The sequence below is a fragment of the Molossus molossus genome, unplaced genomic scaffold (genome assembly GCF_014108415.1).
Source record: "Molossus molossus isolate mMolMol1 unplaced genomic scaffold, mMolMol1.p scaffold_m16_p_24, whole genome shotgun sequence".
Classification (NCBI taxonomy): Eukaryota; Metazoa; Chordata; class Mammalia; order Chiroptera; family Molossidae; genus Molossus; species Molossus molossus.
The window spans coordinates 3526064-3643840 of record NW_023425360.1 but is presented as its reverse complement, the minus strand read 5'-3'; the positions used below and the strand labels follow the sequence as shown (position 1 = coordinate 3643840).

Here is a 117777-nt window from a genome sequence, read left to right as displayed (position 1 = left end):
AAATTTCTACTAAAATTTTTTGGTTGCCCTCGTGTTTTGGGCACATTGCTGTCATTTTAGCTTAGTGCCTCTTTCTGCAACCCTCTGCATATACAAGCTCTACTTTGTTTTGCTTGTTCACTCTCTGAAGGGTGTGCAGGTGACCATTTTAGCAAAGTGGATTTTGTGTCCAAGGTTTTGGGCCCAAATAGCAGGATGTTCCCACTTACTCCCTAGGACTGATGTTTAGAGAAAAGCCTTCTCTGGCCCAAATAAGTTTTTCCATAAAAAAGGGGTGGGAGGAGCCCTGGCCAGTTTGGCTCAGCGGTAGAGCTTCAGCCTGAGGATCAATGAGTTGCGGGTTTGATTCTGGCCAAGGGCATGTACCTCGGTTGCAGTTGGTTGCAGTTCGTCCCTGGCCCTGGTCGAGGTCGTGTGGGAGGCAACCAGTCAATGTGTCCCTCTCACGTAGATGTTTCTCTCTCTCTTCCTTTCTCTCCCTCTCAGTCTATCTGAAGATAAGTAGAAAAATATCCTTGGGTCAAGATTTAAAAAAGGGGGGGCGGTCAGTAGGTTTTCTTTTTGGTGGTACTTCTCAACCATTTATATACTTTTTGAGTTCTCAAGAAAGGGATTTAGGCGGAAAATCTTTTCTAATCTTGAGGATGGATTGCTTAGGGGACCCTTTGTTCTCAGGGCCTTGGTGGTTGGAAGGGGCTCATCCAGTGGGTGCTTCTCCATCTCTTTGCTTGCTTTTTGATGAAGGGCCTCATGCACTAAGAGGTTTTGAATTTGATCTAATGGGAAACCCTGAAGAGTTTTCAGTGAGGGGAATGACGTCAGCATTTTAGGAAGAATATTTTAGCTGTATTGGAGGGATGGATGAATAGAATCAGAGAGTCCGATTAAGAGGTTGGTGAGCACTGGCCATTGTGGGTCAGTGGTCAGTGTCGGCCCTCACACTGAAGGGTCACAGGTTTGATGCCTGGTCAGAAGCATGTACCTGGGTTACAGCTGATCCCCAGCCCTGGTCAGGGCACGTGTGGGAGGCAACCAACCCGTGTGTCTTTCTCTCTCCACACCCCTCCCCCCATCCCTTCCACACTCTAAAAACTCAGTGGAAAAAATATCCTCAGTGAGGATTAACCAAAAAAAGGTTGCTGAATGGTGGCAATCAGGGCAAGAAATGATGATGGTTCGGGCCCTAGAACAGTACCTGGAACACTAAATATTTGTCAAAAGAAAAAAAAAAGAGTGTCCTGGAAGGCAAAGGACCCCAAAGCATTTCAAGGAGGGGCTGATTAAGAGTAGCTTATGATGAAGAAAGATCTAGAAGTCTATGAATCAGAAAATGCCCATGTCTTTTTAATGGAAGGAAATTTAAGTTTTTAAAAATATGTTGACTTTGGAGAGAGGGAGGGAGGGAGAAACATTGCCTTGTTCTACTTAATTATGCATTCATTGGTTGAGTTCTGTATGTGCACTGACCCAGGATGGAAACCTTGGTGTATTAGGAGGACACTGTAACCAACGGAGCCACCGGGCCAGGGCTAGAGGAGGGAAATTATAAGACTCCTCTAGATTAAGGCACATAGGATAATCTTAGGGTGACAAGATGAGTTGAGTTTGGTGGAAGTGGCCATTAGAAGTCAGGAAGACCACGAAGGATCAGTCTGATAAGGTTGTTACTCCTTAGTGGAGCTGAGCGCCTGGGGACACGTGTGCTGGCTGTCTCTCCCTGTTGCAGAGACTGCTCAGGCATGGTTATTTTTAAAAGTTTAACAAAGGCAAGCGGATGTGTCTACCGAACAGAGTTGGCCAAATTTCACGCTTTGCCCGCTGGTTCAAGAAAGGGTGAGAGTGGGGTCGACCAAAGTGGCGTTGAAATGGAAGGACTACAAGTCCCATGATGCACCCTGTCAGCTGCCACAGGAAAAGGGCTGCGAGTGGCCCTTTCATTGCCAGCCCCGCTCTCTCCCCGTCCCTCCCCCCCAAGATGGCCTCGGAATGCGATTGACTGGGTGTGGTTCCCTCGAAGCCCCGCCCCCAGAACGCTACTCCAATGGGGGTCACTCTAGTGGCCTTGGCGACAATGGGCGGTGGCAGTCGCTTGCAGAAGGAGCCACCACCTGGTCTCCGCCCGGGTTTCGCAGCTAAGAGCGAACCCCGTGGGGAGCGGGCTCCCCCTCGTGATCAACGGGGACAGCAAGTCCTGTGGAAAGAACGAGGAGGCAGTCCCGGAGGCCCAGCAACGCCGGGGAAGAAATGAGCGACCAGCTGAGCCCAGTCCCAGGCCACTAGGAGGGGACCCATCAGTCCTGTCTGCTCTCCTCGGGCGGAAACCTCGGTGGGCAGAGTCTGGGCCTTAACTGGCGGGGGCCTGGCTGCAGTGTGTACACATGGAGAAACTGAGTCATGGGATGGTAAAGGGCTGGCCTAGGGGACCTTTGATCTTATGCTCTATTTACAAAGCGAAGCTCCCCCCCTTCCCAGGCCAGCCCTCTTCTCCAGCCATCCCCCTTCCCATTAAAAAAAACCAAAACGACAGGGCCTTGCCAGCCCCGTTCAGCTCCTGCTGCACCCCAGTATGTTGTGTGGAGTGATCTTTGATGACTGGGACTTGTCAGCAAATCTAGCATATCATGGGTATCCCATGGCCCCCACTACCTATGTGGAAACAGCCCGTTTTGCAGTGTGATTGTTCTGGTCTGGAGGAGCAGCAACATTCCATTATAACACCAGGAAGGTACTAATCCTGCAGGCCTTCCCAGGCTTGGAGGGAAGTCTGAGTATATTTCACTCCCACCCCTGTTCCCCCAGAATCGACAGGATGGAGCCAAATACCTCTAAGACCAGTGAATCAGAGGAAGATTATGTTGAAGAGGAATCTGAGGAGGAGTGTGATAAGGGGGAAGTTATCATCTTTCCTAACCCTTCTCAGCAGACCCTCTCAAAGGCTGACCAGACAATTGGGAATGGAGTTGCGTTATCCATTGTTGCCACGAAAATTCCGAAAAAAGTCTTAGCCCCAGCTGATTCAGAGGACTTAGAGGTTGGGAGAAGAAAGAGAAGGCGGAAATGCAGGTAACTGTTCCCTGCACCCCCTCACCTGCCTGTCTCCAGACTCACCCCCTAGCCTCCCTGTGCAGTTGGGCTGGGATCCAGGGAATTCCCTTCAGCCTGGGAAGGATGAAGGAATACTGAAGCATCGTGGACCTTTTGATACAACAAAAACAAAATTCAGAACCATTTGGGCTGGCTTAGTGTAGAATTTCAGCACGTTTATGTCCTGGTTCTCAGGTAGCTTCTGGAAAAAAATGAATTGCGTTGTGAATTTGTTGGGTGTTTCTTCATCTGGGTGCCTGGCAGCCCAGGATCTGCCCTTCTCTGCCATCGTGCTTGATTTCCGCTCTTCCTCCATTCTAGAGCCCTGGCCATCAACCTGACCAACTGCAGATATGAGAGTGGTAAGCACCTGGCTCATCACTCACACCACTGTGAATAAGAAGGCACCTTCTGCTGTCACGTTCACTTTGGGGATGGTCCCCCAATCAAGCTCCCAGCCTGTGGATTGCTTAGGCCACCTGCAGACTGTACTGAGCCCCCTGGCTCACGCACTGGTAGCTGAAACATCACTGTTCAGTTCGTCTTGGTGGTAGGGTGGGAATCTCCTCAGTTAACTAACAAGAAAAAAAATGATTGAAAGTCACCATTGTCCCACCCTCATCAGTTTTTATCAGAAATGAGACAAGACCAGGTTAAAACCGTTTTTTTTTTTTTTTAAGGTAGCTGGAGGTAGCTACAGCAATTTTTGAGACAATAGGTGATTGTCAGCCATTCCTCCTCTCTTACCCCACTATCACCTGTGCAAGGGGCCATTTAGAGTGGGAGGTGCCAGTGTGACCCCTGCCAAGGGTCAGCTCTGCAGGCCAGAAACGGTATTAATTGTGAGAGGAAGTGACGGGAGTAGAGAGCCGGGCTCTAGTTCTCTGTCACAGATTGTAGAAGGGCCTGACAGCTTCGTGAACTTGGAGTTGTCGCATGGCAACTAAAGTGCAGCGCTGAGGTAAGAACGACCTCCCTCTTCAACCCGCTGTCCCGTCAGAGCTGTTCCTTACCCAACCCAGATTCAGTCCCAGGGCTCGTTGCCCGTGCCCAGGCTGGCACCACCGCCCTCCCTCTCTCCACAGTGCGTCGGGCAGCCGAATTATGTGGCCTGAAGGAGGTGGGGGAAGACGAAGAGTGGAATGTGTACTGGACAGACTGCTCTGTCTCACTGGAACGAGTCATGGACATGAAGAGGTTTCAGGTACGACCTCCTGACTCAAGATCCTGAAGGGGCTGTGGCCTCAGAATGACTGTTCCCACCCTTCTGCCCAGGCACCTGGGGCTGTCACTCGGTGGCTATACCCCTGTGCAGAGCAGGAAAGGCCATGGCCGGGGGCTTCTACTCCAGTGGAAATACTCTCCTCTTGAGTCTCTGGAACTTCTATTATCTGAAAAAGTGTCTGCTGGGCACATCCTATCTCAGTATCTGCTGTTTGCCTGGAGGCATGTGTGCCCAGCTGGCCCGCTCCAGGGCAGGTGAGCCCATCATAGCCAGCTGAGTGGTCCAGCCTTCCGAGCAGCTTAGCCTAGCATCCCACCGCCACTAAGAGGCCGTGTGGGGCCCTTCATGACTGCAAGGAAGTCACGAATGTCGGACCAAGGCTCTCGAGAAGAATATAACTTCTTCATGGTATTTTTCTGATCCTCTAATTGGGTTTTTGTGGTGGTTAGCAAGAAAATAATGTAAAAGGGTCTCAAAATAAGCCTCCTCGCTAGGGACACTGTAACCTGTCTCACAGCGAGAAGAGCCAGAGTCAGACACTGCCTTTATAGTTTTACCTCATTAAATCCTCAAAATCAACCCTGAGCGGCAGATCCCTTCTGTTAAGAAGAGGACGCCGAGCATCGGAGGTTCACGCAGCTGGCGAGTGGGAAAGCCAGGGAGAGAGCTGTGCCGGGGTGAGATGCTGCCTCCCACACTGCGGCACCGAGTAGCAGGGGTTCCAGCAGGCTGCCAGGCAGTGCCATGCCCTCTGGGGTGCCATAACAGTGCATTCCGTGGGCTGGTTCCTAGTTTCCTTTTCTCTCTGGGGAACTGTTTTCTCATGTGCTTTGTGCTGTCACCAATTTTTCTTACAGGACTAGTCCCTGGTGGTCCGAAGGACATCATAAGGTGGCCACAGGGCCTAATGTCTTGTCTAGCCCTTCTCACTACCCCTCATTTCCTAACCTCAGTGATATGTGTGTTTCGGGAGAGGCCGAGGAGGGGTTTCTCATCTGCCTTATGAAACCTTCCTGTTTTCTCCTTGGGGTACTAGGTAGTGTTTACCTCCACTGACTTCTACTTTGACTTTCCCAGTCCTCCACTACTTTCTGGGATACTCAGGCCCCAGGAACAGCTGCTTACTCGGGGGAGGGGGGGTAGTATAACCAACTGGCTCCATTTCAGAAAATCAACCACTTCCCTGGCATGACAGAAATCTGCCGCAAAGACCTGCTGGCTCGGAACCTGAAGCGCATGCAGAAACTCTATCCCCGGGAGTACAACATCTTCCCACGCACCTGGTGCCTGCCCTCCGAGTGAGTGAGACACTGGGGAGGAGAGGCTTTGCCATCTCGGTTCCCTCCAGACGCTGGCCTGTGACCTTGAATGTCTCAAAGGATACAAGTGAAGTGGTCTAGACGGAGGGCTCCAGGAAGAGCATGGAACTAGGGGGCAGGAGGGACTCCATGGGACCCTGGGACAGCCACGTTGCAGAGGAACCTTCTGACCAGCCCTGTCTGCATATAGCTATGGGGACTTCCAGGCCTGTGGTCGTCAGCGGAAAACCCGGACATTTATCTGCAAGCCAGACAGTGGCTGTCAGGGCCGTGGCATCTTCATCACCCGAAATATCCGTGAGATCAAGCCGGGAGAGCATATGATCTGCCAGCAGTACATCTCCAAGGTGAAGGGCACCTCAGAACTACGAGGTCCTGCCCTGGCTGTGGTTGGAGCGACGGCCCGCGGACCCGAGAGTCCCGGGTTCGGTGCTAGGGGCAGATGCCTTGGTTGCCGTCCCCGGCCCTGGTTGGGTTGTACGGGTGGCAACCAGTCAACGTGTGTCTCTCACATCAATGTTTCTCTCTCTCTCTTGTCCCCCTCTCCCTCCTGCTCTGTCTGAAGCTAAATGCAAAAATATCCTTGGGTGAGGATTAAAAAAAAAGAACTACCAGGTCCCTCCGCCAGCACTGGGGTGCACTGTCTCTCCTGAAGCCAGGGAGGAAGCCAGTTTCAGGCTCCTACCCTCTGCCATCCCCCCTTATCGTGGTGGCTGTATGGAGTCTGGGTTCAAAGCTAGCCTGCCCAGGTTTGAATCTGAGTTCTTCCACTTCTTAGATACACGGGCTTGGGCAACTGTCTTACCCTTTCTGTGCCTCAGTTTCCTCATTTGTTAATGGGAATAAGAACAGTAACTATGTTATATGGTTATTGTGAAAATAAAACGAGTTGTTATATATTTGAAGCACGTACGACCATGTGTGATACAGAGTAAGGACTTCAAGGCATTATTATTTCTCCCTGGTGATTCTGCACTCAGCCCTTCCTCATTGATGGCTTCAAGTTTGACATGCGAATCTATGTCCTGCTTACATCCTGTGACCCCCTTCGAATCTTCATGTATGAGGAGGGCCTGGCCCGCTTTGCCACCATGCCCTATGTGGAGCCCAACCATAGCAACCTGGTAAGAGGCTGGTGGCAACACTGGGGGCAGGGTGGCACCCTTCCTCTTCCTAAGTGCTGAGGTGTTTTTGGAGACACCAGGTAGAGAGGCTTGTCATGCAGCTAGCTCCTCGTCCATAACAAGCCAGCGAGTGCCTCAGCCCCTGGCTGGGAGGGGAGGAACAGCACACCTTCCTCCCCAGGAGCTGCCAGGACAGTCCTCCGGCGAAGAGGGACAGGAGATGAGCAGTCCTGGGGAGGAGTGGGTACTCAAAAGGCAATGAAAGGCTGGTGAGGAGAGCTGCATGCCCTGAGACCACAAGCTGCTCTCTCCCCAGGATGATGTCTGCATGCACCTGACCAACTACGCCATCAATAAACACAGTGAGAATTTTGTCCGGGATGATGATGCTGTGGGCAGTAAGAGGTACTCCCTACTCTGCTTTCTTCCTCTGCCCTTTACCCTAGTCTCAGCAGCCCATGAAAGAAACAGACTGGCTCTTGGGAGGCCGACTGCTCAGAAAAACTCAATCTTTACAGACACTTGTCCTGTGCCTGACCACCAAGTACAGCCCCAACCCCCACCCTGATAACAAACCCTGCTCCAACTTGGTAGCAGCCCTTTAAATTACAAGGGACCTAGGCACAGAATTAGGTTAGTGTTAGGGAGCCAACTGCCTGCAGCCCAGCCCCACTGCCAGATAAACGGTCTTCCTCTGAGCACTGGGCCTCACAGGAAGCTGTCGACGCTCAATGCCTGGCTGCGAGAACACAGCTATGACCCCCGAGCGATGTGGGGGGACATCGAGGACATCATCATCAAAACCATCATCTCGGCCCATTCTGTTCTTCGTCACAACTACCGAACCTGTTTTCCCCAACATCTCAGTGGAGGTACTTGTGCCTGTTTTGAGATCCTTGGTTTTGACATCTTGCTGGACCACAAGCTGAAGCCCTGGCTGCTGGAGGTGAGGATTATCTCCTAGGCTTTGCAAAACCAAGGTCCAAAGGTTTCCTTGAACAGGACACCTGGGACTGGAGTACACTCAGGTGGTGGAACAGAGAATGGGGGACGCGGTGGCACTGGGGTGGGTAGGAACTGCAGAAGGCATAAGATCTCTATACTTTGGATTTGCTGAGTCAAATCTTTCTGGTCTCTGGCCTACACCATAGGAGTCCAGATGTTTAATTCCAAGTGTTCCTCATGTAAACCTTGCCTTTAAGGACATTCTATCTATACAGGCAGGCTCTCTGATTGGCTCTCACCAGCCTGTGTACTAAAGGGATCTCTGGCGGAGTCCTGTGGCCTTGAAGGTCCAAACATCCAGCCTCCTTGGCTGAGGCTACTGGAGGGAGATGTCTCTCCTATACCCTCCAGTTGGGTTTGCAAGAGAACACCACAGGCGTTCTAGAGTACAAAAGTGGTCTATGAAGGGGCTGGATAATGACTCCTCCTGGCAGGTAAACCACTCTCCAAGCTTCACCACTGACTCACGCCTGGATCGAGAAGTGAAGGATGCACTCCTCTGTGATGCCATGATCCTTGTCAACCTCCGCGGCTGTGACAAAAAGAAGGTGATGGAGGAAGAGAAGCGGCGAATCAAAGAGCGGCTTTCCCAGTGCCAACAAGAGGTGCGAGAAGCCAGGTACTCCAGGCACACGACATGTTTAACTGTGCAACTTGTCTCCTTCGTTATCACTTTCCTGAGACTAAAAGTCCTTCTCTAGATGGAGAAGGCAGCCTGGGGCTGATTAAGTTATTGCAAACAATTTTTTTGCATAGATTAGCACATCACATATCATAGGTAATTATGTTCAATGTGCAAAAAATACTGTGACTAGTCTGTTTCCTATCCTTCTCCTCCAGCTACTGAGTCAGCCCCTTCCTCCCCTGCCCCAGCGCCAATCAGTGTTCCTTGGGTCACGTGTATATTTTTACACACACACACACCCACCCACCCACCAATTGTTTTACTCCCTTTACTGCCCAGACAGTAGCATAACTTTCCCACTCTCTGTACCCAGCTTAGCAATGTATTTTAGAGCTATTTTGTATTAGAACATGAGTTTTATGTGGTTTTATTAGCTGTTCATGTGTGTGTGTGTGTGTGTGTGTGTATTTAACAAAGATCCTCTGGAAACCATTTCCTGAGAAAGTTTATAATAATGAAACACAAAACAGTTTTAGTCATTCAATATTAGGGGACAGTTTATTTATTTATTTATTTACTTACTTTTGTTTTTAGGGGACAGTTTAAGTCAGTATTGTTCACCCACTATTGTTTTAATTGTAAACACATGGGAATTTGTTGCCGATACTAAATTATAGTTCGTTAATGACACATAAAAATTAATTGGCCCTAGCTGGATAGCTCTTTTGGTTAGAGCTTCGTCCCAATACCCCAAGGTTGCGGGTTTGATCCCGGTCAGGGCACATACAAGAATCAACCAATGAATGCATAAATAGGTGGAAGAACAACAAATTGATGTTTCTTTTTTTCTCTCCGCTCTTCTTTTCTCTTGCCCCCTCTCTCCCCCCCAAAAAAATAATTTAAAAAATTAATTGGAGTAGATTTAGGATTACTCTTGTAATAATAATATCACTCTTCCCCACTTGCATTGCAAGATGCAGGGCCAGTGGGTATTTGATTTGCCATGATACTTTGAGGGCCTGGTACACAGTAGGTGTTCAAGGGTGTGCGAGTGGAGGTGAAGTGTAACTGTATATGCCCTGGACGTTTAAGTGAGATAGGACTGTGCACATGACTTTATGAATCATGTTTTGCAATGAGGATAACAGGTTAGAAACTAGTGGACTTAATAAACAAAAGTACAATTATGCACTAGAATACTAGGCATTCATTTAAAAATGTTGTATGATCCCAATGTCATCTAAAACAAGAAAGGAAGGAATAAATGAAGAACTTGGTGAGTTGGCAAAGCCAGGATTCAAACTCAGAAGGTCCTGCCTCAGACTCTATGCTCATAATCAATATGCTAACTGTACTGTAAGACTATGGGTGGTTTTCATTTTCTTTTTGCTCTTCTAGAATGTCTGTAATTAGAAACCCAATTTCCTATAATCAGAAACCTATAAGACTGTGATAACTTGGAGTACTATCTTATGAGTGGATCCTGTTGTACTTAAGATGAAAACCAGTCTGGCTGGTGTGGCTCAGTGGATTGAGCATCATCCCATGGACTGAGAGGTCCTTGTTTAATTCCCAGTCAGGGCACATGCCTGGGTTGGGGGCCTGATCCCCAGTAGGGAGCATGCAGGAAGGAGCCAATCAATGTTTCTCTCTCACACTAATGTTTCTCTCTCTCTCTCTCCCCCCCCTTCCCCTCTCTAAAAAATCAATAAAAACATATTTTAAAAAATGAAAATCAGATTTCTGGAAGTCAAGCCTGCTTTCATTACTACACACAGGTGGGCTTGGCAGCTTTCACCACATAAGCAGGCGCCCGAAAGGCCATGAAGCTAGCAGCAGGTTCTCAGAGCCTCAGCCTGCCTTCCTTTCCCGACCCAGCATTCTCACAGACCTCCCGACTCACCGAGAGCTTGGTTTTCACAGGCGAGAACAAACTGAACTGTCCCAAGCAGCACTGCTGAACCAGGAATGCTATGAAGATTCCCACCTTGGAGGGTACCGGAGGATCTACCCTGGGCCGGACACACAGAAGTATGCACCCTTCTTCAAGCACAGTGGCTCCCTCTTCCAGGAGACTGCGGCTTCCAAGGCCAGAGAGGAGTGCACCAGGTACTTTGCCCTGCTTGCTCCTCTTTCCACGCGGGTGGGGTAAAATCCTGAAGCTGAATTGCTCCCCAGCAGGGTGGAGAGGATGCTAGACACTTGAGGAAAGAGGGACAGAGTTATAAATTCTATCGTTCTTAATAACTCAATTTAGTAGGTTTCCCATCTTCCCCCACATTCCTCTCCCATCAGCCCTAGAACAGATTATTTTCTCCTCTTTTCCCATCTCCTCCCCCACCTCTTCCCAACACAGTGTCTAAAGCTGCTGTATTTTGTCAGGCAGCAACGGGAAGAGATCCGCCTGAAGCAGGAGCATCGGGAGATCTTAGCCGCTAGGAGGCGAAAGGAAAACAAGGAGCAGAGCCAGGGGGAATCGGCAGGAGAGAAGATCCAATCCAGGGCCAGGCTCCAACGCCTTTCCACCCACTTGGCTTACAGGAACCGGAAACGGGAGAAAGAGGTGTCAGGGGCTTTGTGGCTCTTGCCTTTCTGCAGGAAAATGGGTTGGAACTATTAGAGAAGGGAATCTCTGCTGTCCTCTCTTCCTTGTTTGAGAGAGATGAGTTCCTAATGAGTACACTGAATATGACCTTTTGGAACAGGATGTGAGAGAATGGATAGCAAAGGGAACCTAGCACTAGCATCAGGGAAGGGATGGTGGTTGAGTGGGCAGAATCCTGCAGTTGTCCTGTTGATGGTTTGGGACTCATCATTGGATATCCTGTATGCATCTCTCATGTACCCTGTAGCTGCCACCAGGATACCTGGACACCATGCAGCCCCAAGAAATTGTGGAAGAGGAGGAGCTGGAGCGGTTGAAGGCCCTGCTACGAAGGGAGAATCTCATCCGAAGCCTGGGTATTGTAGAGCAGATCACCAGCATGGTGCAACCCAGCCCCCAGAGCCAGAAAACACTTCATGAGACTCGGGTGAGGGTCCCTACGCAGCATCTCACAGAACAGGGAACAAGGGCTGCTGCCGGCACGTGGTGGTGCCTACGGCCCAGGAGGCTAATGTGATGGTATCTGGCAGTGGAGCGTGAGAAAGCAGTGTATGCTGGGCCTTAGGAAAGGGTCTGCTGGTTCCTCTTATGTCTGTTCCCAAGCTCCCTTGTTTTTAGTAATGATATCCAGCGAAGTACAGTTCCCAACCTTCTCACAAGAGACCTGTTCTCTATATTTCTGTCTGGCAATAACCCCAAACCCATGACTGACCCACTACCCCCAGTGGTTTCTGTGTAATCTCTCCCTAACACTGCCAGTTCCGTGGCTCTATCAGGAGATAAGTAAAGTCTTGGGCCAACAAAACAGCTGCCGCATTCACTATTCCCTGGGCTAGTAGCAAACCTGTTGAGTCCTGTTTTTGTTGAGTCCCAAAGGAGTAACTTGGTTAAGTAGTGGCTACGGCCTAGAAGAGATTTTTCAGTTATCTATTTCTTCCACTCCGTCAGCCTCACAAGAAATGTGGTGTAAGAGGCTGCTTTTCTCCTCTAGCCTAGATCTCACCAGGACGGGCTGAGCAGTCAAGAACTGCCATCTATGAATGTGTTCCCACTGGTCCTCCTGAGAAGAGCCACCAAAGAGCAGGGCCCTTCTCATTTCCTGCATCCAGTTCTATCCCAGGAGTTGATCCCCAGGATCTTAGGGCCACTGGCAAGCATGAATCCTGCACTTCTGCAACATTCCCGGTGCTACCTACAACCCAGGAACTTCAACTGGCTAAGAGATCCAGTCGCCTTTGGTTCCTGTTCATTGTCAGTGAAGAAATCCGCAAGGCGCTGTTTCCCCCTTCCCAGAGTCAGGCCCAGTAGCCGTAAGTATGCAAAACTAGCTTTCGTCACTCTCATGTGTGTAAATTCCCACTAGCAAATATCACAGCTGGGATGCTCCCAAAATATACTATGGCACTTCCTGTAGCGTGGGAATGGGAGGCAGGGGACCCATCTATCTACCTCCTCCTATGTACTACAGCCTGGTCATAGAATTGGCAGAAATCCAATCCTAGCACTCAACAAAGGTAACAGGGACGTGGACAAGTAAACACACCAGTTACAGCCCAGTGTGGTAAAGATGCTGGAGGGAAGCATAGGATGTCGTGCCTCTGTGTGGGTCATCGGGCAACAGTTGGGAAAGAGTTGTGAGTAGCAACTCAAGGGGATCCATGTTTCCACTGCAGAAGGCCAAGCCAGCAGAAGGCTAGAAGCCATAAACAGAGCCATGGCAGGTTCAGTGCCATCCTCTTTAACCCCAAAGCAGGGCTATTTTCTGCAATGGGAAAGAGTGGTAAGTAGCCCATGGGCTGAATGCACCTTGCCCTCCATGGTAAACTCTGAACACAGAGCAGCCAAGGCCCAGGACCTTCCCCTCTGCCCTGCCTCTGCACCCATGATGCAGAGTACCACCGCACTCCTGGACATCGGCCACCAGAGCTCAACCTCTGCTGGAAGACGCCCTCAGGTTTCCTAAGGGGCAAAGGGCCTTCCAGTGAAAGACTGCCACCAAGCTTGAGTTTGAAAAGCCTTGGCCAGGAACCCTATTTGCATAAGGCACACACATAAAGACACCAGGAATTCCTCAACACCCCAAGAGTATTTTCGGATCAGAAAAAGACTAAAAAATGAAGAGAAGCCAGGGCCGGCCATGCACTCATCTCCGCCCTTCAAACCTGAGCCTGGATTTATCGCTAGATGATGGGTCTGAACCCTGGGTGTGGCCCGGGGCTGGAGCTCATCCCGGCGACGAGGAGTCCACTGCCCAAGGCACAGGGCTGTCGCGGCAGAGGACCGCCCAGGCGACGTCCTTCCCCCAGCTGTGCGGGCAACGGGCCGGCCTGAGCTGCCGCTGGGGCGAAAGACTGGCTCTTGGCACTTGAACCCGTCTTCTTATTAAAGTTTATGCGGTTTTGCAGGAGCGTCCTTCACCTCATTCGGACTATCGCGTTTCTGGGGAGCCCTCCCCATAGTTAGAGAGAGAAGGGTGGGCGGCGGAGCTCTCCAAGCGCAGATAACCAGCCCTCCGCCGGAAGCGGGGGGAGGACGAGGGACCCACAGCCTCCCTGCCCTTCCACTTCCGGCTCCGCCCCTCGGCTTCCGGTGTTGCGGTGTGTAGGACGGTAGTTCTGTCAACATGGCGGGTACTCTGAGCCTCTTGCTCGGCGCGCGCGTCTTTGCTGTCGTCGCTCGCTGCGGGTTCGCGACCCGCGGGGTGGCAGGCCCCGGACCCACCGGCCGCGAGCCGGACCCTGACTCCGACTGGGAACCGGAGGAGCGGGAGCTGCAGGAGGTGGAGAGGTACCGGCTCCTTCCCGGGCCCTCAGCCTGAAGCAGGGCCTCGCCCCGGCGCTCCAGGCCGCGCCCCCTCGGCGCCGGGCGTCCCGCCGCCGCGTTCGCAGCGGCCCTCGTTACCCTTTTCAGAGGCGCAGGGGCAGGCGTTCAGCTCCTTTGGGACCACGGTCCCTCCGTCGGTGACGTGTTTCATCACCCGTTTAGAGAGCGGCGTGCTGAGGGGCTGCTGTTCTGGGGTTAGGTGCCAGGGGCGGTGCACAGCGGGCTGGGCGCTCCATGCTTTAGCCCCAGACTTCACCGCCCATCTTGCTTCCACGCTCGGCTTCTGCCATTGGGTTCTCTCCCCCAGCGCCCTGAAACGACAGAAAAAAGCTATTCGGTTCCAGAAAATTCGGAGGCAGATGGAGCCGCCAGGTGCCCCGCCCAGGACTCTGACTTGGGAAGCCATGGAGCAGATCCGGTAAGGCTCCCGGCGTTTGGATCCGCTGCGATGCGGAGCGACGGGTCCTGGGGCTTACGATACGGTGTTTACGTTTACTTGCACCTTTTCTTATCCTTGAAGGTTTCTTAAAGACGCGTAAAGAACTCCCGTAAGCCTGTCATCGCGATAGAATAGTTTTCCACGTTGTGACACAACTGGTTCATTTTGCTGAAACTTAAAAATAGGCCGTTGTAGACATCACAACATTTAAACCCTAAACAGTAACCCAGGGAGTTCTTAACCTAAGATCCAGGGATGGGACCTGCCATGGTTGTGCACAGTTTTCTGAGGAGTGAATCCATATCTTAGAAAATCTTTATTTATTTGTTTTTAATCTTGCAGAGATCCTTAAATGTTATGGTTTTTGTTGTTATTTTAGGTAGATTACATTATGTATGGTTCGAAATTAGAACAGAATAGTGTGGAATGCAGATTGAGACGTATTAATCCCAGACTGTCTCCTATGGGTGCTATGCCCCCCCCCCTTTATTTTCAGATTGAGAGAGAGAGAAACATCGATGTGAGAGAGACATATGGACTGGTTGCCTCCTGCACAACCCCAGCCAGGGACCAAACCTCAACTGAGGTAGGTCCCCTTGACCAGAATTGGACCCAAGACTCTCTGGTCCAGGGAACCAATGCTCTAACCTCAGAGCCAAACCAGCCAGGGCTGGGTACTATTTTTAATGGTTTTTTTAGGGCCTTTTTGGGGGTTTCTTTGTGCAGATACAACGATTATTAATATAGATTTTTATTTTCACCTTAATCACAAAGAGAACAAGACTATAAATACATAATGGCTATACTTTTTTCACTTAGTATCTTTCACTTCAGAAGAGTACATTTTTAAAATTCTTTTGTATAGAAATCATAGTCAGTCGTAGTTTAGTTAAGCAGTCTTTTATGATGGCTGCTTGGATTGTTTCCACTCACTTGCTATTGAAAACAGTGCTCTAGCCCTGGCCGGTGTGGTTCAGTGGTTAGAGTGTTGGCTGAAGGATTGTAGGTTTGATTACCAGTCAAGGACAAATGCCTAGGTTGCAGGTTTGATCGCTGGCCCTGTGGGGATACATGCAGGAGGCAACCAATTGATGTGTGTCTCTCATGTTGATGGTTCTCCCTTTCTCCCTTTCTTCTGTTATCTCTTAAAAAAAAAAATAGTGGTCTAGTGAATAAACTGTACACATATCATATCTGCCAGAGTACAGTTGCTGGGTCCAAGGGCAAATGGATTTTCTTTTTTTTTTTATCCTCACCGAGGACATTTTTCCATTTTTTGTTCAGATAGTGTGGGAGGAAGAGAGAGATAGAGAAGAGAGAGAGAGAGAAACAAACATCGACGTTAAAGGGACACATCGAGTGGCTGCCACGCGCACAACCTAACCAGGGCCGGGGACAAACCGCATCCGAGGTACGCGCCCTTAGCTGGAACCGAACCCGGGTCTCTCTGGACCGCAGGCCAACACTCTAACCGCTGAGCCAAACAGGCCAGGGCTGGATTTTCATTTTGATAAATATTGCTAAATAGTCTTCTGTGGGTTGTGTGCCATTTCCTTTTTCATCAGAATGACTCGAATTGAGACTTAGAATAAAGATTCTGTAGAGCTGACCAAGAAGACCTTGTGAGCCTATTGCGCCTCTCTTGTTGGCTTCCTCTCCTGTCTTGAACAACAGCTTTTTCAAACCTTTCTACCTGAAAGATCCTTTTTGGTGGTCTATAAATATTTTTTACTTCAAAGAGAAAACAGGCCATTCGGTAGGAATCCTTTAAAGCTTCTTAGTCTTCTGTCTTGTTTTCCATCTCAGAGGAAACAGTGTCCTTTCACTTGTCTAGGTGCTCTAGGCCGTATCCCTACCTAACTCCTCAGGGACCTACATCTGTCAACTTGAGTTTTTCCTTCATTTTGTCCCCAGCGGGCTGCCTATGTGTTGTTGTTTGTTGTTGTTCTGTCTGTGAAACTGTTCTCCACAAATCTATCAGTGACTTCCTCATAACTGACACTCTAGTCTTTAGCCTCCCTGACATTTCTGCAGCATTTGACCTTGTAGTCTGCTTTCATGAAAGTCTCTTTTCCCTTGACCCAAGTACCACTCACTTCTATTTCTGCTTTTTTGTTTCCTTCCTGAATACCCCTTCTTTATCCTGCATCTTAAATATTGCTTTTTTTTCAGTCAGTTGTGTTCTCAGTCTCTTTATCTCACTCAGCATATTTCCCTGCCTAGTGGCAGCCACATGGCTTCAGCAACCTTTGCTGTTGGCTTATGACTTCCAAAGCCATCATCATCAGTCCATGTGCTTCTTCTGAACTCTGTATATTCAGCTGTGCACTAGATATCTCTGTTTGGATGTCACACAGGTTCCTCAAACTCAACATGTACAAAATAGAATTTATCATTGTTTCCTGACAATTTAATTATCCTATTTCTGCTATAAACCTGAATAATTCCAACAGTCCCCCAAGCTAAAATCCTGAATCTCAGCCTGCTTCCTCCCCCAATATTTAGTCTCTTACCAAGTTCTACCACTTGGCCTTCCTAAACTGTCAAGGCTCTTCCCTCCTCTGCTCTCATTGCTACCACCTCAGTTCATATTACCTGGATTATTCTGATAGGCTCTTGCACGATCTTTCCACCTCTAGTCTTGCCACTGGAAAACTACTACTGGATTGAGCTTTAAAATAAAAGTTTGCTCATGGCATTCCACTGCTTAAAAGCTTCCCTTGGTTTGCTGTTGCTTTGGGATAAACTCCAGACTCCTAAGCATGGCATGATCTTGTTCCTGCCCTTGCTGTCAGACAAGGTGAGGTATTCCCCACGAAGGTGATGTTCTTTGCATTTCACATGCTCACTCTACCGTCAGTACTTTTGGTCTCTTCTTCCTCTCCTCCCCTCTGCCATGCCAGCTTATTACTCCTCTTCATCCTTTCATACCAGCTCTATTGTGGAATTCCTGAGGCAATTCCTGGGCCATGCTGCAAGCGTTGTGTTGTGACAGCCTGTCCCTGGGTCTCCCTTGTGAGTGCTTTCACAGCATCCTCTGCTATGACACTCATTACACTCATGGTATATTCATGCATCTTTCTCTGCCACCATATTGTATATTATTTAAAGGGAAGGACAGTCTTCATGCATTCCTCGGGATCTAACTGGGGCTGGTGTTCAGTGGGAGGAGGTCAGTTGATGTGAAATAAAGTGATCTAAGAGTGGTTGGGTATTGCTGTTGGCACACAGGAATAGAACACGGCCTATGTTTGTACCTCCTCATGCATTTATCATTAATATTAGTTATTCTGATAGGAGACTTTGTGACAACTTGAAAAACTGCTTTGTTTCCTTACAGGTATTTACATAAAGAATTTTCAGAGTCCTGGTCAGTTCCCAGATTGGCTGAAGGCTTTGATGTTAGCACTGATGTGATCAGAAGGGTTTTAAAAAGCAAGTTTGTACCCACACTGGAGCAGAGACTGAAGCAGGATCAAAAAGTCCTTAAGAAAGCTGGGCTTGCCCACTCGCTCCGCCAGCTTCCAGGCTCTGGGGATACCTGGAAGCTGCTTTCTGCAGGCCACTCTGTGTCAGGAGGTGAAGCCTCATCCCAAGGCCAGGGTCACAGCACAGCTTTGAAAGTGATTGAACCGAATACTCACAGTACATACACACTGGGGAGACAGAAAGGAAGGAATAAAGGAATCCAGAGCCTGGAGAAGGAGAGCTTTGGGCCTGTCGCTGTAGCTGGAAGTCATCAGAGAGAGCTGCAGAAGTACTCCACCAGTGAGGGCACCAGAGGAACTAACAGTGAAGGACTGCCAAGTGCAAAGAAGCTGGAAGAGAAAGCAGAATTGGATGACCAGAACTTCAGCAGCAAAGTAGTGCAGAGGGGGCGTGAGTTCTTTGATGACAATGGGAACTTCCTGTACAGAATTTGAACTGGAACCTGGCTTGTGGAGATGCCACATGAAACACCTGGGCAAGTCAAGTGGATTTGAGTTGCCTGGATTTCTGTGTATGGATTATCCACCTTGGAATAAGAGGAAGTGATGAGCCTGGAAATGGAGGAAAGAGCTGCTTGGATTTCAGTCGGACAAGAGACAGTGAACTTCACAGGGCGGATGTATATGGGGGCAGCATGAATGACTGACTAGGTATAGTCTGGTTTCCTGGAGCATGGCTCCTGGTCTAACCCATGTGGATATTCAGTACTCACCCTTCTTGCTTAGGCCAGTGTCACATGTGTTAGGAGTTTCTGTTGTACTTGCAATATGTGTTTGGGAGAAATTGAAAAGTTTGCCTTCTGACTTCATTTATTTCTTGATTAATGAACACTAACAGTTCTGGAACTGCTTAGTCAATTGGTTGTTTTCATTATGTGCAAAATAAAGTAAAATGCAGCAGTCCGTTGATGCTCTGTGGGGTGGGAAGGGTTACCTGTGAACTTGGAGAGTGAGGGAAGGGAAGAAGCAATGGGTCCACTGTTATTAAACACTGAGAGGGAGATGGGGCCAGAGGAATCCCCAGCAGAGAGCTCTGCAGGTCACCCAGCTCAGTGTTGGACTTTGACAGGTAAAAACATATTTCTTTTAGTTGCTAGAGTTCTGAAAGAGATTTGTGTGTGGGGTTTGATTTTTTTGTTTAATGCAAAGTAAGCAAAGGCCCCCAACATAATCTCCAGCCCCTTTCAAAAGCTTAGTGTCTTTTCAGCTTTCACCAGGTCTTTGCAAGGGTCTTATGATGTAGGCAAGAACAGATAATAGGACGCTTTTACAAATGGGACTGTCTCAAGGGATTTTGGATATGCCCAAGGCCACATAACTGCTAGGAAGTGGCAACACGAGCATTTGAATCCAGGTCTAACCCTTAATTCAAAGCTGCTAAAATTATAGATACTTTATTATAAAAAGAAAGTGATTGTCAGTAGAGAGAGAATGAAACATGCAAGCAGGAGTCTGAAGGCAGTTTTCAACCATGTCTCATTTTAACAATTTACCTGCAAAATTGGATATTCAGAATTTAAATATATGCAGGATATTTAATGAAAACATTCTAAATCTGTCATTGATGGTCTGCTTGTGAAATCTTGCTATTTCAAATGTCATTAACAGCAATTACAATATCGTTGGTTACTGTTAACTTGAGCATATATGTTCAGTGTACATGCTAAAGGCCCTATCACACGCCAGTCAGAGGAAATCCAGATGCTGGTAGTGCATTGTTGGGCAGATAAGACCCTTGAAGAATATAGTCATTTGCCATTAGAACCTTTTAGTCCTTTAAGAGGTGCAAGGTGCTTTTTGACCATTTAAATTTGCATTTCTAATTCCTGCAAATTGTTTGACCATGGTCTTTCACCAGTGGGCTATGGAAAATTAGAAGCTATTGTTGGAAACTTGGATAGGTATTCCACTGACCTCATCCTCTATTGTTCACTACACTTAAATCTTTCCATTCTTGCAAATGGCAATCTAAGGTCTTAGATCAAGTGTTATTTCTTAGGCTTTCCCTAATCACCAGATCTAAAGCAGCTCCCTTCATGTTCTCATCGTCACCACGCCCTGTTTAATTTGCCTCAATATTTGAAATGTATTACCACTGTATTTGTCATTACTTACCTTGCCCACGTTAGAATATAGACCCCATGAGGTCAGGAGACATGTCTTTGTTGCTGCAGTTCCAGCTTTCAACATAGACTTTAATATGAGTGAGTGAAGAAATGGTTGGAGAACCTTATACCAAACAGCCAGTCCACAATAGCAGAAGTCCCTGCCTTTTACCCTTGCCAGACTAACCATCCAGACCTCAGTCAACAGGGCTTAAACTTCCTGCAGGTTGACTTGTTTCTCCTCCATCCTGTCAATGTGCCTCCAATCCTAACCCACAGGGGCAAAGATGCGGTGTCTGATGAAGAGAGCAACAGAAGACAAGGATCTCCAACTGGAGAAAAAATGACTGTGAAAGGAGAAACATCTGTAACAAAAATAAATTAATAAAAATTGAAAAAAGTAAGTGACTGTGAGTGGAATGGACACCTTGGAGTAACCTTGGGGCCAAGCTCAAGGGGCTGGCAAATTGGACAACAGAAGGGACTTGGAACTTCAAAGTCCCTGTGCTCTGGAGGGCATATATATCATCTTCAGGGCAGCCTCCACCTCTGCAGCTGAGAGTCCATCTAAGGGGGAGGTATGTGTGGGGAGGGCGGTGGGGCTCAATATAAAATTCTAGATGAGCCCAGTGTGAGCACAAAAGTTGTGTGTGTTTTGTTTTTTGCTTAATGTTAAATAATGTTTTAAACATGTGAAAGGAGAATATTGTAATGCAATGAACTGTGCACCCACCATGCAGCATTAACATTTTAACAAATGGCCAGTTTTTCATTATTCCATACTTGCTCCACATTTCCCCCAGCTTCAAGTAAATTCCAGACATATTTCATCTATAAGTACTTCAATATATATCTCAAAGACATAAGGACTCCTTTTTAACATTGATATATAAGCCATTAATATAGCTTAAGTTTTAGTAATGCCTTAATTTCACCTAATATCCTTGATAGCATTTTCTGGTTGTTTTATAAATGGCTGTTATGGTTTCTTTGAATTAGGATCCAAACAAGGTCCACACTGCAACACTGCATTGTGTTGATTATGTTCCAGAAGTCTCTTGTTTTAAAGTGGTTTCCCCTTCTTTATTCCCCTCACCATTTGACAGGTTATCCCATAAAATTTCCTGCATTTTTATTTCATCTTCTATTTCCTATCAACTGGTAGCTTGTCTTGAGGCTTGATCAAGTCATATTTTTGGTAATGGACGATGCTCTGTACTTTCCATGCATCTCATCAAGAGATGAGGATGTGATGTTATGATTGATTAGTGTGAGTTCAGGTTACTGTCAGCGGATCTGTCTTTTATGACTCTCAAGCATTTTTTTCCTAAACAGGTAGATACAATTTCCATCACCCCTGAAAATGCCCTAATTTCTCTTTCTAGTCAATTATAACCCCAAAGTCACTTTTGAATATTTTTCAACATAGATTAGTTTGTCTTGTTCTATAAACTATGCAAATGGCATCATACTGATGCCACTCGTTCTGGCTTCTTTCGTGTCTTCATTTATTTTTATGAATGTGTCCGTTTATTTATCCACTTTCCTACGAAGGGCATTAATGAGTCAAAACTCCGGTATCCAAATGCCACGGCAGGCGGTAGTGAACGTTCTTCTCCCCCCATCTCTCCGCGTATCTCCTGCAGCTCCGAAGCCAGAGGGGTGCTAGCTTAGCACGCCGCTGAAGAGGAGTCGGTTTGATTGACAGTCCAGATCCCCAATGACCAGCGTCCTTCAGACTTAGGTTCACCCATGGTACGAAGTTGTGAAAATCGAACAAGAGCGCAGCCTTCGCTTAAGCGAGCTAAGAGAAGTGAGTGCGCCCTTAGACATGAGTTTTATCACAGGAACCCTCCCCTCGGGTCAGAAACAGACCGGAACGTTCAAGCGTTGACTTCCGTTTGAAATGTCCCTTCCAAGTCGCCGTCCACTTCCCGATACGCTAAGCGCCGATCAAGCGAATGGGACTTCCGGAAAGCCCAGGAAGTCGCTTCTGCCGGTCAGGAGGCGGGGTTCTCCGTGCAGCAGTGCCGAGCAGACTCCCGCTGACCCGCGGAGTGGAGCTGGGCGGGCCGGGTCGGTACACGGTGGCTGCAGACCTGAGAAGAGCGTATCCCGAGGCTGCCGCTCTCCGGCCGGGAGCTGGCCATTCATTTCTCGCGCGCAGTTGAAGAGCGAGAAACCCTTCGGGGCTTCATTCCAAGTCCGTGCCCAGGCCTGCAGGAGAGCCACCCTGCGCTTACCCTGGGCTGCTGCCGGTCTTCTGAGAGCGGAGGGCTACCCTCTCGTTACACCCCGCTCGGGTGACCGCGGCCATGGCTTTCCCCAATCGGCCGGACGCCCCAGAGCTGCCTGACTTCTCCATGCTCAAGAGGCTGGCTCGAGACCAGCTCATCTATCTGCTGGAGCAGGTCAGTGCCCGCCACGCCGGGGGCCTTTACTGCACCCACCGGGCGCATGGTTCGTCCTTGCTGAGTCCCCTTGACTTTATCCTTGGCCTTTGGTATCGTCCGTCCTGGGAGCTCCTGTGGCAGATCCAAGATGAAGCACCCGGGGAGGAAAACATGAGGGCAGTAATAGCTGTCTGGGACCTGGCCAGAGAGTTCATGGACATCACTTTTTCTCCTACGGGCAAGGGAGACGCCACTAGTGCCAGGCATCACTGGGCCTGAAGGTGGTTAAGACGTCTTTGTTATTAGGGAGCTCACGCTCCAGTAGGAGCCGTATGGAACACAAATCACCCCTCACAGAGTATTGTGGTGGATGAGTGAGAGCTAGCGTGCCTGAAGCGTTCAGAATAAGCCATCATTTCTAGCTGGAGTGATCTAGGAGTTTCAAGGAGCTTGAATGTGAAGAATAAGCATGTTTCTCTTGGAGGTGGGAGACCATGTTCCCGGCAGATGGACTGGTAGGAGCCAAGTTGAGGAATCAGGGAAAGAGGAGTCATGTATAAGGAAGAGAGTGATCAGAAGTTACACAATAGGCAGCCACTGAAGAATTTTTCCCCATCTGTGGGATGAAGCAATACTTGAAGATGATTCTAATAGCCATATGGGTGTGGAGGCGGGTAAATGGGCAACCAAGCCAATGTGAAGCTCATAGATTAGACCGAGATAACAAAGGCCCATACAAAATTAGTGACACTAGCTCAGCTGGTGTGGCTCAGTGGTTGAGCGTCAACCCATGCACCAGGAGGTCACCAGTTCGATTCCCAGTCAGAGCACATGACCAAGTTGCTAGCTGATCCAGTAGGGAGCGTGCAGGAGGTGGCCAATTGATGTTCTCTCTCATTGATGTTTCTCTCTCCCCCTCTCCCACTCTCTAAAATCAATAAAGAAAAAACATTTTTTTAAGAAAAAAATTATATATGTTTTTTAAAAGATTCAAAATTAGTGACACTGGGAATGGAAGGAAATGATGGCATTTTAAGTCCTGGTGAAAGAAGATTCAAAGACGTATTGACTGATTGTAAAGATTGAGAGAGAAGCAAAACTGAGTTTGAGATTTTCAACTTGGGTTAATAGGAAGTAATGCTGCTACTGTAATTGTAAAAATAATTGTCACATACATAGTTATTTGTTTAATACCCACTTTCCCCAGTAGATTGGAGGGTCCTCAAGGACAGGGAACGTGTCTGTTTTGTTTAACACTGTATACTCCGTGAGTACCTAGGTTAGAGTCAGGCACATGGAATGTGGTTAATCAGTGTTTGTTGCATGAACATCAAATGGAAATGAAAAAACAAATTAGAAAGAGGAACAGGTTTGGTGGGGAATGTTAATTAGTTTGGGTTTGGATAGGGTGAAGTTAAATTGCCGCTAGGAAATACTGCTTCCAGCAGATAGAAATGTAGAGCTGCAGCCAGGATGAAGATGGGGACTTGGGAGAAACTCAGGACATCTGGGACTATATTTTATATGCCCTGATTTGCACATAAAGGATACTCAACAAATGTTAGAAATTAAAGAGATGCTAGTTAAAGCCACTAGCTCAGGTGAGAGCCACATGAGAAAGAGTAAATGAGACCAAGGAGAGAAACTTGTAAATGCAGGGTAGGTGGGGACCAGTGGCCACATGGGTGACTCAACATGAGTGGATTTCAATACAATATCCTCTTCAAACTAACTTCTTGTGTTGTAATTCTCATTAATGGGCATTGATATTCATGGATGAAACCTCAGAATCATCTTTGAACCTCCTTCCCCCCTCCTACTTAACTGAACCAGTTACTGAATCCTATGGATATTTCCTTCCAGCTGATTAAAAAATGGTGATTATAAAATAATACTTACAGTTCAGCCAGTGTGTCTCAGTGGTTGAGCATGGACCCATGCACCAAGAGGTCGCCGGTTTAACTCCTAGTCAGGGCACATGCCCAGGTTGTGGGCCCGATCCCCCAGTGGGGGCATGCAGGAAGCAGCCAATCGATGTTCTCTCTCATCGATGTTTTTATCTCTCTCTCTTCCTTCTCTCTCTGAAATCAATAAAGAAAAAATTTAAAAATAAATAGATAAAATAAAATAATACTTACACATTATTAAAAATGTATAAGATTATGGAGAGTATAAAGAAAAAAATCACTTATAATATTACCATCAGATATAAGCACCGAGCACTGTTTATTTTTTTTCAAGTATTAAAAAAAATACTATTACACATTCCATGTGTCTCTTAAATAACGTATTTTGTTCACACCACCAACCAGCCAGAATCACATCCTCCCTCACTGCCACATGCTTCAGCTGCTTGGACTGTTGCATTAACCCCGTAAGTGGACTCCTTGCCTGCACTTTCTCCTGTCTCCAATCCATTTTACCTACAGTTTCCACATTCATCTAACTGAAATCCCCAGCTGACAGGATGCTTCAGTGCACAAAAGCTCCCTGTTTTTCCCTGTTCAATAGAGGGTCAATTCCAAACCCTCTGACCTGGCATTTGCGGCTGGCCCTTCGTGCTTCAATTCTATTCAGCTGTTTCAGTCTTACTTTCCATCATTCCCTTGCAACAGGATTGAGAACCACTGCCCTACATGTGCATCCAAACTAAATTGCTTGTTTTGCTCCTACTGTTCAGCCTGTTCTCTTTCCCTGGCCTTTGCTGGATGGAACCTATTACTGTATCACTGTCAACACCCCCCACTCCCCCTACACACACTTGTCAAGGCCCAGTTAAGAGGAAACTTGCAATGACTTCCTCCCCCTGCCACTCAGTGTGACCTCCCCTTCCCCTGGCCAGGCGAGAGCATTGTTAGGAGTCATGATGCCGGAATCAATGACAAGGATCTGGGGTGTGTGAGTGGGTAGGGGGAAAACTGTCCTGGGCTAACTTTTCTGTGTTGAATATAGGCTGTTTTTGTAATTAGAAGAAAAATGGTACTTAAAAAGAGATTTGGCAATTCAAGGGCTTGCAGGATGCAAGTGGCATCTCGTTTTGTTTGGCTTCGTCCAACAGGAGACCGGGGTTATTGGGAGGCAGAGTGGAGGAGGCGGTGGGGAAGGGGGGCAGTGATGCAGGGCTAGGTCACAGGCTAGCAGGAGGGCTGGGTGGCAAGGAGTTAACCTTAGAAAGAAGGTAAAATATTTTTCTGCTGGTACAGAAAATGAGAAGACAAAATAGGTGAGTTGACATAGAAAAATGTCAACTGTTTCAGGGGTGAGGAACCTTTTTTCTGCCCAGGGTCATTTGGATATTTATAACATCATTCATGGGCCATACAAAATAATCAACTTAAAAATTGGCCTTCTATATTTGGTCAGACTAATTTGGTGAGGTGTGTGATGTTAGCTGGTATTGATTTCTTATATAGCCTGTGGGCCGGACGTCCCCCACCCCTGGGATGATATCAATAACAAGTAAGGTGCTGGGGTAACTGATGTCTAATGCCCTTCCAGCTCAGAGACTCTACTTCTTTTAGAGGTATGGCTGCATGAGCTCTCAGCCAAGGGAGCTTGAGTGACCTATGAGTGACCCAGGATACTGTGTTTCTTCAGCTTCCAGGAAAAAAGGACTTGTTCATTGAGGCAGATCTCATGAGCCCTTTGGATCGAATTGCCAGTGTCTCCATCCTAAAGGTACCTGCCCTTTCTTCATCAGAGCACTCTTTCCTTGTTAAGCAGCTTTTCTTTTGATGAACAGTATAAATTACTAAGGAGTGACTACCCTTATAGGATAAATAGAGAGTGGCTGCACGTGTGCACAAAGGGTGACCAGTGCTGTTGTCTGTATTGTTTTTGTATTGTTTTATTTTTTGTTTTTCTGGTGACAGTTTGAGGAAGGTTCAGTGAATGGTGGTCAGGGAGGCAATTTAAGTCCCAGAATTAGCATAAATAGGAGCCCAAGTCCCCAGATTTTGCATCATGCTTTGGGTTTCCAAGCGCTGTGTGTCACTTGTCTTGTTGGATTCTCTCGGCAGCAACACGAAGTAGACAAGCTGTACAAGGTGGAGAACAAGCCAGCTGTGAGCTCCAGTGAACAGTGAGTGTCTGGGGGAGTCCGGTTCGGCTCCAAACGTCCCTGCACATTTGCCCTTGATGTGCCTGTGGCTGAGATCGGCACCATGATATTTGAGATACGTTCCCCTCCCTGCATTTTGGCAATTTCATACTAGCTTATGCTTTAGCCCCTTAATCGGTCTCCCTTTCTACAGTTTCTCCCTCCTTAGTCCTCTTCTCTCTCTAACCAGACTGATGAAGCTTTCAAAAATATTTTCACTGTGCTCTTCTCAAGAACCATCAAGTCTTCCCTTACTTACTGAGTAAAGTGCAAGTTGCTCATCATAGAAGCCAAGGGTGTCTCCACTTGGGCCTCACACTGCCTTTCCAGCCAGGTCTTTCACGGGTCCCCTCTGCTTGCCGCACCCTTCCATGTGCTTCCCAGCTGCACGCATGTGCCTTCACCCTTCAGACCACACCATTCACTCTGCCTTGCACTTTCCTCCTGCCCTCACTGCTCCTGTACAAAACACCCAGCCTTCAGAGCCCAGCCCTACCCCTCCACGAAATCCGCTGCATTTCCAAGTGTTTAGTATTTATCACACACTGCCTGTTGTCTGGTTTTTGTTTTTCTTTTTTAATCCTCACCCGAGGATATTTTTCCATTGGTTTTCAGCTAGAGTGGGAGGGAGGGAGAGAGAAACATTGATGTGAGAGAGACACATCAATTGGTTGCCTCCCGCACAACCCCAACCAGGGCTGGGGATCAAACCGCAACCACGGTACATGCCCCTGACCGGAATCAAACCCACAACTTTTTGGTCCACAGGCCGACGCTCTAACCACTGAGCAAGACTGGCCAGGGCTATTTTTCTTTTTAAGATTTCTCAATCTTGAGTAATGTACATCCTCCTTTAGAGAAAAAATTATCCTGGGTACATGGAGAATACATCCATGAACCCCAGTTCAGCAAATATTGTTTTATATACCTTCTTGTATATATTTTTTAACACTTGCTTGATACTTTATACATGTGTGCATCTTATTTTGCCTGATAGATCATGAATTATTTGAGAACAGGAACTCCTGGGTCCACCTCAGGACCCGTCAGTGCTCCCAGCTGAGCACAGCATCCTTGCTGTAGGGAGGGGAGTCTTCTGTGGTCTAGAGCTGGCCCAGCTGTGGTGAGGCTGGGAACTAGAGGCTTGTCAAGAGGAGCAAACGGTGAAAGAGTTGGCATTGTTTCAGTTTCTTCCTTTGGTGCTGTCACCAACCTCATGATTTTTCTTCACTGAGTTTTTTCTCCCTTCTCTCCCATAGATTGTGTTTCTTGGTCAGACCCCGCATCAAGAACATGCGATACATTGCCAGTGAGTATGCCATGGTGCATCGTGTCACTAAGACCTGGGAAGGGGTGGGCGAGATCGGCCACAAGGGCCCTTTCATAAGAAAATAAACGTTGGATTTGGCCACACTGTGGGTCGAGGATAACTGCTTCCTGGCTTCTCGTCTGGCACATGGCCCACGGTTTTCTGGGTTGCATTTCTTCTGTCCGTAGATCTTGTCAATGCTGACAAATTGGCCGGGCGAACTCGAAAATACAAAGTGATTTTCAGCCCTCAGAAGGTGAGTTTGGATCCTGGTGGGAGAGGGATAAGGTAGGATAGGATTCAGAACTGGGAAGCGGCAAGGGGCCACCAGCTCCATCTCCCTCCAAGCAAATGTGTGTGGCAATAAATACCTATCACTGTCTCGTTAATGTGGACCTGACTATTGAGCAGAGGGTCTGTCATCAAACTGCTCCAAATATAAATTGTGGGATGGTGAGAGGGGGCCTCAACATAGATTTTTTTTTAATGAAAAGGCTGACACTTGAAATGGAACCTGCTGTGTATTCCTCCTAACTCAAAGACTCCTGCATGGTAATGGTGCGTGATGTTAGGGCTTTTCAGCGACTTTCTCCCTGTAGCCCTTTGACAATAAATATAACAAGTCATCGCTCCCCATGCTCAGCCTTCTTACACAGGAAAGGAACCTCGGAGACCATTTTACTCCATTCAAGCTTGAGCAGCTGAGGGGATAGAAGCCCATGGTCACACAGTGAGCTAGAGGAGCCAGGCTAGGTCCCTTCCATCCTCACCTGCACAGTGGCAGTGTGTGGTGCTCTGTTTCTTTTCCTTTTTTTTTTTATCCTCACCCGAGGACATTTTTCCATTTTTTGTACAGATAGAGTGTGAGGGAAAGAGAGGAAGAGAGAGAGAGAGAGAAACATCGACGCGAAAGGGACACATCGAGTGGCTGCCACCCGCACAACCAACCAGGGTCGGGGACAAACTGCAACCGAGGCACATGCCCTTAGCGGGAACCGAACCCGGGTCTCTCCAGACCACAGGCCAACGCTCTAACCGCCGAGCCAAACTGGCCAGGGCGGTGCTCTGTTTCTTGATTCCTCTGACCCCACATCAGCGAGATGCATCGAAGGGCATCCTCAGCCTCACTGATTGAAGGAAACGATGTACCAGATTTTCACACGGCCTGTGGCAGGCCCGGGAAGCTGTACCAAATAGTGTGTGCCACACACAGAGCGGGCAGAAATTAAAGTGGAAAGGACAGGGATTTATTCCTTTTCAATTTTTCCAAAAATATTCTAGAGACAGCAGAAGCCTAAAGATGCTGAAGCTGAAGTGTGAATCCTTGTGTTAGCACCTATTACGTGTGTGGTCTTGGATAAGTTCCTTAACTGCTCTGTCTCAGTTTTCTTTTCTATAAAATGGAGTTGATAAGGGTAGTTACCTCTTTTAATTTAAATGTGATGACTTTCACCTGGCCGATATGGCTCAGTAGTTGAGTGTCGACCCATGCACCAAGAGGTCACCAGTTCGATTCCCAGTCAGGGCACATGCCAAGGTTGTGGGCCTGATCCCCAGTGGGGGGCATGCAGGAGGCGGCCAGTCGATGCTCTCTCTCATCAATGTTTCTATGTCTCTCTCCCTCTCCCTTCCTCTCTCTAAAATCAACAAAGAAAAAATATTTTAAAAATAATAATTAAATAAATAAATGTGATGACTTTCAGTTTCTGTTAAGAAATCGAGTGGAATCATAGACTTATGTTGTTTTTTCATCATGTAAAAGGAATAAGGGGAAAGAGCCAATGACACTCCGTTGAAGATTAATAGCACAATCTTACAGCTGTTTAAGCAGTTTAGGATACAGATATATCAAGTGTACGTTATTACCAAGGCAAGACATTACCGAGTAAGATAACCAGTCAGAATTACAGGTTACTTATTATTATTATTATTTTTAATTGTTATTGTTGGATGTAAAATGTATTACAGATGTTTCACATTTTTCCCCCATTGACCCCCTCCTCCCCACTCCCGCCCCCCTTCCGCCTTTTCCCACACTATTGTCTGTGTCCATTGGTTAAGCATATAAGTTCTTTGGTTTATTTCTTCCCACCCCCTCAACCCCTTTCCCTTTGAGGTTTGTCAGTCTAGCAATGATTTTGTACTTCTTAATCTCTTCACCTTTTTCACCCATTCCCCCAACCCCCCTCCCAACTGGCAACCAACAAAATGTTCTCTGTATCTATGAGAATGTTTCTGTTCTACCTGTTCATTTTGTTTGTAGATTCCATTGTCGATAGATATGTATTCATTGCCATTTTGTTTGTTCATATATTTTATCTTTTTCTTCAAAAAGACCCTTCATCATTTCATATAATAATGGTTTGGTGGTAGTGAACTCTTTTAACTTTTTCTTGTCTGGGAAAGTTTTTGTATGTCCATCGATTCTAAATGACAGCTTTGCAGGATAGAGTAATCTTGGTTGTAGGTTCTTGCTTTTCATCACTCTGAATATTTCTTGCCACTCCCTTCTGGCCTGCAAAGTTTCTTTTGAGAAATCAGTTGACAGCCTAATGGGAACTCCCTTGTAGGTAACTATCTGCCTTTCTCTTGCTGCTTTTAAGATTCTCTCTTTGTCTTGAACCTTTTGCATTTTGATGATGATGTGTCTTGGTGTGGGCTTCTTGGGGTTCATCTTGTTTGGGACTCTCTGTGCTTCCTGGACTTGTATGTCTGTTTCCTTCACCAAGTTAGAAAAGTTTTCTGCCATTATTGTTTCAAACAGGTTTTCAATTTCTTGTTCTCACTCTTCTCCTTCCGGCACCCCCAAGATACGAATGTTGGCACGCTTGAAGTTGTCCCAGAGGCTCCTTACACTATCCTCATTCTTTTGGATTCTTTTTTCTTTTTGCTGTTCTGATTGGGCATTTTTTGCTTCCTTATATTCCAAATCGATGATTTGCTCCTTGGATTTACGTACTCTATTATTGAAGCTGTGTAAATTATTCTTTATTTCAGTTAATGCCTCTTTCAATTCTAACTGTGCATCCATGATTTCTGACTGGTCCTTTTGTATGCTCTTGAGGACTTCCCTAAGTTCACTGAGGTTCTCACTAAGTTCATTGAGCATCCTTATAAGCAGTATTTTGAACTCAGCATCTGTTAGGTTGCTTATCTCCATTTCGCTTAGTTCTTTTCTTGGGGTTTTGTTCTGTTCTTTCATTTGGGACCTGTTTCTTTGTCTCATTTTGGCTGCCTCCCTGTGTTTGTTTCAGTGTATTACTTAACGAGAGGTATGGGGCTAGCTGAGACCAGATGCTGCTCGTTTGAAAGAATTTAGGAAAACCTGAAGCAGGATCCAGGACAGGCCAATTCTATGGTTAAGCAAGTGGCAACAGCTTGGGTGGGCCTGAAAGTTGGGTGGGGTGGGGTGGGGCGGGGCCTCAGGGAGTCACCAGGGCGGGGCTACCAGTGTGAGCCAGGTTGCTGGAGTCCCAGATATGGCTTTTGTCTGCCGCCCCAGGGAAGGGCTCACCAAAGGAACAAAGGCCTCTGACAGCACGTTCGCCTGGAGAAAGCCCCCCTCTCCAGCCCTCACTCCAGTGCCAAACAGCTCAGTTCTGCCCCTCGAGCTGCCTCCCCTCCCAGCTTAGAGGGAGAGAGTCCGATAAGTTTGCACGTGGGCCCTTTAAGGAGCTGCCTGGGGCTCCAGCCGCTTCAGCTTCCCTGAGCCTCAGTTCCCGCTGGTTTTTCCAGCCAGAAGTTATGGGGATTCTCTTCCTGGCACTGGAACCCTAAGCGGGGCACCTGGTGTGGGACGGGGACCCCTCAGTCCTCAGGAAGGACCTTCCTAGCTGAGGTATCCTCCTGATTTTTATCCGCCACACATGGGCGTGGGACCAGCCTCCGCCCCTCACCCCTCGTGCCTTCGTCCCTCCTCCAGTCTGGATGTGGCTGCTGCTTTAATTCCGTAGTTGTAGGACTTCCATTCAGCTTGATTTCAGGCGGTTTTGAATGATGGTTGTTCTGTAGTTTAGTTGTAATTTTGATGTGGTTGTGGGAGGACGCGATGCCGCCATCTTGACCGGAAGTCTATCTACAGGTCACTTTTGAATGTCATTAAAGAGCTATGACATACATAATTTCTAGTTTTTGGAGTCTTACAAAACCATTTTTCCCCCAATTATACTGCCAAGGACAGATTTGTTTAAACAATTATTAAAACAAGGTGGTAACAGTTTCAAATCAAACCTCCGTATTACACAGAAAAACAAAATTGACATTATTATGAATGTTTCCCATCTAACACCCTATTGAATCATATTTCTTGACCTAATTTTATATCCCAGGAAGAGTTCTCCCTCAGTAGCTGTAGGAAGAGGAAGTTTCTAGCTCTTCTTGAGACGCCCTTTTTTAATTATAAAGATTGGCAGGTTTCAAACTGGGCTCTGGAATTCCATTAGTTAGCATTAAAAGCAGGCTTATGGATTCCAGTTCTACTGACCAAAAATGAGTGAGGGGTGAAGACTCTTCTCTGTGACAGCAAAGTAAGGAGCACACAGCATTCATCTTCCATACCGCAGAGCTATTGAGGGGGTTATGGGAGGTGATAACAGTACACGTAAAACATCCACTGTTGCTGTCGTCATCATTCTCGAATGGAGTGCCCTCACCTTTCTTCCTCTTTACCTCCAGACATCTCCTCCTTTCCCATTTGTCTCACAGGAGGAGGAGACGGGCCTTTTCCTGTCTAAGCGCAGTGGGTTCTTCGTGGCTCAGCCCTGCACTCCTTCTCCACTCTTGCTTCATCAGGCAGATCCTTTCTCTTCTGTCTGCACCATGATGTCCCTTTGTCTCCTCTCCCTATCAGGGGCTCTCCCTTCTTCTGTCTCTGCTGCTGTCACTTCTGTTCCTTTGCCTCCACCTCCACCTCCATCCTAACACCTAGTCCACTAAGATTCTTTTCTCAAATCCCACGATGTCTGGTTCATGCTCATCCTGCTTAACAGCTTTGGCATTTGACACTGCTGCCAGTTCTTGAAACTCTGACATTCCCTGCGTTCAAAGGTGTCCCATACTCCTGTTCCCACCTCTGTGTGCTTTCTCGGTGTCCCCTGCCAGGTCTCACACTGAGCCCTCCATGTTGGTGTACCCTAGAGTCCTGTCCTAAGCTCTCCCTCTGTGTTCTTTCCTCTTGGACAGACTGCCCACTTTAAATGCAACATTTGTGCTATTGACCTCCCAAGGCTGTATCTCCAGATCCCTCAGTGTCTCCAGGGGTCCCACGGACATGTCCCAACCAGAATGCCTCCTCTCCGCACCACTGCTTTTGCCCCCACCTTCTATGGCTGTCAGGCCTTCCCCCATCTGCCCAAGGACTCACCCTTCCATGACAGCGGAGGTGCCTTCTCCTTTGTAAAGCTCATCCAGTCTCTCGGGGAGAGAAAAGCAACGGACTTAATTTATAAATGAAATGGATACAGGGAAACAAGGTGTTAGGCTTCGTGATTCCAGAGCCCTTTGTAGATCCAAGCGTCCGAGTTCGGTATTGTCCTCGTGGGAACCAAGGATGGACAGAACAGAGGAGCTGTGTTTACTAATCAGCTTCCTTTTCTCTTGCAGTTTTATGCCTGTGAGATGGTGCTTGAGGAAGAGGGGATCTATGGAGGTGAGAGGAGATGCGTGAGCGGAAAGGGGACAGCGTATACAGAAGGAACAAGCTTCATTCCCCACCCGCCCCTTCCTGTCTCATTGCTGTCGGCCCAGTGGGAGGAGAGGTGCCTGAGAATAGGGGGATAGTGGGTGAGGATGCAAGGGCTTACTGGAAATCACCAACGGCTCTTGAAGTTCCGAGGCTCCCACAGAGAAAAATTGTGCCTTCCTCCCCTGCGTACTCCTCACTCCTCTCCACGCAGCACCGGCCTGATCTCGACACTCCCTGCAGGACAGCCTGCTGTGGCTCAGGAGAAAGCCCCCAGTCCTCACCATGGCCTCCCACACCTTGTGCCATCTGGCCCCTTCCTGTCCCCTTTGCTGCACCACGTGCCCCTCCTTTCTTCTGACTCATGCCCTCCAGCCGTGGGGACTTTGCCGAGAGTATTCCCACCCTACACTTTCACCCACCCCATCTTCCTTCGAATCCAAGCCTAAATGTCACTTCTTTAGGATGTCGCTTCTTCTGTTCCTTGTTCATCTTCACCCAGGGATATTTTTTTCTATTGATGTTTAGAGTAAAAGGCGGGCCTGGGGGGACATCAATGTGAGAGAGACACGTCGACTGGCTGCCTCCCGAACGTGCCCAGCCGGGGCTGGGAGTCAAACCTGACACCCTTTGGTGCGAGGGCTGACACTGACCACTGAACCACACGGGCAGGGCTAGGATGTCACTTCTTCAGGGTGCACCCCTGTTTGAGGTCAGACCCTGAAATATTAGTGCTTGTGGATTGCTTATTTTTTATCCTCACCTGAGGACATTTTTCCATTTTTTGTTCAGATAGAGTGGGAGGGAGAGAGAGAGAGAGAAACATCGACGTGAAAGGGACACATCGAGTGGTTGTCACCCGCACGACCAAACCAGGGCCGGGGACAAACTGCAACCGAGGTACATGCCCTTAGCGGGAACCAAACCTGGGTCTCTCTGGACCACAGGCTGACGCTCTAACCGCTGAGCCAAACCGGCCAGGACGTGGATTGCTTTTCAGTTCTTTGGGGCACAACTGTAATTAAATCTGTCTGGTACGTGTCTCTCCCACTAGACTGTAAGAATCTCCCCAGGAGACTGGGCACATTCATGTCCCCAGTGCTTAGCCCAGTGCCTGCACGTGTGCGCCTTTCAGTCAGTATTTGTCGAATCATGAAAGTTTCCTCAGGACTCACGAAAACACACCCCTTGTCATTCATACTGCAGGCTGTCGTGTACATGTCTCCCTTTGTTACCAGACTCTGAGCTCCTCGGGCCCAGGCCATGTCTCGCTGTTCTTGAGCACCGCGTTTAGTGCAGTACAGGCGTGTGGAGGCACTGCGGTGTCTGCATGACTGGTGGGTGAGCACACGCCTTCTGCACGGAGGCTGATGTCTCTGTCCCCACAGATGTGAGCTGTGACGAATGGGCCTTCTCCTTGCTGCCTCTTGATGTGGATCTGCTGAGCATGGAACTACCAGAATTTTTCAGGGACTACTTCCTGGTAAAGGCGGGGCCCTTGGGTCTTGGCATCGATGGGTGGAGACAAGCAAGGGGTCCAGTGGACTAGCAATTTATTGCGCGTGATAGTGATTGGGAGACTGACTGCCACTGATTGGTGTCCATGGAACCAATCAAAATGAACTCTTTCAAGCATGCCCCACACCCTGCTTTCTTGTCCCAGGGTCTAGGGCTAGCCAGTCTCCAGATGGGTCTGTCGGGTTGACCCCCACCTTTGTGGCCCCTGTGGTCCTTGTAGGAAGGAGACCAGCGGTGGATCAACACTGTGGCCCAGGCCTTGCACCTTCTCAGCACTCTCTATGGCCCCTTTCCCAACTGCTACGGGATCGGCAGATGTGCCAAGGTGAGCGCTGGCAGGGCCCATTTCACTGTTCTCTCCCCACCACAGACTCCGGGACATCTGTGATCGGAGTTATAGTCTCTCCCTTGCTGTTGTTGTTGCAGAATAGTTCCTCCTGGGCAGCATTCCTGAATCTCTTTATCTTTGGTATGGGTATGGGCGGGGAGGGACAGGAACAGGTGGGACCAGAATAGGTAACGTTGTTAATAAGAAGCTCCCCTCTTGGGATCAAGGAGAAGTGTCCCGTGGAAAGGGGTTGGCTTCTGTAGGTGTAGGGCTGCAGGAGGGACTTGGACACAAGGTTAAGAATGTCTTAAAAAAATTTTTTTTTTTAATGTATTGATGTTAGCGAGAGAAACATCTTTTTGTTACTCCACTAATTTATGCATTCATTGGTTGAACTTGCAACCTTGGTGTATTGGGACGATGCTCTAACCAACTGAGCTACTGGTCAGGGCGAGAATGTCTTGTCCTTACAACTGCATGTGCATCTATAAATACCTCAAATTTTAAAAAGTTTAATTAAAACAAAACAAAATTTAAAAATTTGAGGGGAAAAAAATAGAGTGTCTCGGTCCCTGGCAGATGTCATATGAATTGTGGAGGAATCTGGAGGAGGAGGAGGATGACACCAAAGGCCGGAAGCCAGAAATTGGACATATCTTTCTCCTGGACAGAGGTAACTTATGCTCAGTACTCCTCTGTCTCTGGAGCCCGGAAGCCATGAGAATATGAGGAACGTGGCAGCACAGACGGGACCCTCACACTGGCTGTGAATGCAGCATTGACAGGGAGCCTGGGGAGGCACTGGAGCCGAAGCTGAGCAAACTGGGTAGTAGGCTGCATCAGGGGGTCCTCACGGTCAGGGGTCTTGGTTTCAGATGTGGACTTTGTGACAGCTCTTTGCTCCCAGGTGGTTTACGAGGGCCTGGTGGACGACACCTTCCGAATCAAGTGTGGTAAGTGGCATCTTGGCAAGATGGAGGTGGTCCTCAGCTCCTGGGCCTCCTACCTGGGACGGGCTGCTGGGAGAGACCCAGACTCTGAGCAAACTCTGGCTTCAAATAGTGTGGGGGCCCTTTAATGGCAGTTCTGGGAAGGGGAGGAGAGGAAAGGCCTCATGGAGACCCTCAGAGCTGTCCCCTTGCTCTCAAAGGGAGTGTCGACTTTGGCCCAGAAGTCACGTCCTCTGACAAGAGCCTGAAGGTGCTGCTCAACGCTGAGGACAAGGTGAGGTGTGGGTGCCATGGATCTCCCCCGGGGCTCTGCTCCCTCGAGGCGGTGGGCACCCCCTGGGAGGGGAGGCTGAGTCCACAGGACAGAGGGATCCCCAGCGGTTAAGAGTGTACTGCAGGGCGCAAAGCTGGTTTTCGGCATAGACTGTGCTGCCAGCTCAGCTCTCCTCTTACTTTTGCCAGAACAGCTGGGCACCCTTCCTGTGCTATCATGACATTAACGAGGCAGGGAGGGACAGGTACGGTCTGTACAGTAAGTCCTTCCCATCGTGTTCCCTCGCAGGTGTTTCACGAGATTCGTAATGAGCACTTCTCCAATGTCTTTGGCTTCTTGAGCCAGAAGGCCCGGAACTTGCAGGCCCAGTATGACGTGAGGCTCCAAGCCTGTTTCCTCGCTTCTGTTTCCTCAGTGGCTCCCCAAGGCTGCTGCTCCTCCGCTGCCCCTGTGATACTATGACAGGGTCCCTGACTTTTCTCTTGAATCATGGGGAACTGAGGGAGGGCACTGGCTTCTCATTCCCGAGGGCTGGGAGAGGTAACCTTGGGGGATGTCCCCACAGCGCCGCAGAGGCATGGACATCAAGCAGATGAAGAACTTTGTGTCCCAGGAGCTGAAGGGACTGAAACAGGAGCACCGCCTGCTGAGTCTGCGTAGGTTTCCCCCGGGGACTGGGGCTTTGGGGGGAATGTGATCCCTGTTCATCTGGCAAATAATGCTCTTGTTTGGTCTAAAATATGAAACACTTCTGCATTTTGCCTTGAGGTCTCTATTCTTCTGGACAATAAAGGGATATCCTTCTAGAACCAGGAATATGTCAGCTGGCTTGTTGTCCTCTCTGCAGATATTGGGGCCTGTGAATCCATCATGAAGAAGAAAACCAAGCAGGACTTCCAGGAGCTCATCAAGACCGAGCATGGTGACTACCGGCCGTGCCTGGTTCCCAGCCCCATTCCACCCTGAAAAGATGCTCTCTGGCTCGTCCCAGCTGATGCTGGCTGTGTGGAATGCTGGCTCCTGTTAGAAGCCTAGGGGTCCCTTAACCCCGGGTGGAGAAGGAGATGGGGAGACCGACGTCCGTTAGCATAGATGGCAGCAGCTGAGCTGCTGCCCCATAACGGGTTGTCCTCTGATTACTCGCAGCACTGCTGGAGGGCTTCAGCATCCGGGACAGCACCAGCTACATTGAGGAGCACATCGACCGGCAGGTGAGCAGGCGCACAGGGATGGCGGGAATGGTGCTTACAGGGGTCTGCCTCCAGCAGGAGGAAGAGGAGAGAAGAATGTGTGTTATGAGACTTGAACTCTCCCTGGCTCTTTCTTCCTGGGCAGGTGTCGCCTATAGAAAGCCTTCGCCTCATGTGCCTTTTGTCCATCACCGAGAATGGTGAGCTCCAGAGACCAAAGACGCCAGGTCAAAAACTATCCCATAGGGATAAAAGAGATCATTGTGAACGGCAGAAAGAAATATCCTGGCAGACAGGACATTTCCCTATAATTTTGTGTATTCTGTAAAAATTAACGCAGTTTTTGTTTTGAGTGAAACGTCCCCAGTTTAAAGGGTAAATTATTGTCCGCATACTAAGTACCACATCCAGGGCCTCTGGACATGGACTGTCACATCTTAGGACCACAGAGGCGTAGAGCAGAGTGGTACTTCTCTCTTTGCTGCCGCTGGCCTCTCAACCTTCAACAAGGTTTCATAATAAAGATGCAGTCCGGGAAGAGGGGACAGCCAGCCAGTTCCATAACATTTCCAAAAGCCCATGTTCCGCAACCTTTAATGGCAGATTGTTTTTCCTGTTGAAGGCTTCCAGCTGGTGAATATTCTTGAAGGTTGTTCTCTACCCAGAGAGGGGGTTTGTTTATTCTGAGACCCCTTTATTGTGGTTAGAAGCTCATTTCTCCTTACTTCAGTGGAGACCACATCTACTACTGGCCTGTGGAACCACGTGAACCCTTCCTATTCCTCAGCAGCAGAATGGCCCCTAGCCAGGAAGGGATGCCCAGAAGTCCCATCTCCACCTCCTGCGCCATCCCCCCCGCCCTCCTCGCCGCCATGATTAGCATTTCTTTCAGTGTCCCTTCCCAGCATCCTGTGGAGCATCCTGTGGTTTGGGCACTTCCTTGCCTCAGATCCAGGTTTCATCCTTCAGTAAGCACACTTAAGACAAAGAATCAGTTTAGAATCAACTGTATAGGGTGCAAGGTTAACATCATTTACTGAATCCTTCCTTCTGGATAATGTTTTCTTAGGGGGAAGAGGTTGGTTGGTTAGTTTGGCTGTAGTTTTAGGACACCCCAGCTGGCTCACGAACCTGTCTTATCTACCTTACCCTCAGGTTTGATCCCCAAGGATTACCGATCCCTGAAAACACAGTATCTACAGGTAAGGCCAGAAGAATATCTTGACTGATTGATTGACTGATTTTAGTGAGAGAGGAGTGGGGCAGGGAGAAACATTGATTTGCTATTCCACTTATTTATGTATTCACTGGTTGCTTCTTATATGTGCCTTGACCGGAGATTGAACCCGCAACCTTGGCATATTGGGACGATGCTCTAACCGACTGAGCTACCTGGCTAGAGCTTCAGAAGAATGTCTTTCTGAAGGAACTTGGTGGAGGGGAGTCATTGGAATTTTTGAGAGAGGCAAAAAAAGAAACAGCCCCTTTCCCATCCCTGTCCCCCTCCTGTCTCCATCTGGCCACTCTCTTAGAGGTTCTCGGGATAGTCAGCTTTTGGTGCCGGGCCCCTTTCCACTGCCCGGTTTCACCCCACTCCTGATTCTCACAGTGGGTGACCAGTGCTAAGACCACTGAACAAATCAGCTATTGGACCAGGTGCTGAGTTCTTACCCCCGACTCTCCCTCACCTTAGCACATTGATAAGCTTCCTTCCAGGTCTTTTTCGCAAGTTTTATCTCACCTGTGAAGCCTCCCCACTGTCCTTCTATCAATAGCTTTCTCTGGTCTTCAACAGTTTCATGTTGCTTTTCCTCTTCTGGGTTTGGTGTTTGGTTATTTCTGATAAGAAAGCCTTTCACACAAATAAGGATGGGCTCCTCAAGGCATAGACTGCGTCATCCTTCCCTCCCTCACCTCCCTCACCTCCATGTCAACGAACAGGGCTAGATCCCTGGTAGAGGCTCAGTGAAGACTCAACTGCATCTCTTTCAGAGCTATGGCCCGGAGCACCTGCTGACCTTCTCCAATCTGCGGCGAGCGGGGCTCCTAACAGAGCAGGCCCCTGGGGACACCCTCACAGCCATGGAGAGTAAAGTGAGCAAGCTGGTGACAGACAAGGCTGCAGGTGAGCATGGAGCACAGATAACCCCTTCCTGCTCTGCTTCTCCCCGTAGTCAGAGCACCCTGGGAGAGGGAATGAACGGGGAAGGAGAATGTGATTCCTGCTGTTACTGTCATCACTACCACTTCTGCTAGTCGGAGCTGTTCCCATTTATTGAACACTCACCACGTGCTAAGCCCTTTAGATACAGTTTCTCACTTAAACCTCGCTAAGGTTAGTTTTATCTCCATTTTACAGATGAGGAAACTGAGGCTGTAAGAGGTTAAGTGACTCGTCTAAGATCACTCAGTAAGCCACTTTAGAACCCAGGTCACTTTGACTCTACGGCCCATACCCTTAACCAGTAAACTGGGGTCCCCCTTTAGATGGCGTTTAATAGAGAGCTGGCACCCTGTGGGAGGAGGAAGAAGGGTGGGAGAGGATAGTGAGTAGTGAATATGGAGATCAGTTGCAGGGAGTTGTGGATGAGTAGCTTAGAGATGTGATCGGTCCTGTTACCTGAGAAGAGGCGGGCTTATCATTTCCTAATGGCATCATCTGTGGCAGTTTCTTGAATCCGTGGACCTTAGTAGAACCCAGCACAGATTTCTTCCCCAGGAAAGATCACTGATGCCTTCAGCTCTCTGGCCAAGAGGAGCAATTTTCGTGCCATCAGCAAGAAGCTTAATTTGGTATGTGGAGCAGGAACGGACAGGGAGGCCGTGGGTGCAGTCCTTGGTGGAGTGCTTTGAATCCACAAAAACCTTTTTGTTGTTACTGTTTTATCAAAACCCTATCTTTGGTAGCATGATAGCATGAACTTCATGTATGAATAAGACACACAGATTCTGGGGGGAAAAGGAGGGACATGTGTAATACTTTCAATAATAAAGATACATTTTTTTTAAAAAGCTCAGCCGATGTGGCTCAGTGGTTGAACATGACCCCTGCACCAAGAGGTCGTCGGTTCAATTCCTGGTCAGGGCATATGCCCAGATTGTGGGCCAAATACCCAGTGGGGGGCATGCAGGAGGCGGCCAGTCAGTGTTCTCTCATCAATGTTTCTCTCCCTCTTCCTTCCTCTCTGTCTTAAATCAATAAAGAAAACAATTAAAAAAAAAAAAAAGACATTTATTCAGTGAGTAAACGTATAACAAGTGCCTGACCATGCCAGCAATAGGCTAAGTGCTGCTTCAGTGACAGACATGTTTCATGTCACCGAGGGGTTGGCAGAGGAGACCCTTCCCTCCTGCCCTTCTCAGGGAGCATGGGAACTCAGTCAAGAGGATTGGCAGGTACTGAACAGCAGCCGGAATCATGGATTCTTTTCTGTTCTGTGGCTGCTTCTCCCTTTAGTTGAAGGAAGAACCATTCTTAGGGACCTGCCACTTTTCTCTGACCCTGTACACAACTGGAGAGCTGAGTTGTCACTTGCCTCATGGAGTCCCCTTTGCCCTCTAGATCCCACGTGTAGATGGTGAGTACGATCTGAAGGTGCCACGCGACATGGCGTATGTCTTCAGTGGCGCATATGTGCCCCTCAGCTGCCGTGTCATTGAGCAGGTAAGAACAGTTGACCCTTGCTCCCATTCATATCTCGGTTTCTCTGCTTTCTCTGGTGTGTCCCAAGTTTTGACGGCCCCAGTAACTAGCAGGAAACGTGATGGTTGGGCGGCTGCAACCTTCCTTTCCTAAACCCCATCCATACACTTGAAACTAGCGCTCATGCCTTCCCAGGTGCTGGAGCGGCGAAGCTGGCAGGGCCTGGACGAGGTACTGCGGCTGCTCAACTGCAGCGAGCTGGCATTCACAGGTGCGTGGCCTTGACAAGCGGGGGCCGGGCGGGCGAGAGGGCGGGCGCATCCCTGGTGCTAGCGTGCCAGTGAAGAGCTGGGTCTGGTCTGCTCTCCACAGGCGTGACCAAGGAAGACAAGGCTTCCAGCGAGTCCCTGCGCCTCATTTTGGTGGTGTTCCTGGGTGGGTGCACGTTCTCTGAGATCTCAGCCCTGAGGTTCCTGGGCAGAGAGAAAGGTAAGAGAACAGAAAAGGGACGACAGGCCTCTGTGGACAGGCTCTGGGTACAAAGGACAGAGCTCAGGAAAGTTCCTCCACTGCCTTCTGGGTACCGCTTGCTGTCCTTGAGGCTAGTCACTGTGCCCTGAGCACAGCACCGATGAATCCGAGTCTGAACTGGTGCTCTGATCCAGCCCGGGCTGTGGAAGTGGAGGGGCTCTCTGCAGCATGGCTAGTGTTGGGGGACACTCATCTGCTTGTACTCACATATGCTGGTGCTTTGGGCCCCTCAGGGTACAGGTTTATTTTCCTGACGACAGCAGTCACCAACAGTGCTCGCCTTATGGAGGCCATGAGTGAGGTGAAAGCCTGAAGCTGTCCCTGGACGCCTTCCCCACGGGATGCAGGAGGCGGGCTCCCAGCTGCCAACGCGGGGCCGCCAAACACCTGCTCAGCGCTGGGGAGCACAGAGCTTCGGGATTTAGAGAACATATCAGAGGAGAGCGTTTACTTCCTGCCCCAAGATATTTTCCCTTTTTTGATGTTGAAGTACAGACCGTGCTGATAAGATATGGGAGGAGGAGGATCTTTTGCTAAATCCTGTTTGTGTATCATTGTAAATAAAGCCTCTACTTTCAACTGTAATTTGTTTAGTTCTGGACCAGCCCTTCCATCTTTATTTGTGAGGCACAGGGGGTTTCACGTGGGGTTACATGTGCTCCATGGACCAGACTCTCGTTGTTCTGGGCCTGCTCTGCTTCTTCCTTGAAACTTGCCCTGTACTGTACTTGAGTTTCCATGAGGAGATGGAAGAGATAGATCAGTAAGCACCCTTCCAAATCTAAAATTCTGTGACTCCTCACTTAATTTTCAGCTTTTTGTTTCTTAGCACAGAATGCAAGGTTGTGCCCCGTTACAGCAATGTCAGGCATCATCAAATTGTCCTATACAGGTCACCACTGCCCTCCTATTTGCTGATTCTACTGGTCTTCCTCTCCCTTTAATTTTTAAAAATTGTGAAATATAACCACATCTATTAGTGGCCTCTCAGTCCTCTTCTAACTTGATCTCGCTGATGACCACCCTTTCCTTCTTGAAATTCTTGCGCTTGCTTCTGTGACTGTTTTTGTCCTCCTACAGTCTCCTAGGCTGTACTTGTCTCTTGATTCCTCCTCTCCTATCCTGTCTGTTGACATCTCCCTCTCTCTGTCCTTTGTTGTCATCTACTTACAGATCTCAAGCTTTCGTCCCAGTGCCAGGCCTCAGGTAGTATTTCCAACCTGGTTGTTTCACAGGCACTTCGAACTCCATGTCTAAAAGTCTAAAATAAGCTCCCAAACGAAACCTCCTGTCCCCACTTTGAATCCCTAAATCTGTTCCTGTCTGCATTCCCTTGACAATCTCATCATCTACCCACGTTTTGTTTGTGTAAGAAATTATATCCCTGACCTCAGAAATTTTTTCTTTTTATCCCCACATTCACCTCTACCCCTTGTTTCTAAAGAGGTACTTAACGTTTTTTGCCCGGGTTTTTGCCGAACTGTCCCAGCTGCTCTGCCTCTTATCTGTTCCCCAGGCCATAGTGCTGCTACTCCTCAGCTGAAGGGTCCAAACCTGTGGTGTTGGATCATCAAGAGTCTTCTTTCCACAGAATGATGATACTGCTGCATCAGTGCATGTGCCAAGGAAAATGCACACCTCAAGTGTCTAGCTAGAATGCCGACAGTGCTGTGTCAAGCTAGTGTGCAAGACTAAAGGCACCACTGACAGTAGAAGGCAGTCAGAAAAAGATTCTATGGCCAAGTGAATAAAATAGTGACAGTGCACTCACATTCTAGAACGAACGACGCTGTCCAGCAGAAATATAGCATGTCCCTGTAAAAGGGCCCTGCATTTATACACACATTACACAGTGTTTTAGATGCTGAGCTCAGAATGTCTGTCATCCAATGGTTCTATGACTTGGTTAGCTTCAGAACTACAGCATAAAGGACTTGATAGCAAAATTGTGTTATCTCTGCATCCTTACCATGATGGCCCCGGGAACCTGTCTGAAGATCCCCAATTTTTGAAGCTTTCTGAAAAACTCTCCAGGTAATCAACAAAGAGTACTGTAGGATTTCAAAGTGGTGCCTGAGGGCCACTATGTTAATGGGGCAAATGTGGCACACTGCTGACAAGTTATAGGATGTTGAAAGCACTAACGAGGTTCTTTTTTTTTTTTTTTTTTATCCTCACCCGAGGATATTTTTCCATTTTTTGTACAGATAGAGTGGGAGGGAGAGAGAGGAAGAGAGAGAGAGAGAAAAACATCGACGTGAAGGGACACATCGAGTGGCTGCCACCCGCACGACCAACCAGGGCCGGGGAAAAACTGCAACCGAGGTACGTGCCCTTAGCGGGAACCGAACCCGGGTCTCTCCGGACCGCAGGCCAACGCTCTAACCGCTGAGCCAAACTGGCCAGGGCACGAGGTTCTTTTTTTTAAAATAAGAACATTTATTTGGAAAAGCACAGAGGTAGAAGTACTTCATATAAGAAATGGGCTTAGGAAACAAGTTGTAGAGGTAAAGGAAGGGCCCTTGGAACTTAGAAGTGAGGAAGGTAAAAGGGGACAAGCTGGGGGTGGGGGTGCAGGGGAGGATTGTTAGGGAAAGGTTCCTGGGAGGGAGAGTGCACTAGGCCCTCCATCCTAAGGTGTTTTAAGGGTGGAGATTTAGAGGAGGTCCCAGGGGAAGATCTCAGTAGCCTAGTCAGCAGATTTCCAGGTGTGTCCCTTCTTCAGGGTCGAGGTAGGTCTCCACTGATTGGTTATTATTCAATGCAGCTGGTCCTGAGGTCAGCCCTGGCTGGTTTTATTGCTTTTCTGGGCCTGGAGCTGAAATACAACTGAGGCCTAGATGTTATCTCTAAGGAAGTGACCTTCTGTATCTGCTGTAAATTGCTTTGCCAGTTTCCCTATTCTACTTGTCCTGGCTTACTGGCCTGTCTCAGCACCATAATGTTTAGGGCACAGTTTCCCACATCTGGGGAATATTGCCACCAAGAGCGAGGGAAACAAGGTGCCAGGCCTTTCTACTAATCTGCTCCCGCCACACCCAGCCAGGTGTGGGCAGTGAAGCCTTTATGCTTGCTCTACATGGGAGACCAGGCTCCCGCCTCTCTGCCCCTTCCTGGTGGTCTGCAGGTGGCTGAGTGCACTTCCAATCAAAACTGCACAGGGCCCTGGAGGGGAAGCTCAGTTGGTTGGAGCATAGTCCCCATATGCCAAGGTTGTAGGTTCCATCTCTGGTCGGCACATGAAAGAGGCAACCCATGGATGCATAAATAAATAGTGGAGTAACAAATCAACGTTTCTCTCAAATTAATAAATAATAATTTTAAATAAAAATAAAAAACCGCCCTGGCCAGGTGGCTCAGTTGGTCACAGCTACTCTGGTACTCCCAAGGCTGGGGATTCGACTCCCAGTTAGTGCCTACACCTAGATTGCGTGTTTGATCCCAGACTGGGGGCGAATGGAAGGCAACTGATTGATGCGTCTCTCTCCCTTCCTCTCTCTAAAAATTAATTTATAAAACATAAAACTGCGCCGCCCAGGGGCAGGGCGGGGTCCACTAAAGGGCGCGCTCCTCTCGCACAGTGTCATCTCTAGCCCAGCACGGGAAGCGATCCACTCACGGGCGTGGCCGAGCGCAGGCGCCGGAGGCGATCCCATCCCGGAATTCCCCGCAGCCAAGCCCGGACTGCGCACTCGCGACACGTCTCTGGGGCGGGGCGAGGGCGGGCTTTCACGAAGAGCGACAGGACAGGCCACCAATCGCAGGGCTGCCCCGCCTCCGTGTTTGGTTTGAAATCCCGCGGCTGCCTAACGGCTCGCCTGGTGGCAGATGCAGCGCGAACTCGCCGGTGCTGGTTGCTGGTTGCAGCTCTCGGTTCCGAGTGGAGTAAGTCGTGGACCGCGACGTCCGGTTGCCGGGAACGTCCGCCATGAGGAGAAGGTGGGAACTGAGGGGTGCGGGCCTCCAGAGGCCCTCCTCGCCGGAGCCAGGGTGTCCCCTCAGCCCGCGCCCAGCTGAGGCCGGGCGCGCCGGGCCGGGCTGGCGGCGGAGAGGGACGCGCGGGGAGCGGGCCCCGGAGGCGCGTCGGCTCGGAGGGCTCGCGCGGAGCCCTGGGCCCCGGTGTCGGCGTGTCCCGTTTGTCCAAGTGGAGCGGGCAGTGGGTGTTGACCGTCTCCGTGTGCCCGGGCGCAGCCGCAGCCCCGCCGCGCACGGGGAGCAGCTTGGCTTCCGTGCGCATGAGACTCCGCGGCCGCGGTTCTTTCCCGGGGGCCCGGCTCCCCAGACAGCGCCCGACCCGAAGGCGGGACCAGAAGCGTCGTCCCGCTGTCCGGTCGTAGCTCGTGACTGTGGACGAGGTTGGGCCGTTGTTTTCTGGCCTGTAAGGTGGCAGCTGCACCAGGTGGTGCTGTGGGCGGTGCAGCCCTCCGGCTGGGGCTCCGAGCCCGGGTGGCGCTGGCGCGGCTCCGGGGGGCGCCCGCTGGCTGCGGCCCGGCCTGAGCCCCCGGCCCCCAGCCCCCAGCCCCCAGCGGCCCGAGCTCGCTGCCTGCCCCGCCCCGGCCCCCCTCTCACGCGCACCATTCACCTGCTCTCCCTGACACCAGTGACTTCCCGCTTAGGCGCGCCCTGCCCCTGCTGGCCCCCTCTTCCCTCCGGCTCGCCCGGGAGGGCTCCCCTGGCCGTAAGTGGCCAGAGCCCCATGTCACTCCGACGTGCCCACTCCACTGGGCCGACAGCAGCAGCCAGTGTGGCCATTGGGCAGGGCTGCTGGGCCCCAGGGTGCCCCCAGCCACCTGTGTCTCACCGGGGGGCTCGCACCCACTTGGGTTCCTCCCCCGCCTCCCTAGTCCCCGTACTAGGTTGGACACCCCCTAAGGGGCACAGGAGGAGGACGGCCGGAGGGCTTTGAGCTACCTGCCTGGTCCGCTCCCACTCTAGGCCTCAGTTTCCCCTCTCCTCTCGGGGGGCACTCCACAGGATCCGCCGTGCCCCTGCCACCCCTGCCGCTCCCCGTGTGGCTCTGGGGTCCCGTACCGATCTCCATTCTTTCCCATTTGGGGTTCTCTGTGTGTGTGTGGGGGGGTTCTGTTGTTTGTTTTTACTGGAAGAATAGAATTAGAGGCTCATACTTAGAATTACAAGACCCTCTTTTTATTTTTTAAAATAATTTTTTAAATTGATTTTATAGCGAGGGAGAGGGAGGGAGAGAGGCATCGATGAGAGAGAACATGGATTGGCTGCCTCCTGAATGTCCCCCACTGGGAATTGGGCCCACGACCCGGGCACGTGCCCTGACCTGGCATCGAACCAGGACCTCTCAGTGGATTGGGACGACAGTCAATCCACTGAGCCCCACCAGCTGGGCTGCCATTGGTATTTTAATAGGGGTCGCAGTGAATCTATAGATTGCTTTGGGCAGTATGGACTTTTTTTTTGGTAGGTGCCCCATCGCCCCCAGCAGCCCCAAGCGCTCACTGCAGCGCCAGCGGCCCCTCCCCCCTGGCCTGCCCGTCACTGCCACCCAGCTGCGCCCGCCGGCACCAACACGCTGCACTGCACAGCAGGCCAACCCTCCAACCGCTGAGCCAAACTGGCCAGGGCTGGACATTTTAATGATGTTAATTCTTCCAAGCCATGGACACAGTATATTCTTCCATTTGTTTATATCTTTCTCTCTTTATTCAGTGTCCTGTAGTTTTCCGAGTACAGGTCTTTTACCTCCTTGGTTAAATTTATTCTTAAGTATCTTAATTTTTCTTGTTGCAATGATAAATGGGAATTTTTGTTTGTTTCTCTACCTGAGAGTTTATTATTGGTGTATAAAAATACCATCAAGCCCTGGCCAGTTTGGCTCAGCAGTTAGAGCATCCGCCCGCGGACCAGAGACCCGGGTTCAGTTCCCGCTAAGGGCACGAACCTCGGTTGCGGTTCAGCCCCCGCCCCGGTTGGGTTGTGAAGGTGGCGACCACTCGATGTGTCTCTCTCTCTATCCCCCCTCTCTCCTTCCTGCTCTATCAGAAGATAAATGTAAAAATGTCCTCGGGTGAGGATAAAAACAAAAAAAAATGCAATCAATTTCTAGCTGTTAATTTGTATTCTGCTACATTGCTGCATTCATTTATTAAATTTAGTAGTTTTTTTGGTGGAGTCTTTAGAGCTTTCTATCTATGTACAATAGCGTGTCATCTGTGAATGACAGTTTTACTTCCTCCTTTCCAATTTAGATGGCTTTTATTTTTTCTTGTCTGGTCATTGTGGCTAAGAATTCCTGCACTATGTTGAATAAGAGTGGTGAAGGCAGGCATCCCTGTCTTGTTCCTGGGAAATGCTTTTAGTTTTTGCCCATTGAGTATGATAGCCTTTATTGTGTTGAAGTATGATCCCTCTATTCCCACTTTGCTGAGAGTTTGTTTTGTTTTGTTTTTTTACCCTCACCAGAGGATATAGAGGATATTTTTCTATTTATCTTCAGATAGAGTGGGAAGGAGGGAGGGAGAGAGAAACATTGATGTGAGAGAGACACATCGACTGGCTGCCATCCACACGACCCCAACGGGGGCCGGGGACGAACCACAACCAAGATACGTGCCCTTGGCTGGAATAGAACCCAGGACTCTTTGGTCCATGCGCCAACGCCCTAACCTCTGAGCCAAACCAGCCAAGGCTTAAGTGTTTTTATTGTAGTTGATTTCTACTTCCATGCCGTTGTGATCTGAGAAGATGCTTGATATGATCTCAGTCTTCTTGAACTTGTAGAGACTTATTTTTGTGTCCTAGCATGCTCTATTTATGAGAGTGTCCCAGGTGCACTTGAGAAAAATGTATATTCTGCAGCTTTGAGGTAAAATGTTCTGTAAATGTCAATTAAATCCATCTAATCTAGTGTGTTGTTCAGGGTCACTATTTCCTTGTTGATTCTACAACCCTTCTTAAGGTGACCTGGCTTTCTACAATAAAAACAGACTCCTCTATGAGAGTTTCCCAACAAACCTTATTTAGTAATTCTGTTGCTTCACTCCCAGAAACCAGTAGGTATATTCATTGGAATGGGTCAGAGAAACCAGGATCATATTCTAACAGTAAATTTGTTCTTGTAAATACTTCTTTTAGTGTGTGAGAGGCAGTGGCTCATGCAGCAGGTTTCTCTTTTGCTTTTCAGTGAGGTGATTGCAGAGGAGTCCATACTATGTCTCCAAAAGGCCCTGAATCATCTTCGGGAAATATGGGAATTAATTGGGATTCCTGAGGACCAGCGGTTACAACGAACTGAGGTTGTACATAAGCACATCAAGGTGAGTTTAGTGCTGGTGTCTTTGCAGGGGTTCATGGGTAAGGATGTTGGTGTCTCATCTGAGATAGCATATCAAAGTAACACTGAGAAATCACAGGCTCTTCCTGGTTTCTAAGTCTTTAAAAATTTGAAATTATTGTTTTTTTGGTGTTATTTGTTGATATGGGGTTTTTGTCCTCATTGGTTCCAAACTTTTATGGACTGTTTTCTCTCGTGTAGGACCTCCTGGATATGATGATTGCTGAAGAGGAAAGCCTGAAGGAAAGGCTCATTAAAAGCATAGCCAACTGTCAAAAAGAGTTGGCTACCCTGTGCAACGAGTTGCAGGTTGAGCCATTTCAGGTACACTGGGTCTTGTACTCCTGTTTGGGTCTGAGATTTACGAAGGAACTTTGCCTTGGGGCTACAGTGGAAAGTTTTTGTGTCAGGGTGGTCCTGGACATGAGAAGTGAGGAAAATGTGCTGCCTAGTCAACCAGTTCCAGCAGTTATTTTTACTTATGTAAAGAGTTGCCCTGTTGAGCCCTGGCTGGTTTGGCTCAGCAGTTAGAGTGTTGGCCTGCGGTCCAGAGAGACCCGGGTTCGGTTTCCGCTAAGGGTTGCAGTTTGTCCCCAGCCCTGGTTGGGTTGTGCAGGTGGCAGCCACTCGATGTGTCCCTTTCACGTCAATGTTTCTCTCTCTCTCTTCCTCTCTCCCTCCCACTCTGTCTGAATAAAAAATGGAAAAATGTCCTCGGGTGAGGATTTAAAAAAAGAGTTGCCCTGTTGAGAGGTGGAGCAGTTTGTTCGTTTATTTATTTATTAAGAGTTTGTTTCTTAAAGCTGGGGATAGTGAAACAAGGGAAGGGCTTAGGATAGAAGCAGCAATAGGAGAGACCTAGGCAGAGCTGCTTCAGCTCACTGAGAAGTCAGAGAAAAGGGGGCCTGGGAGAAGCTGCTGCTACCCATGGCTCCCTTGGCTCTGAGTCTCGTGGAGATTCTTGGAGTTCAGGAGATGCACATCTGAGATGACAAAGATGTGGGCATGCTCCCGGGAGGGAGCTAATGAATGGTGCCAGGCTTTCATTGAAAACACACTTCCTCTTGGTATTAGTCTGTGGGGCATATAAAATATATATATATTTTTTTTATCCTCACCTGAGGATATTTTTCCATATTTTGTACAGATAGAGTGGGAGGGAGAGAGAGGAAGGGAGAGAGAGAGAGAAACATCGACGTGAAGGGACACATCGAGTGGCTGCCACCCGCACGACCAACCAGGGCCGGGGACAAACCGCAACCGAAGTACGTGCCCTTAGCGGGAACCGAACCTGGGTCTCTCCGGACCGCAGGCCGACGCTCTAACCGCTGAGCCAAACCGGCCAGGGCTAAAATATTTTTTTTAACTCTGAGGAAAAGTTAGGCATAGATGATGATACTGTGCCGTTTTTTTCTTTGCAAGAAAGTGAAAAAAGCTACTTAGGAAGCAAAAGTGATGAGTGACATAAGGGAAAGTTACCCAAAACCCTGCCTTTGTGGGCTCCATAAGTAAAAGCTGCACACAACTGAACCAGCTAAAATTGCCACTTGAGAAGAAATGTTTCCAAAGCTTGGGTATCAGGAGAGCACGACTGAGTTTGGAGCATGCCATGACTGTGTGTTCCTGGCTGAGAGGCCGCTGTGTTGTGGTCCAGCACAAGTCAGGGACTGGAATGGAGTCAGCCTAGGAGGGGGGAGACTTGCCTTTAAAGGATTAAGAATAATTCATACCTGACTACCAAGGGCAATCAGTGGAGTTTCTTGAAACCAACAGAAATATCATGGATTTTGGACAGTTTATTGAGTCTTTTATTTATTTTTGTTGCTTTCAATGTAAAATCAGGTGAGAAGGTAGATGTACCATGATACATTGCCCTTAAATTACGTAACCATTCTTAGTTCACCAGTGTTGAGTAAAATCTATAGGACATATTACAGCCCCCTTCTTTTTTTTGTTTTTTGTTTGTCAGGAGTAGAGCAAGAAGTACTCATTGTGTTTTACCAGTTAGGTGATATTCTTTGGGTAATTGGCATGAGCATTTAGTTGTGAGCTAAGTGTACCCCTATAGCTAACTCAGAGCAAGCTTTCCAACAGGTTACACTTCTGGCAAAAATGCCCTGGTACCCTCCCTTAGCCGGGGACCTTCCTTAGGGGACCCTCTGTGCCGTATTCTGTTATCCATGAATTGACTTATTTGTAAGTTTAACTAAAAGTCTGTCATTTAGCCCTCTTTTGTTGTCCTACTCTTCCTTTGAGGAAGTCTACTTGGAACCTTGTAACAGTGGGATATCGTCTTACACAGGAAGAAGGAGAGCCAACCATCTTGCAGCTAGAAAAGGATTTGCGCACTCAGGTAGAACTGATGCGCAAACAGAAAAAGGAGAGAAAACGTGAACTGAAACTACTTCAAGAACAAGATCAAGAACTGTGTGAAGTTCTTTGCATGCCACACTATGACATTGACAGTGACTCTGTTCCCAGCTTAGAAGAGCTGAACCAGTTCAGACAACATGTGGCAACTTTGAGGGAAACAAAGGTATACTGGTTGCATCCAAACTTCCTTAAAAGTTGGTTTGACTTTCCTATAGGTATCTTATAATCATTTTCTTTTACAGGTATCTCGGCGTGAGGAGTTTGTCAACATAAAGAGACAGATCATACTGTGTATGGAAGAATTAGAACACACCCCAGACACGAGCTTCGAAAGAGATGTAGTATGTGAAGATGAAGATGCCTTTTGTTTATCTTTGGAGAATATTGCAGCACTGCAAAAGCTGCTACAGCAGGTAATGTCTACTCAGAATTTGGCCTGGGATCTCAAATCCATAGTACCCAGCAATTTGAAGAAAGTGAGAGTTTTGGTTTTTTTAATCTGAAGTGTTACATAAGGAGCCCCAGTGTAAGTTAAGAGAATGAGGGAGGATAAAGATAGTATTGTATGATATACAACCTTGAATTTTTTAAACAAAAAACTTAATTCATATGTAGCTCTAAGAATGTGAAACTGAAATTATGGGTGAAATAATAGTCATCAAGTTAGTGTTTAAATGAAAAACAAATTTTTTTAATTCAAAATTTGAATCCTAAAACTTGGGGTCTGGTTTCCTCCCATAATGACAGTCTTACAGTTTGTGTTCAGTAGTCAAGAAAACATTCCTCTTCACAATCTTATAAAAGTGCTTCTTCGGCTTGTGGATCCAGATATTTCTTTGTGGGAGGCCAGAGGGCTAGCCTCTGTACTGTTAGCCTTTTCCGTAACCACTGTCTTTCCTTGCTACAGCTGGAAATGCGAAAATCACAAAACGAAGCAGTGTGTGAGGGGCTGCGTGCTCAGATCCGGGAGCTCTGGGACAGGTTGCAAATACCAGAAGAAGAGAGAGAAGCTGTGGCCATGGTTATGACTGGGTCGAAGGTCAAGGTTAAGAAAGCGGTAGGAAACCCATTGGGTTCTGGGTCAGCAGTCTCTATAGCATTTTTATGTCTGATCTCATGCCTTGAGCAACTTCTGCCGTGAGCAAGTCTTTTTTGGTTAATCCGTACCCGAGGATACTTTTTCCATTGATTTTTAGAGAGAGTGGAAGGGAGGGTGAGAGAGGAAGAGAAACATTGATTGGTTGCTCCTTTGGTAGCATTGTTGGAAAGAGCATTAACTTGCATCTGTGGTTTTGTGCTATAGTTTTATTTTATTTAAAAAAGTATTTTTTCTTTATTGATTTTTACAGAGAGAGGAAGGGAAGAGGGAGAGAGAGATAGAAACATTGATAAGAGAGCACATCAATTGGCCGCCTTCTGCATGCCCCCTACTGGGGATTTGGCTCACAACTTGGGCATGTGCCCTGACTGGGAATCGAATTGGCGACCTCTTGGTGCATGGGTCATCGCTCAGCCACTAAGCCACACCAACTGGGCCGTAGTTTTATTTAAAGGGGAAGATTTTTGCCCTGACCATTTTGGCTCAGCAGTTACAATGTCAGCCCATGGACCAAAGGGTTGTGGGTTCGAGTCCCAGTTAAGGGCACATACCTGGTTTGCAGGTTTGATCTCCAGCCTCGGTCAGGGTCGTGCAGGAGGCAACCAATATATGTCTCCCCTGCCCCTCCTTTCCACTGTATCTAAAAATCAGTGGAAAAATACCCTTGGGTGAGGCTTAACAAAAAAAGAAAGAAATTTTTTTTTTTTTTTGCTAAGTTCCGTGAATGTAAAGGTATAACAGACACCTTTAATAGATATCTGTGCTTCAGCTGCAGTTAGAAGTGGATCGTTTGGAAGAACTGAAAATGCAAAACATGAAGAAAGTGATTGAGGCAATACGACTGGAGCTGGCTAAGTATTGGGACCAGTGTTTCTACAGCCAGGAGCAGAGACAAGCTTTTGCTGCTTACTATGATGGTTAGTACAAGAGCGATGCGTTTATGTGGCTTGCACTTGTAAGGAAGTGCAGATGTTCACCAGGAAGTACTTTCTCTGCTGAACAAATCTAACTATCTTTTTGAGCCATTTAGCATAAATTATTATTTCTATATAAAAGCATTTGCAAATGCTACTGGGAAATAAGGGATGTCTAGATTTCTGAAGTAGCATATCACTGTAGCCTCTAGTTGTGAAGCTCTAGTTTATCAATATCAGATGCTTGCTTATTCTATGCTAGGTGCAATGTCAAACTTTTTATATTTTTTCTTTATTGATTTGACAGAGCAAGGGAGAGAGAGAGAGAGATAATGATGAGAAAGAACATCGATTGGCTGCCTCCTGCATGCCCCTCACCAGGGATCAGGCCCACAACCTGGAATTGAACTGGCAACCTCTTGGTGCATGGGTTGATGCTCAACCACTGAGCCACACCAGCCGGGCAATGTCAAACTTGTTATTATTTCGATCCCAAGTCAAGAGATGAGGGCACAAATGTGCATAAATGTTGAGCAACTTGAGCCAGAGGCACAGCAGGTAAAGGGCAGAGCTCACATTTGACTCACAGAGTCTGGCCCCAGAGCCCAACAGAATTCTAGTCTAACCTAAACTGAATATAAAGATGCGCTGTCTGCTAATTTCCACATTTGGTACATTTTCTTTGACCCAAGCCACTACTGGGCAGGGTAGAAATGAAGAATATGAACAAACCTAAGAGAAGGTGAGAGATGACACAGAGGTTTGAGAATCAGTCATTTTAGTGCACACCCTAGGCCCTTATTCCTTAGTCCTGCCAGGCTGATGGTGACAAACCAGGCCTTTATTACCCACAATGTATACTTATTCATGTAACATTTTTAATATAGTAAAGAATAACCTATTTCCATTGTAGGGGGATGAGAGGTTAGTAAATTAAGATACTAAACACTAGAGGAACTTTAAAAAAACTACTGGGCCTGTATCTTGCAGAGGACTACACAGAAGGTCTGCTCCAGCTCCATGACGCTGAGGTTGTGCGGTTAAAAAACTACTATGAGGTCCACAAAGAACTTTTTGAAGGTGTGCAGAAGTGGGAAGAAAGCTGGAGGCTCTTCTTAGAGTTTGAGGTACTGCCCTAATTTCCTCTGGTTTCTTAGAGGATGATGAAGTGTGATGAAAGCATGTCCTTTATAGAGTCAGAGTCCAGTCTCCTTTTCTCTTTCTTGTTTTTTTTTTTTTGTTAATCCTCACCCGAGGATACTTTTCCTTTTTTTTTTTTAATGAATTTTCATTGATTTTTACAAAGAGAGGAAGGGAGAGGGAGAGTAGAAATATCTCTTGGCTGCTTCCTGCACGTCCCCTACTGGAGATGGAGCCTGCATGACCCCAACCAGGTCTGGGATTCAACCTGCCACCCTTTGGTCCTTGGGCTGACACTCTAACCACTGAGCTAAACCAGCCAGGGCTCTTTCCTAGGTTTCTAATACCCTGTCTTCATTAAGTCTCTGAATCACTGCTGGCCCATCTGTATTTGTGAGGCTCGTGTACAGGAACATATACGAGAAAAAACCTAAACAACTGGCTTACATAAGATAAAAGTTTCTGGCCCTAGCAGGTTTGGCTTGTCGGCCCACAGACTAAAGCGTCATGGGTTTGATTACGAAATCAAGGCGCGTACCTGGGTTGCAGATTCAATCCCCAGCCCCGTTCGGGGTTGTGTGGGAGGCAACCAATGCATGTGTCTCTCTCATATCAATGTTTCTCTCTCTCTCTCTCTCCCTCCCTCTTTTCTTCCCTTCCTTCTTTTCACTCTATCTAAAAATCACTGGAAAAATATCCTTGGGTGAGAGTTAACAACAGAAAATAAAAAAGATAAAAGGTTCAGGCATAAAGGAAGTTCAGAGGGAGGCAGTGCAGGGCAAGTGTGGTAGTTCCATAGTCAGTGAGGTCGCAGGCTTCTCCAGCTCATGGCGCCCCTACCACTCAGTGGTGGACCTTAACCTTAGGTTTACGTTGTCCCTAGAGAGCCCAGCAGAGCTTTCAGGCAGCATTGTGGAGGAAGGGACACAGAGGGCACTGTCTCTCCAGCACCTCCAAGGGCTCCTCCCAGGCTCTCATCCCAGCATCTCTGCTCACATGCCACACTGGTGAGGCTGGTGGTATTGCTGCCACAGAGAAATTCGGGCTCTGTTACTAAGAGGGAGAGAAGAGCGGATATTGGGCCAGGCAACTGATTATTCTCTACCGACTTTTGCTATGTTCTTAGAAAATTGCCTGGGTGTTGGTGTACATTTGTATACTGAATTCCTTTTCTCCTGGTTGACATAACACAGACTGGTTCCCTCAGAGCATTTTAGAGCTCAGGGCTGAGACTAGGAGGAGGCATGGTGGACATAAATTTCCAGCAGACTTGTTCTCACGTTCGTGCTTGGCCCTGTTAGAGCCTGAAGGGTCCTTCAGGGAGTCCGGAGTTCAACTCCTTCACGTTTATAGGAAACCAGACCTCAGAAGAGGAGAGAACTGCCAAATCTTACAGCTGTTGAAGAACAGATGACTCTGCCCTCAGTTACTCCTTCCTTCTGTTTGAAAGCACGAAGGAGGAGGAGTAAATGTTAGTGAAGAGCCAAATAAGTAACCCTTGTTGACATGCCAGTATTTAAGAAAAATAGAGACTAATTACCATTCCCTTTAGTTGTTTTTAGGCCATCAGCAGCCGAGCGGGCTGCAAGGAAAGTGGAATTTCTTTACAAGCTTAGCGAGTTGTCAAGATTGGTTCTGTACTTTTCTGATGATCTGCCCCTAATTTATATTTACAAGTTATATGTTATGTTACTCTTTTGATATATTATACACATGATAGAATAACAAAAAAACCCAGAAAAGTTAAAAAGAACAAGAAACCTAACATGCTACATTTTTTTACTTGTCCATTTTGTGAGGGTTGATTTAATGAAAACCAGATTATCTGTAACCCTTAACCTTGCACATTTAAACTGCATTGTCTCGGTGGGCTGGGAGTGAGTGGAGAAGTAGGAATGCCCACCAAACTCTCTGAGGGTAGACCTTCCTCTTGGCCCTCCACATAGTTCATTTCCTGTAGGTAACATGTAATCTTTTGACATTTGAACCAGTGACATTGTGTGTTAAATACTGAAGCTGTCTTCCTTTCTAGATGACAAAAGAAACACTAGTTTTCCTGCACCCAAATGGATGTGCTCATACCCAAGCCCCTCCATTCCTCACTGCTGAGAGGGAGTGGGAATGTAAAACTCAAAGTCTCCTTGATGCAGTCCAAGTATGACTGCAAGGAGTCTTAGCAGAAGTCACTGTCTCATTGCCTGTCCTGCGTGTACTCTCATTAAAATGTGTTTTCACAGAGAAAAGCGTCAGATCCAAGCCGATTTACAAATCGTGGAGGAAATCTGCTAAAAGAGGAAAAGCAACGAGCCAGGCTCCAGAAAACACTCCCTAAGGTAATATTGTTAAGCGTTTCGGTGTTTAGCTACAAAATACCTCACTTTTTGTATATTCTTTGCTTTGAATCATTTGCCCCAAACTATCTTCTCTAAAAGTTAATCAAGGATAGTAAGTAGTACTGGGCCTTCCTGGCATAAGCGACTGAATATCAAGATGTATTCATTTTCTAGGGCAGCCTTAACAAAATATCACAGACAGGGCGGCCTAAACAACAGACATTTATTTTCTCGTAAGTCTGGAGGCTAGAAGTCTGAGATCAAGCCCTAGGCAGGGCTGGTTTCTTAGGCTTGTAGTTGGTTATCTTCTCCCTGTGTCTTCGCCTGGTCTTCCTTCTGTGTCTGTGGCCACATTTTCTCTTCTCATAAGGCTCCCAATAGTTTAGGATCCACCCTAATGACTTCATTTTAACTTAATCACCTCTATGTCCAAATAAAACCACATTCTCAGGCATTGGAGTTATGACTTCAACATATGAATGGGGTAGGGGGGCATAATTCAGCTGATAACACAAAGCAAGCTCTTTAGCAAGTTCTGGGGGCTTAAGTACTATTCTCTTTTTTTTTTTTTATCCTCACCCGAGGATATTTTTCCATTTTTTGTACAGATAGAGTGGGAGGGAGAGAGAGGAAGGGAGAGAGAGTGAGAAACATCGACGTGAAGGGACACATCGAGTGGCCGCCACCCGCACGACCAACCAGGGCCGGGGACAAACTGCAACCGAAGTACGTGCCCTTAGCGGGAACCGAACCCGGGTCTCTCCGGACCGCAGGCCGACACTCTAACCGCTGAGCCAAACTGGCCAGGGCTCTATTTTAATAATAATTAATAATAGCACTTATTTAAGAGCCAGATATTATTTCAAAGTGCTTTGCATTTTTACAGATGAGGAAGTTGAGGCACTGAGAACTTAAGTAGCTTGCCCACCTTTTCACAGCTGTAGGAGGTAGATTCAAGCTGGCGCCCAGAACGTGCTGCTCTAACTGCACACTGTCTCTTGGATGTTGTTGGTCCCCCTGGTGCTCCTCTCACTTCAGCACCAGAACCTCAGAGGCAACACTGTCCTCGCATTTCCCACTTTCGTGTGTACTGTGAAACCATCCCTCGCCTTTGATTTTCGGCTACTCTGACCTTTTCCCAAGGGGGTCCAGCTCCCTAAAGTCAGCCTAGTGATGCTGTGGGGAAGGAGGAATCATTTTTTTGGGGGAAATCATTTCCTTTGGGCTTCACACCAAAGATTTGAAGTAAATAACATGTCCTTGTGTCTGGTCTCAGCTGGAAGAGGAATTGAAGGCCCAGATTGAAATGTGGGAACAGGAACATTCAAAGGCATTTGTGGTAAATGGACAGAAATTCATGGAGTATGTGACTGAACAGTGGGAGATGCATCGATTAGAGAAAGAGCGAGCCAGGCAGGAAAGGGTAAGTGAACCCTTTTGGGGAAGAGGGAAGGGTGGTCATGTGAGCAGCCCAGACTCTGCCAGTGCCCATGGTACAGAGATTTGGCACCAGATTTCTGGCTCCACCCTAGACCTGTTTTCTCCCTGGGATGTATCACTGTTGCTTCTGTCTTTCACACAGCAACTGAAGAACAAGAAGCAGACAGAGACAGAGATGCTATATGGCAGTGCTCCCAGAACACCAAATAAGCGGCGAGGACTGACACCCACCACACCAGGGAAAGTGCGCAAGGTAAACAGGAGGCTCCGTGGACCACTAGTGACAAGGGCCTGTGGAGGCCAGGGCTCATGGCTATCTCTTGCCTTCTGCCCTGCAGATACGGAAAAGGGTTTTTCTTGATTTTCAATTGAGTTCATTTGAGAGGGAAGCATTATTTCCCTTCTCCCTCTACTCATACTTTGTAACATATAAAACATTTAACCCTGGCCGATTTGGCTCAGCAGTTAGAGTGTCCACAGACCAAAGGGTCTCAAGTTTGATTCCAGTCAAGGGCACATACCTGGGTTGCAGGTTCAATCCCTGGCCCCTGTTGGGGTTGTGCGGGAGGCAACCAATTGATGTCTCTCTCTCACATCGATGTTTTTCTCTTTCCCTGTCTTCCACTCTCTCTTCAAAACAAAACAAACAAAAAACATTTAAAAATCACCTGTACTATCACTCCAAGAAGACTACTGAGAATATTTTTTTTTCTTGCTTTTAAAAATAATGTATGTTTACAAATAGAGATCACATTATGTAATTTTGATTTCTGCCTTTTCGCCTATTTTGTATTGGTTTTGGGTTCTTCATAGCATCAAACTTTCTTCAAATACATGCTTATTATTAGCCACTTAATTCTGTCTGCTTGACATTTTATGAAACTATTTCCCCTTTTGTTTACTATTACAATGAAAATAATGTGATGAATTTTTTTTTCTTTTTTGATCTTTTATTTTTAAATTTTTTTCTTATTAATTTTAGAGAGAGGAGAAGGGAGAGGGAGAAAGAGAGAGAAACACTGATGAGAGAGAACATCGATTGGCCACCTCCTGCACTGGGGATTGGGCCCACAACCTGGGCATATTTTGGATTTTTTTACTATTTGTTAACCCTCACTTGAAGATATTTTTTTTTCGAGAGAGGGTGGTGGGGAGGGGGAAAGAGAGAGAAACATCAATATGAAAGAGACACATAGATTGGTTGCCTTCTGCATGTGCCCCAACGAGGGCTGGGAATCGAACCTGCAACCCAGGTACGTGCCCTTGACCTGGAATTGTACCCATGACCCTTTGGTCCTTGGGCCAACACTAACCACTGAGCAACTCCAGCCAGGGCCATTTCTTGTTTTTTAATTTACTATTTTTAAATTTTATTTATTTTTTTGTTAATCCTCACCTGAGGATATTTTCCCAGTGATTTTTTTTTTTTGAGAGAGTGGAAGGGAACGAGGCGGGGGGACAATGTGAGAGTGAAACATTGGTCAGGGCCATTTCTGGTTTTTAATTATTTTTATTTAATTTATTTATTTTAAATTTTACTTTAGAGAGAGGAAGGGAGAGAGAGAGAAACATTGATTTGTTGTTCCAATTATTTATGCATTCAGTGATTAATTCTTGTTTGTGCCCTAACTGGAGATCAAACCCACAACCTTGGTGTATTGGGACAATGCTCTAACCAACTGAGCTATCTGGCCAAGGTTATATTACTTTTATTTTTAAATTACAGTTGATATATACCTGAAACTAATAAAATATTATACAACCCAATGATTAAACATTTATATAACTTAATGAGTGATCACTCTGATAAGTCTATTACCCACCTGGCACCACACATAGTTATTACAGTGTTACTGACTATATTCCTTGTGCTGTACTTTACCTTCCCATGACTGTTTTGTAACTACCAATTTGTGTTGCTTAACTCCTTCACCATTCACCCAGCCTCTCAACCCTCCTCCCCTCTGGCAACCGTCAAAATATTTTCCGTATCTATAGGTCTGTTTTAGATTTGCTATGTAAGTGAAACCTTACCGTATTTTTCTTTCTCTGACTGGCTTATTTCATTGAGTATAATATGCTCTAGGTCCATCCATGTTGCATGTGGCAAGATTTCATTCTTTTTTATGGCTGAGTCATATTGCATTATATGTATATACCACATTTTCTTTCTTTCTTTCTTTCTTTCTTTCTTTCTTTCTTTCTTTCTTTCTTTTCTTTCTTTTCTTTCTTTCTATTATATATATATATACCTTTAAACACACACACACACACACACACACACATATATATGTAGTGTTTTTATTGATTTTTTAGAGAGGAAGGAAGAGAGAGAGAGACGCTGATATGAGAGAGAAACATCCATTGGCTGCCTCCTACACGCCCCCTACTGGGGATGGAACCCACAACCCAGGCAAGTGCCCAGTCCAGGGAACGATGCTCAATCCACTGAGCCACACCGACCGCGCCCACCTTTTCTTTATCCATTCATCTATTGATGGACACTTAGATTGCTTTCATATCTTGGCTATTGTAAATAATGCTGTAATGAATATATGTCTTCTTGAATTAGTGTCTTGGGTTCCTCTGGATAAATACCCAGAATTGCTGAAGTAGAAATAGAATTGCTGGGTCCTTCTTTGACTCTTATTATATAGCCTTTATTTTAAAGTCTGTTTTGTCTGATATAAGTATTGCTATGCCAGCTTTTTTGAAACCTCCATTTCAATTTTTATGAAATAATCTTCTTTCATTCTGTTTGTGTCTTTCGATCTGAAGTGGGTCTCTTGTAGACAGCATATGGAAGGGTCTTGTTTTGTTATCCTTTCAGGCTAGATATGTCTTATGATTGGAGCATTTAATCCATTTGTAATTATAGTAATTGTTGATAGATAAGTATTTATTGTCATTTTATTATTCATATGTTTGATATTTTGTTTTTCTTCTTAAAAAAGACCCATTAACATTTCTTGTAATACTCATTTGGTGGTGATGAAATCCTTTAGTTTTTTCTTGTCTGGGAAGCTCTTTATCCATCTTTGGATTCTAAATAGCTTTGTTGGGTGGAATAGTCTTGGTTGTATGTCCATGATTTTCATCACTTTGAATATTTGCTGCCAGTCCCTTTTGGCCTGCAAAGTTTCTGTTGAGAAATAAGCTGCCTGGGCTGGTTTGGCTCAGCGGTTTGTTGCATATCCTTATAACCAGTGTTTTGAACTCTGCATCTGGTAGGTTGCTTGTCTCCCTTTTGTTTAATTCTTTCTTTGGAGTTTTGTCCTATTCTTTTATTTGGGACATATTTCTTTGTCTCCTCATTTTGGCTGCCTCACTGTGTTTGTTTCTATGTATTAGATAGAGCTGCTGTGTCTTCCTGTCTCAGTAGAGTGACCTTATGTATTAGATGTCCTGTGGGCCCCGATGGTGCAGCCTCCCAGGTCACCTGAGCTGGGTGTCCCAGATATACTCCCCACCTCCACCCTGTGTGGGTTGTGTGCCCCCTCCTGTTGTAGTTGAGTCTTTTTTTTTTCTTTTTCTTTATTTATTTTAGAGAGGAAGGGAGAGGGAGAAACATCGATGAGAGAGAACATTGATTGCCCGCCTCCTGCATGCCCCTGCCCTTCACTGGGGATCAGGCCCACAATCTGGGCATGTGTCCCGACCAGGAATCGAAGCAGCAACCTCTTGGTGCATGGGTCGATGCTCAGCCACTGAGCCACACCAGCTGGACTGTAGTTGAGTCTTGATTGCTGTTGGCATGCCACTGATGGGGATTGACCCCCAGGCTGACTGGCAGTGAGGACCAGCTGAAACTATACGGGAGAAGTTGCTGTGCAGGGCCCACCCCACAGAGGAGGCCTCATTTCAGCCGGCCTCTGGTCCCTGCCAAATCCACCTGTTGATTTTGCTCATGGAGGTGCTTGGGTGGTGGTCTGGCATGGTCTGAAGCTTTCCCCTGGGTGCACTGGCTCTGGGGTCTCCCGGAAGGTGCAGGCAAACGTCATCTGATTATATCCTGCCCAGGGCTACCCAGCATGAGATACAAAGTGATCTACAGATGATTGGTACTGTTTGCTGGGCTTGAAGGTGCCCAGAATGGGCCAATCTGTGAACTGAAGCTTGCTGCCCCTAGTGCCAAGCTTGGGGCTGCTTAGCAAGAAATATGGGACATGCTGAGGCCAATGGTTCTTGTTTGGGGTTTGTGGACCTTGAAAACATTTTAGGATAGTCCACATCATGAGCCAAGACGGGCCATTTGTATGGAAATGCCACTAGAAACGGCTTGAGTGGGCCCAAAATTTGGGGTGGGGTCTTAGAATCACTAGGGCGAAGGTGTTAAATTGATGGAGGCTCAGATATGGTGTACATCTGCGCCCACAGGGTGGAGGCTCAGCAAAGAAACAGTGGCCTCCACTGAAACTCTGGGAAAGAGTTGCCCCCTGAGCTGCTGCCTCAAAGCCAAACAATTCAGTTATTCCCCATGTTTCTGGTGCTTTTGAACTCCTGCCCCAGCCTGGGGCTCAGAGCCAGTGAGTCTGAGTACATCCATGCATGGGGCCCTTTAAGAGGAATGCCTGGGACTCCAGAAGCCCTGTTTCTTACTCACCCACAATCCCTGCTGGTTTCCACAAACAGAAGTTATGGGAACATCTCTTCTTGTCCCCGAAACCCTGGGTTTTGGGGCTTGGTTTGGGGCTGGAACCTCTGACTCCTCAGAGGAGAACCTCCACAGCTGAGCTGTCCCTACCAGTTATCAACCCACACATGGGTGTGGGACCTGCCCGTTCGTCCTCTCTGCTCCCTGACCAATCTCGATATCGCTTCTGTATATCCTTCATCATAGACTTCTGGTGAGCTAGGCAGTTCTCAGATAGTGGTTCTGTAGTGTAGTTGTAATTTTGATGTGGTCATGGGAGGAGGCAAGCACGGTGTTTGCCTACTCTGCCATCTTGACTGGAAGGCCTGCACTCATATGTTTTGAAGTTTCAGCTGCACTAGTCGTGCAATCTGTGGTTATGATATGTGTGCTCCCGTGGCAGTGCCTAATACATGGTATTTTCAGACTTCTAAATTTTTGTTCATCTGATGAGTCTGAAGCAATGTCTCATTATGATTTTAGTTTGCATTTCTCTAATTACTAATGAAGTAAACATCTGTTTCTTTCTTACAAAGTTTGTAGGTATTTATGTTCTGGATGCTACTTGCTGACAGTTGTGTTACAGTAGCTTTTCCCAATATTCACTTGTGTCTTGTGTCCTTTTACTCTTTATGGTGTTTCGTCAATGAACAGAAGTTCTTCACTATAATGCAGTCAAAATGTTTTCAGTGTTTTCTTTAGGGCTTATACTTACTGTATTTTGTAAATACTCCATCTATGACCTGAAGCCACCCAGATATGTTTTCCTGTGTTGAATTTCCTAGTCTGTGTCTTGTATTTGAATAGTTTTGCTAGCCATTTAAGGTTTTTAATCTACCTATTGAGTAATTTGCATTTTCTAACATTCTATATATATAGACACATATTAGTATGGCTTTTTTTTTTTCACTTAGCATAATTTCTTTCATTTAGCATAATTTCTGAGAGATTCATCACTTGGTTGCTGTTTCAGCAGGTCACTACATTCTGTTGTTAAGCAGTAGTCCATTGTATGACTTTAGCATGGTTTGCTTATCTATTCACCTGTCAATTAATATTTTGGTCTGTTTCTGGTTTTTGGCTATTACAGATAAAGTTGCTATAAATATTTATGTCTGAGCCTTTGTATGGAGCAATGCTTTCATTTCTCCTGGGCTGGATCATATGATAGGTGTCTATCCAGTTTTAGAAACAGAAGGGTATACCATCTTATAGCTCCATGTGCTGGACATAAATAGGCTTTGAACACTTTCACAGGTTTCCTTAAAGCTCTTTATGGAAATGCATCTTTCTAAACTGCTTCCTGTACTCATTTCTCTGAAGTTTAGGGATGGGATGCTGAGCATGTTATTTGAATGAGTAATCTCTGTTCTTCTCCTCAGCTGAACACTACCATCATGTCCAATGCCACCGCCAACAGCAGCATTCGGCCTGCCTTTGGAGGGACAGTCTACCGCTCCCCAGTGTCTCGACTTCCACCTTCTGGCAGCAAGGTTAGTAAGCTCTACGCACAAACACGCCCCCAGGACCACCCTATCCTGTTTATCTGGAGGCCCCACCTACTTGTTCCAGTTTCTAAGATCCCTGGATTCAATCATTGAGATGCTGAGAGTTGACAGATACAAGCTGGTTAATCTGGAAAAAACAAATGAGAAAGAGAGAATGGTCATGCTGAGCCCCACTAGTGTCATGGGGAAGCCCTGGGACAGGACTGGGAAGCTGAAGAGAGGTGGTGGTCTCCATAGGCTCAGTTCAAAGCCAGGTCTCCAGTTGCTGAGCAAGGGCCCTGCACGTGGGTTCCAGCCCTGACACTGGGTCACTAGACAGTCAGGTACTCTCCCTTAAGGAGATAGGTGGGGAGTCTCTGCACTACTGTGTTCAGTTCTTCAAGTATTTTACAGACGATGCTCAAAGTAGGTGTTCTGCAAATCATTGAGTTCAATTTTTTTTTTACACCAGAAGTATCATGTAGGATTATACACACATGAGTACTGTAAAGATGGTATCAGCCTGTGTGTGTGTGTGGTTGGTCATCATAAGGATAACACTTTGGTCTACTCTCTATTTATAGCCGGTCCTCACGTCTACCTGTTCAGGGAAAAAAAACCCTCGTGCTGGCCGGCATGGAGCTGACAAGGAGAACCTGGAGCTCAATGGCAGTTTGCTGAGCGGTGGGTACCCCAGCTCAGCCCCCCTCCAGCACAACTTCAGCATTAATTCTGTTGCCAGCACCTATTCTGAGTTTGCGGTAATTGACCTTTTCTAATATCTGCCAATCTCTGGGGAGCACACAGTTGGGGCAGTGGGTATCTTCCCAAGGGTGCCCAGGCTCTTCAGAGAGTTTTTTGGAGGCTGAGAATCCCTTTCCTGCCTTGACCATGGTATGGAGTGGGGGTGATTTCAGGGGGGGATATAGGAAGGAAGTTGACAGCAGCAAGTAGACATTTAACCTGGATCCTTCTGCTTAAGAAATACCATTCCCTGGCTGCAGGAGGTGACCCTTCTAATTACTGCCCTGGTGCTCTCTTGGTGGAGTTCTTGGTAATTGTCTTAATTCTCTGTTCTTAGAAGGATCCATCCCTCTCAGACAGCTCCACTGTTGGGCTTCAGGTCTGTATGGCAACCCCTGCATGTCACATGTCCCTTTTTCAAACCAATCTGTCGTCTGCTGGCTTCATTCCCATCTGGGCACAGAGCTACACTAACCAGTAATCATCAGTTGTGCTACCACAGGACCTTTGCAGAGGAAACAAGAATTGCCAATACAGATGGCATAAGCAATAACTGGCTTCAGCTCCCAACATACTAACCTGCCGATTAACAAGAAAACTCGTTCAGACTTGAATTGGATTCTCAGCCCCACCGAAAGTCAGGCAAAGTTTTTGTATCATGTTATTTCACGAGGGAAAACGTTTACCATCCCCGATTATGACATCAGAGGCCTCCCACATGCTGGAAAGAAGAGCGGCCCCATCACCTGGGGAGGGGAGCCCCAGCTGTGTGCTGCTTATAACGAGGTTCTTGGCCTGCGTGATGATTATGTCCTGGAGTATATGCCTTACTAACCCCACTCTGAGCTAGCCAATGCTCATTTCCTTGCCTTTGCCTATTTCTACCACATTGAGCTGCTAAAGCACATGAATGTTCTTCAGCTCCTAGTGCCCTTTACTTAATGAGAGAAGATACTCTTCTCTCAGTATCTTCCTGTTGAGAGGTGAGGCTGCCTTGCCCTTGGGAGATGCTGAGTTACAGGCGAGGGTGCCCACTCTCTTCTTGCTGCAGGGATGGAGAATGGCCCAGTTGTCCATGGCTATAGCTCGTTTGAGCAGTGGAATTAGCTTCATATTTGGGTACTTTTTTCAAATTACATGACTGGTGGGGTTCTATTTGCAGAAGGGGGTGCGTGTTGCTTTGGCTAGCTGATGGCTGGACCGAGGGTCCAGGTGTTTTTTGGCTTGCTCAGTCCAGCCCTGTTTCATCCACTTGGAGCTTAACTGTATCTGCCTACCTATGGTTAAGCCTAAGGAGGTTCCTATGGTTTTGGTTACTGTGGGTGGCAAACTCCACCAGGCAGCACTGAAGCCAGTAGACTGACCTCTACTAACGTCTGTCTTTCTCGTGGTCATCCATGCTTTATCTTCTCTGTACCATGTGCTCCAGCATGAGATCAAATCACCAGCAGGTTACAAGTCCCTCAGCCCCAGGGATTGGTAGATATATGGTCTGGCCCATTGTTTTATAAAGGACTCAAACACCAAAGCTTGTTGCCTACCCAGCTTGTGAAGTATAAGGAATTTCTCTTCTGGCTGAGGGAAAGGGTCACATGCTTAATCTGCCACTAATAGAATGGTGCTCAGAGTGCCTCACCATCTGCTCCTAACACAGCCTGTGCTGTACACCTGTGTCTGGGAAACAGCCCTCGTGAGGCCTTATGCTGACACTTAACCCATGCTTTCAGGGGTGGGCATGCATGAGGGGATGTTGTCACTAATGATGTTTATTTTTCAACAGCGAGAACTTTCAAAGGCCTCCAAATCTGATGCTACTTCTCGAATCCTCAATTCAACCAACATCCATTCCTAAGAAGCCCTGATGTGCCTAGGCTGGACCTAATTATACAGGGGTGGCTTTAATTTCTCGTGTTTAGGTATGCTTGAAACCCTGGATAGGTCCCATTACCGTGGGCCTGACGTTCTTAGAGATGACAGTCCACCATAGGTGTAGTGGGTCCTTAGACGCTGTTTTGGCTCATAGCAGTAAGCGCAGATTTCAGCATGTGGAACTTGACTGTCCTCTTCCCGATTGCACTTGCTGAAGCACGAGCAAGGGCTGGTGTGTCTCCACTGTAAGATGACTGACTCCCTTTCTTGGGGTGTGGGACACAAAGTAATTTTAGCTTGTACATGTGTAATTAGCAATTAACATATTTTTTGTTTAGGGATGTTCAAGTAATGCTGTAGCTATGATAGCTCTGCCCTCACCTAAAGGTCTGTCCCCACAACACAGGCAGCCTTCGTCGTGATAAGTGTCTGTGTGTCAGAAGTTGAGATTGCCTGACCTACTACCAAGGATGTGACAGGGAGGCCGTAGCTCCTTTGTTAAACTGTATGAACGTGGTATGAACACATGCTTGTTTCACCTCTAGTTCTTCAGTTTTTCTGTGTCCAGCACCCCCCACCCTTACCCCTGCCCAATACCTGTGCCTACCATGCCTGAGGTTGTTGGGGAGATGTAGAACTTTGCACATGTCCGCCTTGGGGAGTTGTTCCCGCTGTGGTATACACAGTGAGGCCCCGTTAGCTACCTTGTTGGTCACTACGATTCTCCCAAAAGCACTATTATTTATTCCTACTCCGCCCGCACAGTGCTGCTGTCAGAGCACTAAATGGTTCCCAAAGTTCCCAGTGTGGCTAGATCTGCACACAGGGGCCCTCCTGTTAAGTCGTATATACGTGTCCTGGTTTTAAATATAAATATATTGTAAAGGATAAATAAAAATGTGTGTACTTGTATTAAAAAATTATGTGTTTTCAAATTTTAGGTTTGGTTGGTTTGGTCTGTGGAAAGCAGAAATTTCTACTTGGGCCCTGGCCGGTTTGGCTCAGCGGTTAAAGCCTCGGCCTGCGGTCCTCAGAGACCCGGGTTCGGTTCCCGCTAAGGGCATGTACCTCGGTTGCAGTTTGTCCCTGGCTCTGGTCAGTCGTGCGGGTGGCAGCCACTCGATGTGTTCCTTTCACATCGATGTTTCTCTCTCTCTCTCTGTTCCTCTCTCACCCTCCCAGTCTACCTGAACAAAAAATGGAAAAATGTCCTCGGGTGAGGATTAAAAAAAAAAGAAAGAAAAATTTCTACTTAGGAGAAATTTTTCTTGTTTGTTTTTATTGTTAATCTTCACCTGAGGATATTTTTTCCATTGATTTTTAGGGATAATGGAAGGGAGGGAGAATGTGGGGAAGAGAGACAGAAAGAGAAAAACATTGATGTACGAGACACATTGATTGGTTGCCTCCCATGTGCTCCAACCAGGGCCAGGGATCGAACCTGCAACGCAGGTACATACCCTTCCCTTGACTGGGAATCGAACCCACAACCCTTAAGTGCCGATGCTCTAACCACTTAGCATACCAGGTGGGGCAGGAGTATAATTTCTTTTTTAATCCTTACTCGAGGACACTTTTGCATTTTCAGATAGAGCAGGAGGGAGAGGAGGAGGAAGAGAGGGAGAGAGAGAGAGAGAGAGATTTTTTAAAATATTGTTTTATGTATGTGTAAATGAAGAACATCTCAATCTAATAAAAAGGATTTTTAATAACTTTATTCATTGATTTTTAGAGAGGGGAAGGGATTGAGAGAAATATCAATTTGTTGTTCCACTTATTTATGCATTCACAGGTTGATATTTTTAATATGCTTTTATTGATTTTTAGGGAGGACAAGAGAGGGAGAGGGAAACATTGATCAGCTGCCTCCTGCACGCCCCCTACTAGGGATCCAACCATCAGCTTGGGCATGTGTCCCGACCAGGAATCGAACCAGTGACCTGTTGGTGCATGGGACAGTGCTCAACCAACTGAGCTGCACCAGCTGGGCACTGGCTGATTTTTGTATTTGCCCCAAATGGGGATCAAACCAGCCATCTTGGTGTACAGAGATGATGCTGCTGCCAACTGAGCTACCCAGCCAGGGCTGATAAAAAAGGATTTTGAGAGGGAAAAAGCCTAAGTTTTAATGTATAAAGGAATGAATTAACCTTAGGAAACTTGTGGTTTCATTGGTATTTGAAAGCAGGATTAGGTTTTGTAGGGTGAAACTGTGGCATTTTATTTTAAAATAAAAGTAGAGATTTGGTTTTAATGTTTTTCATCAATTTGTATGTTTCAGTTATACTGGACATTGAAAATTGTTACTTACAGGTGTACAGTAAAAGAGACATTTATATAATTTAGGATGTGATCCCCTGGAGAAGTATTGTAGTGACCTGATATTTGTGGATTCCTGCAGAAACTAAAGAAGTCGGCAAAATCCAGAGGGAGGGACAGGGGCAGAGAGTTGGGGGGAGGGAAGGAGAGAGTAGACTAGAAAAAGGAACACATGATGAAGTGTGCCTTATCCTGGCAGTGGGAGCCAGGGTCTGTATTGCTGGTGGGAATGTAAGATGTTGCAGAAAATCGTGTGTGTGTGTGTGTGTGTGTCTTGATGTTATGGGTGGAACACTGCGCAGTTTACCAGAAGTATGGAGGTGAGTGAGCCTGTGTAAATACGTGTCTGTCACGTGGTCTGCATATTCCTTCACTCACCAAGTCAACAAGCATCTACTGAACCCCAGAATTCACCAGGCTGGAGATCCAGCAGAGTCCCTGCCCTCCTAGCACTCAGGTCTGAGGGGTGAGGTGGACAACAAGCAGGAGCGATACCAGGCGGTGGTAAGTGCTGTCCAGAAAGTAAAAGCAGGTAATGGGATAGCACTGGGGTGGGGTGGGAGCTGCTTTAGCTAAGTGGTAGGGAAGGCTTGTCCAAAGAGGTGACCTTAGTGACGTAAAAGTAGCCAGCCCTGCAGACAGCTGGGGGAGAGCGTGTGAGGCGGGCACGGCCAGCCCGGGTGGTGTGGCTGGAGTGGGCTGGCTTGATTCAGTGGGCAGACGGACCACCAGCGGCGGGAGCACAGCAGGCAGGTGGGGACAGACGAGCTCTAGGGAGGCTGGGCTAGGCGATCTGGGCCTCAGGCCATGGTGAGGCTTTGTGTTACATTCAAGTGGCAGTGGGAAGATTCTGAAGCAGGGAGTAAGATGATGCTTTATGGTGCTAAGTTAATGGAGCTGTTGGGGAGAGAACAGACTGAGTCGGGGGACAGGGTGGGGCAGAGAGTGGCAGCAGAGAAACCAGTCAGAAGTTGACTAGCTGTCCAGGTGAGGGGTAGCAGCACCTTGGACGAAGCTGGAAGCAGAAATGGTCAGAAGTGGTGAGATCCAGGGTCTGCTTGGACAGTAGAGCTGAGGACTTCAGGGGTAGGGCACCAGGGTGGGTGGGAAGTAAGGGGGGAATGGGGAATGATTCTGAGGGGCCTGAGCCACAGGAAATGCAGTGCTGCCACTGGAGAGACAGAGTAGGGGGCAGGTCTGTACAGAGGGTGGCAATCAGTGCTTGTGCTGGGCCATGGCCCTTGGCTGGAGGAGTGTGGAGCTCAGGGAGACGTTGGGGCAGGTGGCATTTAAAGTCTGAGTCTGGGTGAGATGACTAAGGGACGGAGGAGGGCAGGTGGGAAAAAGGAAACTTGCACGCAATGCATGCTGGACATAGTCTAGCACCAGGCACATGGCCAGAGCTCTAAATACGAGATCTGTTGTCCCAGGACACATTTTAGGGGTGCCTCACTTTGCTGGAAGGGTTTCCCTGAGGAGCTTGTAGGTCGGGCATGTGAGATGAGCAAGAGTTAAGAGGCAGAGAATGTGTTCCAGTGCCTGCAGTAGTGTGGAAAGGCCTGGGGGCAGAGGGTAGATTCCTTGCAGGGTCAGAAACAAGCCTTCCAAGGATACAGGGAGCTAGGATGGGGAGAGAGATGGGAACTAAGGGCCAACGAAGGGTTTTTAATGGGAGTGACATGATTAGACTTGCTTAAAAATATATAATGAGCACTTTTTACTGCTTATATTTTCTAAGAGTTTTATGGTTTTGAGTCTTACATTAAGTCTTTAATCCATTTTGAGTTTATTCTTGTGTATGGTGTAAGAAGGTGGTCCAGTTTTCTCAACACCATTTATCAAAGAGACTACCTTTGTCAAATATTAATTGCCCATATAGGTTTGGGTTGATTTCTGGGCTCTGTTCTACTGATGTGTGTGTCTGTGTTCCCCTCCGACAGGGCAGTTCTGTCTGTGCACTGAAAGTGCAGTGAGTGAGCACCTGCTGTGCGCCAGGCACTGATGTGTGTGTGGGCAGGGCTGGGGGTGGAGTGGGGGAGATACAGATACAGAAGGTGGGTAACCAAGGTAACAACACAGCAAGCACATTCTCCAAACTAGAGCTGCCTTTGGGAGACGTAAGGTAGTTAAGAAAAATGCACACTAAGTTCTAAAACCTGAGGCTTCACACCCCACCCTTTTCTCCTTTGTCATCGTGCAAATACAACGTACAAGTGCTGCAATATGGAACTGGACAGGTGTAATGTGTATAACTATTAACCAGTGTCATGGCAATAAAGATCTGGGTGCAGACATATTTATGAGTGGGAGAAGGCTACAGTAAGAAGTCTCAGCCTCACTCTTGTCACTGCCACACACACACACACACCCCCTCTTTCGAGCTCTCTCTTAATAAGTTACACAGTGTTTGAGTTACAAGCTAAGTTGGTAGCTCTGGATGAATGTCATCTGTAGAATGAGAGGTCCCGGTTTGATTCCCAGTCAGGGCACATGCCCCAGTTTCCAGCTTGATCCCCAGTAGGGAGTGTGCAGGAGGCAGCCAATCAATGTTTCTCTTCTCTCCCTTCCTCTCTAAAAAAAAATCAATAAAAACATTTTTTTCAAATGATAAGTTGGTAAATTTATTTACCTCAATGAAAAATAGAAATAAAATGACCATCAACCAAAACAGTTGAGTAATAATGTTCATGCAATGGAATACCACATAACAAAAATGAGTGAACTGCAGAGCACAATGGGGGGATCATGCAGTGTTGACTGGAAAAACAAGGCACAAAAGGTCACGATGATTCCATTCACCTAAGGTCCAAAAGCAGATGCTCTAAACTGTTGTGCCAGGGTGCACACAGGTAGCACGGGGAACTTTCAAATGGGCCTGTCTGGACCTACATCCTGAGGTTCTGATTTCATTGCGACGGTGGCCCGGAGCGCCCCTTTCCAGAGCTCTCAGGATGCTTCCCCGCGAGGAAGCCACCAGAGGGCTCTGCTGGGAGGAGCACATGTGGGGCCTCCGGGCGCTGGCCATGGTTTTCCTTGACTTGGGTTTGAGTTTCACAGTTGTCAGCTTTATAACTTTCTATTCTACATTTGTATGCCCTTGTCTATATACATCAGCTCTTCTCTCTGTCCACTGCATACACATAGGTGTTCCAGGGCCCACACCTCACAGCCATTACTTGGAGTTGCCGATCTACAAAGTATTCCACACGGCAAGGCCGATCCCAGCTGGTCGTGTCCTTGTGGCCGAGCTGTCCGTATTTACCTACAGTGAAACGAGACCCCTGGCCATCTTCTCCCTGGGCCTCGGCTTCTCCCCTCCAAGAATGAAAACCAGCCCCTGTGCAGGGCCAAGGCCACCAATGTGCGGGACTGCTGTGAACTCCGGAGACCAGCCTCCAGGCCGGTGCATCTCGGGTTCCCTGCTCCTGGTCCCAGTGCCAACCAAAAGGCATTTCCTAAGTGCTGGCTAAATACTCCCTTAAGACAAACAGTTCTTCAGAGAGGCCAATGGGAGGTACTGCTGTCACCTGACCTGAGTGTGCCTAGACCTGTTCTAGAGACTGGAAGGAGCACAGCTCCTCAGTCCCCACCCTCCCACGTGTCAGTGTGGCTCCTCCTGCGCTCCACTCCCCTTGGTTCAAGCATCAGAGAAGCAAAGCAAGACTTACCCCAGCCCCAGGTGTACAGCTCCCCAGTTCCTGCAACCAAAAGGACAGTAAGACCCCTTACTATCTGACAAGACACTTGTCTAGCTGGCCGGCCACCAGCCAGAGCGAGCACACTATAAATCATGACATTAGGGATACAAATGTCACATTTGGGGTGGTCAAGGATCCAGACTCAGACAGTTCACTTCCTACAGGCCAAGTGTGCCTCACAGCCACTGGGCTCAGGAGTCAGCAGCTGGACTGGCCGGGCATGTCTACTGCGCAGAGGCTGGGCAGCACCAGTCTGTCTCCAGAAAGAACCTGCGGGGCCTATTGCACCACGGGGAGTCTGGGGCTCTATTTGCTGAGGCAGCTACTCAGCACATGTCCAAGGTGCTTACAAGAGTAGTGCTGGGGGGACACCACCCTTGTCTGCAGCCACCGCTACAGAGCTGGTTCCTGCTCCATCGAACCAGCCCACCCGCCCCACTCACTGGTCACCACTGCCGTGTGCCGGGATCCGCAGCTGGCCTTGACCGCGTCTGAGCCCAGGGGCAGATCCAGTAAAGCTGGGAAGGGCTGCACCGCTATGAAGGGGTCAGGGGCTCCATCCTCAGCCCGGGCTGGTCCCGTCACTTCAGAACCAGCTTCCTTCAGCGCAGTGGCTTCAGAGAAGTGAGAGTGATGACTCATCAGCGCGGACACAGCACTGGCACACCGACTCACACGACGGCTCTGTGAAGCGCTGTATCGGGCAGCTCCTGAGGTGGTGCTCCCAGCCTGTGTCCCCAGGAAGTGCTGGAGGGGACTGGGGTGTGGGCCCTGAGGGGCTCAGAGTGTGTCCTGGGGTCCCGGGGACGTCACAGGTCCCTTCCAAGCACTGTAAGCTCTCAGGCCAGCATGTGGCCAGGAGTCGGGAATGACAGAAACTCACCTTCCCCTGTGACTGTCTTTCTGTCCTCCGCCAGGCTCCTGGTGGGCAGGGCCAGCTGCCCTGACTCATTCCAGCCCCAGATATAAATGTCCCCAGTCTCTGAAAGAGGTAAAGGGGCCCATTAGAAAGGCTGTGCCTCCTAAGCCACTTGAATCTCTCCAAATTCCCCTACACCCCACTCCTCCCTGGAGACAACTGAGGCCAGCCCTGTGCAGGTTAGCACCCCAGGGAGGGTGCCTGCCTCAGGACCCAGCAATGTCCTGTGTTAACAGGTTCCCATCCCTCTAAAGGACCTTCAGGTCAGTGCCCTGGCTGATTTGGCTCAGCGGTATAGTGTTGGCTTGCAGACCAGACAGTCCCGGGTTCGATTCCAGTCACGGGCAAGTATTTTGGTTAGGTCCCCAGCCCTGGTCGGGGTCGTGTGGGGGGCAGCCAATCGATGTGTCTCTCTCACACTGATGTTCCTTTCTCTCTCTCCCCCTCCCACTCTGTCTGCAGATAAATGGAAAAATATCCTCGGGGGGAGGATTTTAAATAAAAAGAGCCCTGGCCAGTTTGCTCAGCAGTTAGAGCGTTGGCCTGCAGACTAATGAGTCGAGGGTTCGATTCTGGTCAAGGACACGTACCTCAGTTGCAGTCTGTCCCCAGCCCCGGTTGGGGTCGTGTGGGTGGCGACCACTCGATGTGTCTCTCTCACATTAATGTTTCTCTCTCTCCCTCCCTCTCTCCCTCCCGTTCTGTCTGAAGATAAATGCAGAAATGTCCTCGGGTGAGGATTAAAAAAAAAAAAGAAAAGAAAGAAAGTATAAATGTTTATCCCGGCTGATGTGGCTCAGTGGTTGAGCTCGGCCCATGCACCAAGGGGTCGTTCGTTCGATTCCCAGTCAGAGCACATACCCCAGTTGTGGGCCCGATCCCCAGTAAGGGGCATACAGGAGGCGGCCAATTGATGTTCTCTCTCATCAATGTTTTTATTTCTCTCTCCTTCTCCCTTCCTTTCTCTCTAAAATCGATTACAAATAAGTAAAATACCTTCAGGTCAGCCTTCTCTTTTTTAAAAAAAAATCAATTTGAGAGAGAGAAAAAGGGTGAGAGGATGGGAGAGAGAGACCCCTTGGTGCATGGGTCAAGCTCAACCACTGAGCCACACTGGCTGGGCGGTCACCCTTTCCTTTAAAGGAAGTCTCTTGCTGGACCTTGCTCTCCATTTTCACTTTTTCTCTTTGTTGCTAAATTGCCTCCCTGCCGGCTCCCACCACACACAAGCACACACTTCAGAAATGCGTCCTTGGAAGTGGCCCCACGGTCTGTTCAAATCCCCCGAGCCCTGCCCCTTCCTTCCGCCCCAGGAGCTACTGGTCCCGTGGAAGACGTCTTCCAGAAGCTCCCACCACCCTTGCCTCCACATCACGGTAGTTTGTGGGCAACAGCCCCAGTGCTAAATACTCACTAGCAATAGTAGCTAAAATCATTATCAAGTGTTTTAATAATCTGTGTCAGCACTGCTCGCGCATACATCCTTTAAATCTCAGAACAGCCCTACAGAGAGTTACATGACAACAGCCACATGTGGCACAATGTTCCCATTTTACTCACGAGGAAACTCGAGGCACAGAACATTCAAGTGTCCTGCCCAAGGTCACAAGGAGCAGAGTGATGATCTGAACCTAGGCAGTCTGGTTTGAAGCATCCCAGCTCCAACCATGACACCAAATTCCAATTCCTTCCGGACCCTCAGTGTGAGGCCGCTGGGCTGTTTCCAGCATCTGCTCTGTTCTTTGATGCCAACCCAGGCCCATTAAATGAGAACGGGCGCGGGGCGGGCCAGCAGCACAGGTAGTGTTTAGAGCCCCAGGCCAGGGAGTAGCAATCAGAGGCCCGGATACAGTCATCGGCACCTAGGTCACCCCCAGGCTGGTGGACCCACGACCCAAAGTGAAACTCTTCACTCTGGTCCCAGAGCACCACCAGGGCTCACGCTCACCACCTTCATCCTCCCTGTGGCCACAGGTCACGGCCACCTAGACACCTGCGGCCTTTTCCTCCATGCTCCGTGCCCGGCTGCCTGAGCCCCCTCGGTCTTCCTTAAGGGCTACTTTAGAACAACAGCCCTGGCTGGGGACGGATGCCCGGGGCAGTGAGACCGGCAACTGGGACCAGCCCAACTGTGCGTGGCTGATGGTGCTGGCAGAGGGGCGGTGGATGACAGCTGACTGAGGTGGGGGAGCCTGCAGGGAGGCCTGGCTGGGTCCCCACCGAAACCGGAAGAGGAGGAAGGTTTGGGCCTACCAGGTCCGAGCTGCTTGAGACGCACCAGGCACTCACCACTCACACACACCGAGTGCCAGCCACCGGCGGCCACCTCGGCCACGGCCAGGCCCTGCAGCGCCTCCAGCGGCCTCGGCTCCGGCTCGGCCTCCAGGGTCCCGTGGCCCAGCTGGCCGTGCCTGAGCAGGGGAGGCCCGTCAGCTCCGGGCGCCAAGGGCTCGCCCTGCCCGTCCTCCCGCGGCCACACTCACCTGCCGCCACCCCAGGAGAACACCTGCCCCGCCGCGCCCAGCAGCAGCGCGTGCTCCGCGCCCAGCTCCAGCCGACGCGCCCGCAGCTCCGGGGCCAGAGGCCGGCAGAAGGGCGGCCGCGGGCTCACGTAGGCGCGGGCGCAGGGCAGCAGGGGCAGCGGCCCGGCCTGGGCCTCAGCGCCCGGCCCTTCTTCCCGCTTGGCCTCCGGCACCACGGTCTGGGCCCAGAGGGGCTCCCCGCGCAGGGCCGAGCCGGGCGCCCAGGCCTGCAGCTCGGCCCCGGGCCCAGGTCCCGGCCTGTCGCGCAGCACCACGAGGAGCGTCTCCGAGGCCCAGGCGTCCCGGCAGCCGTCTGCCGCGCCGCCCGCGGAGCCGGACAGCTGCACCCGGCCGGCACCTGCGGAGCGGGAGCCGGCTGAGCGGGAGGCGGGGCACGTGGGCACGTGGGCGGGAGCGGGGGCACGTGGGCGGGAGCGGGGCACGTGGGCGGGAGCGGGGGCACGTGACGGGGCCGGGCGGGGGGAGGGGCGCGCTCACGGCTCACGAACGCGGTGTAGCTCCAGCTGGCGCTCACGCTGCCGACGTCGGCGCCTGCGTCCTGCGCGCGCAGCCGCTCGGGGCTGTGCACCTGGCGCCCGCGGCCCGAGCCCAGCGCCTGCCCGAAGCCGCAGAAGCCGAAACCGAACCAGGCCCCGGGGCGCTCCTCGGCCATGCCCTCGGTAGGCGGCGGGCTGGAGCCGGAGATCCTTGCAGAAGGCCCCCTGCTGGACACTGCGGCCGCCGGACCTGGGAGATGGGGAGGCAGCACCCTCCCAGCCGGAGCCAGACGGTGCCCGTCCACCACGTTCCCGGCGCGGGGGTCTCGGCCGAAGCCCCCCCCCTTTGGCCTCAGTGAGGCTCAGCGTCCCAGCCTGGGCCCGAGGGACGCAGGTGCCTCTTCCTCAGGGCTGGGTGAGGAGCTGAGCCCCTTCAGCTCCAAATTCCTGGTGTGGGGCGTACTATCCCACTCATGGCGGGGGCTAGGGTCGCCCCCACTTGACAGTCCCCAGAGAAGGCAACTCTCACCCAGTCGCCCAGTTTAGGGCCGAGAGCGGTAGAGGCCGCACTGCAGACCCGCCGACTCCGCGCGCAGGGCTCGTCCCACCGGTGGAAAAGCTGCAGAGCGACGGGCAGACCACGACAGGCTTCCACGGGCGGCAGGGTCACTGCAGGCCTGTGTCCCCAGCTGCTCCCCGAAGCTCTGACCTCCGTCTTACGAAGGCGGAGGTGGGGGAGGGGGGCGTATGTTGTGGGTTTGGAAGAGACGCCCCCCCAAAAAAGAGATTCGAGGACTGGCGCCTGCCACCCTGGGCACCGTGCTAGCTTGTTGCACCCAGTGCTGGGTGGATAAACACGACCGTGGGTGCCTGCGGGTTTCGGGGGCCTATACAAGCGGTTTCAGCTGGACGCCACCTGGTCGTTTGTTCATTCCCCGCGCAGGTGTTGACCCTCCACTCTGGGCGGAAGAGGATGCTGTCTGCCCAGGGAGCTCACACGCCATTGGGGAGACAGGGAGTCGAGGGGTCACAGCAGCCCCTCATTCTCAGCCCGTCACGGGTATTTTCACGCCTTTTAAGTCAGATCCTGGGTCCCTTCGGAGATCAAACCCCTCTGTATCCAATCTCAGCTCAAGACGGCCTCTCTTCTGACCCTGCGCCTTCCGCGCCCTCAGCGCGCCCGAGGTCGGTTCCAGGGTGGAAAGGTGGGGCGCAGGCGGCCCAGGCTAGGCGCTCATTGGTCACCGCGGCCGCTGGGCCAAGAGCCCGGAGGGCGGTGGCGTCACTGCCGGGCGGCCCCAGGGCGCGCTCACCTCGTACCTGCGGTCCCGCTGCGGCCAGTCCGGTCTGAGTTCCGCGGAGCGGGTCCGAGGCCTATGCTGTGCCACTGCGGCCTCGGGTGCTGAGCGGGCGACCTCCGGTGGGCGTGGGCCCGCGGAGCACGAACCAGAAGCACTTGCGGGAGACTCCTAAAGAGTCGGGATAGAGGGGTGGCAGCAGCGTCCCACAGCCGGGAGCACCCCGCCCCCCAGTCTCACACCAGGACTGCAGGTCGACAGGAAGCCGTACAAAGTGCGCGCCTCGCGGGCTTACCTCCCATTGGCTCAGGATCTGTCATCTATCCCTGTTGAGCCAATGAGCTTCGCCTGGGCTTGGCCTGCAGAGCGGAAGCAGACCTGGAGGATGCCCCAGGCTTTGCTCCCACCGGGCTCAGGGACCTCAGACTGGAGCAAGCCCAGTGATACAGGCACCCCAAATCCCAGCACCGTCTCAGTAGTTACTGTCCCGTAGCCTGGGGACTGGCGCCAGGCAAACTGCTCGACCATTATCTCGCTTACTCAACCTAAACTCCCACCCTAGTTCAGGAACTATTTGCCCTGAGCTTACTCACATTCCAGAGGCTCCCATGCATAGTCCCCCCAAGGTCAAACCCTAACAGACAAATTCCAGCTGCAACAGGCAGGTATAAAAATCAAACCCCAGCATCGGGCGCAGCTTCTAGGACTCGACCCCCGGAGTCTGTGAACCCGCCCGGAGTGTACCCAATAAAGCCTGATCTCTGTTTATTCGGCTGTTTGGCTCTCCAGTCTCTTCTGTTTCTCGGCGGCACCCCGATTCCTTACAGTTACTGAGAACTCTCAATGCAAAGTCAGAAGTATTGAAGGGCCAGCTTCTAGGCTGTACCCTAAATCTATTTGTTTAGTGATTAGCTTTCTAGGCTTCACCCCAGAGCCTCCAACCGGATCCAGCAGCGACTCAGCGACCAGGTGGGAAATCCATGGGATTCCTCCAGAGGTGGCTACGCTGTGCACTCAACTAACCCAGCTCCTGCCCCACAGAGACTGCCCCACAGCCAGCCTTCCTCCAGGCCACAGACAGAGCACACATTTGAGTTCCACACGCTTTTAATAAGGGTCAGGGGCAGTCCTACTAGCAGGCTCGGTGATGCTCACTGCTGAGGTGCCTGGTGTGCCCTTCCCTGGTGTGCCGGGACCCTCGGGCTGAGTGAGGAGGAGGCTCCCCCTTTCCCAGCTGTCTACAACAATACAGGAAAGGCCCTGCTGCATGAGGCTGAAGGCAGTGCTGGGAGTGTGGCCCCTGTCTCAGGACAGAGGACATCAAAGAGCTGGGAGGAGACCAGAGTGCTCGGCAGCCCAGCCCCTACCGGCCAAAGCTGCACATCTGGTGTCCCGTGCGCAGTGCAGTGTGTGCATGAGACATCCCCTCACTCTCCATCCTGGTTGGGTTTGATGAGCCCGTATTCCACCGCTTTCCCCAGGCAAGCCGTGGCCGCCTTTGTGACGGGGCCCGCCGGGCCCTTGGCCAGCACTGACAGGATCTCCAGCACCTCGCTCTCCATCAAGGTGCTGGCAGTCTCCCTCGAGGCCTCCACCATGTTCAGCACCACCACGGCACCCCGGTGCTGCAGCTCCTGGTTGGGGCTCAGGAGCAGAGACTGCAGGATCTCCAGCCAGTGTGTGGTCTGCAGGAAACAGGGTAGTGTGAACACTGAGCAACAAGCTGAACCCTGGCAGGGGCACACCCACCAACCACTGCCATGCTGGGGGGCCTGCCCCACTTCACTCCCCCGAAGACAAGAGGCACTGACCACTTGGGGGATGCGGTTGCACAGAGAGGGCCGCATGGAGGTGAGCATGGCCAGGCCCCCGGCGGCTGCCCGCCGCAGCAGCTCATCGTCCTCCCCACTGTACAGCACCAGCAGCTTCAGCCGGTCATTGCCCTCGGCTTCAAAGAGGTCCTGTACCTGTGGCCAGAGGAGCAAGGAGACCGAGTCAGCTGGGGCCAAGCCCACCCAGGGCACAGGGACTTCTGCACGCCTGCCCACATGACTGCCCGATCAAGCCTCACCTCCTTGCTCATGGCCAAGTTACACATGCACTCCGTGGCTGCCCGGCGGATCAGCTCATGGTCCTCAAACATGTAGCCCTCAATCATGGGCACAGCCTTCTCCTTCAGGATCTTCTGCCTGGGGAGCCAAGGATGAAGGGTTGGCACCACCGTGTCCCCATACAATCCAGCCCTGGAACAAGGATTTCCCTGGGCAATGCCCAAAGACCCTTCTGCACCAGGTGTGAACTGCAGTGGTTTCCAGCCTTCTAACCAAGCCTAGATGACATGGGACCGTGGAAAATGCTCTGAACCAGGAGTTAGGAGATGAGGGCGGTGTGGATGATGATGCTAACACCTACCATTTACCCTGACCCAGTACTCAAAACTGTCTGACTTCATCCCCCTCACAGCCCTGTGCTGAGGGTGCAGGTGTGATCAGCATGACTACTTTGCAGAAGAGGAAACCAAGGCTGAGGAGTGGGTCATGTAGCCAAGGTCATATTAGTAATAACAGCTAATGCGGGTTGATTGGGCACATCGCTGGAAGCCAGGCACCTTTGTACTAAGTACTTGTACATGTATTTTCTCATTTAACTGTCCTCAGAATGATTCCATGAGGTAGGGGCTATAACCATCCCATTTCACAGAGGGGAAGACTGAGGCATAGACAGATTAAGTAACTTGCTTGAGTTTACACAACAGTAGCCAGAGAAGCCAGGATTCGAACCCAGGCAGCCTGGCTTCAGAGCCGAGGGCCTTGTCCTCATGGAACTGTCCCTTCAGCTGTATGGTACAGAGGACTCAAACACAGCAAAGACCAGAGTGCTTTCCAAGCTGTACAGTACTTCCCTGGGGATAATCTAAACCTTGACACCCCGCCCAGGCCCCACATCCTGAGGATCCTCACCGGAGCCTCTCACTGATTCCCGCCAGGTTCGTTAGAGCCATGAGCGCCTCGAAGTTCTGCAGGCCTGAGCAGTTGAGGTGCAACAGGGAGACAAGGGGCCGGACCACCTCATAGACCTGCGATATTCACCCCACCTGTCAGGGCCACACACCCCAGCCCCCACCAACCCCACTGACCCTGCAGGTGGCAGTCCGCCCCAGAAGCAGGCTGCCCTCCCCACCCAGGGCTCAGCAAAGCTGCCACTTCCTGTGGGTCCTAAGAAGGAGCCACAGCCCAGGTCAAAGGCCATCAGGGCCCAGTGAGGGGTGGAGGAGAGGCCAGGGCTGGGGCAGGAAGACACGCACCCGCTCTCCAGGAAAGGTCATCTCTGGGTTGGAGGTGATGGTGAGCTTGGCGAGAGCCTGGGCTGCCTTTGTCTGCCCCACATCGGTGCCTTCCAGGGCCAGCGGGAGCAGAGCCTATATGGACAAGCCCTTTGGTGATCAAGATGTGCCTGGGAGCACGAGGCCCAAGCTGTCAGGCCCTGACATCCTGACTGTGCCGCCCTCACTGTTCTCTTCTCCCCCCAGGCCTGCAGATCAGGGGGGCTCAGACCCTCATCACCCCTCTGAAGTCTCCCATTAAGCTACCCTAACACTTCCTGAAACACCACTCAAGGGCTAGACGTGGGCTGTGTTGGGCGCTGGGGCTCTGGAGGTCAATGACGCAGGGAAAGGAGAACTCGGGACCTCAACAGGAGCCCCCCCCCCCCTTCAGCATCACCCACTCAGCAGGACGTTCCTCCTGGCCATTCATAATGCTTTTCTGCTCCACATCTAACACTAATCGCTGGTGTAGCAGCCACCGAGTCACAGTTGATAGACCACCTGAAGGAGTGTGTAAACCAGCTCACCTTGCCCCCTCCCTGAGCGACCACAGTGCCTCGGTCCTCCGCCTCTTCCACCAAAGCCAGGAAGACCCTGCGGGGAGAAGGCAGCGGGCTGGGGGCTGGGGGCTGGGGGCCGGGGGCCGGGTGGGCCCGGGGCTCTGGCAGGCAGACATTCCACTTCTGGGCTCAGCGAAGGAAGGCAGCCGAGCAGTGGCGCCCCTGCTCCGGGGCCCACAGCACCAGGACCCGCTCTCTGGAAGGGCGGCAGGTGAGGCTCACCTGGACAGCAGCTCTCTGCAGGAATTCGTGAGCACGGGGCTGTCGGCCTTCACCATGCACGTCACGGCTGACACCACGCCCGCCGCCAGCAGCTTCTTCACCCGAGCCCGCACGAAACTCGGTTTGTCCTGGACAAGGAGGTGGCTTAGCAGAGGGCTCCAGCTCACCAGACAGGGAGAGGGGACCCTCCTCACAACACAAATTGATGGACGTGAAAACAAAGGGGAAGGAACCCACTCAGATGAAAGGTTTGTCCGCTGTGGATGCCCGGATTAACTGGTCCCAATGATGCAGACCCCCAAGCCCCTTCTAGGGTCCCTCACCTTGGGGTGCTGCTCGGGCACGTGCTGCTTGGCGTACTTGGCCAGCTCCACCATCTTGGGGTCCGGCTCCTCATAGTCATAGCTGTTGGTGCAGTTCACCAGCGCCGAGGCCACCGCAAAGAGCACCGACCTCTCCTCAGACTGCCGGGAGCAGAGGGCAGTCAGCGGGCAGCCAGGGGCAGAGCAGCCCTGAACTCGATGCCCAGGCCCAGGATCCCAGTTCTACCCTTCACTGGACTGCTTAGGCACCAAGACGAATCTGGGAATATCGCTAGGCCCCAGCCTGGCCCCAGACTTTGGGAGCTCACACAAGTGACCCCCCCAACTCCTCCAGAGAGCTCATCCTTTCTGACACTTCTGGTGCGAGCCACTATGCCCACGCCACAGTGTGACCACTCGGGCAACCAGCCCTCCCACCCTCCCTGGGCCACGAAAGCTGTTGGCCAAGGTCTGCCAGGGGAGCCTGGGGAGCCCTAATCCTGGACAGTGTCCCCAGATGACTGCAGACCATGGAGCTACCCGGCTGAGCTGGAACAGAGCCTTCAGGGCGGCCTCGTCCTCCACGAACTCCTCTTTCACGTCAGCATCGAAAGTGAGGTAGGCCAGGCCCTCCACTGCCCAGCGCCGCGTGCCCGCATCAATCTGCTCATTGCACAGCCACCTGGGGACATGCAGGGTAGGGGACAGCCGGCAGATGGTGAGGCGGGAAGGGGGCAGACCAGGACAAGGGGGGAACGCCAGGGGCTTGGGCATCTGCTCAGAACAGAGCAGCAGATCACAGAAGGACCAGGAGGAGAGCCTGCCCGGGGACAGCAGGGCAGTGAGGAGAACTCCCCTCCTCCCAGGCCTCTCCTGGGGTCAAGCTGAGGGGTGAGGAGCCTCAGCAACACAAATGACTCACTTTCGACACTGCTTGGCCAGCTTGAGAGTGGAACCTTCAGCAAACTGCTTCATGCTGAAGTCAGTCCCTCCGGCTGAGCCGAGTTTACAGAGCCCCTGGAGGAAGAGCAAGAACCAGCTGTTGGCATCTGGGGATGGAGGCAGAGCTGCGCGGCTGCACACCTGGTGTGGGCACTGTTCCTGGCACTCTGCCAGGCTCTCTGGAGGGCATGCACACCCTGCCAGGCTACCACCTAGCATGTGGTAGCAAAATGTGATAATGGGGTGGTCACGTGACACAGCACCTGGTTAGAGACTGACACTGGCCACTGGGCTGTCCTGGGCCCCACCTCCTCCCAATCTGTCCTGGGATTTGCTTTGTTCCTTTCCACGGTGTACAGAAAAATTTTAAAAAGCTCTTTATAGATGTGTGGGGAGAAGACAGGGGTCTCAGCCAAGGTCAAGAGCCTTAGGGGATGAAGAAACCCCGGGCGAAGTGCCCCAGGGGGAGGACTGGCTTCCCCAAGGTGCATGGCTGCAGCAGGCTCACGGAGGCCCGACAGACCCCAAACCACCAGCTCCTGGGGCCGCCTGCAGGCCCAGCCTTTCCGCACAGCCCTTCTGACCAGCCTGGCCCAGCAAGTCCTCCAAAGTCCTTCATCACCTCCTCCTGGAGCTTCTTCCACCACCTCCAGGGGGCAGCGTGTGCCGCCTGCACTGTCAGGTGTCCTCTCTGAATAGGGCTCATCTCTCTGACTTGACCCTGAGCTCTGTGCGGGGAGCCAGGGCCCATGCCTCTGACCTGGACTAGGCCCTGTACATCCCGTATCTTTTCCTAGAGCGTGCAGGGGCTGCACCCTGAGACACCAGCCCGCCCGGGACCCCTGCTCATCAGCCTCGTGCCCAGACCAGGCCCGCCCATCTCACCACCAGCGCCCGGATGCGGATGCTGTCCTTCTCGCTGCGCTTATACAGGTCCTTCAGCAGGGAGACACCATTGGCCGTGATGAACGAGGCCCGCTTGGCCTTGCCGGCCGCGTGGATCAGGGCCTCCACAGCCACCAGCTGTTCCTCCTCCCGCTCAGAGGCGCACAGAGCAATCACACTCTCCATGACACCACTCAGTTCCAGGGCCCGGTTGCCAGCGTCACATGGGCCCTGCAGGAGGCAGGACACCGTCTGGATGGCCCGCAGCTTCCCGGCCAGCCCATGGTCCTCAAACCAGCTCCTGGGGGGCACAGGGTGACAGTCGTCACTCCAAGGCCAGCATAAGGGACCCTCCTTTCTGCCCTTCCCTTCCACTGGCCAGGCATCTGCACTCCTCGGGCAGAAACAGCGTATTTCATAGCTTGTCAGCGGTGTTCCCCCAGCGGTGAGCGCCTGCAGAGCAGGAGCGTCACCTGCACTGCTGTGTTCGGGGACAGTCAGTGCTCAGTGAAGTCTGGGCTCGCTGTGGCCTTACAGAGAACTGAGAAGGAACAAGACGTGGGCCTGGGACTCTGCCCCTGCTAACCCTCCCCGAGGCCGCTGCCCGGCTGAAAGCCCGTCACCGCTGCCCCTTCCCGAGGAGTCAGATGCCTCTGGAAGCCTGGCGGCAGCAGGGCTGACTCGCTTGCCTGATGTAGTTCTCACAGAGCCGGTGGAAATTCTCCCTCTCGGCATCGCACTTCAGGTCATCGAAGAGCTTGCTGAGGAGGATGGAGGCACTCATGCGGCTGTTCCCTGTCACTGTGAGCTCCCCAGGAGGCTCCTGCAGAGAGCCCCCCACCTCCAGGATCTTTTTCAAACCTGGAAAGACACCCCTTTTTAGAAGCAGAATACCACGTCCAAGCCCGACAGGCCAAGGGCAGAGGCTTCTAGGAGACGCGCAGGGCCGCAGGGCCCCTGGACAGGCCGCAGGCGCACACAGCTGCGTGCAGGGCCGGCGGAGTCTGGCTGCTGATCTGCTGCCGAGAGGCAGCGGTGGGGCCGGGGAAAAACCTCAGGAGTGAGGTCTGCATGGCGGCGCCACCCAATGCTCTGGGGCTAGAGGTTCCGTGTGTGTAAAACTGAAGGGAAAACAACACCCACACCTCACAGGAGACAGGGAGCGTCCAGCAGGTGAGCTCCTGCGGGCACTTGTGCCAACGTTCCGTATGTGTCCGTTGGGGAAAAAGAGCAGTGTGGATTCGTACGTTACGCTTCACTCTTTGTTCCTGAGTGCAGAAGCAACATGGCTCAAGAGGCCTTCAGAGGCAGAGACTGGACCCAGCCTCCCGTGCACCTGCTCGAGGTGCGCATGGGCACCGTCACAGGGTGCACTCAGCACAGACACGCCGCTCCCAGGGAGCAGCCGGCCCGGCCACCAAGCAAGAGGCAACGGTCATGTTCAGTCTCTTTCTCTCTTCTTCTGAAACAGTATCACCTACCTTGGTCAATGACCCAGAGGGTGAGGCTGTTGTTGGGGTCCTTAAAGGACTTCCGGGGCACCACTTTAATCAGGAGGGTCAGGGCGTTGTCTCGGCCTTGGCCTGAGACCCCCGCCTCAGTCAGCAAATCCAACAGGTTACTGATGAGAACCTTCAGCTCCCGGGCGGGATCTGGCAACAAGAAGACATTAGTAGGTTCCACAGTGGCCCAGCCCTGTCTGACCTTTTAACTTCCCCAAGAGGCCAGAGATTAAGAGGGAGGGGGACCTGCACACTGAGCTCTGGGCTGGGCTCCAGTCTTCACCCCAGGCACCCTGGCTGCTTAGAACCTGGAGTAAAATACTGTCACCATGCCATCGTCCCGGAAAACCTGCACTGCACGCTGGTTCCCAAAAGGCCTGACTGGCTCAGCTCCTTCCTGTCCACGACACCTCCACCCAAGGGACCACAGACCTGCTTCTACTCACCCACGATGATGGCACCTTCTTTGCCTCGGAAACCTTTCTTGGCGCCTTCCTTGAGGGCATCAAACATCACCTGCAGCAGGTGACAGGCAGCCAGCGACACGGCCTGGCTTTCCACGCCCAGGATGGAGACCACCCGCCGAGTTCCCAGCACGCTCAGGGTGGCCACTGTCTAGGAGAGGTGGACAGAGCCCCTGGTTGGTGAAGCCGTAGAGATCCCTAGCTGTGGACTGTGAGTGTGGCCAGAGGTTGAGTTTGGCCTAAACCACTTTCACAGAGTATTTCCCAGCTCCTCCCCTGATCTAGGAATTGTGGGCTCCTCTGAAAACAACCAAGGGTCAGGTCCCTGTCCCCTGGGTCCAGCCAGCTCAGGCAAGTGCTGGGGCCCAGACTTCACCACACTGGCCAGGGCAGGACTGCTCTTGCTAAAGTATCTGTGCTGGACACCACAGTCTGTGCTGAGAGTGTTCACTGTCAAGGCCTTCGTATCTGGTCACTGTCTCGATGGTAAAGATGCTGTGGTGACATCACAGGTGCCGTTTCTGCAACAAGCTTGCTGTTACCACGCGGACAGCAAGTCCGTGACCAGGCATCTCCACGAGCAGCTGCAGGAATGACTGGTCACGCTCGGAAGCCCCCGAAGCAGGCGCTCAGGTGTCAGTGGGTGACTTTGCCCTTTCCCAGGTCCAGTGTGTCGTAAATTATGTTGGTCTTTTTCAAGCCATTTTGTACGTTCCTCTCCTATAATGTGTCTCCTTGTACTCTGCCTTAAGTTGTTTGGAGTAAGATGAGGGGTGGAAGGGTGGACTGACTGCGGCAGTAAATAGACCCTCCACCCCACCTACCCGTGATTGGTGCTCAGAGCAAATGCCGACCAGCGTGCGCAGAGCCGCCAGCATCAGGTCAGTCTCTCCCGTGTCCAGCAGACGTTGCAAAAGCTGGACCCCGTTGCTTCGGAAGATCTTCTCAGCTCCAGCATCCTCCCGAGCCAGCACCACCAGGTTCTGAGAAGCCTGTGTCCAAGGGAGCGCGTGACACATGGACACCCCACACACAGGCCAGGTAGGCAGAGGCCAAGCTCTGGCCCAGCTGAGTGACCCTGGCGACAAGCTTAACCTCAATGACCTTCAGTGCCCCTCTTTATAAGCAGAGGGCGGAGCCTCCTCTCAGGGATGATGGGTCAGGGTACATGTGTTCCCGAGTCCCTGGTAAAGACTGAAGGGCAGGGACAAGGCCTCAGTCACCCCTGCACACCCAGCTCCTGGCACAGGGCCTGGCCAACAGGTGCTCAGTGAACACTGGTTCCCTCTCCTTGGCTCACACTCAGGCCCCGGGCCCTCTGAGCTTCCACCCAGGCTCTGGGACCCCAGCTGCAGGATCTGAGGAGTGACACGCAGCAGACTGGGCCCACAGGGGCTTCTGGGCCACCGTCAGTCAGCACATAGGCCGGGCACTGTGCACAGGCAGCTCCACTGGAAACTCAGCTGTCGTTCAGTCCAGGCCCCTTACCTTCTGCTTCTTCTCAGTGCCCTTCTCTTGCGGGTCCAGTAGGATCTGAAACATCTGTTCCACCTTGGCATCCGTCGAAGACATGTATCGCACCTGTGACAAACCAATAAAGCGTTGAACAAATCACCACCTTTGGCCAGAGACAACACATTCCCTCTTTGTTCTCTCTGCTCCTCCCAGGGCCTGGCTCCCGTCTCTGGAAGCCCAGCAAGGATGTCTGGGTTTAGGGCTACCATGGGCAGGAAGAGACTCGCCTGGCAGCTTCTCCCCAACTTCCCTCAGCTATTTTCCTCTCTGGGCGACTTCCCGCTTGGCAGCAGGGGCGGCACCGTGCTGAAGGCGGTGCCATTCAGAAGGTGAGGCATCCTGTTAGCCAGAGGCTACCCACTCCCAGTGATGCCATCAATATTGTGGCAGCATTTATACTTCCTGCAAGGGAGCCAGGAGGTCATGAGGTAGTTGTCAACACTCCCCTTAGGTCGACTATTAGAAATACTCCGAGTATTTATAAATAATTGTAATGATCAAGACCATCCCAGGCCTCTCCTCCCCATGGTCCTGGGCATGGATGGTGGCACAAGCCGCATGTGTGTGCTGCACACCCCCTTCCCATCTTGCAATCATGGCAGACATGACTAATCAGTCACAGCACACTCTCCTGCCAGGCCCCAGTGACTTGCCCTCTAATCTTTCTCAACACAGGGCTCTAGGCAGACCCTGCCAATCAAACAGAGCTGGCACTGAGGGGAACACAGTTTGCTTCCCCAGGTCTCCACATTTCAGTAAGGTATTTGCCACCATATTACTTGCTTCTACTGTTTCAGGATTTTAACACCAAATTTTCTGGTTAGTCCAAGCTTGATTAGAGTTTATGATTGGCTTTAGATTCTTTTCTCCTAAATTATTTAAATGTACATGACACATAAATAATGCCTCTTTAAAAAAAATTAACAGATGAAACCAAGTCTCCTTTTAAAAGCTCCCTCATCCCATTCCTTTCCCCGGAGGTTGCACTGTTAACACTTTGATGTGTACCTTTTAAATTATTGGGTTTTTTTTAAAAGAAATTTCCTTTATTGATTTGAGAGAGAGGAAGAGAGAGGGAGAGAGAGATAGAAACATCGATGAGAGAGAACATTGACTGGCCGCCTCCTGCATGCCCCCCACTGGGGACGGGCCCACAACCTGGGCATGTGCCCTGAGCAGGAATCAAACCGGCGACCTCCTGGTGCATGGGTTAACGCTCAGCCACTGAACAACACCGGCCAGACTTAAATTATTTTTCTTCATATTTACATACCCAAGTGTATATACAGAAAATATATAGCACTGTTTTGGGCATGTATGTAGGGAAATCATTTTACTGTAAAGGACATCATACCATATGTGTTATTGGACTTTTTGCTGTTTTCGTTTAACAAGGGTCAGCTTTCCACGTTTATGCATGTGGATCTTCTATGCTCAGTAACGACAACATAGGAGTCTGTAGTGAGGACACTGCCCAGTTCATTCAGCCATTCCCCTATTGCTGAGCATTAGGCAAGTCCCAATTTCTCATTAAGACAACAAGGCTGCAATAAATACACACGCCTGCTTGTGTATATGGGCACGACTTTACGGGTGACAAGTAAACACACTGGATCACAGGATGTGCTCATTTACAATTTTAAGAGAGATGCTAAAGTATTCTTCCAAGAAGCTGTACCAACTTGTACCCTCTCCAGAAGCCACGAGCAGGCCCATGCCCCCACAACCTCACCACTTATGTGTCTGTCTCCCTCCTTCTAGCAAAGTGTACAAACTTTAAATAGTGCCAAACAGACCAATGAAAAAACAGTACCTTGCTGTTATTTTAATTTGCTTTTCCCTACCCACTGGCAAAGTCAAGCATCATTCTGTTAGCTCATGTGCCATCAGCATGTCCTCTCTGCAGAACTGTGTTTATACCCAGATCCATTTACCACCTTTGGCCAGAGACAACACATTCTCTTTTTGTTCTCTCTGCTCCTCCCAGGGCCTGGCTCCTGTCTTTGGGAAGCCCAGTGAGGATGTCTGGGTTTAGGGCTACCATGTGACCCAGATCCATTTACCAGTATTCCTCTGCCACCAGTCAATGCCGTGCTCTCTCTCAGTCACTCACATACCTTCTCCTGGATCTGGCCCCCGATGTTGCGCAGGGCCTCCTGGAAAACTTTGTTCTTGGGCTCCAGGCTCACACATCTCTGCAGGTCAAGGACAGCCTGGTCCAGGCGGCCCAGCTTCTCCAGGGCTTGGCTCCGCCGGTAAAGTGCTTTGACATCCCCACCGTCCTTTTCAATGGCTGAGCACAAACAGGACCTCTGTCAGCACCCATGAGGCCACCGTCTCCAGGTAAGAGCAGTAGGGAAAGATCTCGAGGGCCAGAGGAAGGTGGGGGGACGCATGTGGGGTTCAGCACTTCAGCCTCAGAAGAGGTGAGGGTAGCTGCAGAAAAGGAAATGCCCAACGAGTGGGAAAGAAGGCAGATGTGTTTCAGGGGGAAAGGAGGAGGATGTGATCATGCAGTGGTCCCCCAGAACCCTTGCCCACCACAGAGGCCCCACAGCTCCACACGGGGCACATTCCCTACCTTTGGAAGCCTCGGTTTCTGCTTTGTTGTAATCTTCCTGTAAAAGAAAAAACCAGACTCTGACTGATCGTTCATCTCCTTTTGGAAGCACTCCCTGGGCAGCAGGGTCGTTCTCCAGAATCACCGGATCCCCTACCACGGTAAGCCCAAAAGACATCCCTCCCACAGGTGTGGGTGGCCTGAGAGGGTGAATATTCAGCCAGGGCCCATGCAGTGGCGAGAAGGACAAAACAGACCCGGCAGGTCAGGGGAAGCGCAGCAGGATCCCTCACCAGCTTAAGGTGGCAGGCGGCCCGGTTCCGGTGCAGAATGGCCTGGTCCTGGGGCGTCGCACCCAGCCCCAGGGCCTGGGTGTAGGCCGTCAGGGCGCCCTCGTAGTCCCCGCATTTGAACAGCTCGTTGCCATCCTTCCGCAGCTGCTCCACTGAGCTGGCCTGTGGAGGGAAGCGGGGGAACGGGGGTGGGCTCAGGCAGAGCCTGGAGCTGGGGGCGAGGAGGCTGGGGGCGGGGCCAGCTCCATGGAGGGACAAGACTGGGGGAGGCGGCGGCTCGGGAATGGTCAGGGAAGGAGCGAAGTGATGAGGGCGCGGGGGAGGGATGGGTAGGTATCCCCGGGACGGTGGGCCGGGGTTAGGGGGACACCCCTGGACCACTCACTGTCATGCCGAAGACGTCCCGGGCGCGCGCAGTCGCAGTGTCTGGGCGGCTGAGTCCAGGCCCCGGAATCCGTGGTCGACTGCCCCGCCCCAGTCTGGCGTCAGAGGCGGTAGCCGAGAGGGGGCGGGGCCAGAGCGTGCGTGCGCAGGCGAGGGGCGGGGCGCTCAGCGGTTCCGCAGGCGCAGAGAAGCCCTGGTGCGCCGGGTCTGTTCGACGAGAGACCTGCAGGGGGCGCGGCGGAACACCTGGAGGGCGACCCGCAGCAGCCCCGCCCCGACCGCGGCAGAAGTGCACTAGGTCTGCGATCACGAGGGTCGCGAGCAGCAGCTGTAGAGGCCCAGCGCTAGGAGTGGGCCTCTGGGAGAGGGGACAGTATCAGGATGCTGGCTCTCGCTAGGGCAGCCAATGGGTCGCAGAGCCCCTGAGAGTCCAGAGAAAGCTCGCCCCCCTGCCCCCACAAACGCAGAATTTGTAAATACAGATTCACGGGGCTCACAGGTACCCTCAAGCCACCCATGGAAAGATTCAAGATTGCAAACCCAGACTGTGGTGTGTGTAATCCGCGCAGTACAAGATCCTGACAGTCTTGACCCTCTCCCCATAACGCATGCACGGCTCCGTTACCCGCTTTCACGGCCCCTTAACTTTTCCTTCATGGAATTGTTTGTAATCAAGTATTAACGTGATTTCCTGTTTGAGGTCTGTAAGCTACAAGCCTCCCACCCGGAATTTAGGAACAGAGCCCCAGATCCTGGAACCCCCTGGCAGTGTTCCCATGGCTTTGGGGCTGGAGTTCTCACCGGAGGATAAGCTGAAGCTGAAGAGTAGGCAGGTTGACCTGGAGTAGGGCCTCAAATTCAGCCCGGGTGCATCAGGAGCCTCCTGCAGCCTGCAGGTGGCAGCAGTAGGCTTCCTCCGGAGTATCAGAGAGCCGAGGATAGAAGAAACCAGGGTAGTGGTGGCCATTGGCATCTTGGGTGGTCTGGCACAGTGAAGGTGCTGAGCCAATGCTGAAGGGAAAGGCAAAGGGGCTGGAGACAGGCAGAAACAGTCTGCCCACACCCTACTCCATCCCTCTGGGAGAGTGAAAGGGATCAGCCATTATCAGAAGGGTAGGCTCCCTTCCTCCCAACAAGCTTCCCCAGAATAGTTCAGGTCCTGCTGAAAGAGTAAGGGACCTGCAGGGGGATGAGGGATAGGGGGTAAGGAGGAGACTGCTGTCCCTGATAGAGAAGTCGGCTGGGCAGAGGTCATCCAGCTGAAGAGCAGCAGTAGCCCCACAGGCAGCCTCCTCTGGAAACCCTGGAGAGGTCACCTCCACCTCTGTTCTAGTTCTAGGAACCCCAACACGGCTGCAGACCATAAGGAAGTAACAATCAAAGCCCCAGGGCCCCTGGGCACTAAGAACACAGACCAGACGCTTCTCTGTCACAGACCTCTAAAGAGAGTTGAAAGTCACTGAGTTTCTGTCTTCTCTTGAAAAGATGTGGGGACTGTGGCTCCAAGCTTCCCCAGATTTCCTGAGCTGTAGGGGAAAGGCTCAGAAGACTAGAGGACAGAATGAGGAGTGAGAAAGCAGTTGAGCCATCAGCCTAAAGAACAGAAAAGCCTTTAGAACCAGATAGGTTTCTCTCTACCCACTCTCAACTTCCCAGCTACTGAGGAGGCACTGGGAATTCTGATTGTTTCATTTCAGGCCCCAGAGGACTCAGTTCAAGTGTTTGGAACCTTCCTAACTTCTGCATCGTGGCAACCACCAAGACTAGCTGAAAACCGCAAGTCCTTTCATTGACTTTCTCCGAGCCCTCATCTGCCCCAGCTGCCAACCAAACCACAAAAGCCACCTTTCTGATTGGAGTTTACTTAGCAACTAGCTGACCCCATGTCACAGGGAAAGCTCTTCCAGGGTCTCCAGGTCCTGTTACCCCTCATACCTCATAGCTGCTGTCCCCCAATAAGGACTTTCTTCAGAAGGCCAGAGGCCACCTGCCAGCAATGTTTAGCGCCTATCAACATCATGCTCCCAGAACAGCAGTGGCAACACACATCACCCCAGAGCCCACAGCAGGTGCCTGGGGACTGAGGTGGGAACACTTATGGCACAAGAAAGAAATGCAAATTTTGTCCCAGCTCCTGAGAGCAAAGAAGACAGTTCATGCTGAAACATCACTGCTGCCTGGGAGCCTAAATCTGAAGCAACTCAGCCAGGCTTCCAGCACAGGCTCCAATTTCCAGAAGGTCGGGCCCTAGGGTCTTCTGGGTCCAAAAGTGAGGCTCTCCTGCCTATAGCAACCAGGCCCATCCCTGCCCGGATAATTATTTTTAGAGCACTTTGAGAATTTTCAGATTGGAGATTGTCTTTTCATGGGGGGACAAGTCCCTCCTGGGAAAAGCTGGCTCTGACCTTGAGGCTAGGTGAATTGCCCTTCCACCTCAGTAACAGTCATCTGTGCCTTTTATGCCCTGAACTCGGCACACTGCGAGGGCATGGTCTTATTTCTTCTCTGACTTCCTCCTCCCCTGAAACTATGTGGTCTCAGAGAAACAGGCCATGTTCTTCTTGAGCCCCTAGCAAAGCGCACTGAACCAGGGGCTGCCCCACACACCAGGATGGACCCACAAGAGAAACCCGATTCCACAATCCCGGCCTCCTCGGCGCCAGGGGGCGCGGTGGAGCTCGCCCCAGGTTCCAGTACTCTCTGGCTCTCAGTCGCTCGCCCCACCCGCGCGATGGGCTCCGAGGCGGCGCAGCTGCTGGAAGCTGCGGACTTCGCGGCTCACAAGCACCGACGGCAGCGACGGAAGGACCCCGAAGGGACCCCCTACATCAACCACCCTATCGGTGGGCGTGCAGTCCTGGGAGCAACAGCAGCGGCGTCGGGGGGTGGGGAGGCGTGCACTTCATGAGCACCTACTCTGCATCAGGCTCTGTGCCAGGCATTTAAGCCTAACAATCGGGGCGGTAGGCATGACTGTTCCCTGTGGATGGTTGACACCCGAAGAGAGTAAAGGACTTGCCCGAGGTCATCCAGTTAGAGAGGTGCCACATCTGGCTCTCCAAAACCCACAGCACTCGGGCCTGGGACCTCTCCGGTCTGACTTCCTGCTTTGACCCGTCAGGTGTGGCTCGGATCCTGACCCACGAGGCGGGAATCACTGACATTGTGGTGTTACAGGTAACTCTCCTCCTCCTCTGAAGGAGGCTGGGGTGGGGATCAGGGACCCCATTCAGCTTTGGGTACCCCTTGGCTGGCCTCACAGGGCTGAGTGGAAGCCTGTCCCCAGGCAGCCCTGCTCCATGACACGGTGGAGGACACAGACACCACCCTGGATGAGGTGGAGCTGCACTTCGGGGCCCAGGTGCGGCGTCTGGTGGAGGAGGTAACAGATGACAAGACCCTGCCCAAGCTGGAGAGAAAGAGGCTGCAGGTGGAGCACGCTCCCCACAGCAGCCCAGGGGCTAAACTGGTGAAGCTGGCGGACAAGCTGTATAATCTGAGGGACCTGAATCGCTGCACCCCAGAGGGTAGGCTCCCCCACCTGCTCTGAGGGAACGGGGAGGGTCCATTTACTGGAGGGCCAGGTTGCTCGGTTCCCCTGGGGGGGAAAAAAAAAATGCCTGAGTGTTCTGGTTAATTCCCCGAACTAATCCCACAAGACCACTGATCTGCTTTCATAGGGCAGAAATACTATAGCTGGGCCAAAGGGAAGTTTGGGGAACAAATCGTACCATCGAGAAGCCGTCTCGTGGCCCTGCACCAAGGCCTCCAGGAAGTTGGCAGAATCCAGTGCTGCCCTGGACCTTTCACGAGCAGTTGTCTGTCCATTCACATGCAGGATGGTCTGAACATCGAGTCCAGGAATACTTCGAGTGGGCGGCGCAGGTGGTGAAGGGGCTTCAGGGAACAAACCGGCAGCTGGAAGATGCTCTAAAGCAGCTGTTTAAGGAGCGGGGGTTGACACTCTGAGCAGTGCATGGAGCCATCCGGTCGCACAGACTCCAGCCTTGTCCAGGCCAGAGGGGAGTCATACTCCAGCCTTTGGGCACCTCTCGGGCTCCCTGCATGGTTCCCTCAGGCCAGCAGCCAAAAACATTTGCGTTTTCTCACTTGGAAGGTCTCCTGCCAACAAAGCTGAGCCTGGACTTTGAGTCGCACCCCATTCATTTCTCCTTGTATTCCCTGCCCTTCGGGCCTTGGATCTGTTTGCCATTTTGCGAGGTGGGATCTTGGTCCTTTAGATGCTTGGGCTTATATAAACACGAGTTCTTAGTATTATGGAAAATAAAGCATTTTGGGTAGAGTTTAAGTTGCTTCTCTAGACTCTGGAGTGGGGAACTGGTACGTGGGATGCCTGCCTTGCACCCTGAAACAGATCCCTCGGGTTGAGGGTCTCAACCTCTCTGAGCCTGGAAGGTTGGACCATTCTCAGGGTCACCTTAGGCGATACGCCCGACGGAGCCTGACACAGGGGTTCACAAAGCGCCAGTCCTCGTTCGGAAACGGGGCCAGGGGGCAGGTGCATCGGAAGCAGTGCTGCCCGCTTACTTGGAGCCCCTGCTGAGCAGGGGAGAGACCCCAGCAACACGACAGGCCCAACGGGGGCTGCAGGTCCCTCACATAGCGGGTCGCAGCCCTGTCACCTTGCAGGAATCCTTTGGTTGCTAAGCCACAGGGACTTCCGGGCTGCTCCGGAAGCGGCCCCTTCGGCGGAGCCCGGCGGTGGGCGGGGTCTGGGAGAGGCGTGGGGGGAGGGGGCGTGCGTGGGGGGAGGGGGCGTGCGTGGGGGGAGGGGGCGTGCGTGGGGGGATCGGGTTGTGGTCCCGATGAGCCGCTGCAGTTTATTAGGCCCTTGAAGCGTGCACGCGGGGGAGGAAGAAATGGTTCTGGCAAAGCCGCTTCGTTCTGGACCACGATGGTTTTTCGCCCAAAGAAGGCCCGATGCGGTTTCTGCAAGAAAACAAACAAAGGGCAACAACAAGATTAAAAGGAAACAGTTGCGACCTGGCTGGTTTGGCTCAGCGGGTAGAGCCTCGGCCAGTGGACCAGAGTCTCCAGTTCGATTGGGGGCCCCGGCACATATGCGGGCTGAGCCCCAGCCCTGCCGGGGTTGCGCGGGAGGCCACCAAGCCACGTGTCTCTCTCGCTTTGGTGTCCCTTTCCCTCCCGCTCCATCTGAAGACAAATGGAAAAATGGTCTCTGAAGAGGATAAAAAAAAAAGGAAACAAGTTTCAGGACAGACCCAGATAAACGGATAAAGTTCAGAAGTGTAACCCTCTTTAGGCAGTGCAGGGTACAGTGGTTTTTGGAAAATGTGGGGTTTGGTGTGTTTAGTTTTTCAGGGGGTGGGATTACAGGATTTTAAACACAGTATTTACTGAACTTTTAAAACCATTCTGCAGTCTTTTTTTTTTTTTTTTTTAATCCTCATCCGAGGACATTTTTCCATTTTTTGTCCAGACAGAGTGGGAGGGAGAGAGAGAGAGAGAGGGAAACATCGACGTGAAGGGACACATCGAGTGGCTGCCACCTGCACGACCAACCAGGGCCGGGGACAAACTGCAACCGAGGTACATGCCCTTAGCAGGAACCAAACCCGGGTCTCTCGGGACCGCAGGCCGACGCTCTAACCGCTGAGCCAAACCGGCCAGGGCCATTCTGCAGTCTTTAAGTGGTTTAAAATGTAAATTTCAGCACATTTCAACCTGAACCCCTCTGTCCCTTCAGAATGAAAAGATAGACTGTCCCAAGGTGCTTTATGTTTTACAAATCTCACATGTTATGTCATGTTCTTTATAACCAGATGAAATGGGCAGGGCAGGGCAGGGCAGGGTAGGGCAGGGATTACTCTCATTCTGCAGAAACTCAAGAGATGAGACTTGTTCATCACAAAGAAGAATAGTGGCAGAATCGGACCAGAATCTCTCTCTAGTTGCCATGCTGCTGGGCCTAGTCACTTGTGGTCACTCTAACCACTGGATATGGTAAAGATGAGGTCTGAAATGGCTAGTGGATTTGGACTATGAGTGTGAGGCCTCCTTAAACGGTTTGAGCCAATATAGAAGATATTTATTTTTTAAATTAAAAACCATCAGAAAAGTTGGAAGTACAGGAAAAGTAACTTTTTTGCTCTGAACCACTTGAGATTAACTTCAAGGTTATACTCACCCACTGCGCAAGCCAAATCAGAGGTCCGTCTCAGCCTGGTTCAGCCTGCATTGGAGGACCCAGTTCTTAGTTTGAATCTGCCGTTCTCTTCATGGCTCCAACTAGCCATACGGCCCTCCATGGAAATGGGGTGGTTTGAGGTGGATGGAGAGGTGCGAGAGGAACCGATTCCATCCATTTCCTGTGGTTGAAGTTGCTTCTGCATTAGGTCCTGGTTCCAGCTTTGACTGTTACCTGTCAAAACCTTGAGGCCTCAGTGCCAGAGCTCCATGGTCAAGGGGTGCTGCTTGCCTTAAAATTAGAGGCCTAATTTTGTGTGCAAAAGAATCACCTAGGAGCTTGTTAAAATGCAGATCCTTTGGCCCCCTGCTCCCAGAGATGGGTTCAATAGGTTGTGCCCAGGAATCTGCCTTGGCCCTTATGTACTAGTTAGGGTTTATTTCTTGTTCTTGTCCCATGTCAGACTCAGGTCACCGGAGCTTGGCTCCACCGACCCTCGGCATTGCAGCGTTCATGCCGAAGGAGCAGCCCCAGTCAGGACAGGCCAGAACGCTGGAATTTCAACATGGAATCCTGGCCGATCTAGACCGCTCCCTGAGCAGTGCTGCCCATGTAGTTCTATCAGGCCAGTGTGTAGGAATAAACATTTTCATTCCTGGCAGATGAATAACTTGCACATCTAAGACCTTCAAAGAAAATAGCCTTTATTCTGCTAATTTCCTAGGGGGTTCACAGATTCTCCCTTATCATTTGATTACAAATTATATTATACTAGCAAATAACACCTGCTATAATGTAATTGCTTAGCATCCTTTACTAGTATTACAGCTCACGTTTATTGAGCTCCTGTAGGTACTAGGCACTGTGCTAAGCATTTAACATTGGTAACCTTATTTCTTCCATATGATATAGGCAGGATTCCACGAGCCCTGGATGGTCTGGAAGAACTGCTGAAGCTCTTGAAGCTTCAGGGAGCTGCTTAGCAGGCCCACTGACTCCCCCTAAGAACCCCAAAGCAAGCTTTTCTCCTAAAGTAATTGTACTCCCAATTTTTTAAGCACTGCAAATACTTTCTCCCAAATCTGTCATTGGTGTTTTAACCTTGGTGTCTTCCATCATACAGAAACCTTGAATATGTCTGTGGTAAAACCTATCTTTTCCCTTATTATTAAACCTTCCCACACCAGAGGTATAAAAATATCCTATATTATCTTCAGTAATTTTGTAGTTTAACTTTTTTATTTTTTCCCCTCTGGAACTCATTTTCGTGGAAGCTGTGAGGTAGAGAGCTAACTCACGTCCGTGATAGCCAGCTGTCCCCAAGTACTGCTTATTAAGTAACCCATCGTTTCCCTCAATACCGCTTTCGTCCTAAATTCCCCAATACCTGGGTCTGTGCGTGGGCTCCCCACCTGTCCCACTAGTCTCTGTCTGCCCCCACTCCAGGCCACACACACAGTGGACGCAGGGCCGCTTGCGCATCCTTTAGGAAGTCCTGTAGGACAGATGGCTGCCACCCACCTCAGCACGGCCACCCGACTCGCTAGACTCAGAGTTCTCTTAGTATTGTCACACGTTTACTCTCCCAAATGCACTTTAGAACCTGTCAGATCCCCCAAAGTATCCGCTATCACTGGAACATAATGACGTTCCGGGCTGTGTGCAGAGAGCCGGGGTCTGTGCAGGACATTGATGTGTATCGTGGGTCAGCTCGGAGCATGCTCTCACGAGGTCTTCGGTCGACGCACTTAGATTCTATAGGCCAGCCCTTCTATCATCCACAGTAACGACAACCGTCCCCCTCACAGCCACGCGGCGAGGGGGCGAGGCCTTCCCGAAACACAGTAATCCTCGGCTAGCTTCTGACGAACAGGGACGCTTGTGGAGTGTGACTCTTCGGAATGCCATTAACTGTTGGTTTCTGACAGAAACCTGCATCTAGAGTAGCATGTTTCTTTCTAGTCTTCAGAGTTTTAATAAGAGAGAGATTGTGAAATTCGCCCAATGTCATTTCAGCATCTATAGAGACTATCACAAATTTTTCTCTGTTAATCGAAGCAGAAATGAAGGCTGAAGAGCAGCCACAGTGCCTCCTACCTACTCATATCCCTGGCCCCTGTGCCGGGAACCAGGCTCTTCCGTGGGAAGATGCACGGACGGTGAGCTGTGGCCTGGCTGCGGGGTGGTGCGAAAAGCCCTCAGGCTGCCCACGCGCGTGGCGTCTTGGAGGCTTCGCTTTCTTTCCAGGGAAGGGAGCGTGTCAGGCCAAATGCCCCCACGACTGGAAGGACCTCTTGGGAACGGTGCACAGAGTACAGGAACCAAAGAGGAGGACCCCCCGTGCCCCTGCCACCATCCCACAGGTCAACACACAGACCAAGTGCCCGGTTTGAGATGGGGGTTTCGCACCTGAAGCGTCCTGTGACCTCTAGCCACGACAGTCTCTAGTGGGTCCTCCTGCCGCGCTGCAGCCCCTAGCCAGGGCACGCAGGCCGGGGAGTACGAGGGGAGCCATCACAGTAAGTGGTGATTCCCCCTCTTCCGCCCTGCTGCCAGCTCTGGGCCCCCCTCCTCCCAGCGTCCCTCTGCTCCTGCTCATCACACCAGGACACACAGTCCCACACAACCACAGGATCCCCGAGAGCCAGGGACCTTGAGGCTGGGCCGTTACCCACTCAGCCTCCCCTACCTTTCCTGCTTCTCCTCCATCCCATTTTGGGGAAAGGATGGGTGCTTGAGCCTGTGCCCAACTGGGCAGCCACTCACACCGCGAAGCAGAGGCTGGCCCTGCCCATTCTGACCAAGGCCTTCTCTCCTGGATCTCACTAGTGTCTGCCCTAGCTAATCGGCACTGGGCCCTGGGCTGCCCCTGAACACAGAAGCAACAATCAACAGGAAGCGAGGGCGGCGCCCAGTCCGTCAGTTCCGAGAGGTAGATCGGGACAGGACACCCAGTGTGGCTCGTCCAACCCGACCTTGGGCCAGAGGCCGTCTCTGTGGATGGACTTTCTCTTCAGGCCCAGGAAGCCCTAGCCCAGGCGGAGGCGAAAGGTGGCGACCTCCATGGGCTCCAAGTAGATGTCAGTGCTGTTGGAGGGCGAGGCCAGAGGGTACAGCAGTGTCAAGGAGGTTGGCTGCAGGAAACCCACATCCAGGCCATGGAAGAGGCTCCCCAGGGACAGCTGCGCGGAGAGAAGAGGCAGGGCCGTGCTGGGTGCTCACACACCGGCCCGGCAGCTCCTCCCCACGGAACCGCTGCGGCCTCTCAGCAGTGCCTCCGTGCAGCTTCCTCCAGGCCCAGGCTCACCCCGAGTACTCAGCCCCAGAGCCTGACTGTGCACCCAGGGTCGGAACCACTGCACTGAGCTGTGAGCTCGTCTGAGGACCTGGCACGTGGAGGCATTTATCGGTGCCCACTTAAACCATGAATGGAGCTGATGGCTTTTGCTTTCTCTTTTCTGTGTTTTCTTTGTTTGATGGACATCTCTTCTCATGGACAGTTGTCCAGCTATATGCCTCTTCTAGAACTTGCCCCGCCAGGCCTCAGTAGCTTTGAAAACGAATGTCCGCAGCTTCCCCTTTTCTTTCTAAACGCCCAGAGTGACCCCTGCCCCCAGATCACTGCCTGACCTCACTGCAGTCTCACCAACCTCTCTTATGCCTGCTATTCCCTGTTGCCCCACTTCCCTACCTCCTCTCGTCAGGGGCTCCCTTCCCACACCGGGGCCCTGCTCACCTTGCCTTGGCTTGTGGTGCAGTTGAAGCCCAAGTTCTTGGCCTCAAGGCCACAGTCAAAACCTTTGCGGTGTAAGATGAGCGCAGCTTCTGCCGAGGGCAAGGTCTCCTCCTGAATGACAGACAGCACAAAGGCGGTGGAGGGGGTGCTCCTCCGAGCTCACAGGTACAGCAGCACCCCTGTCCAGAGGGAGTCCTGGGCAGGGAGGAGTCTGGGTGAGGACAGGGCGAGCGGGACACTCACCTCCGCCTGGAGCGTCCGCAGGTTGAGCAGGTGGAAGTCACAGGGGAGTGAGAAAGCAAGAGGGTGAAATGAGCGCAGAGCAGGGGCTGGGGGCTGCCTCCTGGCTACCGGCAGGGCGAGCGCCGGGGCATTCAGGTGCATGGAGGTCAGGTGGCTGAGCAGGGATGGGTAGCTGGTAGAGTGGCCTTCTGACACCTGCGGGATGTGGGGGAGGGAACGGAGCCAAGGTGAGGGTGAGGATAAAACAACCAGGTCAGTTCCTTTGGAAAGAGCTTCCCTGATGGGTCTGGACACCAGGGGTGCCTGGCTCCAGGACCCGTCAAGTGTGGCCAGTTCCCATCACACACAACTTAGAAAGGGCTACTTCCCTAGGACACCTTCTCTACTTCCAGGGATTTTTCGCTGCCATGACACTGCCCTGAACAACACACTCCATCGGCACCACCTCCGGTCACACAGAGGTTCTCAGTGCAGGGAGGGTGGCAGGCAGACCGATGTGTGCTTCCCCAGGGCGTCGGGGCCTCTGATGGAGAAGGCCCTCCGAGAGATCCTCCACGGCCCAGGGCCCCCCGCTGTGCTTTCCTGCTTGAAGGCCTGTAAACTGTCTTCCCACAGATCCATCCTATCCCCTGCTGTTACAGTGACATGCTTAGGGCGGAGTTCCAGCAATGTCCCTCCCACCTCAGATCTTTCCCTGGCCTCCAGCACAAAGTCTAGACTCTTTTTATCCTCACCCAAGGACATTTTTCCATTTTTTGTTCAGACAGAGTGGGAAGGGGAGAGAGAGAGAGAAAAACATTGATGTGAAAGGGACACATCGAGTGGCTGCCACCCACACGACCCAACCAGGGCCGGGGACAAACTGCAACCGAGGTACGCGCCCTTAGCGGGAACCAAACCCAGGTCTCTCTGGACCACAGGCCGACGCTCTAACAGCTGAGCCAAACAGGCCAGGGCCAGAGTCTAGACTCTTAGCCATGAATTCAAAGCCCACTGCAGTCTGCCCCAACCTACCGCGATGCTGGACCAGTGCTGGCCAGAACTTCCTGCAATAATGGAAATATGCTGTAACTATGCTCATGAGGTAGCCACTAGCCACATGTGGCCACTGAGCACTTGAATGTGGCCAGTACGAATGAAGAACGAACCAGTTATTGTATTTAGCGCTAATTAATTTAAATAGCCACATGGGGTTAGTGGCTACCACAGTAGACAGCTCTGGTCTAAGTGAACTCATGGCTACTTCTCATTCAAGTGGTCTTTCCTGCTCTGTACCCTGGGTCACGTGTGGAGATCAGGCCGTCATTCATCCAAGCCCCGCCTCCTCCAGGAAGCTGTTCTTTGGTCTGTGGGCTGACGCTCTAACCACTCAGCCAGACTGGCCAGGGCAGGAAGCTGTCTTTGATCCCCTGGGCCCACAATGCTCTCTGTCTCCTCAGGACCAGTGGACACACCCATTTTGTACCTAATATTTCTACACTCGTGGCCCATCCCCCACTGTACCCACGAATAAACTCCCAGAGAGCAGAGTCAGTGTCTTAAGCACTTGAGAGCTCAGGTTCTGGCTGAGGCAGACACGGGAGACGGACGGCGGGCCGTCATCGCGGGCTCCAGCTCCGGCCGCTCTTGCTGACACTAGTTCAGCACCCTGCGGGCCCTTACCTCTCGGTCACTGCTCCTGCTGTTGTGAAAGACCAAGTCCCTAACCAGGGCTGCCAGTGTGGAGAAAAAGCCAGGCTGGTGGGGGCAAAGAAAGCCATGAGATGAGCGAGGCTGGTGCAGAGAAGACTGGAGAACAAGGGAGCTGAGGGGAGGGCGGGGGAGGTGCAGAGAGAAAGGTGGGAGATGACCATGAGGGCACAGGAGACAGGGTGCGGTGGGGAGGGAGGTGCCAGGCTGCACGAGATGGAGCTTCAGAGCGTCACACTCACTCCCCTAGACCCAGGAATCCAGCCATACTCTCGCCATCCCTGCCCAGCTCTAGCTATGCTCAAGCCCTTGCTGGCACCCAGGACCACCCACCCTGGGGGGGCCTGACTGCACCTCGCTGCCCAGGGTGCGCCGCTCCAACTGTAGGCGGAAGTGGTTGCAGGTTTTCTTGTTGTCCTTGAGCCCCTGGCCCAGGCCTCGGTTGTCGTCCTGCATGAGCCGCCGGTCCAAGATCACCTCCAGCTGGCCTGCGGAAGTGAACTGTGAGTCCCCAGCCCAAGCAGACAGTCACCTCTGGAAGAACCCCAACCACGGAACCTGGGGGAAAGCGCAGAGCTGGAAGCTGACTCACTCAGGAGAAAAGGATGCCCTGGGGCCATGAGCTGGCAGCACCGAGGAGGAAACCAGAGACCTGGAGGGAGCAGGCCAGCCCTGGCAGTCACTGCCCCTGCTCCCTGACTCCCGGGTGGGGCCCGCCAGATGTCCAGGCAGGGCCACGTCTAGACAGGCTATGTAAACAAACTAACAAGCAAATGCACGACTGCTACTGCCAGCCAGCCTTCAGCAGCTGCTGCGAAGGCCCTGACTGGGCAGGTTTACTCGGGCTGGGCAGATTCTGCTGGGCGGAGAACACACGCTCCCGCCAGTGCTGTACGCGGGGACAGGCCCCAGCTCTGCCTGCCCCGTCAGTCAGGAGGTCTGCAGAGGACAGGCCCCGGCTCTGCCTGCCCCGTCAGTCAGGAGGTCTGCAGAGGACAGGCCCCGGCTCTGCCTGCCCCGTCAGTCAGTCAGGAGGTCTGCAGAGGACAGACCTCAGCTCTGCCTGCCCCGTCAGTCAGTCAGGAGGTCTGCAGAGGACAGGCACCGGCTCTGCCTGCCCCGTCAGTCAGTCAGGAGGTCTGCAGAGGACAGGCCCCGGCTCTGCCTGCCCCGTCAGTCAGGAGGTCTGCAGAGGACAGGCCCCGGCTCTGCCTGCCCCGTCAGTCAGTCAGGAGGTCTGCAGAGGACAGGCCCCGGCTCTGCCTGCCCGTCAGTCAGTCAGGAGGTCTGCAGAGGACAGGCCCCGGCTCTGCCTGCCCCGTCAGTCAGTCAGGAGGTCTGCAGAGGACAGGCCCCGGCTCTGCCTGCCCCGTCAGTCAGTCAGGAGGTCTGCAGAGGACAGGCCCCGGCTCTGCCTGCCCCGTCAGTCAGTCAGGAGGTCTGCAGAGGACAGGCCCCGGCTCTGCCTGCCCCGTCAGTCAGGACGTCTGCAGAGGATAGTCAGGTGGCAAGTCAGGCAGGCTCAAACGAGGTGTCATTTGGGGTTGCCCTGAGGAAAAGAGACAGATCGCCTGGGCTTTCTTTTTTAAATAAGCTGGAGGACAGAGCTGCTGCAAAGCTGGCATGCTGAGATGAAGGTTTTCCCAGCGCCTGCTTTTTAAAGAATCTCTTGAGCAGAGCCCACAAAGATGACCCTGTCCGCCTTCCCACCATACAGCCCCGGCTCTTTACCCTGAGCAATCACAGAAAGATAGTCGAAAAATCGGAAACGGACTCCTGGCATATAAAAGTCATTTCTTAGGCCCTGGCCAGGTCGCTCAGTTGGTATGAGCGTCATCCCAATGCACCAAGGTTTCAGGTTTGATCCTCGGTCAGGGTACAAACAAGAATCAATCAATGAATGCATAAATAAGTTAAACAACAATTCATGTTTCTCTCTCTCTCTCAAGTCAATAAATTAAAAAATAAAATAAAATAAAACAATCATTTTTTAGCACGCTGTTCCCCAGAAGGGCAGAGAGAGCTAAGTGGGGACACGGTTCAGTTAGGGGACAGACCACGGGAAAGTTTTACGGCTGGGTGATCCTGGGAGAAGGGGCAGCAGAGCCACACACCACCACCCCCTCCCCGCACTGCGCCCACCACCGGCCCCCCAGAGCCTGGACAAAGGCTCCTTCTGGAAGGAAGATCTGAAGGCCTCAGTGGCCATCAAGTGCCAGCTGTTCACATGGCCCGAGGGCACGGAGACTCTTGGGCTTGCCTGGCTGACTAGCTCCAGGCTATCGTCCCTCCTGCCCTTGTTTTGATTCTTAAGAATGTCATTTTCTTTTTTAATGACCATGAGTAGGAAAACTACATATTTTTCTCCTCTGCTCAATATTTCATTGCAACATCGATGCACTTTTCCAACTGTCCCTCTCCCATCCCTGGCCAGAGGGGGCTGCACACCTCAGTTGAGAATCGCCATTCAATATCCTGATGCCTCTTGAAGGCATCCAACAGGGCATCCGCCCCCAGGCGCCTGTCAGGGGAGAGGGTGACAGTGTCTGCCTTCCCCCAGCACCTGCGACTGATGGCTGTGACCAGTTCACCTCTTCTCCCTTGGAGGGGACTCAGACGGGAAGGAAGGGAAAGACTAGAGTGGAGAGGCCTCGGGGCAGGATGCCCTTTCTCGTCCTTGACCTCCAAAGAGCTCCTGCTCCTCACTCACCATCATGGAGGCTGGAGACGCCCAGGGCCTGGGCTGTGTGCAGGGTGAGCCGATTCTGGGCGTCCTGGATGTAGGCCATGACCGGCATGGGGTAGAAGTTGGCCTGTAAGGGCAGCTTCTTCAAATACCGCCGGGGCTGCACCTGTGGGGCAAGACCAGCAGGTCAAGGGCACTCGGACGCCTACTTGGGCCCCAGAGGGTCCCCAGTCTGAAGGAGTCTCTGATCACTCCTGCCTGGTCCCCCTCCTCTCTCAGCACAGACAGACCACCCCTGCCCTGGTGCCCTGAGGGAAGCAAAACATAGTCCAAGTTATATTCTGTGGGGTCTTCAGGGCCTGGGCCCCAGAAATCACCTGAAAGCCATTGAGGTCTGTGAAGAAGGTGCCCTGGCTGTCAATGTCTGTGTGGATGCGCAGGGCCAGTTCCTTGTTGACGTAGTCCCGGATGTCCACCAGGGATGACACGTCCAGAGACAGCCCCTCCACCCCTAGGCACGGGGACAGAGTGACAATGAGCCACAGCCTGAGAGACAGCTGGACAGGCTGTGCCCACCCCCAGGCCATCCCCAGCCTTTACTCCTGGACGACCTTATGCCGAGAGAATTAATTAAGCAGCATCCTGCCTCGAATGATAATTCGCCAGGAACAGGGGTATGAACAGAGAACGGGCAGAAGGCAGAACGTGACAGCCCCTGAGGCCCACACCTCCTTTCCGACCTTCCTTATCTGCAGGGCGCACCTGGCAGGTTGTAGAGCCGGACCACCTGGTGCACGTGCTCGTAGAACGCCACCACCTCTGAGAAGAAAGGGCCTTCGGTGACACGCAGCACAGGGGCATCCTTGGGCACGTAGGGCTGGGGAAAGAGCAGGCGGCAGCTGAACCCACAGCACAGAGCAAGGCAAGGAGGTACCAGCCCAGGGCCAGGCAGAGAAGTAGTTCCTGCAGGCTCTGGTCAGAGACCCCCAACAGAGTTAGGCGGAAGCCCCCAGATTGAGCTCCTCACCTCTCCCAGAGACAGCCCAGGCAAGGCCCCCAGCAGGCAGGCCCCACCCTGGAGGAAGGCGAGCCCTCCCCTCTGCCTCCGTTCACAGGTCTCCTTGTGCCCTGTTTGTGGGGCCCACTGGGGTTTTCGAGGTGCCTTTAGGGTACCTGGGCCTCGCCGTCAGGCAGGAAGAGGTAGGCTCCACTCTTGTCTTTGGACGTGCGGGTGCCATAGACGAGGAACTCCATGTCCACGCGCTGCTCCTGCTCCTCATCCACCCTTCGGATGCTCTGCCAAAAAACACAGCCCTGACCCCTGGCCCCACACCGGCATGTCAGGCCTGCCCCCGGGAGGGCACGGACGAACTCCCCCAGGAGCCGAGCCCAGTCCCCGAGGTGCGCTCGCCGCTGGGGTGCCCTCTCCCAGGTCGTCGGCGGGTGTTGGCATGCACGGCCCGCAGCAAGCACGCCCTCCTCTGGCCCCGCCCTGGCCCTTTACCTTGAGGAGCCCGCTAAGGCCTGAGAACCAGACCTGCATGTAGCGGTTGCTGAGGGCGAAGTCGCCGGTGCCGGAGTCGATGACGCGCAGAGGGAATGCCTCGTGCCTGCTGACCGCCAGCTGCCGGCCGTGCAGGTAGACGCGCACGGAGGACGGCAGGGTGCGGTGCCGGTCCAGGCCCAGCTGCAGCCGCAGCACGCCGAGGCCCAGCGCTGGCAAGCGGATGGGCACAGACACCTGCTGGCACAGGGGTGAGGAAGCAGAGGCCACCGCCTGGGTGTCAGTTCCAGATGCAGGCCTGGGACCCTGGGCCTGGGGCCCAAGCAAGTCCCCGTACCCACAAGGCCTCCATCCCCGCCTCTGAAAGTAGAAGTGATGTTATTTGCCCCTTATCAGACTGTTAGGACTCTCAAGCTATGTTGGAAAAACTATGAAGTGTTAACTGCACACCCAGCTTTCAGTAAAGGTTTGTTAAAGAATGAATGATGGAGCGATGAAATGCCATTTTGACTATACGACACCATCTTCCCTTCGGGGCCAGACTCAAATCCCACAAGTGACCGTCCTCTGGGCAAGCCCTCCCCCCAGGATTCCTGTCCCCAACCCGGGGAGATGGCAGGAAGGTGGGAGGCTGGTGCTGAAGGACAGAGGCCAAGGAGGAGCGGAGGGCCAGGGCCCACCTGCTGAGCCCGTCTCACCTGGTAGACGTCAGGGACCATGTCCGTGGCGGAGCTCCAGTGTGCGCTGATCTGCACGGCCAGGGGCTGACCCTCTTCCGAAAACACACACACCCGGGGCGAGCTGACCAGCAGGGACACCACGCTGAGCCGCTCCTGTTCCAGCGGGTTGAAGAGCACCACATACCTGCGGGTGGAAGGTGAGCTCGCCCCGGAGACCACTCCTGGGTGTCAGGTGTGGGGGTGGGAGGGTGCTGGGGACCTTTGCTCTGTACCTGGGCTGGTCTGGCTCACCTGGGCGAGGAATCCAGCTGGATCACCGTGCGCTCTGGCAGGGCATCGTGATTTAAGCGGGTGTCGTCCTGGAATTAAGTGGGTGGGAAGGGAAGAGCCAGCGTGAGGCTTGGCCTGACTCAGCATCCTGCCACCTCCCCACCCCCAGTCTGTCCTGGATGGGGGCTGCCAGCTGCACCGGGCACAGATCTTCACCCCAGGTCAGGGAAGGAGAAGGAGACACACCCTAATACCCCAGCTCTTGGGAAGAGACTGCACACACCAGAGGGTCCCCCGAGCAGACCCAAGACGGGCTCACCATCTGGAGGAAGGGTGCCTCGGGGTCGAAGTGGTAGGTCTCCTTGTCCCCCAGCACCAGGTAGTGAGCTGCGTTAATGATGACCTGCTTCAGGCTGACAAGGGAGCGCAGCAGCCTGGGGGTAGGAGAGAGACCGTGGGGGAAGATGACCAGACACTATCCACGGAGCCAGTGGGGCGAGGCTCCGTGAGGGCTGGGCAGGGGCATGGAGCCTAGGGGAGGGGACAGGGCTCCCACCTGACCCCGTAGTCCACCACCACGGCCTCCTTGGCAGTGCCAGTGATGGCGTCGTGGTGCTGGAAAAGCCCGAGGGTGCGCCGAGCCTCCGTCAGCAGGGCGAAGTTTGAGAGCGGGTACTGGCTGGCCAGCCCGGAGCGGCGTGAGTGCGCGACAGCCAGGCTGTACAGGATTTCTGCCCCCCTGCCCAGAGAGACCAGTCAGCACCTGCCCACACAGCCAGGATCCCACCCTCTGCTTTCCTCCACCGTCCACTGCCGGTCTCACCGCAGGTGGGCTTCCAGGGTGCGGTCCAAGCTCTTGTAGAAGGGCCGGGAGGTGTAATAGCCTGTCCAGTAATGGTCCTCCCGGTCCGCATAGGAGAAGAAATCTCCGCTCAGCACAGGAAACCCCGGAGGCCGGGCCCCTGGCTCCACCCCCGTCCTCTTGTACAGGGCATCAAAGTAGTCAGAGAGAGTGCCAAACTGGGCCTGTGGGGACCCCCAAAACCATTCTCATCAGTGCCGGGGCCTCCTGGGAACTGTGGCCCAGGGCTGCAGCCAGGACTGGGGCCGGGATACCGCGTACGCGGTCCCTGTCCTTCCCACCCTCTGGACCTCCCGCCCTAGCCGGGAGCCTGGGAAGGCCCACGGGGTCAGGAAGAACCGTGGTTGGAGCCAGGAGCGGGCACAGCGCAGGGGCAGGGCTGTCGGGCAGCACGCGGAGGGCGCCCCTCGCACCTGCACGTGGAGCGCAGGCTGGCTGTTGAGGAAGTCGAAGAGCCGCTGGTAGTTGAAGAACTGGGCGTCCCACTCGTGGGGCTTGTCATAGCGGAAGTCGTCGCCCAGCGGCACGAGCAGGACGTTGCTTCGGAAGAGCCGGGATTTCTTGCGGTACTGGTCCAGGAGCAGGGCTGCCCTGCGGAGGGAAGGGGTCAGCCTGAGTCTCCGTGTCACGGCTCCTGAGCAGCCCGAGCCGACGGGCCCCTGTGCGGCAGCCCCCGGAGGAGTCACTGGGCCTGCAGGTGCACAGCTCCTGGGGTGGGACCCATCCTGGAGCCCAGCGTTCTCCAGACAGTTCTGACGTCGGAGAGCTCAGCCTGTGCTGGGCTGCATGAACGGCTCCAATTCCCTAGCCCCACACAGAACAGATCAGTCCTCCTTCCCATGACGCTCCTTCAGACATACCGAAGATGTGCCTCTGCTCCTCTGTGCAGGGACCGCCTGGTGAGGATATGGGGGACAAGGACGGGCCAGCCCACAAGGGAAGTCAGCCCAACCCCGTTCTGGCCTGGTGCTCCCTCGGGAGTGGTGTGCATTTCGGGTGTGGTTGGCAGCCCCGAGGTCACCCCACAGTGCTAACGTCAGTGCCGGTTCTCCATGCACGTCTCTCTCGAGGTCTTTTCTCCTCATCCTGAAATTCTGTTCTGTTTTCTGAAGCTAAAGGTGGAACCTTACATCTGTATCTAGGAAATCTTAGGTGGTTAGATTCAATCTACATCTCAAACTGTTGAGCTGATTTGGGATCCTGACACTCTGGCTTCATCCTGTCCACCCGCTAGTGAGGTAGCTCTGAACTAAGGAGCCCGCACTCGGGAGCCAGACCCCGCAATGCCAGCCCCGCATGCACTAGCTGAGTGACCCTGGGAGAATGACGACCCCTCTGGGCCTCAGTTTCTATAAAATGAGGATAATATCCGTACCTACCATCATACCATTATGAGAATTAAAATGAACTGCATGAATTAATATTTGCTAGAACACTTGGAATAGTGCCTGGCACCTAGCAGAAACTATACATGAACATTTACTTTCTTTTTCATCCAAGTTACTGGTAAAATCAATAGACAAACAGGGCCCTGCAGCCAAACAAGGCATCAAAGCCCCTTTCTCTTTTTAGATCAACCTACAGTTAAGTGGCATATCATGGGTGTCACAGTTCAACTAGCTACTAAGCTACTCTTTTATTGATTTTTTTTTTTTTAGAAAGGAAGGGAGAGCGAGAAACATCAATGTGAGAGAAAAACGTCGATCAGTTGCCTCCTGCACACAACCCAGGCATGTGCCCTGACCAGGAATGGAACAGGGACTTCTCAGTCCACAGGACGACGCTCAGTCCACTGAGCCACACTAAGCTACTTAAGCATACTGGTCAGCTTCTACTTTTCCATTTTGTTTGCAGGAGAGGACTCCGCGGATACCATTTCCCCCTAATTTGTCAGGCTAGAAGTTCTTTCAAAGGAGAAGATGAAGTTACTCGGTGACCTGCCCGCGGCACAGCTGGGCGGGCATCTCTGGCTCAGAGGCTGCGTTAAGAATGATCCTGCCTCCACAGCCCTCGGCGCTGGTTTGGAAGCAGCGCTTAGGTTTCTGGAGTCTGGAAACAAAAGACCACTTTCTTTCCCTTCGGTCACCTTGGACCTCTTGGACATTGTGGAAATTGGAGTATTGCAACGTAAGAACCAGTTCAACGTGTTACATTCTTAAGGCCAGTCCGGTTCTAAATCACCGTTTCTGATCACTCTTAACCTGCACTTTCCCAGGGGCCGATGTCAGCAACAGAGACATTCTAGGGGTCCCTAAAGATCCTCTCAAAGGGAAGGAGCCTGCTTTCTCAGAGGCTAGAGGCTGCTGGGCAGGGCCAAACCGAATGGGGTTCCGGGTTCTCAGAACACGGAGGATCTCGGCTGACTTTGAGCCAAGGCGCGATGTCTGAGCTCGGTGAAGGGAGATTAGGCTGCAGGTTGGAAGGAATTGTACCCAATTTGGGAATTACTCACCCCTGGGTCAGTCAAGCGTCTCTAACAGTTTGTTAGGACGCAGAAACACATGCTCATTTGGGAGGTAAAGCCATCTGGGAAAGGTGTTTCCTTAGAGCCACTCGTTCTTCAGGGAGACTCGTAAAGGAGCGGCCACCAGTGTCTGTGGGACTGAGGCGTCACCTGAGCCCATCGCACGAAGCCCCAAGCAGCAGGGCCCAGACCAGAGCCTGGGGCTGGCAGCAAATACCTCTCGGCCACATTGGCCTCTGTGATGGCGCGGGGAGGCACCTTCCAAGGGCAGTTGATGCGCCCACCAGGCAAGCGTTTGAAATCAAACTGGCAGCAGATCTTGGGATCTGGGCCGCAGGTATGGGGCACATCGTAGCTGTAGAAGGGCATCATGTGGCAGAAGATGTCTGTGCTGGAGTCTGGATCTGAGGAAGACACAGTGGGCCGTCAGCCACTAGCCAGCTGTGTCGGGAGCTGGGCACAGGGGCACTAGCAGGACAGTAACCTGCTCTGGCTACAGGCAGCCCTGATGAAGGGGAGGCTCGACCTAGACTTAAGGCTACAGAGGATCAAGGGTCAGGACGTAGACCCAGGGAGGACTCGGGTCATGCAACTTCCCCAGGGGGTAGCACACCCAGACCCTCAGAATAAACAGAAGATCCCATAGAGGCCAAAGGCCAATGTGACCCCCACCTGACCTGAAGGAGGGAGTGCATCTGGTGGCCTGTTCTGAGATCCCTGCTCTTTCCCAGGGAGAAACACCACTGTCACCCCTCCACCCTACCTGGGCTTACCCCAGGTCTGCCTCCACATGAACTCCAGGCTGTGGGTGGCAGAAAAGTGCTTCTTGATGGCATAGTGCACCCTCTGAATCAGCATGCTGGTCAGGTTGGCACGGCGCAGCAGGTACGGCATGGTGGGGCTGTGTCCAAAGGGGTCCACGGCCCACCCCGAGCGCGGGGTTGCACCTGGGCAGGGGAACGGAAGCCAGAGGCCCTGAACACCTCGGCGCCTGGCCTCCCAGGACTGAGGTCCCCGCTCCCTGTCATCACACTGGGCCCCCAAAAGGAGAATCAGCATACAAAGTAACCACCCCCTGCCAACGCTTGTACCTTAAAGCCCCAGCTACTCTCTGTGCCCAGGTCTGGGAACAGACTCCCTTTCCTGAGCCTGGCCTTACCGAGGTTTTTCTCCAGCCACTGGTGTCCCTCGATGAGCTGGTCGATTAGCGCAAAGTAATGGGAGTTGGCCTCATCTGGCATCACCCAGCCTCCTGTCGCCATCTCCAGCTGCCCGTTTCCCACCAGCCTGCAGGAAAGGACGCACACTCAGCGTGGTGTCCCGGCCCAGTCGTGTGAACAGAAGATGCTGAGACCTGTGCACTCTGGCCTCCCTGAGCCAGCTCACGTGAACCCGGGACCAAGGGGACAGACACCGGCCCTCCTTCCCCGCCGGCTGACTTCCACGCCGTCCTGGCCCTGCTTAGCTGTGGACGCCACCTGTGTGCCCAGGGGCCTGGCCCCGCACCTTGTTCTCTCTGCTCACAGAACTGATTTCTCCTAGCACAGGTGATCCTCACACCAGTCCATACCTCCTCATTCTCAGCCCCTCCACCATCAGTCCTCATCCCGGCCACATTTCCCCTTGCCTCTCCTGCCACAGGGGCGCCCACAGCCTCAGGCGTAACCACACACCCACCCAAGGCCCAGACAACAGCCCTCCCATGCCTCCCGACAGGCACTGGCCTTCGGACCGCCGCTCTCTTTTGGGCATTGATGTTGTCCCACCACTTGGCAAAGAAGGAGACTTCAGCCCAGAGGAAGCGCCGCCGAGGGTCCTCCTGCAGCTTGGACACCATGCTGTTGAGAATGTGCTGGGTCTGCTCTGTGTAGTACTTGTCAAAGGTCTTGATCCAGCCTGGGGGGCCAACACAGGGTTCCCTGAGGATGCTGTCCTGCAGCTGTCCCTCCCTGACCAGAGCCATCAGAAAGCGCAGGCCACACCCCAGCTCCAGGGCTCTGCCGGCCCTCACCCGGGTCATTGTGGGAGTGGGGCACCACGAACACCTGCAGGTCTTCGGCGTCCCAGTCATGTGGGCTGTAGGAGATGTCAAAGCCTTGCTTCCACACCCCACCGTCCACGTTGTCAAAAGGCAGCTCCTCCGACACAGTCAGCATCTGCAGAGCAGGAGGCAGCTCAGTGCCACCTCCATGGCTACCAAGGGCCCCTGCCAGCTCTGCCTCTTACCTGTAGCTCTGGCTTCTGGCCCCGGCCCCCCAAAGCGAACTGGCAGTCTTGGGGGGAGATGGAGAAGAAGCTGGGCCGGGGCTCTGGCGGCACCACCCAGGAGCCATTGGCCGTGTAGTAGGGCAGCAGGGCAGGCGGGCCCTCGGCGTTGGCGGTCAGCTCTAGCACAGACTCTTTGATGTGGCTGATGATCTCATGATTCTCCTCCAACAGCTGCTCCAGCTGCTCAATGCGATTTTGTAGCACAGATATCTGGCTCTGCCAGAAAACCGGAAAGCAATCACCCACAGCTCCTTATGCCTCAGGAATGATCTCTGCCTGGGGCCCAGCACCTGAGACCTGACTCTGACCCTGCCCTCCCCAGTGGGAGGCAGAACCATGAGCCTGCGGGGCAAGAGCTCCCGCCAGATAAGGAAAGAGGTGCAAATCACTACCTCCCTCTAACACCCTCACCCTCTAGCTCCAGGCTGGCAAAGATCTCACCTCACACATATATTCTCAACAACTGGAGCTGCCTGTGTGCAGAGCTGTGCCGGAAAGACTGCACCCGAGCTCAGTGGGAACAAATGGTGCAATCCATTAGCAATCTCTGCCAAGAATTCTCCAGACACAGCAGCAGTCCATCAAACCATTTCCCCTCCTTCCTTTGTCATCATTGTTTTTAGTTTGGAGTTTCTAGAGAAGCTGCCTATTGGGAAGGAATGTTCTTGTCCTGGGCTGACATGACTCTCCAGCTGGGGGGCTAACCTGAGCCCAGATGACTTGTACGTGAAGACCTCAGACGCCAGGTGTGACTCACCCGGGGGAAGTTCCCGCCGTTCTGGTGCCGGATGGGGTCATGCTGCACTCGGTCCAGCATGAGGTAGAGTGAGAAGACAGCCACACAGAAGACAGCAGCCCCACACACGGTCACCTGCTTTTTCAGCTTCATACCGGCCTCCAAACACACCTGGCAGGAGAGATACTATATGTAGCTCCAACAGCCAAAATCCCTTTGGTGATCTTTCTACCAAATGCCCCAATGAGTTTCCGAGGGCTGCTCCCAAGGAACATTTATTTGCCTGACTCCCAAGACAAGCAAGCTTCAAAGTAGCAAATCCCAACACTGGCGGTGGATCCTGACCCCACCTGCACCTCATTCTCTTGGCTGGATACAAAAAGCACAAGTAAGGAACGCATCTGAGGCTGGCCCTGCCTCACCCTGATAGCAGTTCTCCCCTAGGGTAAAGCTGAATCTCTCTCTCTGCAGGCTGAGCTATAAAAAACACGACCAGATAACAAACTTCCCAGCTCCCCCAGAGGTCACCACACAACCTCCTGATTATAACCAGCTTCCCAAGGAGCTGATCTAGGAGAAAGCCACACCACGGAAGAAGATGGGTGCCCAGGCTTCTGGACCACGTGATTCTAGTTTCCCAGGAATAAACGAGCATGTATTTTGGTTTAAAAGGTAAAACCAGAACCCAAAGAGACTGACAAGAAAGTCTTTCTCCCTGCCCTTAAGACCAGACTGGTACTCAGCAGAAACAACGCATGGCAAGCTGCTCTCTCATTAAGAAATACAGAATGAATTTTAAAAAGCTCCAGGTTATGTTTCTAACAGACTGAGTCTTCTCCCTGTTAGGTCTGACTCCACAGTGGGTAACTTCCAGCCTCTGCTTATGCAGCATTCAGGGGACCCCCTGGGAGACCAGCAGTGATTGATGCGTAAGGTTCCCTGGACAGTGAGAGGGCAGGCAGAGGGGCTCCTCTGTGGGGCAACTTCGGGCGACCCGTGCCCGCTGCCACCGCCCACAGGCCCCGACTTGCCTGCTCCACGGAGGGAGGCCGCTGGCTGCTGGCGAGCGTGGGGGCAGCCGCTGCTGAGTCTCGCTCTGGCCGGGGTCCAGGAGCTCTGTCGCCTATGCCTCGTGCCCTACTTAGCGCGATCTGATTCCGCTCAGAAGCCTCCGGGCAATATTTTTAGCCCTGGGAGGCTGGTTCCAGGCCAAAGTGGGTGGAGCTGGGGAGAGACGGGGGGATTACCCGAGGGGAGGCACCTGCGCCGGGTCTTTGGCCACCCGCCCGCTGGACCAGCTCCTCCTGGCCAGCCCCCTCCCCCCACCCCTGACTCTGCCGGTCCCGGGACCGCGACAACAACCTGGTGCAAGGGAGCGGGGGTGCAGGGGAGCAGGGGAGCGGGGGTGCAGGGGAGCAGGAGTGCAGGGGAGCGGGGGTGCAGGGGTGCAGGGGAGCAGGAGTGCAGGGGAGCGGGGGTGCAGAGGAGCAGGGGTGCGGGGGTTCAGGGGAGCGGGAGCGGGGGGTGCGGGGTGCAGGGGGTGCGGGGTGCAGGGGAGCGGGAGCGGGGGGTGCGGGGGTGCAGGGGAACGGGGGGTGCAGGGGAGCGGGGGTGCAGGGGAGCGGGGGGTGCAGGGGAGCAGGGGAGCGGGGTGCAGGGGTGCAGGGAAGCAGGGGAGCGGGGGTGCAGGGGAGCGGGGGTGCAGGGGAGCGAGGGGTGCAGGGGAGCGGGGGGTGTAGGGGAGCGGGGTGCAGGGGAGCGGGGGGTGTAGGGAAGCGGGGTGCAGGGGAGCGGGGGTGCAGGGGTGCAGGCCGCCTCCGACCCGAGGCCCCGCTCGCGCTCCTGCCGCACACGCCGGGCCGCGCAGGACCGGCCGGACCCTCCCCCGTGTCGCCTGAGCATTACCGTCCGCCGCTGCCTCGCGCCGCTCCGGGCCTCGCCAGCCTCGCGGTGCCCCTCACCTCCCCGGGGGCGGCCGCCCGCGCGGGGCAGCGGCGCAGGGAAGGCGACCGTCCGCCCACCCGTCGCCCCGGCTCCGCGCTCCCGCGGGGCCAGGGCCACCGGCGCGCTCCGATGGGCCCGCCCGCCGCTCCTCCCGCGGCCGCCGGCCGAGCAGCGTGCGGGGCGGGGACAGCTGCGCCGCCCCGGCCCCGCCTGGCTCCGGGCGGCCTCGCGCCTCCCGAGCGCTGGGCGCGGAGGCCCCGGCCGCAGTGCGCAGCCGCAGACCCGGCGGGCCTGGGCGCTGTGCACCCGGAGCAGGAGAGCGGGACTTCCTGGGGTGCAGCTCTCCCCAGGGCGAGCACGGAGTCCAGCAGGAGTGAGCGCATTCCGCCCCCGCTGCACCAGCCTCTGCCCCGGTATCTCAGCTTGGAGGCCGCTGCATTCTCGGGCCGAGGGGTGCTGCCTCCCAGGGGTGCTGCCTCCCCGGGGTGCTGCCTCCCGTCTGCAGGGCTTTCTTCGCCATCCCCCCTTTCCTGCTCGCCACTCCACGATGACAGTATCACATAACGGTCTTGTGATTCTCCTTCTACGGAGCCTCTGGGTTTTTGTAACTTCGAAACATTATAAATCCTACTGCAAGGAGTATCTCCATTAATGCCACAGTTGTCTTCTTTTTCAAGTATTACCTTAGGACAAATTCGCAGCAGTGAGGTTACTTGGGCAAAAAAAAAAATATGGACTGATATGTCTGATAATACCCAGCATACTGTAGCTCCCCAAGAGAATTTTGGGCCAGTTTCCTCAAGTACAAATTGTTGAATATGGCTTAAAGGATTTTTTGGCCCATTAACCAGATTTAAAATGCCGTCTTATTGTTTTAACTCCCATTTCTTGGATGGCCATCAGGAACATTCTTGTAGGTTTGTCTACTCACTGGAATGCCTGTCACTGAGGTGCCAGACCTGGACTAGATCCATCATCCTCTATGACATAGAGGCTATGTCTCTTTGTGTTTTGCCCTGTGTTCCGGGAAATTTATCTTCCAACCCTTCTGCTGAATTGTTCATTTTGGCAATCACGATCTTTTCTTTTCTTTTTTTTTTATTGATTTTATTTATTTTTATTATTATTTTTTAAATCCTCACCCGAGGACATTTTTCAATATTTTGTTCAGATAGAGTGGGAGGGAGAGAGAGAGAGAAACATCGAGTGAAAGGGACATATCGA

The 117777-nt window shown here is 51.6% G+C and overlaps 8 protein-coding genes across 18 annotated transcripts; 5 read left to right on the top strand and 3 right to left on the bottom strand.

Moving 5' to 3' along the window:
• The first annotated feature begins 2804 nt into the window (after positions 1–2804).
• Positions 2805–14181, top strand: LOC118640963 (tubulin polyglutamylase TTLL13-like). Its single transcript, XM_036278055.1, has 14 exons — positions 2805–3063; positions 3406–3446; positions 4170–4288; positions 5477–5607; positions 5819–5975; positions 6609–6752; positions 7069–7157; positions 7467–7698; positions 8192–8376; positions 10306–10491; positions 10765–10945; positions 11235–11414; positions 11979–12297; positions 14118–14181. Exons 1-14 carry the CDS (start codon positions 2810–2812, stop codon positions 14123–14125), a joined length of 2226 nt encoding a protein of 741 aa, XP_036133948.1. The 5' UTR covers positions 2805–2809; the 3' UTR covers positions 14126–14181.
• NGRN (neugrin, neurite outgrowth associated) lies at positions 13602–20403 on the top strand. The gene is made up of 3 exons (XM_036278092.1): positions 13602–13774; positions 14118–14228; positions 17590–20403. The coding sequence occupies exons 1-3, from the start codon at positions 13611–13613 to the stop codon at positions 18170–18172; spliced, it is 858 nt and encodes a 285-aa protein (XP_036133985.1). The 5' UTR covers positions 13602–13610; the 3' UTR covers positions 18173–20403.
• Positions 20404–21825: 1422 nt separating this feature from the next.
• Positions 21826–42333, top strand: VPS33B (VPS33B late endosome and lysosome associated). The gene is made up of 23 exons (XM_036277890.1): positions 21826–22253; positions 25833–25913; positions 26255–26316; positions 27594–27643; positions 27832–27899; positions 33245–33290; positions 34712–34806; positions 35062–35166; positions 35749–35842; positions 36045–36122; positions 36320–36393; positions 36682–36768; positions 36959–37049; positions 37241–37315; positions 37540–37604; positions 37729–37783; positions 38739–38785; positions 39576–39708; positions 40303–40376; positions 41146–41247; positions 41422–41497; positions 41599–41715; positions 41991–42333. Exons 1-23 carry the CDS (start codon positions 22158–22160, stop codon positions 42068–42070), a joined length of 1851 nt encoding a protein of 616 aa, XP_036133783.1. The 5' UTR covers positions 21826–22157; the 3' UTR covers positions 42071–42333.
• A 3337-nt stretch (positions 42334–45670) lies between these two features.
• Positions 45671–67113, top strand: PRC1 (protein regulator of cytokinesis 1). 7 transcript variants are annotated; one of them, XM_036277908.1, is made up of 15 exons: positions 45671–45696; positions 48914–49046; positions 49265–49387; positions 51366–51599; positions 51679–51849; positions 52344–52493; positions 53305–53452; positions 54440–54576; positions 56827–56922; positions 58199–58345; positions 58505–58615; positions 64378–64488; positions 65067–65243; positions 65564–65605; positions 67007–67093. In XM_036277908.1, exons 1-15 carry the CDS (start codon positions 45686–45688, stop codon positions 67076–67078), a joined length of 1863 nt encoding a protein of 620 aa, XP_036133801.1. In that variant the 5' UTR covers positions 45671–45685; the 3' UTR covers positions 67079–67093. The 7 variants fall into 7 exon arrangements, with proteins under 7 accessions (XP_036133801.1, XP_036133804.1, XP_036133802.1 ...); XM_036277911.1 differs by having other exon boundaries at positions 65067–65166; positions 67007–67050; XM_036277909.1 differs by lacking the exon at positions 67007–67093 and adding an exon at positions 65729–66985.
• Positions 67114–72000: 4887 nt separating this feature from the next.
• RCCD1 (RCC1 domain containing 1) lies at positions 72001–77292 on the bottom strand. The gene is made up of 7 exons (XM_036277914.1): positions 77052–77292; positions 76515–76911; positions 76321–76442; positions 73996–74094; positions 73556–73726; positions 73083–73112; positions 72001–72676 (listed from the first exon to the last, which is right to left on the bottom strand). The coding sequence occupies exons 1-7, from the start codon at positions 77224–77226 to the stop codon at positions 72525–72527; spliced, it is 1146 nt and encodes a 381-aa protein (XP_036133807.1). The 5' UTR covers positions 77227–77292; the 3' UTR covers positions 72001–72524.
• A 2093-nt stretch (positions 77293–79385) lies between these two features.
• On the bottom strand, positions 79386–91391 carry UNC45A (unc-45 myosin chaperone A). Of its 2 annotated transcripts, XM_036278013.1 has the most exons (20): positions 91304–91391; positions 90919–91080; positions 90647–90683; positions 90183–90358; positions 88039–88131; positions 87375–87542; positions 86533–86701; positions 86066–86236; positions 85274–85445; positions 84585–84885; positions 83680–83774; positions 83298–83439; positions 82779–82919; positions 82456–82583; positions 82201–82267; positions 81653–81766; positions 81309–81424; positions 80420–80537; positions 80160–80315; positions 79386–80033 (listed from the first exon to the last, which is right to left on the bottom strand). In XM_036278013.1, the coding sequence occupies exons 1-20, from the start codon at positions 91307–91309 to the stop codon at positions 79776–79778; spliced, it is 2790 nt and encodes a 929-aa protein (XP_036133906.1). In that variant the 5' UTR covers positions 91310–91391; the 3' UTR covers positions 79386–79775. The 2 variants fall into 2 exon arrangements, with proteins under 2 accessions (XP_036133906.1, XP_036133907.1); XM_036278014.1 differs by lacking the exon at positions 91304–91391 and having other exon boundaries at positions 90183–90501; positions 90919–90971.
• A 2625-nt stretch (positions 91392–94016) lies between these two features.
• On the top strand, positions 94017–95783 carry HDDC3 (HD domain containing 3). Of its 2 annotated transcripts, none has more exons than XM_036277961.1 (4): positions 94017–94145; positions 94424–94479; positions 94589–94829; positions 95141–95783. In XM_036277961.1, exons 1-4 carry the CDS (start codon positions 94034–94036, stop codon positions 95269–95271), a joined length of 540 nt encoding a protein of 179 aa, XP_036133854.1. In that variant the 5' UTR covers positions 94017–94033; the 3' UTR covers positions 95272–95783. The 2 variants fall into 2 exon arrangements, with proteins under 2 accessions (XP_036133854.1, XP_036133855.1); XM_036277962.1 differs by having other exon boundaries at positions 94983–95783.
• Positions 95784–97454: 1671 nt separating this feature from the next.
• On the bottom strand, positions 97455–116570 carry MAN2A2 (mannosidase alpha class 2A member 2). Of its 3 annotated transcripts, XM_036277927.1 has the most exons (25): positions 116515–116570; positions 115641–115833; positions 114631–114780; positions 113832–114089; positions 113617–113761; positions 113330–113501; positions 112765–112892; positions 112379–112552; positions 111823–112009; positions 109555–109732; positions 109103–109305; positions 108836–109018; positions 108599–108713; positions 108301–108368; positions 108028–108193; positions 107330–107566; positions 106999–107121; positions 106588–106702; positions 106203–106336; positions 105850–105991; positions 103494–103627; positions 103113–103187; positions 101451–101645; positions 101208–101318; positions 97456–100653 (listed from the first exon to the last, which is right to left on the bottom strand). In XM_036277927.1, exons 3-25 carry the CDS (start codon positions 114760–114762, stop codon positions 100501–100503), a joined length of 3528 nt encoding a protein of 1175 aa, XP_036133820.1. In that variant the 5' UTR covers positions 114763–114780; positions 115641–115833; positions 116515–116570; the 3' UTR covers positions 97456–100500. The 3 variants fall into 3 exon arrangements, with proteins under 3 accessions (XP_036133822.1, XP_036133820.1, XP_036133821.1); XM_036277928.1 differs by lacking the exon at positions 103113–103187 and having other exon boundaries at positions 100501–100653; XM_036277929.1 differs by lacking the exons at positions 113832–114089; positions 114631–114780; positions 115641–115833; positions 116515–116570 and having other exon boundaries at positions 97455–100653; positions 113651–113740.
• Positions 116571–117777: the final 1207 nt, after the last annotated feature.

Bases quoted from the DNA above. Each gene is read 5' to 3' on its own strand.
- RCCD1 (XM_036277914.1), bottom strand. From the start codon at position 77,226: ATGGCCGAGGAGCGCCCCGGGGCCTGGTTCGGTTTCGGCTTCTGCGGC. The intron at 73,113-73,555 runs GTGAGTGGGGCG...TTTTGGTTGCAG, and splicing joins GCACACGGCAGTGGTGACCA to GAACTGGGGAGCTGTACACC. The intron at 72,677-73,082 runs GTAAGTCTTGCT...GTTTCACTGTAG, and splicing joins GCTGTACACCTGGGGCTGGG to GTAAATACGGACAGCTCGGC.
- PRC1 (XM_036277906.1), top strand. The intron at 49,047-49,264 runs GTGAGTTTAGTG...TCTCTCGTGTAG, and splicing joins TTGTACATAAGCACATCAAG to GACCTCCTGGATATGATGAT. The intron at 58,346-58,504 runs GTAAGTGAACCC...TCTTTCACACAG, and splicing joins AGCGAGCCAGGCAGGAAAGG to CAACTGAAGAACAAGAAGCA.
- MAN2A2 (XM_036277927.1), bottom strand. From the start codon at position 114,762: ATGAAGCTGAAAAAGCAGGTGACCGTGTGTGGGGCTGCTGTCTTCTGT. The intron at 108,714-108,835 runs GTGGGAGCCCTG...TCCTACCCCCAG, and splicing joins GTGGTGGACTACGGGGTCAG to GCTGCTGCGCTCCCTTGTCA. The intron at 107,567-108,027 runs GTGAGACGGGCT...CTGTGCCAGCAG, and splicing joins TGGTCCCTGACGTCTACCAG to GTGTCTGTGCCCATCCGCTT.
- VPS33B (XM_036277890.1), top strand. From the start codon at position 22,158: ATGGCTTTCCCCAATCGGCCGGACGCCCCAGAGCTGCCTGACTTCTCC. The intron at 27,644-27,831 runs GTGAGTATGCCA...TTCTGTCCGTAG, and splicing joins GAACATGCGATACATTGCCA to ATCTTGTCAATGCTGACAAA. The intron at 33,291-34,711 runs GTGAGAGGAGAT...CTGTCCCCACAG, and splicing joins GGAAGAGGGGATCTATGGAG to ATGTGAGCTGTGACGAATGG.
- NGRN (XM_036278092.1), top strand. From the start codon at position 13,611: ATGGCGGGTACTCTGAGCCTCTTGCTCGGCGCGCGCGTCTTTGCTGTC. The intron at 13,775-14,117 runs GTACCGGCTCCT...TCTCTCCCCCAG, and splicing joins GAGCTGCAGGAGGTGGAGAG to CGCCCTGAAACGACAGAAAA. The intron at 14,229-17,589 runs GTAAGGCTCCCG...GTTTCCTTACAG, and splicing joins GAAGCCATGGAGCAGATCCG to GTATTTACATAAAGAATTTT.
- UNC45A (XM_036278013.1), bottom strand. The intron at 90,359-90,646 runs GTAGGGAATGTG...GTTTGTGCTCAG, and splicing joins AGAAACCGAGGCTTCCAAAG to CCATTGAAAAGGACGGTGGG. The intron at 86,702-87,374 runs GTAGGTGGGGTG...CACCTCTCCTAG, and splicing joins GCTCTGAGCACCAATCACGG to ACAGTGGCCACCCTGAGCGT.
- HDDC3 (XM_036277962.1), top strand. From the start codon at position 94,034: ATGGGCTCCGAGGCGGCGCAGCTGCTGGAAGCTGCGGACTTCGCGGCT. The intron at 94,146-94,423 runs GTGGGCGTGCAG...TTGACCCGTCAG, and splicing joins CTACATCAACCACCCTATCG to GTGTGGCTCGGATCCTGACC. The intron at 94,830-94,982 runs GTAGGCTCCCCC...CTGCTTTCATAG, and splicing joins GAATCGCTGCACCCCAGAGG to GGCAGAAATACTATAGCTGG.
- LOC118640963 (XM_036278055.1), top strand. From the start codon at position 2,810: ATGGAGCCAAATACCTCTAAGACCAGTGAATCAGAGGAAGATTATGTT. The intron at 7,699-8,191 runs GTGAGGATTATC...TCCTCCTGGCAG, and splicing joins TGAAGCCCTGGCTGCTGGAG to GTAAACCACTCTCCAAGCTT. The intron at 10,492-10,764 runs GTACTTTGCCCT...GTATTTTGTCAG, and splicing joins GCCAGAGAGGAGTGCACCAG to GCAGCAACGGGAAGAGATCC.